At 37.4% G+C, this 128,269-nt stretch overlaps 11 protein-coding genes across 13 annotated transcripts; 4 read left to right on the forward strand and 7 right to left on the reverse strand.

Annotated features, from left to right (window-relative positions):
• Positions 1-5,627: 5,627 nt before the first annotated feature.
• Positions 5,628-16,239, reverse strand: LOC113761827 (E3 ubiquitin-protein ligase UPL3). Its single transcript, XM_027304978.1, has 18 exons — positions 14,923-16,239; positions 14,627-14,737; positions 14,383-14,499; positions 14,093-14,263; positions 13,856-14,017; positions 12,969-13,217; positions 12,765-12,886; positions 11,231-12,659; positions 10,169-10,264; positions 8,209-9,777; positions 7,871-8,095; positions 7,684-7,788; positions 7,349-7,429; positions 7,121-7,189; positions 6,854-6,982; positions 6,642-6,764; positions 6,142-6,417; positions 5,628-5,915 (listed from the first exon to the last, which is right to left on the reverse strand). The coding sequence occupies exons 1-17, from the start codon at positions 15,832-15,834 to the stop codon at positions 6,352-6,354; spliced, it is 5,736 nt and encodes a 1,911-aa protein (XP_027160779.1). The 5' UTR covers positions 15,835-16,239; the 3' UTR covers positions 5,628-5,915; positions 6,142-6,351.
• An 8,311-nt stretch (positions 16,240-24,550) lies between these two features.
• LOC113761504 (synaptotagmin-1-like) lies at positions 24,551-33,624 on the forward strand. 2 transcript variants are annotated; one of them, XM_027304516.1, is made up of 12 exons: positions 24,551-24,806; positions 27,155-27,253; positions 27,339-27,389; positions 27,671-27,794; positions 28,888-29,006; positions 29,093-29,194; positions 29,929-30,003; positions 30,442-30,518; positions 30,623-30,869; positions 30,945-31,295; positions 32,032-32,163; positions 33,198-33,624. In XM_027304516.1, exons 1-12 carry the CDS (start codon positions 24,696-24,698, stop codon positions 33,327-33,329), a joined length of 1,620 nt encoding a protein of 539 aa, XP_027160317.1. In that variant the 5' UTR covers positions 24,551-24,695; the 3' UTR covers positions 33,330-33,624. The 2 variants fall into 2 exon arrangements, with proteins under 2 accessions (XP_027160317.1, XP_027160318.1); XM_027304517.1 differs by lacking the exon at positions 24,551-24,806 and adding an exon at positions 26,764-26,866.
• A 1,433-nt stretch (positions 33,625-35,057) lies between these two features.
• On the forward strand, positions 35,058-40,802 carry LOC113758152 (L-ascorbate peroxidase 3-like). Its single transcript, XM_027301145.1, has 9 exons — positions 35,058-35,149; positions 35,271-35,395; positions 36,039-36,088; positions 37,246-37,311; positions 37,410-37,458; positions 38,456-38,538; positions 38,630-38,709; positions 38,803-38,905; positions 40,370-40,802. Exons 1-9 carry the CDS (start codon positions 35,058-35,060, stop codon positions 40,565-40,567), a joined length of 846 nt encoding a protein of 281 aa, XP_027156946.1. The 3' UTR covers positions 40,568-40,802.
• A 3,127-nt stretch (positions 40,803-43,929) lies between these two features.
• On the forward strand, positions 43,930-45,903 carry LOC113762253 (myb-related protein 308-like). The gene is made up of 2 exons (XM_027305623.1): positions 43,930-44,760; positions 45,001-45,903. Exons 1-2 carry the CDS (start codon positions 44,498-44,500, stop codon positions 45,698-45,700), a joined length of 963 nt encoding a protein of 320 aa, XP_027161424.1. The 5' UTR covers positions 43,930-44,497; the 3' UTR covers positions 45,701-45,903.
• A 9,863-nt stretch (positions 45,904-55,766) lies between these two features.
• Positions 55,767-58,921, reverse strand: LOC113761130 (proteasome subunit alpha type-7). The gene is made up of 3 exons (XM_027303985.1): positions 58,567-58,921; positions 57,447-57,861; positions 55,767-56,165 (listed from the first exon to the last, which is right to left on the reverse strand). The coding sequence occupies exons 1-3, from the start codon at positions 58,737-58,739 to the stop codon at positions 56,004-56,006; spliced, it is 750 nt and encodes a 249-aa protein (XP_027159786.1). The 5' UTR covers positions 58,740-58,921; the 3' UTR covers positions 55,767-56,003.
• A 4,633-nt stretch (positions 58,922-63,554) lies between these two features.
• On the reverse strand, positions 63,555-64,514 carry LOC113758168. The gene has a single exon (XM_027301146.1). The coding sequence runs from the start codon at positions 64,512-64,514 to the stop codon at positions 63,555-63,557; it is 960 nt and encodes a 319-aa protein (XP_027156947.1).
• Positions 64,515-80,594: 16,080 nt separating this feature from the next.
• Positions 80,595-83,794, forward strand: LOC113763105 (amino acid permease 4-like). 2 transcript variants are annotated; one of them, XM_027306816.1, is made up of 8 exons: positions 80,595-80,685; positions 80,792-80,927; positions 81,211-81,444; positions 81,538-81,631; positions 81,776-81,990; positions 82,336-82,493; positions 82,606-82,833; positions 82,989-83,794. In XM_027306816.1, exons 1-8 carry the CDS (start codon positions 80,638-80,640, stop codon positions 83,412-83,414), a joined length of 1,539 nt encoding a protein of 512 aa, XP_027162617.1. In that variant the 5' UTR covers positions 80,595-80,637; the 3' UTR covers positions 83,415-83,794. The 2 variants fall into 2 exon arrangements, with proteins under 2 accessions (XP_027162617.1, XP_027162618.1); XM_027306817.1 differs by lacking the exon at positions 82,606-82,833.
• A 2,326-nt stretch (positions 83,795-86,120) lies between these two features.
• On the reverse strand, positions 86,121-88,930 carry LOC113760423 (subtilisin-like protease SBT1.6). The gene has a single exon (XM_027302989.1). The coding sequence runs from the start codon at positions 88,865-88,867 to the stop codon at positions 86,540-86,542; it is 2,328 nt and encodes a 775-aa protein (XP_027158790.1). The 5' UTR covers positions 88,868-88,930; the 3' UTR covers positions 86,121-86,539.
• Positions 88,931-96,024: 7,094 nt separating this feature from the next.
• On the reverse strand, positions 96,025-97,314 carry LOC113761439 (actin-depolymerizing factor 5-like). Its single transcript, XM_027304425.1, has 3 exons — positions 97,201-97,314; positions 96,684-96,943; positions 96,025-96,397 (listed from the first exon to the last, which is right to left on the reverse strand). Exons 1-3 carry the CDS (start codon positions 97,219-97,221, stop codon positions 96,247-96,249), a joined length of 432 nt encoding a protein of 143 aa, XP_027160226.1. The 5' UTR covers positions 97,222-97,314; the 3' UTR covers positions 96,025-96,246.
• A 2,212-nt stretch (positions 97,315-99,526) lies between these two features.
• Positions 99,527-104,316, reverse strand: LOC113761608 (CTL-like protein DDB_G0288717). The gene is made up of 3 exons (XM_027304676.1): positions 102,874-104,316; positions 100,873-101,218; positions 99,527-100,090 (listed from the first exon to the last, which is right to left on the reverse strand). Exons 1-3 carry the CDS (start codon positions 103,941-103,943, stop codon positions 99,827-99,829), a joined length of 1,680 nt encoding a protein of 559 aa, XP_027160477.1. The 5' UTR covers positions 103,944-104,316; the 3' UTR covers positions 99,527-99,826.
• A 420-nt stretch (positions 104,317-104,736) lies between these two features.
• Positions 104,737-109,255, reverse strand: LOC113762458 (peptidyl-prolyl cis-trans isomerase CYP21-1). The gene is made up of 7 exons (XM_027305913.1): positions 108,807-109,255; positions 107,956-108,034; positions 106,353-106,400; positions 106,192-106,215; positions 105,896-106,078; positions 105,687-105,762; positions 104,737-105,091 (listed from the first exon to the last, which is right to left on the reverse strand). The coding sequence occupies exons 1-7, from the start codon at positions 108,903-108,905 to the stop codon at positions 104,902-104,904; spliced, it is 699 nt and encodes a 232-aa protein (XP_027161714.1). The 5' UTR covers positions 108,906-109,255; the 3' UTR covers positions 104,737-104,901.
• Positions 109,256-128,269: the final 19,014 nt, after the last annotated feature.

The raw sequence follows: 128,269 nt of genomic DNA on the forward strand, positions 1-128,269 counted from the left end.
TCTTGTAGCATTAATTTCCTTTTTTCACCAGCGAATCACTTCATCGGTGCGAAAACTTGCTTAATCGAGAAGAAAAATAATTGCCAAAGTCTGACACCTGATCAAAGGAAGACAATGGTTTATAAATATTCATGTAATTTTTTTTTCCGTGTTACCGAGGATCGGAAAGGTTTACAAAATTTCGCTTTGGAGTGTCCTTTGGCACAATAGCATCTAAACAGCAGCTTCCAGCTTTAATCTTGAAACGTCTGTTTGATGATTATAGTAGACTTCTACTCGACTATATTATGTAATCCACTTAAGAGTAATAGCAATCGTTAATTTTATCGGCTAGGACTGTAGGTTTTGTACAAATTTATGGATCAATCCCTGAGCTTTTCCTCTTCTTCTTTTCATTTTTCCATTTGTATGCTGATTCTACATCTTCTTTTACTTTTTATCTTTTTTTTTGGGGGGGAAAAATATCATCAGCTATATACTTTGTGAATTGCATACACGTACTAGACATTAGTGACCCTGGTTTATGATCTAATTTTGTTTAAGTAAAACAAGAAGTCTGGGGATTGAGCGAGAAGGCCAAAACAAATGCTGCGAGACAGTAGACACAACTACCCATTCTACATGATGGGAGTATGGGACTGTTGAACAGAGTGAGATCAATATGAAACTGACCAAATCAGTAGGGATTATACTATTCCCTCTAATTCTGAAACCCCAAAAAAAAAAAAAAAATTTTTTGCTCGTCTTTCAAAGCTCTTCCACCCCCTCCCCCCCAACCACACCCAACAAGAGAGAGAGAGGGAGTCATGGAGAAGAATTAACCAGCCATATCCAAGTATCAAAAAAAAAAAAGTGGCATCAGGCTATTCAAATACCATATGGTTGGCGAAAGAAGATGGAGCAAACTCATACCTCAGGAGAATACTGCGTAGCCATGCTACTACGTGCATGCATGCATGCTGACACCTTATTTATGGATGAACGCTACGTGAATTGACGATTAAATTTCACCTTCTTTCTCTGGTTAGTGATTTAGAAATTGAGAGGTAGGCAAGCTAACAAGAACAAGTCACAGGACTTTGCCATCAACCTTCAATTCGAAACATAAATGGGGAATTTAAGGACATAAAAGATAAGAAATATCCCAATTTAGTTAATTGAATATGATATCAAGGGGCAAGGAGCTAGATTATTTCAAGATTAGTGCTTTATCGTATGTAATAACTATGCTAAACAAATACTAGGAAAAAAAACACAACAATTTAAAATTGTGAAAAGGAAGAAAACAACCTATCCAGAATATAAGACCATACTGCATTAGAAGAAGGGAAAAGCCACAGTTGATTTACCATTGCACAGGTAATGATTTTTACCGCTTCAGTCGGCGGAGGAGGGAAAATAGAGAATGATTTTCAGAAGTTTTCACGTCTTGGGAGTGTAAATAAATATGTTCCAATACATCGGGTACGGTTGCTCAATTTTGTTCAAAGGTATATATAGTACTAGTAGTTGGATACAACGCGTATGCTACGCGGATAGGACGCGTACATGTCGAATATTTTTTTGTATGACATGTCGAATAGTTGAAGAGCTCTATACAATTTATTTATTTCATAAGGCTCAAGCGAAAATGAAGAGACAATTTATTTTGCACATTCAGTTTGGGGTGAAAGTTAAAAGACAAGAATTTGTTTGCAAACCTTAAAATTCTTTTTTTTTTTTTTTTTTTTCATTCTTCTCCCAACAATCCGTCTCATAGGCTACAGGCCGCAATGTAATAGGCTGCTGCTAGTACCACAATTTTCGACATCTTCCCTAAAACGTACAGATTCATGATCAATCATCCCTATAGTTTCTATCAAAATTGCAATGGATCAAAGAACTTGAACATGAAACGAAAATTGTGTATATTCCTTCCATCAGAATCTAACCACCAAACTAAACGAGATAATATTAATATAAGACAAAAAGAAAAGGCAACAATTAATTTTAAAGTGCCATAAATTTATCTCTAGCTAGTCAAATAAATAAATAAAGGATAAAGTGTACCAGAAACCACCAAACTAAATTTTGTTCTAGTCTAACCTGCTCAGCTCCTGAAAGTATTCAGCCAGTCCATTCTGTCAGTTTCTTTGGATGGAAATGTTAGGTGCTCTTTGCATACCACTAGACTGTGGACATTGCCAGATTCTTATGCTGACTAGCCCTTCCACGGCTGTCTCCACTGACATTTGCAGCAACGTTCTACTTCCATGGTCTGAATTCGGTTAGGATTTTCTGGGTTTCCCTATTTAGGATGTAAATCTGATGAAATGCTTATGCATAGAGAAAAGAGTATATGATTTGATCAATCTATCTAATTTGGTGCCTAAGAATTTTATTTCAAATAAGATTCCTGATTTGTCTTGCCAGTTTGGGGGTCTTGCAAATACAAGTAAAATTTCTGATTAAATGGGTGAGAGGGAATTGTATTCCTAGAATGCCAGAAAAAGACGATCATTTTTCGGATTGTAATGAGATTCAGTTATGTTAGGCATAATTAACCAGCCAAACCATATGTTTGAGTTGTACAAGTTGATGTAGAAAAATGGAAGATTGGTCTGTGTTCAGAGTTTCTAACTCGCTCTTGCTTCTGTTCATGGTTACAGTTGGGGAAAGGCGATTTATCGAAGGAAAATGTCCAAACCGTGCCTGCTAAGATGGTGTGCAGTGCACGTTCACAGTATTCTAGTGTTGACGGAATGGGCTATATGTACACTGTCCAAGGTCGAGTGAGTCGATTGATTGACATAAAAATTAGTCCAATGGTCTATATGAAAATTTTCAAATAGTTTTATATGGCCTTTGGTGCACCCTACACATAATCAATCTTAAATTTGAAATTGAATTAACTTTTAAGTTAAAAAATATGATATTAACTTGATTTGATTAAGAAATGATGCCATTTGTACTAATTTTAAAGTTGAAATATATAAGATTGAATTTGAAATCAACTTATATAAAGTGATAGTATTTGATGTTAGTACAAAGAGAGTGCATAGCTAGCATACATCACAAGTTTTAATCAGGTGCAAGGAAGATTGTTGTATCTTGATTCCTTTTTTCCCCTCCAAAATACATACGATTTGCGAAAAAGGAAAAATTAAGAGAGTTGAATTAAATCATGAGCTACATTGGGCTGTAAAATTCCTTTCGTCTGCCTCAATATCAGTCTTCCTGTATAAAAATTGCGAAGCAAATATGCTGTTGAAATTTGTCACGGGAAAATCATCAATTTAGTCCTCAAACTATTTCACTAAAGCTGATTTGGTCCCTCAACATTTTATCGCATGAATTAAGTCTCTTAACTAAAATTCTTGTGCCAATTTAGGACCCATACGGTGTCGCCATTCAAAACACATATTTCTGTACAGAAACCAACGGCGAGACATGGGCTTTTTTGGAAGTTCACGGTAGGATTTCTATGGGAAGCAAGATAGCAACCATTTTGCATCCAAATTGGGAGAAACCAATCATTTGGGCGTCTAGCTTCAAATAAAGCACAACTCTGAGATTTCATCTCATATGTGGCCGATCCATCCTCTATACGAGCACCATTTGCTGTGAAAAATCCAGGAAAAGGGAGAGCCGTGTCAACCAAACGAAACCATACCATATGTGCTGGAGGTGGGGGAAGAGTAATGCTCTCTGAAAAATCTGCGCCATTGAAGGCAGCAAACAAGTCACCACAGGCATTAGGAACAGAGTTAGACTCGATATCTTCAGAACTGGCCTTCAAGGTCATAGCTAGGAATCTGCTAGCTGCGTCATCCCACCTTGGTGGAGCCTGGTTGCTTCCATGCCACTCAATACTCTCTTCTCTCAAGAAATTCCTCTTCTGAAGAAGATCACTTCACCTTATTCTCAGTGAAGTCAAAAAAGAAATAAACTACACGGTTTGGATACTAAAGCCACTTCTTAGAGCATTCCAGTCGAAGGAATTTCTGTCACCATATGCAGGAGAACCCCCAGAAGACTGACCACATTCATCTCCCATATTAAGGACCGGAACACCCAAGGAAATAAACAAAATGAACAGAAAATTGCGAATTTGTTTAAGTCGTCTTTCTAACACGTCATTTTTTATTTGTAGCACCTTCTTCCCCACAATTCCAACTAAACTCCTTAGCCAACTTGGAGCTACTGAAGCTGACTAAATCCACTAGCGAAAGTCCAAAATTTCTAGCAATAAAATTGAAAGAGAAGGCAGGGCCTCGACCATCCAAGAAGACATTCCCGCTTCCACATATACGAGTAGCAAGGTCGCTCAGACGACCTTCACCCCTCAAGAAGTTTCTTATGTCATAACAAAATTTGTTATTTATTTCTGCCCATTTCTTCCAGTGAAGGAAGAGGACTTCCTTTACCTTCATTTCACGTGGATCCCAAGAATCTGCAATTATCTTCACCTTTGAAAGTAAGGGATCAAAAGCTATTGCTTCAACCAAAGGTGGGCGTGACAAGTACTCCCCATGAAGGTGAGCCACTTCCTCTATTTTCTCGCTACTCGAAGGTTTCCCCAATTTGGATGCAAAATAGTTACTATTTTGCTTCTCGTAGAAATACTATTGTGTACTTCCAAAAAAACCCCTGCCTTGCCGTTGCTTTTCGTACACAAATATGTGTTTTGGACGGTGACACCGTATAGGTTCTAAATTGGCACAAGAATTTTAGTTAAGGGACTTAATTCATGCGATAAAATGTTGAGGGACCAAATCGACTTTAGTGAAATAATTTGGGGACTAAATTGGCGATTTTCCCATTTGTCGCTCTCGTCCTTGTTTTCATATCTCCGCTTCCACAGGCCCCCCCCCCCCCCCAACGCCAGAAAAAAGAAAAATTTGCAGACAAGCACTTAGAGACATGCACATGCACATTGAATACGTGCAGAAGCAGGAAATCAGGAGGGTTTCCATAAAAATGGGATGATCAGAGGCGGTCAAAGTTCAAGGTCATTCTAGAGTATGAGTTGAGTATGTTCCAGCGACGACGGTGACTCAATCAAAGATGGGTTGTTTTCTAAATCAACAAAATAAACAATAAAGGTTGTTTGCCCTGGTAAAGATCATTAGCGTCTTTAACTTCGCAGAGGACATGAGCGGGAGAAAACTATCAGATGCTGTGCAGACGAACACACACACTGGAAATTACGCAGATTAAATCGGGGGCATCTGTCTCGATTGACAAGCATTTCTGTTGAGCTCTTAATACTACTGAACCTATTTCACCCCCCATATAGTCCCCAGCCAGACAGTAATCTATCATAACCCAAAAACTACAGTGAACTTTACCCTTGCAAATCCATAATCATCTTATCAGGAGTTTGATTGGGATTGGAACCAATAACAAGATCATTTTTACCTTTGCACGAATACTCCACGGCAACGCAGAGCCCAGAGAAGTCTGTACTCCCACGACTCCCCAAATTATATTTACTTCAAAAACAGACGGCAGTGTTTCCAGGTAGTTGTAACCAAGCATTTCCAGAAATCCTAAAGTTAAAAGAGTCGCTGAAAAGTATCATCCACCCAACTCTACCAATAGCATGACGAGACTTTGTTTTGCAGGTGTACTCGTTGTCTCAGCCATGTCATGAACATGAGATGCAGATGTTATCCTAGTCGCAATATTTTTAGGCGCAACATTCTGTTTATTGCTAGAAAAGAGTATAAAAATCACATCAACAATGCGTTTCAAATTTAAAAGACAAAAAGGAAAGAGGCTAGCGACATGCTTTGCAATACATATATCTCCATCTAACCTTCCAAGTCAAAATGAAAATGAAAGAATAAATTTCTACTTATTTACAAGCACTAGCAGCACATATCTCTTGGTTGTTGCAAAGCCTTCTCTGCACCATGCCGTAATTTATCAACCTGACAAATGCTCTAAATTAGACCCATACTGAAACCCAGAGCATGGTTTGTTGAAAAACTACAAAAGATTATCAGAATAGGAAAACTTGACCAATGTGAAAATAAGGAAACACCATTCCATGAACAATAAACAGAAGCTACCGATGTCCTAATTATCAAATAGAGAATCAAAAAAGGAGCTTAATACATGAAAATGATTCGGCAATTATCAAGTGAACCGCAATACCTGTTGTCCCTAATTTAATATGCTTCTCAACTGGACACCTCTGCTTTTCAGTAAATGCTGACCTCAAGAATCGATCAGTTTAGAGCAGCAGTAAGTAGGAAGAAGCCTTTATTGACCAGCAGCAAATTAATTACCTCCAACAACCAAAATTGCTTTTATACCCCAAAAAGGATTTGAACTTTACTGTACAAACTCAGTTAATTTGAAGCCTCAAGACAAATCAAAAGATCCCTGTCCTTCACTGATTGCATAAAGTAGTTTCTTGTACATGATTTCCTGTTTCAACAAATAAATGAATAAGCAAAAAAGCAGTATAACATAATAACCGAAGAAAGAAGGTGGAGAGACTTTGTATTTCAATCTCCTTTTGTGGGAGGAGAAGAACAACATTAGAAATTCTCCAGTTGCATCATACTTTCCTCAACCAGCTAGCTTGAATATCGTCTCAAATAGGCCTCAACAGCAAAAAGTTTTAAAAAGAAAAGGTTGAGGACTCCTACCTTTGTGGAATAGGGAGGAAGCTTCAAGTAATTTGCACATGTCATTACACTAGGCAAGTCATCATCTGCAGATTCTGATGGCCCAATACTGCTGTTTGTCGTGTTACCTGCACTCGAAGAATGCTGTTGCAAAAAACCAAAATGACTAGTGAGAATGCACTTAAAGAAGAAAAATATATAGGCCCAGGAGTATCTACACCAATGCTTCATACCTTGCGCACAATTGTCAACTTAGGATTCAACACCGCCAAACCTCCAGGAGGAAGTCGAGGCGCACCAGTCACAAACTGGCAGAAGGCCCTTTGCTGCTCAGGGTTGAATTCTCCCATAATCTCCAGTAACTAGGGCAACAATTAAGACAAGAGATGAGTCATGAGAAGCAGAAAGAGGGGGAAGCTGGAGTGGGAGAGAGAGGGTGCCATTTCAATCATCTTTAACACTTATAGGAAGTGGGGGATTGGTAAAAGCAGAAAACGTACATTGACAATAGCAGGACTTTTTGCAGTATAGCCATGATCAAATTTGATGTGATCCACCAATGTATCAGCCTACATTTGGAAGAATTAGAAGCAAGCACATTTATTATTCTCTTTATTTTCCATTTTCTCGGAAGGTGGAAGAGAGGTAAAAATAAAACTATTATAAAGCAAGCGCAGAGAGAGAGAGAGAGAGAGAGAGAGAGAGAGAGGGAGGAAGGGAGAGAGGACCTTCCATAGCTCCCTACGACCACAAAGCAGATAGTCCAACTCATTTGGAGAGAATATTTGCAAAGTTGAGATATCAAAGACCTGACAATCATAAGCCCGGATTGGAAAAAATAGCTATTATCAGCTAAATGAGAATAAAGAGCCACACTTAAGGCACGTGCTATAAATGAGAAAATGTCACTTAAGAAGGATATTATAGGAAACCAAAGAAGTAACAGAGTAGACTATTCGACACATTAATCCACAAACGCAACCATTTACAATTACGTGTCAATAACTAGTCAGACCACAAAATGTTCCCAATAAAGAAACAAAATGACTGAATAGAGGAGGACCTGATTAAAGCCATATCTAAATGCTTCCATTTGCCTCCTAATCCCAGTCCTGACAATAGCATCAACCACCAGAGATACATAGTCATCCAAATTGTTGATATCCACCTGATATGATAAATAAAACCAGAGTGAGGAACAAGATGATAATGCCAAATACACAAAAACATCCCAATTAAACACAACTTACATCCTCATCGCCTGGTTTCAAGACATATTCAGGATACCCAGGAAGTGTAAAATCTAAACAGAGATCCTCAACTGGAGCCCCACGAAAAAGTAAATCATCAACTTTATCATGAATATGACCTGCAATCGACTCCAAATACTGTTTCCTGCAAACCAGCGCCTGCAATTCTTGCAATGTCTTACCCAAGGCAGCATCAAAAGAAAGAATATCGTGCAAATCAAGCTCCTGCATCAACATTTGCATGTTGAGATATAAAAAATGGCTAACAATCTTCATGTAGCAGGTTGACTGACTTAGAATGCAATACCTATCCAAACAAAAAATGAACAGCATCCTACCTGACCAAGTACAAGTTTATAAAAGGCAGTTGACAGTGGTAGGTCCATGAGTCGCCCATCTTGAAGGGCTTTAGCCATCACACGCCCAAGTAACCGAAAGTAATCGACCACTTTAGAAAAATGACTACCATCTGAGGTATCAGCATTTGGGGGCCAAGAACGTGGAAACAACCCAAGAGGTGCAAGTATAAGATCTCTCTCACCATGCAATGAATCTAAACTCGCATTTGTCTTCCCATCTGTACCCCCATCAACTTCCATCACAGGTCCGTCTGACGAAGCACTTGACCTCCACATCCCCAATTTAACTTTTTGTAAGTCATGACTCAGCAGTGTGTAGAACTCCAGAGTAGGCCCTAACCCAGTCCCAACCTCTCCAAAATATTCAACTTCAAGGACAGCTTTTTGGCTGGAGTACATTTCCATGACTTTCACAGCAGAATCCAAAATCCGGTTCCGCGAAACACGGACTTTTTGGCGCTGTAATCGCCCAACCCTCACCTCCCTCTCATTTGTGGAACCATGTCCATCTGCACCCTGTTGCTGCTGAAGCCGATACAATGCACGTGACAATCCAAAAGCAGTTGAATAGAAATATTGGCGCCGAGTCTCAAACGGGAACAAAAATGGACAAGCTTTTGTCAACTGGTAACACCAGGATGGAAGGGACCCACTGCAAAGTGCAAGTGCATCCTGAATCTGCCTTGCCAATTTAGGAGTGAGTTTGCTATTGATGAATTCCTCAGATGGAACTTTGACACCAGTGGCACTAAGAGCATCTAGAGTTGCAATTTTTCCCTCAGAAAAGTCATCAATTACAGTCTGAATACGTAAACGTGGTGCAAGCTGATTCAACCCCTCAAGTACACGTAATAGAGCCAATATTTCATAAGTAGGGTTATTTTTTTCCAGATCACACGGAAGTTCCCCCTGCAATATGCTATCTAAAAGTGATCCTTGATGGGATGCGGACTCAGAGCTAACAGTAGCTGAAGAACTAGCTTTCGTAGATTTTGACAGATTTGTTGAGATTGGAGTCCCAAGTGAAGCATTATCAGATTGACTCTCTGCTCTCTGGTATGTGATAGTGTAAATATCACTCCAAAGCCTGCTTCCATCACTCGAAAGAAAATCACTGCCAGCATATCTCTCATCATCATCATCTTCGAGGACAAGCTGCCTTTGGATTGCCTGGTAAATGGTCAAGTGTCTAGTAAGCTGCTTCCCAGCTGCAGAAAACATCAACCTTGGAGGGTCACTAGAACCAAATAATAGACGTCCATGGCGATCTCTGCCTCCCCGCATGCCTCTCCCACTACCAGCTGCAAGTCCAGCCATCGCAACAGCAGCAAATGACATTGCACCCCTTGAACCGAAAGAACTCCCACTCCTGAGATCAGCAGAATCAGCCACTCCCACTGAAGGGCCTCTGCTGCTGGAGCCGCCCACTGGATTGATCTGACTGTCGCCTGAAACGGGAGCATCAGTGGCATCCTCGGTAGGGTCACCCAACTTAACATCATGAACCTTGTCTGGCATACACATGGGAATGGACTCATCTCTAAGTACCTGAAAAAATAAACAAGATATTCAGTACAAGAAACATGAAACTGTTAACCAGCTAAAAGAAAACAGCAGCGAGCTGATGCTCCCACTATCACAAACATGATATATAGTTCATCCACAGACATCCCTGAACATCAACTGCTGCGCAAATAGTCTTTGGCTTCCAAACTTTCTGTCAGTAATTACGTTACCATCAGTTTAACAAAACTCATCTTTATAGATTATATCATTAATTAGTTAAATACTCTAAGAACACTCGCACCATTAAATCTTAAATTATATTAGCAATCCAACTATATCTACGAGAGATCCTAGTACGCCTTTGTGGAAGCTAGTTATTTGTGCAAACTGCAACAAAACTTTCAGCAGAACAAAATAGATAGTAGAAATTTACATCTTCACGATCATCTTCATCATCATCTGAGATATCATCATCTTCAATCACCAAAGCATCATCAATTTCAACAGGAGAAATATCCAACTCATCATCCTGCAAAACAACATGACAGATGAGCACACCCCAAAATGTCAAAATTAAATTTAGCCAATCCGTGACCTCAAAAAAGGTAGACACACATTCTATTGGGAAAAAATTGCCATTTACCAGCCAGTACTATTTAATAGCCTTAGAAGATGTACGCAAAGCTCGGGCAACAAATATAAAACAATGCACTGCAGCTCAGAAATGTCAATCCTCTTTCTAAATTCCTTGCAATTGAGAGCCTAGTGAATTTATAATACCACACCATTTCAATTTCGAGTTAGGTTATCAACATAAAAAGATTTACTTAAACTCCCATAGTCAACTTCTTCATTTCCCTTCTCTCTAATCCCACTAGAAACATTGTTCATGTTCCGCTTCCATCTACATTCTTTGTTGTCTTAAGAACATCTAAATCAGAGCTCTCCTACAGAACTATATAACTGCACTGGATATGGAACAATACATTATTAAATATCTTCTTCGTTCTCATCTTGTTTACCTAATATCCCACTACAGAAATTCATTAAAATGTGGTTACCCAACGTTCAGGAACATATATAGCTGGTCTCCTAATAAGCTGATAAGGGTTTCTCTACCTTTGTTGAAGGCAAAAGTCCCAGGCTTTGCATTGCACTGTACATTCTCTTCAATCCTTCAGCAACTGCACTCTCATCCTCCCCGTGGATAATGAAGAATACTACCAATCAAGCCTTAGGCTATTATTGAGATTTGACAAACTTCTTGTAATTATCTTTTGTGTTTCGAGCAGGTTTACACTACTCTAATTCATTCGAACTATATTAACTGTGCAAGGTTTCATCCGCCAAAAACAATATTTGGCAGATGAACTAACCACAAAAATTCATCTTCAATTCAAGCAGCAGCAGTAATTAGCATAAAGAAATATAACAACATTTGTCACACAAGAAAAAATAGTAAGAGACATAATCAGTATGTAAGAAAATAGCATACCTCAGAACTAGTATCCCCAGTCACAGGCTTCATTTGAGCATCTTTATCCACAGCTGCTCTTCTACGAGCAGCATTTCTAGTTTGAGGTCCTCTCCCTTCCTCTGAAGCTGACTTTAGAACTGCTTTCCCCTTTCCCTTTGATGAGCTAGCACTTTTTTCTTGAGCAGGTTCCTTTTTATTTGCATCACCTATATTAATGGATGATCTGGACCGCGTAGAATGGCGGCGAGTGGTTGAAGCAGGTGTGGAAGTAGATGGCGATGAAACAGCTGTGCCTGCAATCGCTGTCCCAGAGTCGGAGTTCCCTGCTGAAACTGAAGGCTTCTGACCAGAGTCACTTCGTTGGACCCGTGGCCATAGGAAGTCTTCTACAGCTGCTAAACTTGCTAATGGATCAATCAGAACAACATTTGATGAATAGTCACGAAGGGATTTTTCTCCCTGGGCTCTACAGAGCCGCAGCTTAAAGGGTTGTGATAAAGCACTTAAACCAGAAGAAGGCCGTGAATTCCCACTGGAGGATCTAGACGTATGACTCAGAACAACAGGAAAGCGTTCCAATGATGATAGAGCATTTTGAAGCTTTTGAATCAACACACTCATAGGATCTCCACTACCTTCACCAACATTTGATGGAAGAGCAACTGACACAAAAGATTTGTACCTTTTGACAGCTTGTTGCCGAAGCTTAGGAAACTTAGCTTCTGAAATTCCATCCTTGGAGAAATATCCACATGTGAAGTAATTCAGCAAAGCTGCAATAACCCCACTGCCTATGAACTCAAAAGTTGACACACCATCCCCTTTGCTGAGCTCCCCCAAAATCTCCGATATCACTCCAACTAAATTCTCCTCTCTGCTAGCTGAAACATCAGGAAGACGAGAACCAGAAGATTTAGATTTTCCCTTGGCTTTCGACTTCTGTTCGTCAATGCCAGCATTTAGTTTAACACACAGATTCTTCAAATGCAAAAGGTCATCTGTAATCCCAGCTTCAGTGGCCTCCGGATTTGATGGGAAATATTTTTCCTTGAAAGCTTTTGCGCATGCACTGACAGTCACACGAAGACTAGAATTCACTGATGAAAGTTCAATGGAATTTGGAGGAGAACCAAAACTAGAAACTGGATTTTTAGAATCGTCAGAATGGTTCACATCAGCATTTGAATTATTGCCACGTCGTCGGTTACGCCTCAAGCGAGACGATGATCCAGGTATGGAATCGTTATCCTTTTCGTTGGAGGTTTGTTGCTGGGGAGCATTACTTTGAGAACCAGCTAATATCAGGGTATCTATAGCATGTACAACACCTTCTCTAATAAACATCTTAGAAAAAGTCCCTGGAAGCTTTTCCATTAAAATTTCTGCTATTTGAAGAGCAGGGACCAACACCTGAGGATCCTTCCAAGCTAATACCCCAGCCAAGAAGCTAGGTAAACCAAAAAAAAAATAAAGAGAACAAAGATATTTAGGCATTGTACTACAATAAGTAAGAATTAGAAATGCCACAGTGGGGCCAGCACACAGCTTGTACCTGGATATATTTGTTACACTTAATAAAGATTGAATCATATCAGCTGTGCTGAAGTACATAAGTTTTCCAATGACTGAGAGGCATTTATGACGAACAGGACCATTTACACTTGAACCATATATCTGCATTGCACGATATGGATAATGTTTCACTTGAAATATCAACAATGGAAAATATATAAACGAGTAATTACCAAAGATTAACCTGGATAAGAACAGGAACGAGATCTATTCCAAATTGTTGCAGGAGTTCAGGCTGATCAATGAACAATTTCTCTCTAGCTGAAACTTCTAGAGAATTTCCATTTGAATCTTCCTGCTTATTGGAACTGCTACCAGGTGACTTCTTTGTATAGGAACCTTTCATGAACAAATTAGTACTTGCTGGGAGAGAAATGGTTCCTTGAGGAAGAGAAGGAAGAAGCTCATTTGCCAAGCTGACGATCTCAAAAATCTGATGATTTGAAACAAGAAGGAACTTAAATCTATATGCAAAGAAACTCACGACAGAAATTTAGGCCAAAATGCATTATTAAGATGAACTACTACAGGTAAAAGATCATCTCCATGAAGACAGGGTAGATGATTACATATCTTAGTGCCATAAGGGCATTAAAATTTCCAAAATTAGCAAGACATAAGCACTTATAAACCACCCAATTATGCAACCAGAAGCCTATGAATTTTGCAATTACAGGAACTGATCAACTATAGGCCACATCATTTTTGAAGAACTTCCCAAATTTATCTATCCAAATTCAATGCTGATAAACATCAATTTTATTGACAAACATCAGGACACAAATTAAAGAGGACTCTGAACCTGAACCACTAAGCAGATCTTTAGACAGCCAAGAAGATGATAAACTGTACTTCAAAGCTTGTTTAAATTTTCAGAATGCAATTGAATCCAACATTTTTGTTAAATTGTAAAAATCAATGAAGGATCCTACTACCGAATGATCCTAGATTAGCAATAACAATAAAGAGAAGCTAGATCAGAGCCACTTGGACTTCTGAAAAATAACAGGACACGAATTGCTAGATCAGGTTATCTATCTGGAAAATAGGATTACAGAGAAAAAATGCTACCTGTTCAGCTGGCCTATTTAATGCAGGTGAAACAGACATGCCAGCAACAAGGCCAGAACCAGATAGAATGTCCTTGAGAATCCCACTGATGCCAAGGAGCAATAAGGTTTTCGCTCCAAGATGAGAGCCACTTGCACATGTTGAAAGAAGTCGGATCAAACCCTGCAAGTCTTATCAGGTTATAACCCAGCATCAAATCCAATAAGTGCATTAAACTCAAAGCTATAACAAAGTTACCGTGTATGTAGAAGAGCTAAGAGATGCCTGACCACCTCCAGAATTACTGGTTGAAATGAGGGAGGCAGCCTGTGTAACCAGTCCATGATTACAGAGTTCATCCAGCTTTTCAGGGGAGGTGGCAAAAGACTCTGCAATCCTAGTCAAGCAAATAGAAGCATGCTCCAAAACCTATAGAGAAAGAGGTAGGGGGAAATGCAAAAAATAAGATTCAGAACAGATAAATGTGATGAACATGGAAAGGGACTACAAAACTGAGGTAATGGTATTTTGACAAATATTTGTTTAACCTTTGCATCGTGATATTGAAGCAGGTTTGTCAGCAGAGGAACAGCTTCCATCACAAAGTCAGCAGCATCTGAGGGGAGTTTCTTACACATGTTTGCAGCAGTAGACAATGCCACGCGCTGAAAGATATACATGAAAAATTATGCAATCAACCCCAATACAGGAAAATTACTATCTGGCACTTGTTAATAAATGATCAAATCGAGATTTTATGAACAAAATATACAGGTTTTTAACAAATGGTACCTGGACCCCTGTTGAGAAGAAGTCAAGGTAGGAAAGCACCGCCATCAACGCTCCTGCACGCAAGCAAGCAGTTGGGTGTTCCTGAGATATCTTCTTCAATGCTTGCAACGACTGTTCCCGTCAAAAGAATCCACAAAGGTCATCATTTTGAAAATCAACAAATTGCCAGAAAATTATGACACAATTACGAAAATTTTAGCATCAGATTATGGGTTACAACTCAATTCACGGTTCATGAAAGAGCATGTACCACTCATTTCAACAGTTCACTCGTATACAAGGTCATAAAGATTCACCTGTTCTGCCAAGTCCACGTATTCAATTGTGAGCAATCGAGCAACAAAACAGGAAACTGCACCATAATGCACCACCGCAGCACAAGAAGAAGGAAGCACATCAACCAAGTGAGTTAGTGCCCTGGCTGCAAGTAGCATAATGTCAATGTTACTCTCGCGGTTGAGCAAACCAACAAGCACAGGAACAAAAGAGTCCACGGAGAATGTGCTGAGCGACTCCTCAGTCCCGATTGAAAGCATCTCGCACAGCTGCGTTAACGCTTCAACTTGCTTTCCCTCCTCGCCATCAGACCTCAAACCAGATAGAATCTTCTTAAGGCGCCCACTCTGGTGTGAAGCAGAACCAGACCCCATTGCCGAGCTGGGGAGCAAATCATCCAATCCAGCACCGAGCTTCCGGAGCAGGCCTTGAAGTGCACTGCTGGCCGAAGTTAAATTCTGATGCAAAATTCCCACACCGCCCTCGCTGTCATTATCATCATCGTCACAGCCACCAGAATCAATATTCAATCCGAGGCTCCTCTCAGCATCTCTATCCCTCTCCCTCTCCCTTTCCCTTTCTCGAACCCTAACCTCATGCTCTTTCTCTTTGCCTTTATCGGAATTATCCTTATCGGAGGCATGACTAGGGTTTTTGCCACGACGGCTGCGGGTACCAGAACCAGAGGATTCGTTAGTAGAGTCCATGGGTGTCGAGGAAGCGAGCGAGTCTTTTGACCTAGTTACTACACGTGAACGAGTGGAGATCGAAGAAGAATTAGCGGCAGCAGTGGCAGTTGTGGTGGCGGTGGGGGCAGCAGCTGCGGCGGTGAGACGAGCACGCTTGGTGGCACGGGTTGTGGGACCAGATGAAGAAGAAGAAGAAGGCGCTGATGAGGTGGCCTCCACCCGCTTCCGGCTACGAGTTTCCATACAAAAACCCAAACCCCTCAAAACCGCGAATCCGCTCGCCGATTAATCGGCGATCAAAGGCACCTCTGATCCCCAAATTATTATCATCTCCCAGTCAGAAACACTAAATCTTCCTAAATTCCAATTCAATTGAAACAAAAGCTTGAATCTTTAGCGATTCAGCTGCAAAGACCCCAAATTACAAACCCTAATTTCAAGCAAATTTCTTATGTATATCAATTAAATGTGAATAATGGACAATCCACACGCGACGACGGGTCGTATTAAAACCAGATAGGGAAGGATGTTTTTGGTCGTAAAGAAAAGAATGAAATTGAACTAATAGAAGAAGTAATATAAAAGGGCAGATGGAATCATGTGTAAAGTTAGGATCACAGATGGAGAGTAGAAATATAGACACGAGTAGCATACAAAACCCTAATTGTGATTTGTGCTTGTGATTTTCTCAATCTAAATAAGTACTAGATGCTTTGATTTTTGTGTTTTTTTTTTTTTTATTTTCCCCCTATTTATTTATTTTAGTAACTTGACCGTGCTAATATTGAGCGTCATCATAAGAACAGAGAGGCGGTGGTCACTCAATCGTCCAAAAATCTTTTACTGTATTGGTCCAAAAAAATTATACAAAGAGCCCATCCAATGCGTGTGCAATTTAAAAATAATTATTAATTTTATTTCTATAAAATTAAAATAAAATTAATTTTTATATAAATTCTTTATAAAAATTTACAATTTATTAGTAATTTTTCTTTAATATAGTTATAGTTAATTTGGTTGTTACAATATTCAAGAGTGTTACAGGAGATTATATTAACAAATGTGATTAGGTGGTCAGAATAAAAATTAATTTCTTTTTAAAGACAAAATTGAAAGTTCAAAAAATTATACAAAATGTTATCTCAATTGTCATTCCTCTTTCCCTTTATTATTGTACAAATATAGATGTATTTATAGTATGATTAATACCAAGTCCAAACCATCTCTTTTTTCTTAAACATTTTTCTTTTACTTTTCGATCCCTTTTCGTACTCATCCTTTACTTAACTATCAAGTATATAATTCAAATTTTGAACTTAACAATAAAAAAAATTATAACAACTCTCACTTAACTATTAGGTTGACTCTAGTAGTTGCCATACAATCTCTTTTTAATTATGTAAACTTTTTTTGTTTATTTATTTATTTGCTTTTGTTTATGCTTTAATCATTTTTTAAGTTTGACGAATTTGATTTTTTTTTTTTTTAATACAATCGGTTGAGCTTTTCTGAGCAAGTTTAAGTCATCAATCAAGCCACTTGTACGCGATTTTCAACTCTAGATATTACTTGCAAATTACAGCGAACGCAAAGCATGGGGGACCGAACTTGAATTGTTTTTGCATAGGACGTACATCCCTGATGGGTTAGCATGGCATCAAGCTTACGTTCTCAAATTCAACTTTTCAAGTGTTCGATTTGCTTTTGGTCTCTGGCAATTGGCAAATCTGGCACCAACACTAGAAGTATCACTTGTTTGTTTGGGGTTTGGACTTTCGCGAATGTCTTTTGTTTTCCGGCTTTCACACGCTTTCCATACTGTATCTAGAGGCGGCAATTTTGAGATACATTTATCTATTCATATAATTTATAATTAAATGAATTTGAATTATCCATTTATAGTATTGATTTTAAATGATTAACCAAAGTAAAAATATTAAATTAAATGAATTTATATAAATTATCTACAAAAACCATATATATCAATTTACTTAAAAACCAAATAAAAGAAACAAAAAAGAAATAACTACAAGCGGATATTAGACTCAATCCTCTGCCTCTTCACTTCTCGATGGTTCTGCTATCAAGCTCGCACAGTGACACCCTCCCAAGGCTCTATTTCCATTTTCCAATCAATTTTGCCTTCCTTTTTTTTAAATTAAAACCTAGCTCTCTTTCGTCCCCAAAAATTCCCAATTTTAATTCATCAATCAAAATTGAGGCGTCTACATACTTTAAACCTGATTGTAAAACAAGTGAATGGCTTCTTATTTTCATTGATGAATTCCAGACTTTGTCTATTGGTGCTTGGGCACATATACATGGTAGCTTTTAGTTTTATAATCTCTGCAGGATTTGAGAATCCATGTGGTCATTTGTGAAAAAAAAATTTCATGAGTTGGTTTCTCATGAACAAACTCAGTCATTAGACTTTTCCTACGGAAATGAATTTCATGAGCTGGTGCCTTTTGACTTAATATTAGTCAGAAAACATCATCCACCAACTATTCTTACATGATCCGTGACCATCGTTAACGTAAAATAAAGGAACATGTGTCACTCTATTACGTAGTGACAAAGTTTGTAAATTCTCAAAATATTGATGTAGACTTACTTTATGGAATGAAAAATGTAATATTTGACGAGTAATAAATACATATATATATGTGTGTATGCACATATATTTGATTGGTACATAAAGCTACCATTATGAGTCTGGGATTTTTTTAATATAAAAATCTAAGTATTTTGTCCTCTTTCTTATCGAAATACACCTTAAATTTACAAGTACATAAAAAAGTATCTTCATATTACAAGAAATAGTAAAACAAAAAAAATAACCAAAATATTTAAATGGATTATAAATGAATAATTGGTTTTTATTTAATCCATTTAGATCTATTTGTTAAATGGGTCTAAATAGATTGGATAAATTTCATCCACCATCCATTAAGTTAAAACCAATTATGAACTATTTATCTATATTGCCACCTCTACTGTATACGATTGATTGTGTCTTCCAAGAATTACTTAGATAGACCTTGACTAATCAACTCTCCTGAAAAGATAAAAGCATAATTTACAAATTTAGGTGCAAGTTAAGGGTCCAAACATTCGCACTTGGTCTACCATAATGCCTACTAGGGTTGTAAACGAATCTAACCTCTCGCGAGCGATTCAAATCCGAGAACCGAGTTCGAATTGACTAAATTGAATCCGAACTCGAATCCGAATTCAAATTCAAAAATATTAAACTCGTTATCTCACAAGTTGACTCGAACTCGATTATTTTTTATTTTTTATTTTAATAGTAAAATTACATATATATTCCTAATATTTTATTACTTATTAAGAAAAAATATTATTTTATTCATTTATAAAAATAAAATAATTTTTAAAATTTTTTTAAACTCGAGCTCGAGCTTGATATTTTGATATTGTCGAACTCGAACTCAAGTTCGAATTTCATAAAATTATGTTGATACTCGACTCGATTAAATCGAAACTCATCTCGATTTGACTTGTTTGCACCCCTAATGCATACTATAATATCCAAAGGTTGCAAATTAAGGATTCAAACCATATACTTACGCCTACCCTAATGTCCAAATATTGCAAATTAAGGATTCAAATCTTATACTTGTGCCTGCCTAATGTCCAAAGGGGATGCAATATTGCACCCCTTAAAATTTTGTGGACACTTAAATGTCCAAATACTATTTGAGAGTTAGAAACCTCGTATTGCATCAACATACCCGATCTTACTAGTACTCTTTAATATCAATCTCAATCTTATGTAAAAAGGAGGAGAAGTTTGGTTTAAACTTTTTTTGTGTTTTTTTTCTTTTACCTTCCCACTGAAAATCTAAATTTTATCACCACCATCTTCATCATGGGAAAAAAAGGAAAATAAAATATACACTCACATTTATTGGTCTTAGAAAACTCCAACAATTGCCAATAACTTATTTTTCATAAAAGAGAAAAACTTACATAAAAAATAAAATAAAACTTTTAATAAGTTCTAATTATCTTTTTACAAATTTTCCTTTTAATTTGTACACATGACTTGAATATTTTGATCACTCCATGTGTAGGCGCACCTAAAAACTTGCCTTTTATGGGTTACTATGGGCCGGTGGAAGGCCTATGAATCCATGATTATATTTGCATTGGGCTTCCATATTCTCAAATCTCACAAGTATTCTCACCACGCTCAATCGAATTCGCTATCCTTCCAAGCTAGCACAGCGTTTTCATGTAAACCAATTTAATGGGAAACTCCTAATGCATCTTTAGATTATCAAAACAAAAAAAAATGCAAAGCATTTAACAAATGCCCAAGTTAAAAGATAGTTGAAAATGTGGCATTCAACTTACGACATTCTTGAGCAATACTAGGAGTGAATGCACGGGTATTTGGTACCTGTGGTTAGAGATGATTTTTCATTAGATAAATAATAGTACATTCTGGAAAAAAGTAGTTATCAAATATGACAAAATCAATAATAATACATTCTAATTGTAGCACACTTTCGTACACTGTGTTTTATCAATACTTCTATAATTTTATCATTTTCAAAAGTTCCCCACAGATGTCAGTTAAAAATCATCTAAGAGTAGGCATAAGTTGTTTTAAACAAAGAAATATCCTCAAATGATTAGGTATAGTAATATGTTAATTGCGCAATGTGTTAATATGTTTTTGTATTAATTGCACAACAAAAATCACATTTCAATTAAATGCGTCTATAACACTATTTCAGTAATTGTACCAACACATAAACCTATATGAGTTGTACTCGATACAAAAACGGTTACAAATAATTCAATATTTCATAAATACTCAGATGTCTCCATAAATTAAAACTTTAAATGTATCAAAATAAGGGTATTTTGGTAAATATATCTAAACACATACCAAAAACTTTAAAAAACTACATAACATTTTACATTTTCAAAAAGTTCTTATTTATATGATTGAAATTCAAATTTCTTTTAATCACAACTCATTCTTATATAGTATAAGGATACGAGTTTGGTGACATGTCACGTTTTAGGTTGCTTAAGTTTACTTTTTATGTAATTTGTTGTTATCATCGCATAACACATTCAAGAGTAAAAAGAAAAATATTATGAAACAATTAAAGATGTGGATGTCTATTTGTATTTTCGAAAAGATTGATTCATGAATTTTCCACATGATTCATTGGTACATTGATGAATCCTTTTGTTGTTTGAGTTCATTAATGGAGCTATTTTATTCATGAATGAGTGTTTAATACGGTTCATGTATTTTTAATTTTGTATTTACCTATATATATAGGTATACTAACATCTCTTAGAATATTTTTTAATCAATTGAAATAATAAGAAATTAGTTATTAATTCTTTCTACTTCTTACTCTATTATTCCAATCCCTATTTTAGGAGTTTATTTTATTAATTTTACAATAAAAAACAAATTTTAGATGTATTTTTATGTTATTGATTAACTATCCATGCCACTTATGCTCTCACACCCATTAAAGTGCGGTTCAATCTGTTTCTTCCTTGGTCAGTGAGCCTGAGACCTTTTGAAAACAATAGGCTTAACGTCATCATCATGTTTAAGGGTACACCGCATATGTGTGCAATTAATAAAAAGATATTAAAATGATTAGAATTATTTTTATTAGAAAGTAGCAGTTTAAAAGAGTTCAATTGTGTCAAAAATGTGTTTTAGTATTAAAATGATAGTTTGTTTGAAGAAGTGGAGCTTAATTTCAACAATGGTAAGGACGCGAAGTAATTTTATGAAACTAGGTAGTTAAAATAATATAGTTGTCTAAGGAAATAAAGGTATATTTTGATAAAATATTAAGTGACATATTTTGTTTACATCCTTCCCTCCCTTCAATTTTATATATAGTAAGATAAGATAAGATATTTGGTAATGCATTAAATGATACATTTTCATAGTTATTAAATCCGGAACTCTACTCGGAAAAGTGACATGGTCATCCAATCACCGGTTCAACCGTGGGTTGAGTGATTCAATCATGGGTTACACAATAGTTATATTATATAATACAATAATATATTTTAAATTATAATATATTTCATATGTCCCATTAAAAGTGTCATACTTTCTATTTTGGGATGTCCCAAAATATTTGTCATATTGGAAAAATTAAAGCACCTTGTAGTTTCTTTTTCCAATATAACCATTATTTCTAATCATATGCATGTTACCATTCAAATTTAAATTTTAAATTTGTGATGGTAAATTTGAAAAGATAAGTACAAACATCACAATCAAAACGTTATTTTTCAAAAGTTGGATAACCGAAATATGACTAAATAATTGAGATGGAGGGAGTATATAATAATATCATAATGTTATAATCCCTTCATTCAATAATATATGATACTATATATATAATATATATAATAATATATTTTAAATTTCAATCGATGATTATTTTGGATACACCAATTAAATTGTCGAGTCATTGACTAGTTAACAAGTTTCTCTCTTGACCAATCTAAGTAGCAACACATCCTTGTTTTATGGTCGGTTTACCAGCTTGACTGGTTCAATCACTGGGCGGGTTAGGTTTTATAATATGCATTTTTTATTTATATCAATCCCAACGGATGGCAATGGGGTGGGTTTCAGGCAGAGGAAGGACTCTATTTTCAAGTAACTCCCCCGATTCCCACCCCTGTTCCTCCCACCCTCACTTTGCTTTGCAGGTGCTTGCGGGTGGTAATTCCTTTTTTTTTTGGTTGAGTCATCTCAAAAGTATAAAGCACTCAATAGTAAATCAAAGTAATAGTAGGCAATCATACCATATGTAGATGCATTCAAACACAAAAGATAGACAAGATTCAAAGACATGCAATTTGAGTCAACGTTTAAAAAGGAAACAAAAGAAGGTAAAGAAAACTTATGCAATGTAATCACTTTGCCTCCTCTCATTTTCTTTGATGGACGTGTAGTTGAGCGATCAAGTCTTGTCTTCATACCTTCTTGAGACCAAGTAAGAAATATGGACGAGAGAACTGTAGTTGAATCGCTTAGATGTGAGAGAGAGGAGTGGTAGTAGGGGTTGAGAGATTGACTAAAAGAACCAGCGGAAAGCGAGAGAGTAAGATGGAGGAGTTGAATCCTAAAAGGATTGAAAGTAGAGGCAAGATGGTGAAGTGTGATTGCCCTTGTAAGGGTAATGGATTGGGAGGGGGGCGGGAAAATATAGGAAGAGCCAAAGAAGAGGAATGTTTAAAAGAAAGGAAAAGTAGAAATTAGGTTTCCTCATATAAAATTGCAATTACACATAGCTCATTAAGAATTGTATTCGAATTAAACATAATTTATAATTATTAAATTATCTATATAATTTTATTTATATTAAGTAAGTTTTGAGGGGATAGGACGGGAGTAGCCTTTTCTGCCCCATTTATAACAGGGAAATAAAATCTCCCATATCCTATTACACCCCTTGTCCTAAAACTACCTTTACGGGATCCGCTCTTATTGCCATTCTTGCCAATCGATTTCTCTTGGGCCCGATTGGCAAAGTTAAGGGCAAGCTTAGGATTAGAAAGCTCTATCAAGCCCATTTGCAACGCTCGCGGAAACTTGTTGCTCTTTAAAATCACTTATAGGTTTGTCAAAACAACCAATTAAATAAAAAATAATTATCTGGGTCAAAGATAGGTAACAGACAAAAGATAAAATAAATATTGGATAGCAAGCAGTGTATGGCTTAATTATCACAAAGATATAACAAAAAATAATTTGGCTATTTCAGCTAGAACCCTTTTTTGGTAAGTGAGAAGTTTCGAGATTTCTCACTTGCGTTCGCTTCCCCCGGTATTATCCAACCCATCTCTTGTCTCGTTTCAGCTAGAACCTCGTAAATCTATGCTTTCTCAATGAAATATTCCCTGAGTTAAAAAAAAAATCACAAAGATAATTCATTGCACCTATTTATAAACTTAGTGTATTGATCGAAAATACCGTTCTCCTTATGTGAAAAAAGTAGAAGAAAATGTGGAATCATAAGATGAGATACCATACAAGTTAAATCATGCTTTATGTGTGATTTTTTTTGGGGCGTGTTTGAAAATTTATTACTATAATATTTTTAGTTAATTTTACATACATTGATAATATATATATCATCATAGTTAGATGCACGATATAATTATAAAATTTAAAATTTAAATTTAAATTCAGTCAATGATTATGTATCTAACGACAATAGTGTATACATAGTCAATAAGTGGATACAAGATTAAACTTAATTTTTATTGATAAATGTATATGTATGACCAAAAAAATAATTAAAAAAATGTTTAAAGTTTTTCAAAAATATTAGCAATCCAAAACGAAAATCAATTTTTTGTGACTTTTAACATGATTTGGCAATCACTAACAATTACAAAATAACAAAGTGATCGATTCTTCACTGTACTATATGCCACGTTGTTAATCATCGGCTACAGCTTATTACACGGAATACATCTTGGGACGGGATTCTGATAATTGATGGTCCGAATAAAGATTTGAGTTTGAAATTGAATGAAGGGAATTAATGGCGAGGATATCTTTCAATTGGTGATATCATTTAATATATAGTTTCATATATATTGATTGCATCGAGAGCACTGGCGCCGAGGAGTTTTGGAAAGACCGCCAGCTTTGAATCCACAGGCACGCAAGCACCAAACCAAAACAATTCTCAGTGGGACACGTCGGTGGTTCCAATTTCCAAACCCCGAACCAAAACGTGCTTACCTTATCAATCTTAACGCCAAACGCTTCTATTCTATTCTTTGCACCCCTGAGTGAGCAAAGGATAAACGAATCATCGCCTTCCTTTTAAATGACATTTACGGACACGCTTTTCTTAACGTCACTCGAGGACATAGAAGTCATTTTGGTTTATTAAACTCTTTCCCCTCTCTCTCTCTTTCAACTATGCTGGTGAGTGTGGGAGGATCCTCTTTGAACTTTCGGAGGAATTGATGCGACCTCGTTTTGAAATGGGAATTCGGTAGGAGAAAAAGGAAGAAAATTCTTGTTGATTCGAGTTCGATTTAGCTTGAATGTTGAGATGGGTTTCTTGAGTACTTTACTGAGTTTATGTGGATTTGGAGTTGGAGTTTCTTCTGGGCTTGTGGTTGGTTACTTCTTGTTCATCTACTTTCAACCCACTGATGTTAAGGTCCTTGATTCTGCTCCCTTTTTTGTTTTGTTGTTTCACTTTGTGGATTACGTATAAGTTTTAGTTTTTGCATCGCGGCGATGTCTCCTTGTTTTCGTGCTTTAGTTAATTTGCTAAAACATATGGGCGTCTGGCTCTGCAAATTTCTGGTTTTCTAGTGAACTTTGTGTTTTGGCTACTCGGTTTATTATCCAGAAGTTCTAAATTTTTAAAGTTCCACGGAGTTGGGTGTGTAGATTCTATGTCTTCTGTTGTCGATTTATTAGCAACCCGCTTCTCCATTGTTAATGATTGGAATATTGCTTGTGCAGGGCACCGGTGGGGGACTTCAAATTTTTTAGAAAATGTTTAGGATCATTATTAACCCTGTTAAGCATGAAAACAAAATAAGTTTTTCTCATTTTGATCTTTTTTTTTTTTTGGTAAGCATCTCATTTTGATCACGATTAACTTGATACAGCTATTAATCATTTGGTATGCCGTGCACATTTTTTTTTGATTTTTAGCCGGGGAGGAGTCGGAAGGAAGAGAGGGGACGGTGAAGGCGGATGGAGATAGTGAGAATGGACCCTCTCCCACATGTGAGGAATGAAAATCGTTAAACTGTCTTGGGATAATACCTGATTTTCAGACACTTGCTATCCTTTTTTTTTTTTATGATATTAGATGGGTTTTAGATTCTAGCATGAGTATCAGATTAATGTCCCTTGTGCTGGGAAGACGTTAAAGTTGTAGGATGAAAAAGAATTCGTATTCATGTTTGGTCTATGACAATGCCTTCTCTCCCTTCCTCTCTTAGGTTCCGTTTGATAAAACTGAATCTGAATTCTGAAATCTGAATACTGAAGCAATTAATTTACTGAATTTTAAGTACTGAAAAGAAATATATGAATGTCTGAATTTTAATGTAAACTTATTTATACTGTGTGATAAATATTTATAACTGAATGTTTCATAAGTTTAATTTGACAATTTTGCCCTTATATCTTTTCATTCAAAAAAGAAATAGAACCTATGATTTAATTAGCTTAAAATTTTTAGGTATGAAAATGACAATATTTATTTTTAAATCAAATCAATATAAAAGATGAAATATATTATATGAGCAGTATCGAGAAGATGTGAAAGTCATTAAAAAGGGGTAAAAGAGAAACAGTAAATCGTTAAATAGAGAATATCAGGTTGTTTAATTAGATAAGATTTTTGAACATAATTAACAAATAAGGGTATATTTGGTAGATAAGATAAGGTAGTTGAAGTAATTCTATTGATTCTTATCAGAATTAAGCATTCAGTTAGGATTCTTGTGCTGAAAAAAATACACACAAGTTCAGCAGATGGATTTTTATTTATCAAACACTCAAAACATCTGAATGTCTGAAAAGGTTCAGTTTCAACACTTTTTTATGTTATCAAACAGACCCTTAGTCTAGAATGGAAAATGATGTTTGGAGGGAGAGTATGGACTGAAATCCGGAATGTAGCTAGTGTTGCATACAACATGATCACCTACAAGGAATGTGACGATTGAGTGCATTTTAGCTGAATGGATGATTTAGTGCGTGATGGTTTGCTTAAAAACTATATTTACTTGAGAGAAATAACTACTTGGAATCTAAGTTGTTACAGTCAGATGACTAGCTTGTCTAGAACAATGTAGGTGTGGAGCTTAACTACAAGTGTGCAAAATGGAATCCTGAATTCTGCTGAATGGCAAAGCCAACTTCAGTTCTATCTTTTGTCCTTGGTGTTTTTTTTAGGGGGGGAGGGGGTTGGTTTTGTGGGGTGTTACAGGATGGTGCTAATTAACTGGTCTAATTTAAGAATGAAAACATTATTTATATTGACCGGGAGTAATCATCGAAAGCTTGTTTTGTGCTACATCTGATAATGATTTTCCAGCAAGGGCAAAAGCCAATTTTAGTATTAAAGGGGTCTAATTAAAGAACGATAACCTTGATTATGGTAAGTGGGAATGAAGGAGGAGGTGAAGCATGAGAGTGACAGACCAAGATGTTGTGCTGAGATTGATGGGTGTAGGAAGGCTATGAAAGGATCAGGTAGGGTTAATAGCTCATTTAGAATTTGCTGCCCCATCAAGGGAGCTAGATGTTTTTCCATTTGTATTTCAGAATTAACTCGGACAAGTAAAAATTGTGATATTCCTTCAGATTCTTTTACTCTTGTGCTGTGTTCAAAAATGAAATCTCATGGAAGAATAGACCCATCTATTATTTGTGTCAGTTTTGTTGCATGACATGATTTTGACTCCTGGATTCATGAGGATCCCACCTATTATTTGTGTCAGTTTTGTTGCATGACATGATTTTGACTCCTGGATTCATCAGGATCCCGTTATTCGCCCATTGGTTGAGCATGACTCCGAAAGTCTGCAGAAATTGCTTCCTGAAATACCTCTTTGGGTCAAAAATCCAGATTATGATCGTGTATGTATCTTGCAACATTTACTTTTCTTTGATTGGTATATTCCTTGGTTTCTTAAGACTTATCATCATTTGTGCTTCTATATAGGTTGACTGGCTGAACAAGTTTCTTGAGTATATGTGGCCTTATCTAGACAAGGTAGGTATCATTATCATTACTAGAAGTGTTTCCTATTTTCTTTACACACACACACACATATATTTACATAGACATATACATCTACATATACATATATACATACATACATATACACACATATTCATGATTTATGCTGTCCTATCAAATTGTGCATCAGTTATCCAAGTCTTATGCTACTGGATATACCAATGAAAGACAAAAAACTATCAGTTTTTGCTAAATGTTTCTTTTAAAGAAAACAAAACACTATCTGCTTGTTCCCAACCGTTTCTCTTGTTTAGGCAATTTGCAAGACTGCAAAGAACACCGCAAAACCCATTATTGCTGAGCAAACCGCAAAGTACAATATTGAATCTGTTGAGTTTGAAACATTAACTCTTGGGTCACTTCCACCTACTTTGCAAGGTACGTGAATGTTGTCTGTGTTGTGATCTATTCCCATTGTTTTTAGGCATCTCTTTGCCAGAAGGTTTATGAAGTTTAATGTGCTGACCTTGCCCCTGCATTTTATGAAAATCTTTTCCATTTAGTCACACTAGTTTTAAAAAGATTTTTTGGAGGTTATGGAAATTAACAAAGATTACTTGCTTTATTTGCACACGTTCACTCTAGAACTGTTATTCTGTGATACTTTTGCAACTTCCAGTTAGAATGCAATACAAACAAGCAAGCTATGACTGCACCAGGCACTTACTAAAGAAAATAAAGAAGAGAATCTGGATATCCTTTTTAGCTCGTACTTATGGCATTTGCAAGTTGTTACTCATATTAAGAAAAGTGTCACATTACTTCTGGCATACTGGCAAGTTGTCACATAATTTGCAGTGGCTGTTTACCCTAGCCCTAAGGTTCTTCAGCAATGGTCAGGGTAGCACTTTAGGGCTCTGGGATATAGTATTAATGCCATTCAATGAGAGATATTTATGAAAATGCTCATGCCTATGTTTGGATGTTTGACAAGAAAGAAAAGTGGTTGAGAAACTGCTTAAAGGTTTTTGCTAAATGGCAAGTATATAGCAGTGATTAGCTTCGAACGAGAATTAGTATGGTCAAATACAGAAAATCTGTGGCAAGGATTTGCCAAGCTTTGTTTTCCTCCTGTTGTCAAAGAGATAACACACTTAAATTTTGGCATATTGAGAGTAAATAAAGATACAGATACTTGTCTGTACCTCAATATTTTCTTTCTCATGGTATCATTTATTTGAAGTTTGTGGTCTGCATATTTGATGTACATTTAACCTGAACTTGCTGTGTAACCTTTGTATCTGACTGTTGCTTGCACCAAAATAACTTTTTTTTTGGGATTACAACACTTGTGGTTGCATCTTTTCTCCAATCCTCATTTTCTTTTCTTCACCCTTCTTTTTGTGCATTTGAAAGAAAAAATTTATCCGAAACTCCTTGGTTTTTATCTGTTTGAGATGTGCTCTGAATCACTTGTGTAGAAGATTGTCCCTCTCAAGGTTCTTTTTTTGTTTAATCTTATTTTTGTAAGGTATGAAAGTCTATTTAACCGATGAAAAGGAGTTGATAATGGAACCATCCATCAAATGGGCGGCTAATCCTAATATCACTGTTGTGGTCAAAGCATATGGGCTGAAAGCTACTGTTCAGGTGTTGTAGTTGTTTGAATACTGATGCTTCATGTTCATGTGTTGCTTGTTTCTTAGTAGATGCGCAACCTCATTTTTGAATTTCAGGTAGTAGATTTCCAAGTTTTTGCTGCACCACGTATTACCTTGAAGCCTCTGGTTCCGAGCTTTCCATGCTTTGCCAAAATTTTTGTGTCACTCATGGAGAAGGTTTGTGAATCTATTAGCAAATCAAAGTGATTTTAAAATGAAACAGTACTGTACCCTGATTTATAGATTAATGTATAGATATCTTCAACACAAGGATGTGATTTTTATCACATTCTTATCACATTCAGCTGTTTAGAAAGCATAAAGAATATACAATGTCTTCAGTCACCCAATAGCCCCTAATTGTACGGTACTATGCTTACCAGATTGAAGATTGTGAGTCTGACCAAATTTTCTGTTGAAAGAATTTCTTTTTCAACTGCTAAGTGTGGTAGGATAAGATTTTGCATGGGCCCCTTCTTGGTTTTATTGGTTAGGTGTTTTTCTTTTAGTTGGATTGTGCAATACTATCCTTACCAGATTGAAGATCTGTGAACACGACCAAGTTTTCCTGTTGAAAGAATTTCTTTTTCAACTGCTAAGTGTGGTAGGATTAGGTTTTACATGGGCCATTTGATGGTTTTATATGGTAGGTGTTTTTCTTTTAGTTGAATTGAGAAAAGAGAAATTGAAGCACATGGATTTTGCTCTCCTTTCTCTGATGAAAGGTCTAAATTTGTGGCTATTTATGAAGGGAATTTGATCAGAATTCAATCACTTGACTCATAGATACAGATCAATTGTGTTGTTTGCTTGTGTGATATAGGGTTTTCCCATATGGATTAGGATGCATTTATCTGAACAATTGAGAAACTTTTCCTGTTCATCCTGCTTTCATTTACTTGGTTTTACAGCCACACGTTGACTTTGGACTGAAGCTCTTAGGGGCTGATCTTATGTCAATCCCAGGGCTGTATAGGTTTGTCCAGGTATGATCCCACCGCCAAAACCCTTTTCTTGTTGTTTTTGTTGATTACGTGCAAGATTTTATGGTCTTGATAAGGTAGACTTTGCATTCTATTATTGCTCTAAGGGCATGGGATTAGCATTACATTATTTGATTTTTAACTGGAACTTGAACCTGTGCTAACTAAATTTTACTATATCAATTCTACAAAAAAATTGCGAATGTTTCCTAAAGTTCAATTATAGTGCTAGTGAAAGGTTTCCTAAAGTTCAATTATTTCCTGAATCACCTTGGGGGTCTAATCGTTAGTTTGACCTCCTGTATGAGGATTGAGAAATTGTTTGTTTTCAACCTCTTTTCTATTATTATTGTTATTTTTTAATGGAGCTAACTCCGGGATATATGTTGATTTACTTTCTAATTATAAAGTGCTAACAGGTGTAATATGTATTATCTCCAGGATATTATTAAAGATCAAGTAGCTAGCATGTATCTGTGGCCTAAGACCCATGAGGTTCAAATTCTGGATCCTACAAAGTATGGTAACTCTTATTGATTTTCAAGTTTACATATCTTCTGATTTGACTTAGTGACTGGCTATCTTCTACACATTAAAAAGATTAATGCATTTGTACCTTTAGAGCCATGCAGAGGCCTGTTGGAATTCTCCATGTGAAGGTTTTGAGGGCAGTAAAGCTGAGAAAGAAAGATCTATTGGGTGCATCTGATCCTTATGTAAAATTAAAGCTCACTGAGTCAAAACTTCCTTCCAAGAAGACAACTGTGAAGCATAAGAATTTAAACCCCGAATGGAATCAAGAATTCACTATGGTTATCAAAGATCTGGAATCACAGGTGCTTGAGCTTAGCGTGTATGATTGGGAGCAGGTATAGACCTTAAGGCATGGCTTCGTACTTCTAATACTTGGAATTGTTTTTAACCTCAGCTTGTTATTCCTTCAGATTGGAAAACATGACAAGATGGGAATGAATGTAGTTCCTATGAAGGAACTTACTCCTGATGAGCCAAAGGTTTTGACGTTGACTCTATTGAAGAGCATGGATCCAAATGACGTTTCAAATGATAAGGAACGAGGGCAGATCATGGTGGAATTAACATACAAACCTTTCAAGGAGGATGATTTGCCAAAAGATTTTCAGGAATCAGGCACTGTGCAAAAGGCCCCAGAAGGAACACCACCTGGTGGAGGTGTTCTTGTGGTTATCGTCCATGAAGCCCAAGATGTAGAAGGAAAGCACCACACTAATCCATATGCACGGATTATATTCAGAGGGGAGGAAAGAAAAACTAAGGTACAAAGCCCCAGCACTCTTCTTTTTATCTTCTTCCTTTTGTTCAATGCTAGAGAAGGCAGTTTGGTTGAATGATTTAATTCTTGGACAAGTAGCTAATCCTTTATGCTTAATGTTGTAGAAGACATCTTCATTTGTAATGCGGGAGCACTTTTTCCCTCTGGAGACAGTGGGGCATTAATATGCTATCTTAGGAGTTAAGTTCTATGCATGAGGGTTGTTTCTTTTTTGGGTAAAAGGAAGTCTTACTTTTAACTATCTCCCTATGAAAGTTACATTGGGACAACCCTTTTCTCTTTACCTCAAACCTTTTTTTTTCCTCTTTTAATTTAAGAAATCTTTTTACATTTTTTGAGACTAGTATCTAGTACTCCACAAACTCAGCTACAACTAAAACTGCTTAATCAGGGAAACTCAAAGAAAACAAATAATCCACTTCTATTCAGCACTAAGCAAAAAATGCTACGAGACAATCCCCACTCAATAGTCTACAACTAATTTTTGTGCTTCCTTCTGACTCCCTTCCGGCTTCAAGTAGCATATCTTAACATTGGGACGAATTATATGGTACTCCTTTAACTTTTCTGTTTTACTGGTGGCCTTAAAATTCTATAAGTGACTCTGCAATATTGTCAGACACAATGCGAGTGGTGAGAGTTTTAGCTATTTATGGTGCTTAATAAGATTATTACTGATTAAGTGCGCATTAAATTCTTTTGGTCTGCCTCTGATGCAGCATATAAAGAAGAACAGAGATCCAAGGTGGGAGGAGGAGTTCCTGTTCATGTTAGATGAGCCTCCGGTGAATGACAGGCTTCATGCAGAAGTATTGAGCACTTCATCAAGGATAGGTCTATTGCACCCAAAGGTATCTGAGGCAAATATTCTCATTTATGCAATAGTAACACAAAAGTTTGCAGAACGCAAGGCAACAGGTCAAACACTGAACGGTAAAATGTGTTCCTCAAAAGATAGAAGTCCATGGTAAAAGTTTTAGATAGTAAAACATGATGTTTGGTGTGTTCGTAGCCTATGGTAAAAGTTGGTATATGAGAACCATGATTGTGGTTCTCATTCTTGTCCTTGTTTGAAACTTTTATAAGCATGGTGAGATGACAAAATGAAGTTGCAGTAGGGTTTAAAAATTTTTATGTTGATTTTCTCCTGGAAATAATAATTTTCGTGCTGTCCGCCTATTTGAAAGGTTTTCATGATAAATATGGTTCATTTAGTATGTGTTTCTGTGCTATAATTGGTGGGAAATTGTACTTGTTGTTTAAACTGTTATTGTTTTATATGATTTTTGGGTTACTTGGCAAGAAAAGGAATATCTTGTCAGTTTAGTTTCTTAAATCTGTTGTTGCTAAAAGAAGAATTGATGCCTTATTATTATTAATTTTTTGTTTTGCGTTGGAGAGTTATTTAGATTAGGGGGCCAGATGGGGTTTTGTGCTGCAATGTTTCTAATAGAGTCTTTGGCAATACTACTAGTATAAATTCATTGGTAATTCTCCTTTTGCGATTAATGATCATTGAAGCAAGCCTAGTTTTATTAATAAAGTAGGGATATGAATCATATGATGATGTAGGAAAAAGAGGAGGGATTTTGGGGAAGGGGGTGGGAAAAACAATTGGTGCCTTCCCATTTTGGAACTGTAAAATGGTGAAGCGCAGATTTTGGTACAAGGTTGGCAGAAGTATTGCAACAGTGTAGAATAGAGTATTGACTGCGAGTCTTTAGTCTTTGCTCACGCCATGTGGTTTTATACTGATAATATTTTAGTCTAAGCATTTGATGCACTTTCCTTTCTTAATACTTCATCACATCCAAACTTTCCTTTCTTGACACTACTTCATCACGAAAAGTGATACTACCTTCTGGTAATTTGTTTTCAAATTTAGGAATCCTTGGGATATGTTGATATCAGCCTGTCGGATGTTGTTAGCAACAAAAGGATCAACGAGAAGTTCCATCTAATAGATTCCAAGAATGGGCGAATTCAAATTGAGCTGGAATGGAGGGAAGCATCTTAAGCTTGAGATTCCAACAATCAGAATGCAGAAATGTCTTGAATTTCGTTCGTAGTGGTGATTTGATGGCTGAGGATGTCACCTTCTTTATCTTGGTCTTGACACAGACGAACATTACATGTTTGTTGTTTGTTCATAGTGATGCCAATAAAAGCTCGTTTTGCTTCCATTTTTTTAGCCTGCTTACTTCTTGTTCTCAGAAAATCATGGGCAACTCTTTTATATATATATTTTAGATTCACGTCTTCCATGTATTGAATATTGTACTAATATTAAGAGTTATAGGATTTAAATTGAAGGGATGTGAATTTTCGACTCTAATGTTAAATTAATTACTGAATTACCGGTGAAGATCTTTTCTTACATCTGTGAAGATTTTGCTCTGGAAAGCCTAGATTTTTGTGATAAATCATTAGGATTGGCTGTTTCCTAAGTGAGTGGCTGTATCATGAAAGACGTCGAAAGTTTTTTTTTTTTTAAAATCCATTTAACCATTGTCCTTCCCTCTTAACTCGTAAGGCCGAGACTATGCTGTCTGTTTTTTGTTTTTTTTTTTCCCCTCGGAGAAAACTTACTGGTTCGACGTTACCTCTCTTCCAAGCTACTACTAGTATTTATTATTCTCTTGTGGAGAACATGCATAGCGGTAAAAATGTGCATAGATTATTCACTTGATAGTCTCTAACTTGATTCTAGTCAGTCATATGCCATTTTTTTTGAATATGCAAAAATTATTCACTCAATATATGTATTCATCTTTCTTTCTCTCTGTTTTATTTCGGTTTGAGGGAGACAACTTGATAAAAGTTACATGGACGTATAATTCTTTTGGTTCACATATTTTTACATTTGTTATCAATTTTCACGTTCATAATTTTTAATTAATTTTTATGATCTTTATGTATTATGTTTAATCTCTTTCTTAATGATTTTCTTCCTCCTCCTATGCAACATAAGGCACAAATTTGATCAAAATCAAATATTTTAGGGACTAACAATTTTTTAGGTCCAAATTTTAAGGACTAAATTTATTTTGCCCCGAACCAAATTGGTTGAAATTGAATACTCTGAAGACTATGACTAGACCATATAAATATATAATTGCAACTTTTTCCCATATCCATTTGGAAAGGTGGGAGTGGGTCAAGGGAACCAATCAAATAAAATCTCAATTCTGATTTGTACCTCATTTTTTGTTTGTTTCGGCCATTTTTTTAAAAACAAGTTTTTCAAATATAATACTACACTAATATATAATAATTAAAAAATATTATATTCATATAATATATTAAATATTTTAAAATTTTTTTATATATATTATTACAGTAAAATTTTTTAAAAACATCAAAAAAAAAACAGCTAATAAAATTTTTTAAAAACATTCAAAAAAAAAACAGCTAATTAAAAAACAGTAAAATTTTACTTACCTCTCTCCCTCTCTCTCTTTTTTTACGTCATCCGTGATCCATCAGGAAGCAGTGGCGGCAGCGGAATAGGCAGTCAACATTCGTTGGCAGTTTAGTGTGTCATACAGTTAAAAAAAAAGTAGAAAAGAAAAACCTTATCGGATAACAAATTGGTTGATCCGTCGGAGAGGAGAAGGTAATTGAGCGGAGATGGCGAAGGCGTTTGTGGTGGATGTCATAGTACCTAAAAAAAAAGTAGAAAAGAAAAACAAGGCGGATAACAAATTGGTTGACCTTCGCGCTCTTAGAAGGTAATTGAGCGGAGATGGCGAAGGCGCTCCTGAAAGAAATCGACAATCGTGACCTTCGCGCTCTTATCTCCAGCAAGAACTGCGCTCCTATCATGCTTCGCCTGGCGTACGCCTCTCTCTCCCTCTCCCGTTCCTCTGTATTTGTACTGCTTCTTTTGTTAGTAGAATTATTTTGTTAAGGATAATTGAAAGACATCTCCATTCTTCTATGTTGTTTTGCGTTGTAGATGGCACGATGCAGGAACTTATGATGTCAACACCAAAACTGGAGGTCCAAACGGTTCTATTCGGAACGAGGAAGAGTACTCTCACTCCGCTAATAGTGGCTTGAGAATTGCTCTCAATTTTTGTGGTAATTCCTATCTTCTTTCTTTCCTTGCTTCTTGTTTTGGTTTTGTATATTGGTTCAATATCCTGCTCCTTGCTCTACTAGTGGAAGAATTAATTATTTTAAAAAAAATTGAAGATCAAAATAGAAAGGCTTCGCGTGCTGTATTTGTCTGCTTTTCATCTCCATCATCTACCATTTTTTTAAGTCTCGTTAGCTCAGCTCGTCGACTCATTGGTGCTAATAATCTGATTTATCATCGGTTAGTGATTGTGCATCCGGGTTTCGGATTTTCAATTGGTAATTTTACTGATTGTAACATGAAAGTTTGATTAGGAGCTGCCAACTCTAGCTTTGATAGTTCTTATTTCTACTTGTGCTTTCGATTGTCTTCGAATTTGGGTTAAACCTGCCTGTACAGCGTAAATCTTTCAGCAATGTACAGGTAATGAAGTGAAACGAAGAGGAGGAGGCAAATACTATATCCAGATATATAAATTGATTTCAGTGATGCGTTTCATCAGTACACAAGCTGAACTTCTTTCCCTCGTCCTTTCTTTGGAGGGATGTGTTGGGAAGGGTGGCATATAGGGGTATTCTTTGTAATGTTCTTGAGATTAAATTTCTGTTTCATTTATAATTGGGACCTTTCTTTTCCTGGTCACAGAAGAAGTGAAGTCTCGGCATCCAAAGATTACTTATGCGGACCTTTACCAGGTGATTATCTATAATTTTCTTTTAAAATTTCATTTGTTACTCATGGAGAGGAATGATGAAAAAGTGAATTTGGTGCAGTATCACGCAATCTTTTCCAGTATATATTCTGTTGTCAATATTGGAGAAGGAAAATATTAGCATTTATATCAACTAAATGGGGCACATTTCTGTAGTAATTGCTAAAACTGCATGGATTCTGGAAAAATAATGATCTCAGTTGAGTCGTAAAAATTCATCTTACTTGTGAAAGACTGCAGCTATGAACTTTCTTAATTTTGAGGTCAAAATACCTTATTTTCTGGCATTGTAAAAGAGATAGGGAAAGAAAATCACAACTCCATTAGAGCAAAGAGCAACAAAGAAGAGAACCCTCAGCACCTATGTTCAATATTTACAAGTGCCCAAGACAAAGTAAAGAACGAATCTGTGTTTCTAGACCCATCTTTTAGAAACAAGTTTTTGACAAACTACAAACACGTTTTCCAACCACCTTTGTATCTCACATACACATTTGCTAATTAAGATGCTACAGAAAAATTGTTTTAGAAACACCTCAGAAAACAAGCATCCAAAAGGAGGTAATTTTTTAGCTGAGCCATAAGCAATTGATAATTGATTATTTTCTGTGAGACTTATTCATTGAGATGGAAGTTCAGGTGTGATTTGCTGATTCTCTTCAGCATTGAGTTGTGCATTCTTTGACAGTAACTGACACAAAGATATTCTGCTTCACTTGAATAACAAAGAGCAGAGGGATAACCCTCATGTCATCGTTATTTGTGATACAAAATCAGATGATGTGTCTGGATTGGGATTAGAATATCTCTTCATTAGTTAGGACAATGGTTGGTTACTAAATTTGGCTTTTCAAACACACACCTTTAGAATAAGTCTTAATGATGGATATAGTTTCTTGTGGATGGTCGATGATCTAGAGCTGTATATTTACTTTAATTTCAAGGGACCTTTCACATTCTTTCTAGCTCTTTGATGTTTCAGTTCTGGTGTTCTTTGTTTGGAAAGATTTGTGTACTGAAAATGATTTTTCCAGGTATTGTATTTAGGCTTGTGTTGCATATTGAAGTAGGTCAGTTATGTGCTGAATAGGAGGTAACTCATCAAACTAGCTCATTCTAATCAACCAATTCTTTGTGTAGCTTGCAGGTGTTGTTGCTGTTGAAGTTACTGGTGGCCCCACCATTGATTTTGTTGCTGGTAGAAAGGTACCTTCATCACCTATCAGGAAGAGAAATCTATTTTTTCATCTTTATGTCATAATCTATACAATAGGATGTTTAAGCAACTTCATTTACCCCTGCAGGATTCAATGATTTCTCCAAAAGAGGGGAGACTGCCTGATGCTAATAAAGGTTGATAGATGCATTTTTTTCCTGACAATTATATTTTACCAATTTATTCCACTCGCTTCTTTGGCATGTTTACCACTTGTCTCTTGATTTCAGAGCACATAATTAGCTTGCTACCCAGAAACCAGATTTTCTTTTAATAGACTTGTTCTGCACCATACTGCTTCTAATCGTAAATAGCCTTTCCAATTGTAATGACTACACTATTGCTCAAAGTTTTATTATTTTTTATACTAATTGAATCCTACTATTAGCAGTCAAACATATTTTGTTTCATGCTTTATATGATGGAAACTAAGAGATACTATGGTAGCTTGTCACTCAGGAAGAGTGTGGTTACTTGATAATTCTGAATAGTGGGATAATTATCAAAATTGACTTTTAGGAGTGTTACACATGCTTCTTGCAGCTGCCTGTTTTACGCAAGCATTGAACAGAAAATTTACGACTGCAACTTGGCCAAAGTACTTAAATCTGGATGCGTAATTTCTCGAAGCTAATTCTTAAATAGCATTTTCAGTAGATGCAGCTGAATTCCTGATAGTTGCTTTAATCTATTATCTTAGACCCCAGAAATTTTGATGGTAAAATCCATATGTTGAATTTGAGAAAGATAGCTTATTCTACTGGTCACCCCATTCTAAAAGGGAAAGGGGGAAAAAGAATATTAAGTAAATAATGGATTATGCAGTTATTTTTTTCGGTACTCTTGACCTCTTGTTCTTCTCCAAATTCTGGTTATCATTATTGCATTGTGACATATCACTTTCATTTTAATATGGGCCATATAGTATTTTTGCAGTTTCTAGATTTTTCCTCTTTTCTAACTAAGCTGTTTACGATGGAATTTATGTGGCCTATGCTTTCTTCTGCTCTTCCTATCTGGCGGAGCAAGACATTTGAGTGGCAGCTTATTTTGAACAGATATTTCGATGATGAGTCTTATAATATTTAGCAGTTTGGATTTGTAAAACTTGTACTTTGATTTGTTGATAAATAGGTGTACCACATCTGAGGGATGTTTTCTATAGGATGGGTTTGTCTGACAAAGATATTGTGGCCCTGTCAGGTGGCCACACTCTGGTAATTTATATTGCTTAACATAGTTTACGAACTTAAATCTCTTTTGCTGACATTTTATTGACAAAATGTTCATTATGATGTTGTCTTTTAGGGGAGGGCACATCCAGAGAGATCAGGATTTGATGGCCCATGGACCAAGGAGCCACTAAAATTTGATAATTCATATTTTGTGTAAGAACTATCTAATTTTCTTTTCAGTAGATGAACTTATTTACTTTTTCTTGTTAGCTACAATTTAGCTTGTTATTACTATTCTGTTTTCAGGGAGCTGCTTAAAGGAGAAAGTGATGGGCTGCTAAAACTTCCAACAGATATAGCTCTTCTGGAAGATCCTGAATTTCGCCGTTTAGTTGAGCTTTATGCTAAGGTAGTGTGGGATATTTAACCTATTTAGACTAAAGAAAAATCCTATAGTTCTACTGCCTCTCATTAATTGGTGCAAGTAACAGTGGGTGATGCTATCTGGATTTTTTATTGAACTCTTGAAAAGTGTCATATGTTGGTCAATGCTTTTAAACCTGGACCATTAAGTGAAGCGGATGAGCTTCCGATTCACAGGTCAACCTGGTTCAAAAATTTTTTTTTTTAATTTTTGAAAATTTATTTTGTAAATTGGATGGCTTTAAAATTTTAAAAATATATATATAGTATGAACTGGCTCAAAAGTTTTTGACTGGGTTTGACTGGTTCAATTGATTGTCAGGTCTTGCTAGTGAACTGGACCGGTGCCATGGCCGGTTTGCAGTTTGACCGGTCGAATCAGCCGGTCCGGTCCAATTTGCAAAACATTGATGTTGGTTGAAGACTGCATGAGCTCAATCTTTTAAGGACCTGAATATTGATTTTTCAGGAGCCTTCATTGTTCTTTTTCAATAGTTGATTTTCTAAAAAGCAAAGTTATCACTAATATTAATGGTATACCTGGTTAATGGTTTAATTGGTAGTTTTTGAAGCTCATTGAACAAATTATAGATGAAAAACAAATTAGTTTAAGGGCCTGCTCTACGTATTGATATCTTTTTCCTGCCTGCAGTTTTGAAGCGATTTGCGTCTTCTAATAATTTGTTTTCCAATTAAAATCACATGGGAGTTAAGTTGTCCTTCTAGTTATAGATTTTTTCAAACTCCAATGTAGTGATTTGTAATTTAAACCTGAGTAATAATTTTGAAGTACAGCTGCTATATTATCTATGTTGTTGAGGTAACAAAAATCAATGTGTAGCTGCCAAACTTCTTTATGTTCCACGCAAGCTACTGCCACAAGGCAATTTTGATGCAAGGATTGTGAGTGGATCAATTGACACTATTTTCTCTGATTCAGTTTCAATCTTATTTAACAATGATCAATCATGAGTAAATTGTCACAGTTTATGGTGTCTATACTTTTCATGTAGCCTTTGTATTATGGTTGGCACTCTGGGTTCAATTTGCTCTAGCAGTTTCTTGTACTTTAACATCTGTATGATTCATTTCATCATGAAAAAGCGAGCAGGTTATTTAACGATTGATTTATGTGCATCTTAACATTATTGAACGAGCTGGTTATTTCGTTGACTGTGAACTTGAACGTCTAATGAATAGGACATTAATGGATCATTCTTGTTTTATTTTTATGCCCAATGAAAATGCTGTCCCTTACTCTTGAATAGGATGTCAATTTACATGTATCCGTGTAAGTGATGATTTAATAATGCCAATGGCCGGTGCGGCTGTTGCTGGATTTCTGCTTTGGAAGCGCATTGAAGTTGATTATGGTGTTTTTGTTTGCTCATTATTCTCTTCGGTTTTAGCATGGTCACGCAGCTTGCCTGAGTGTTTTGGCGATATGCAGGATGAGGATGCCTTCTTCAGAGATTATGCTGTATCGCACAAGAAACTGTCTGAACTGGGTTTTACTCCACATTCCTCTGGCTCTAAGGCGACCGTGAAGGACAGCACCATATTGGTTCAAAGTGCTGTTGGAGTTGCTGTTGCTGCTGCAGTTGTGGTTCTCAGTTACTTGTATGAAGTCCGCAAAAAAATCAAGTAATGGGTTGGCTGCTTTATCTTTGACACACTCAAATCTTATCTTATCTTATTCAAACATGAACCGTGTCAGAATGCTCATATCTGCAAGGCACTCGGCATGCTCGTGTATTTACTTTTTTTTTTAAAAAAAAAAAAAATTTACATTGATACATAATATTACCTACTAAAATAACATGATGAGGCTTCTGGTACCTACTCAATGAATTACACAATTCGGGTGAGTAATTAGCAAATCATTGTCCTTGTTCAATTGTCTGTTGAATGATATGCGGGCTTTCCAAACCGTCACTCTTGTTTTCAGTTGTCAAGGACGTGCAATCCACAATTGACGAGAGAGTGTGGGGTCTTTTCCGAAGATGGCTTGCTTGTTTTACATTACCCAAATTGCATGAGATTGATATTATGGACAAACCAAATTATTGGTTCACGCATGAACTTCCATTTATCTATAGTCTCCATGTGCAAATAATTGAGACTTGTTTGTACCTAACATTGTCGGGGTCGGTCACCGCCATTAGCTTGGTTTATACTGTCGATTAACCGGTACGCTCATACGTGAATCTGTTTGTCCCACCCCTTCTCCTTCTCTTTGCTCTCCTCCATTCCATGCATGTCGTAGTTCAAGTATGATTTCTAAAACAACGAGTACTTCTAGGGTGCTTCTTTAGGTCTCGATTGGATTGTAATTTTTTCTTGAAGTTTTTGTAAAAAAAAAAAAAATTATATTATATGATTTGATGTATATAAATTAAAAAAATAATTAAAAAATATGTTTACATTGGAACGAGGAGCAGTAGATCCAAGCCAATAACCATACCCTATTCATTTCAAAATCATTACGCTAATGTGTATCTTCGACATTTGATTTTGTGCAATTAGGCGAACAAGTATAGGTAGCTAATTAGGGTAGGGTGCGGATGTGTCGTGGAGCAATAATTTAGCGAAAAACTTGAGAAATGGGACTTGGGGAGGGTGTCATTACCAACCTTTTATGCGCCAAATGTGGGTCAGTCGACACAGACCCTATTTTTGCCATGGTAGATCAGGGGCCTCACATGGGGTGGCCAGTACAGACCAAAGAGGTAGGTAAGGGCTTTTAGGACATCCCCACGAGTCTTCTTCTACTATTACCTAAGCACATGACATCCACGAGCTGCTGAGTTGGCTATCACCTTACCATTCCAGATTATTGCCTACTCCTATCAACCATGCCCTCAAGTTTCTCAACCAAATCCAGTGAATAAAAACCCCTCCTGCTTTTATCTTCCTTCTCATCTGTTTTGTCCCCCACCCCTCTTCCTCTTGGATCGGGGATTTTTTTTTTTTTTTTGTCTTGGTGTGGGTGCACGAAACGTAATCTTAACTGTGATGAGAACCAACTGGTTGGGAAATCATGGTGCCGCACCAAACCTAGTTTTAAATCCACCAAACTCTATGCTGCGATCAGTGCCGTCTCGTTGCAGCGCAGGCACATGAATTTAATGCGCAGAATTAGATCATGCAACCAACTCTCAATTATCAAAACAAACAACCAAAAGGGCTTTTCCCCCCATGTTTTCCTCTATAATTGATGATCAGTCAGTTTGACATGGATGGCTATCTATACTCTGGTCGAATTAATTCGTGAAAGCCCAATATATGGATAAGCTTACATGTGATGTTTCTTCTGGGGTCCAAAAGCGAAGATAATTATCCCCGCCAAATAATCTGATAGACTATGCCGCAGTTCAACGTCAGAGGTGGAGCCATTCGAACCAGGACAGTCGAAAAAGTGTGAAAAGGTAGGTAAAATAAATGCACACATGAAATTACACAAGTGGGCGTTTCATTTCTCTCTCAAATCATCAAAGCCAAGTTGATGGGTAGGATTAAGGCAAAGGACCGTGATTCGTAGGCACGAGTAGTTTTGGTAGCTGTTGCCATATAGAGAAAAGGGATAAATAAAAGGGTGAGGAAATTATCGTGTGTGGTGGTGGGTGGCCGGTAACAAATAATGCCCAACCAGAGGGGTATAAGTATAACAACAACAAAAAAAAGAAAAAAAGAAGAAGAATCAACCTTCCTATCCCAAGTTCCCAACCCTACTGCCGCCTAAACTTGCACCACAAGGTTTGGGGAAGGAAAAAAAAGAGCAAGTGGAAGGTGAACCAAAGCCCACATACAACTACAACCACACTCATTTCTTTCCCAATTCTGCTCCTTTTCTTTTAGCATCTTAACCTTGAACCAACTTCCAAGTCTTCTAGAAACCCGAACATACACACAAGTAGCAGCCTTTATGCATATAGTATAGAAGATGATCAACCTCTTCTTTCCCATGTCTGCTGAAGCATCAATAGAATAAACATCAGAAGCAACTACCATCTTACACTTGGACGAGTAAGAATAGCCACATGCATTTGGGCGACGCTTTGGCCGAGTGCCCACCACAACTAACCGACTAAACTATAATACTATACTAACTCGTACCACCACCATATTTTTGTGCTTTCTTAAGTTTAGTTGTAATATGTGCGGATGCTTGCTTATGTTTGTTGGACTTTACAAAAGACACACAGGGCAGGCTGCACCTCTTTTGTATGAAGTTCTTAGCTAAAGTAAGCCTGTACTAGTAGTATTTAATGTTTTTATGGATCGATCATTAATCATGAATTGAATTTTGCTTTTTGAACCAACAACGTTGGTTTTCTCGAAAAGAAGAAACGAAAGAATAAGAAGACGATGATGATGATGAAATATATACCCACGAATTGGCCTGAGTTTGTTCAACAACAGATTATAAAAAGAGCAGCACCCGATTCCTTCAAAAGCAGGCAAACTCCGAATTATAAAATTTTCTTGATTAAGATTGTGGAAGGAGCGAGACCCATACATACATAGTTAGTAGGACTGGGTTTCTTCCTCAATCCTCACCATACAAATACACAATAAAGAGGTTTGTTCCAACAACATATATATATGCATATATATATGTTATAAGTAAGTGGGAGAAGGTACGTAATCACTTCCATTCTGCAGATACACTAAAAGTTAGGAAGATATAGGACAGGGCTCGATCGGGGATGTTCATCTATATATTTGCACTAATAATAATAATCAAAGGGTTGTTCAGACTATTAGTAGTGCTGCAAGCGGAGTTTAGACAAAGAAGAGAAAGGCGGAGATTACACCTTGGTCTTCGGTATACTTGAATTTAGCAGTACCTTACTTTACACCTACCTGAAGTTAACCCGTAGTTAATGTCACTTTTTTTTGCTTATTATTAGTATTATATTATCCTACAAACATAAATGATGATGCCAATATCATCAAAAGACTAGAGAGGCCAACAGCCACTCCCACCAACTCGCATCTAGAAGCAATTCAACTGCGGTCTCCACTGCACCCCACTCCTAGACCTAAACTAAATACGCCTTCCCCCCTTTTCCTCTCTCTCTCTCTCTCTCTCTCGTCTCAAGAGTCAAAAGCTTATATAAACCCCACCTCAACTTCTCCAAAGGCCGGCCTTGATGGTTGATGCTCAATTAAGCACCCTCCAGGGCTATAGCTAATTCTACCAAATATTTTGTTCCTTCCCATCTTCCAGCACTACTGTACTTGCTACTACCTCGGCCTAGCTTGGCTAGAACAATTAGAAAACCAGTTCAGTTCCCCAAAATAGAGAGAAATTATAAAAGAAAAAAACCCCCCAATAAGAGAGATGCATATACATATATATACCTATGTACGTATACAAGGAGGAGGGAATTAGATAAAGCAGTACGCTACAAAGGAAAGCATCAGCAATCAGGGAGGGGGGAGGTACCCTGCAGGCAGTTGCTTCATCAGCCCTTCAGCCTGTCCTGCATATTGCTGCTGCTAGTTTTTGACTTGTATCTGTTGCAGTATGAAATACTAGTCAGTTAGTTAATAGTCGATAGCAGTAGTTTTAATGGGAAGGTCTCCTTGCTGTGAGAAAGCTCATACTAACAAAGGGGCCTGGACCAAAGAAGAAGATGATCGACTAATAGCTTATATTCGGGCACATGGGGAAGGCTGCTGGCGATCACTGCCCAAGGCTGCCGGACTTCTTCGCTGCGGCAAGAGTTGCCGCCTTCGATGGATCAATTACTTAAGGCCTGACCTCAAGCGTGGCAACTTCACTGAAGAAGAAGATGAGCTCATTATTAAACTCCACGGTCTCCTTGGCAACAAGTAAGTGGTAGCTTATCACTAGTTGTGCTACTCCGCTAGTTATCTATCCCAAGGCTTATTTCTCAGCATGATCTTTGTGATAAAATTAAAAAAATAGAAGTGATACTACTAATAAATGTATGGTTTTATATAGTTTGAGGTAGCTGATGAAAAGTGTGCCATATCTGTTTGTATGTATATGTGTGTGTGTGTGTGTGTATATACATATGTCTGATGGGGGTGTTGTTATCGGATCGGTAGGTGGTCTCTTATAGCTGGAAGATTGCCGGGGAGGACAGATAACGAGATAAAGAATTATTGGAATACCCACATCAGAAGGAAGCTTTTGAGCCGAGGTATAGATCCCACTACTCATCGCCCAATCAGCGGTGGCGAACAACCATCTGCTGCTGCTGCCGCCGCTTCTGCACCACCACCAGCAGCAGCAGCAGAAGTCAAAACTATTTCCTTTAGCAGTGGCGGCGGCGTTGGTGCAACAGATAATACTAATAACAATGAAGTTGTTCAGGGGAAGATGATGCTGCTGAGCTGCGGGAGTACTAGTAATAGTACGAGCGGAGGAAGCAAAGAGGAGGAGAAAAGCCCCGTTGGAATTGGAGGTGGGGAGCGCTGTCCTGATTTGAATCTTGAGCTCAGAATCAGCCCTCCTTACCAATCCCAACAGCAACAATATTCTGATCGTCAGGGCTTTCTGATGACCGGAGGAGTTGGCAGAGGAAACATGAGCGGCGCTACTGGCCCTCGTCGTACTACCAGTGGTAGTAGTGCAGTTTCTTTGTGTTTTACATGCAGCTTGGGAATACAAAACAGCAAAGACTGCACCTGCCATAATAATAGTGCTGCTATTGGCACCAGCAACCTTAACATTGGTGGTGCCTATGACTTTCTAGGTTTAAAGGGCAGCAGTGTTTTGGACTACAGAAGCTTGGAGATGAAGTAAATTTTTTAGTTTATTTTTATAAATCTTCTTCTGGGTAAAAAAAAGAGAGAGATGAGAAAGACGCAGTGGTATTTAATACAAATCTTTCTTGTTTTCTCTGAGTCTGTACAAATAACGATATGTTCATCATTGATCAGTGCATAGCATTTTATGATAGACAGTGTATCATCAATAGAAATGATGATTGATTCGCCATCTGAAAATCGCTGCCTCCCTCCCATTATAACCCGGCCCTTAATTCCGTTCCTATTCCATTCTTTCTGCTTCTTCTTCCTCCTCCTTACTTTTTTTTTTTGCTTCTTTTATTATCTGTAATAGTCTTGGAATACTGGTTTGTCACAGAAATGGGTTAGAGATGAAATCACGGAGAGCAAGTGATGTGGTCCATCAATGCGGAACTAGTTGATTTCTGCATGTTATTTCTTCAACCAAAAAAGAATTAGACAACAAGTGGGATTTTCCCCTTTCTTTTTTTTTTTTTGTTGAATAAGTTGCTCAAAGCAACGTTGGAAATTGACATAATTTAAATTAGTAGCTAGCCTGATCTTGATCTCACGAGAACCGTGAATGAAAACTTTTTGCATGGACGCAGATCCATCGGCAGTTCTCTTTTGCTGCTTCTCTCTTTTAGCCATCTGATTATTCCTAAAAGCAATTTCGTTTCTTTTTTCCCTTCTCTTTTTCAAAACTTATCTGTCTGGCTCTACTATTCTTATCCTCTTTCCCTTTTTTTTTTAACACCAGCAATTTTTTTTTTTTTTTGGGGTTTTGGGGAGGGGGAAGTGTGTGTACTATGTAGGTAGCTCGGCTAGCAACGTTGGGCATGAATCTAAAGGAGATGGATGGATGTTGCGTGTGACATAAAGAATTTCAAGTCCAACTTAGACCAATTTCTGTTCATTACTTTTCCTTTTATCTAATTAACAGAAGATTCTTTTTCCCGAGTTTTTGTCTTCTTTAGGAAAAGGTAGTAAGGAGACAGCGGATAAGCTGTGAGAGGATGAGAAGAAAAGAAGAGGAAGAGGAAGAAGTGGGTGAGTAACCTATCTCTTATTATATATACGGTACTACTACTACTTAGTACCGTATAATAATAATTAAATAAAAAGGCACTGCATCTTCCATCTTCAATCTTCAATCTTCAATCTTCAATAATCTTCAATCCGCATCCATCCCTATTAACTTCAGTCGTTTTTGCATTTATATAAAATGCGTGAAGAAACTACCAACTGTCTGTACTACCATCCCTCTACCAACCTAACCATTATTATCTTCGTCATGAGCTACCCACCCAACCAACAGAACCCCCCCCCCCGGGAGACCCACAAAAACCAAAATATAAAGAAAAAAAAAGGGGGGGTTTCCAAACTTCGTCCTAACACATATGTTGATACACGTCTGGAAATTAAAACACTAATAGGGAGATTTAATTAAAACCTCTCGTGTGTGTGTGTGTGTGTTTTTTTTCTTCTCCCTTTTCTGCATTTAGATTAGCAAGCATTCCGAGTAGACTTATGATTTGATCCATTGTCATCGACGGTTGATTCTCTCCAATAGTAATAATAGTAAGTATTCCAAGATTTATGCGCGCGTTTACTAGTTAAGTTACTACGAGTGACACAACCTGAAAATTTTTGCATGTCATGGTTATTACGAGTTTGGAATTAAAATTTATAACGCTTTTTCTTTAAAAAAAACATTTTGGAAAGATCAACTTTTGTTAATTACAAAAGGTTTTTTCCTCGATGAAGCTAAATAACACTGCACGGAGGAAAGCAGAATTTGCTATACTTTCTGGAACCTAATACTCGATCGATTTGCCTATGCAAGGGTTCCTCTTCCCCCTTCACCCTTCCTTCCTTCCTTATGATGAAAGCTTGCAAAAATCTGGCATAAAGTGGGTTGATCACTTGGTCTGGCAGCTGCGGTCAAAACGAGAATAGGAAATTAATTAAGGGTGAAAAGCATACGCTCACTTGAATAGCTCATCTGCACATTCTTATCATTCTAAAAGCTTTTTCGCAAGTTTTAGTCATCTTCATGACTTCATCTTCTTCATACTGCTTGACCAAGTAAAGAAAAGTTTTGCATCACAATCGAAGCATGATCAAGGTTGAAGATTTTCTTAGAAACGACTCATAATTCTCGATAGCATGATCTAGATTCTTGAAGGTGTGAAAGCAATCTATTAATTGCATAGATGCTTTTCTTGGTAAATAATCAACAGATATGCGACTTTCAATCGAAAAAAGCTGTTATTCCCTTGAATAAAATCAAAACGTTAGCATCTCTCCTCGTTATCACAAACTAATTAACCAACTACACTTGCTAAACTCGGAGAGACCACGTACGGGCAACTGCTACTTGGGGACCTTAATTTTTTCTTTTATTTATGTATTTTAAGTATTTATTTACTTTAAGCATTAACTAGTCGGGGACTTGAATGTAGCAAGTAGTATCGTGATCCTGCAAGCTAATTTTTCTTCAACTGAAAATATATTCTTGTTTATTAGGAAAATGGAAAAAAAAAAAAAAAGAAGAAGAGGAAAGGTGGGAAGGAAGAAGAACGATTGCTATATAAGAGCGAAAACAACATGTTTAAGATGAAAAAAAGAAGACATTTGGTGACAAGACTAATTTTGGATGCTCAGCTCAGCTATGTATTAATAGTAATAATAAGAATAATAAAAGACTCTAATAGGTTTGGGAAGGAAAAAGGGCAATTGTCCCCATTATGTATGTATATATATATATATATGTATATGTATGTATGTATGCATGGATGCATAGATAGATTATTTTGGTTTTCAGGGTCTTCACTCTCTTCGTCTGGCCTAAGTAAAAGGGTAAAAACTAAGGGGGAATAAGAGAAGCCTTGAAAAGGAAAAACAAAGGCAAGGCCCTTTGGCAATTCCCGGATACCCTTTGGTCGGTGATGTTGGGCAGCCTCTTCTGATCACGCAGTGGGATTAGTTGGATCGTACGGTATTACCAGTCCATGGGCCCAGATACCCTCTGTGATGACAAAAAAAAAAAAAAAAAAAGGGCAAGGCCCTTTGGCATTGGCATGCATAATTGTGGAAAATTCATAAGGAGACGATTCATACACCTAGGACTAGTGTACCTTTTTATTTTAATCCTTTCTTTCCTCCAATCCTTTACTCTTTTTCAAAGGTGTTAGGTAGACACATTAGAAGCTTCCATAAGATATTTTTTTTTCTCTGCTTTTTCTCCTCTCACTTTCACTACCCATAGAAAAATTGCTTAACAAGGCTTAGCTAGGGGGCCTATCTTTTTCTTTCTTTCTTTTTTCAAAAAAAAAATAATAATAATTGCATGCCTCTCTCTCTCAATGTATTAATGGGGTAATTATTGTTCTCTACCTAAATATACAAGTTCATTCGGAGTCCCCAACTCCCCACCAACATCACATGCAGGACCCTTCCCCCCATCAAAGATCAAAGTATCAAAGTCCCCCCGACCCCATCCAATTCCCCTGATTCCAATCCCTTCACAGACTAGACGCACCATGCAAAGTATCTATATAACCATTCATTCATTTCGCCATTAATTAAAGATGCATGAGATTTGTTTTGTCATAGTTTAGTACTTACTCTGAGTGTCTGATTAGATTGGAACGGCCAACGCACCATGCAAACAATACAAGCATCTTCTATATATCCTTCCTTCAGCATCCAAAGAATACGTTTTGACTTTTTGTCCATCTTTCCCTGAGGCCCCCATAGAGGACATGGGACGTCTCATAACGACAGACGTCCCATGTTAATTTTGGACTTTGATAGATTTTTCTTTGACCCCCCCAAGTTACTAACTGGTATCAGCATGCAATGGAAGTTTGATTGCAGCTAGCTAGCGCAGGTTTAATTCTTTTGACAACGGAAACTTTCTTGAACCATAAGTTGTTGTGTGCATGGTCAAATGGATTAGACCCGGCCGTCTGCTACTACTCACAGTGTTGAAATATATATATATATAAATAAAAATGTCGAGTAGAGAAAAGGGAATCTAAATTTAATTTTTAATTCTTGAAAGTGGCTAAATTAGAGTCTCTTCGACACCATCCTTAGTAAAGAAAGCCAAAAAATGATACTACCATCCTTGGTTTAGTTGGGGCGAGATGAATTAAAGTAAACAAAGCACTTGTGGACTATCATTGATGATGATGAGAGTGACTTGTTACTTAAAATTACCTCAACGAATTTGCTTATCTTATCAGCCAAATCTCCCACGCCCTTCTTCGAGTCATTGATCGATTATGGCCTTTTTCCAGTTAGGTCCTCCAATTATGTCTTGATTTGGAATGTGTGAGATTAACAATTCAATTCATGGCTTAATTCAGTAGCACATTTCCGGCTATTGATGTAAACTTGTCAGCTTTTTTTTTTACTACTTTTCTTCGCCACAACTGGAAAACAAATATCGGTCCTCACGTTGTTGTTGTGTGCTTTCCTTTTCTTTACCACGTTTCGTTTTTGGGTTTTTCTTTGTGGGGAGAGGGGGTGGGGTGCGGGTTGTTTACTTTACTGTTGAGTTGCTCACCCAGCCCATCCCCCGTCGGGGCTCCACTTCTCATGGGCTCGCTTGCGGCGGTGGGTCCCATCCGATCAACTAACGCCACCCCCAACTCTCAGTGTAAAAGTCTATGGTACCCGCCGGTACAGTAAGTTTCTGCCTTAAAAAAATTGCCCATTCGGTTTCCGTACCACCGCCGGGACCCACGTCAAAGTTTGTTAAGTGAAGTGCTTTACCGTTACTTTAACAAGGGGAGCATTATATTTATTTACTTATTTTATTGCTAAAAGCAGATCCATATTTTAGACCGACGGATCAGAAAAAATATGAGTTAGGTCAAAAAGACAAAGCAGTAGAGTCCAGTCGAGCTGAGGATGAAGACCATTCATATATTTTTGCTAATTTCATGCTCAGCTAAACTGCTGAAGTGACATTATTATTATTTTTATTTTTAATTTTTTACCAATTAGGCTGCTTCGTATGCTACTAGAACCCAAAATTCCCGCGCGCTCTTGATATTTTAATTTTAATCACTAGATCAAGATTTTTCTGACAAGTATATCTTACTATTATTATTTGCTAAAATTTGGACACTTATTTCTTTTAAATAATGTAGCCGCTAACACTCTCACCCCTTTCAATTATTGAAAATTCTACCATATTTTTGACATACATCAAGGTAAATTCAGTGGAGAAATAAAGGTTGATACTGATGTGCCTACCTAACAAATAAATCAGCAACAAATTTACACACACACACACATATATATATATATATATATATGTGTGTGTGTGTCTAATGAATGGTGAAGAGTGTGTATTACATTACAATGGGATTAATCCAATACGATTCTATTTCTGGTGACGATGATGGTACATCAACTATTAGTATATCTTTTTGACAAAATACACACACATACTATATATATATATATATCAAGTATTATACTATGAAATGGTGTAGTGGTCCCCACTCACACAGCTTCACTTGTGGACATGATGACTACATGACAAAAAGAGTTGTTACAAAGCATACGTACCTGAGACGGTAACAGGCATCACGTCCACTTTTAGCATTGCCACGTAGAAAATGGTAAATCTCTGACTATATCTTATCATTAAATTTTTTTTTTCCTGCTCATCGGAGAGTGGGTGAGGATCTAATTATTCAGGCCCAGAAACATCACATTTATCGCAGAGTTCACAAGTAGTGTTAATAGGGTGTAGAGTAGGTTGTGGCTGTGGTTTTGCGACAGGAAAGGGGAATGGTTGTACAGACAAGTGGTAGGCAATGGTCCTGCGGGGGGGAGTTGGTCATTTTGTTGGCATGATCGACGGGGACTGCCAGACCTTTGTCTAAACAAACAAACAAACAAAGCTAAAAAGAAGAACAAAAAAACATTTATTGAAAGAGGAGCTGCAGCTGCCAAAGAAAAAGACAACTTTTTGCCTCAACTTGTTACAGGTCCTGGGATCAAAGCTCTTTGCCTCAACTTATTAAGCCCCGTTTTCTTTTATTTGAAGCTTATTAAGCTCCTAAAACTCTAAAGTAACCGAATATAGGATTTGGAGCACATTGGAAGGAAAAGCTTTTTGATATCAAAAAATTATGGATGCAATGCAAAACCTCCCAAGTCAATTTTACAACCGGAACCAAGCTCTTATTAGTAATACCCAAATACTACTGCTGCTTACTTATGTTCCATAGGATACGGAAGAGCTGTCTAATCTAATCACACAATTTTGAAGTTTGCTTCCGTTTTGGTCATACTACATGACACATCCTGGTACACGACTACATATTGCTAATGTCGTAAAATAATTATACTTACGAGCCTAATTCAAGTAGTAAACAAAATCAATTAGTCTAAAGATACAATAATGATTCGAGCATCTCTTTCTTTACCTTCCCCCTTCTAGAAACACTTTTTGTGGGGGGGGGGGGGGGGGGGAGATTTTGCATTTGGTAGGTGAGCAGGATTCTTGTGATCCATCCCCCAAATGCACCTGCTACTTTACTAATTGAACCTCGAAAAACCTACACGCCACATCCTCAATAATAATAATCATCATCATCATCATGAATGCATAAAAACTACTGCACACTTGTTCTTGGTTTTTTTTTTTCCCTTTTTAGTTTAAAATAAATATGGTTCTCTCTTGTCATAGATCTCCACACAGGATTTCTGGCTCTAAATTAATATCCTGCATCCGTATGTATATGCTATAAATAATCTTTTCCACGAACCAATTAGAAGATGATGACAGAAAATAGATGTGATTTGCCAGAAAATAGATCTCTTTTTTTTTTTTTTTTGTCGAAACGATAGATGTCCTATAACCTAATCTAGCCTAGTCTAAGGGGAAGGTGAGGGGGTTCGATGTGAGTACAGACTCCATCAATAAAGGTCAATTAAGACCGCCACAAATTGTGACAAATTTGTGGGAGGCAGGGATTGAACCCCTGACCTCCAGCATCACCTTTAATGGTGATGACCACTGGACCAAATGGCCAGTGGCTCAGAAAATAGATCTCCACGATGACAATTCATCTTCGAAGGTTGGGAGTTGGAACTTGGAAGGAGCAGCGGCCAGTACCGTTGCAGATCCTTTTTTCTTCTTCTTGGAAGAAATGGGAATCAGTGATGAATGATGTTACACAGATTTCACATACTTAGTGCCTCCTCTTTAGTCTTTTCAACCAAATAACGTCTTGACTTTTTGAGGATTATTTTTTGACACGTTTTCAACTACTTTTTAACTTGTTCCTGGTACTCACAACTTCAAAAGATATTTTTCTATGAAAACCTTCCAAAAGTCTCAAGAACTACCATTCAAACATGCTTTAAAATTTTCTTCTGGATGAGGCCGCGTGGCTTTCAATTCCTAGGAAGCACTAAAACTGATCCTTATGAAACAAAAAAAGTGGAAATTATGGTGTACTCAAAACGCTCTGACTAAGAAAAAGAAGAAAATGTGGTAATGTGGATATGTATTCGATTTCAGGGTTCGAAATCTCCTGTGTTTAACTTTAACAATTGGGATGCGGAAGGAAGCACTTGGGATCCTCGGTGACATATTTTCTATGTCAATCCAATATCACCTCTAATATTGCACCAAGTGTCATGTTATTATTTGTCCTTTAATTTCTAATAATTCAAATTAGTTTGGTTTAATACAAGTTTTTTCTACCCTCTAAAACTTTGTTTAGGATTTTTAGGATTTTTTTGTTTCTTTTTCCCTAAAGCAACAGATCGTGAGTGGTTAACTCAAAAGTATTGGTATATGAATTAGACCGATCGGTTAATTTTGGTTTAAAGTTTTAGAGGATAAAGAAAACTTGTGTTAAACCAAATCAATTTGAATTATTAGAAAATTAAAGTACAAATAATAACTGGACACTTGACGCAATATTAAAGATGGCATTGAATTGGCATAGAAAATATGTCACTGAGGATCCCAAGTGGGAAGGAAGGAGGTAAGGAGGGGTGAAAAAGGAATAAAAAATATATATTTTTTTTAAAAATGTAAAATCGAGTTTCACTTTCCTGCGCTCTTCCAACAGATCACACGATAAGAATAGTAATCATCTGTTGATGATAAAGTAACCGTCACCAAATTTGGATGAGGAGTGTGAGGTCATCAAAGGTAGACGGACTGAAAATGCGCATGGCGCGCATGATAGCAGGAGGCTAGCCGGTGAGAGTAGTTAACGAGTTTGGTGAGATATGATGAAAGTGATGGGGCCCACACAAACAACAAAGCAGTGATTACGGTCCGGAGCAGCACGGCCAGCGGTTGACTTCTGACTATCGATGTTGACTTGTTTATATTATCGATTCCATGATTATTGTTGTTGCCTTTCATGGCAGTCATCTCATCTAAAAGTAATCAACCAACTCCGTCGGCTACCTTAACCTTAGTACTAGTATGTAAAACATAAAATCGCAGCAGCAATGCATCCTTCTGATCTAATAGATTCAAATGAGTTTGAGTTTAAAATTTAATACGTACATAATACATCTAATCATGATAATGAAATTAATTCTTTTGTTATTATCAGAGCAAAATATCATTATGATAAGAGGAGTTTAAACGCTGGGGTTAGGATATACAGAAAATTGTTTTGAGAATTTCAATTTGACGAAGGTTTTGAAATCCATCCAAATTGCTCTGGTTATTTGAATTACTTAAGAGGCAATTTGGGTTTACAATTTATCAATTATATAAATACATTCATTTTAAATGCTAGGATAATGAGTGGTTTATAAATTCATATACCTCCCAAATAATCTAAACAACTAGCAAAATTTGAGAAGATTATCACTCAATCCAAACGCATGCATTTCATGCTTTAAAAGTTTAAAACCTGTCATCACACAAGTAGCTAAAAATGGCGGGACCCCAGAAAGCATTTCATTGCGGAGCAAATAAAAGGTCTGGCAAAGATAACCACAAATCTGTGACGATGAAGCAATCCAAACAAGGCTGCTAGCGAATTACGCATGACAAGAGATTGGAGATTGCAAGATTAGATCATAAAACACAAATGAACGAAGGATTCGCAGGGTGGGGTGAAGGAAATGATCTTCACTTCATGTGGAAAATTGAGAATTGAAAAAAAATCTGCAGTTCAAATCCTCGAGCACCTGCTTCAGCGTTAATGCGGGTTTCGGTGCCGGAATTAAATTATATAGATATTAATTGGGCTACCATACTACGAAAACTATGTATGGCACACCAACTTTTAAATGGAGTGGATGTGTACAATATTTTATACTACAAAGTAACACAAAGAAACCAATAAAAAAGAAAGAAAGAAAAGGTATGTTGAATTCAGTTCAACTTGTTAACTTTCTTTCATGACTGAAAATCTGTTTGGATCTAACACAGTCAAATCCGAAGACTGTTAACTCTCTATTGTTTTGGATGACGGTCGCCTTGGTTGTCCAGTTTGATCTGTAGCCATCGATTCTACAAGCTCAACACCTGCATTCATGAAATGGGCCACACTGTTTATGACACATTTACCAGCACCATGGATCGGGAAGCCCAAATGCATATGCTCTTCTTAACATATCCCAAATGGACTTTCATGCTTTTAAGTGTGGAACAGAATTATGCTTCTGAACCTTTTGCGACATGTCTCTCCCATACACCCTACCCAATTTTTTTTTTTTAACGAAGAGAGTTCTGATGAGGAAAGCAACCTCTCAAAACCAAGAGTGAGGTCGTAGCTTTACAGTTTGTAATTTTCGGTTGGCTCTTGTAATAATTCCTTGGCGGGGGTGCTTTCTAGCCCGCTCGTTTTGTAAAACCGAGCGCTGAAGTTCCCGACGTGGCCAGTGAGCCATATTACTAATGGGCTTTTGTGTTTTGTTTGGACCTTTGCATTTCATTCGTTTGAGTAATGCTTGAATTTATCTTCGGCTGCCTGGCGCATCCCAAGCCAACGAAAAAATTTGGGGGAGTGGCTTTTTTTTTGGGAAGGGGGAAAGCGCACGGTTAAAGACTTAGAAGGCCATGCTCAAGCTCAAACCAAACTTCGAGTATCATGTAAATTACCTCAAGCAACACACTTCGATGCAAAACAATAAAATGTTTGATAAGAAATAAATAGACTAAATTTTGTCACATGAAAACGTTGTAGCGGTTGCTTGGATCCTGCCTGAGAAGCCAGTACTTGACAAACAAGGGATTATGGTCTGAGCAAATAACACATAACAGAGTACAAAACACAGGCATTTTCTAAGCAAATATTGCAGTCAATCTAGGTTTCTTTTTGAGGAGCCTTCTTGGCAGCCTCTGCAGCTGCTTTCTCCTCTTCAATTTCAGCAACAATAGCATCAATTTCAGCTTCTTCAAGTTGCCTCAGCCCATCTTTTTTCGTCATCACAGCTACTTCTATATTCTTCCCACCACTCTCAACGACCTTAATACATGACATTAATAAGTCAAAAGCGTGTATTTAACTCAACAGATCAATAATTTACTCCACAAATAAAGCCACAATGACAAAAAAAAAACAAACGAAAGGCTAAAACCTATCTGAAAATGGTTAAAGGCAGCTTTTTTGGGCTCCATTTTGGCAATTAAACATGTAATCTGCTCGATACACTTGTCACTCAACGTTGAACTAAGAAGTTCAAGGTGGCAGTCTCAAAGGAATTCAAAACGGATTATTAAATATAACATTTCAAAAACTTTATGAGGTCTGTAAAACATTTAATTGGTGCAGCTAAATCATGGTTAAATATGAATGGGTCGAAAAAGAAGAGAGCAATGCTGAATTCCAAGGTGATGGTCATTACTGTGAGCACAAGATGATCATAAATGGGTAATACAAGTATTTAAAAAAAAGAATTCCTGTAAGACCGCATTACTTGTTTGTTAACCATAGCTGCTAGGACAAATTACTCCCTAAAGGACCTTTCTATGCTTTAGGCTCAGGGAAATCTGGAAAGAGGAATTGAGAGGGCCTTTTGCAAAGGATGGGAGAATGACAGTTGTTATACAATACAATGATTTTCTCAGAAAAATCTAGGACAAAGATAGGAGCATTCACAACTACAGCATATAAAGCTTCCCTGTGCCTGCCATGAATATAACAGCAGAACAAAAACAGGAGATAAACAAGAAATGAGGAAGTCCAAATTACATTTACGTGAAATGTACTGCTATATTCCAACAACACCCTAAACCCATAAACCAATTAGGCATCCTTCCCTCTGTCCAAAAGGCCAGAAAAACAAATGCAAACACAGGATCATAGAGCCATCTTTTTTTTTTTTCCTCTTTTGCCAATAAACCATGACCAAATTTAACCTCAGAGCCTGATAAGCAGGAGCTGCTTAAAATTTACAAGAAATTCCCAACAAGGGCATGCCAGAGATATTTTGTTATTTCATTCAATGATTTTGCTTGTCAATGCTTTAGGCAATGCAAGTTGAGTTTTAAGTTGTATCCAAAGTGGTCAAAAGCTTACCTGTTAGAGATGCACAAACCAATACAGATTTCAGTGGTTACAAGCAAAAGAATATAAGCCAGAACCATGTGCTTGCTAAGAATAGTAGATCAGATGTTGCACAAAATCCAAATGAAAAGAGTTAAAAAGTCATAGACTAATATAGAATAAGCCGAAACAAATTTCAAGACAGCAGCAGCATACGACAAACATAAGCAAGGCATTTGCTATTTTGCTGGAATGACTTACTTCAAGCAATGCACGAATAGCTAGTTTTACAGTTTCTTGGCCAGCTGTTTCCTTGTAATTCTTCTCCAGAAACTCCCTGATAGAGTTTGAGTTTCTCCCAGTTGCATTGGCTTTCCACGCTGAAAATGTTCCTGAAGGATCTGTCTGATATAACGCAGGGACACCTGTGTATGGGTCAAAGCCAATTATCAAAGTGGAAAGGCCAAATGGTCTTACACCACCACTTTGTGTATACTTCTGCTGAAGTCCAGCGATGTAGCGCGTAATATACTCAACGGTGACCGGATCCTCAACTGTAAGTCTATGACTTTGACATTCAATACGTGCCCGGTTTATCAAAACACGAGCATCTGCTTTCAGTCCAGCACAGGCCAATGCAATATGATCATCTAAATTCACAATCTTTCTAACCGATCTGAAAATAAGAACCACCAATTAAAAATATTCAGCAAGAAATCTAAGGCAGGCAGAGGGCAAACAATATATATATTGCAACCATGTTTCAATAACTAATAGCCATTGCATACTCACTTCAAACCTAAAATCATACTAAGCAAGAGAATTAACAAGCAATAAAACACACTCACATGCACACAAAGAGGAAACGGGCTTAGCCAAGAAATTTTGGCTGATTAACACAATTTCACAAGTACTTCAAGAAGAATGAGCCAGGTTCCTCAGTAATCAATTTATACACAAATTAAAAATTTTTCCGGATTTGTTACCCCGGCTTCACCACTGCTCCCTAAAATCAAAAAGCCCCCTTTTATTTTTTCCAAGGCACTAAAATCAAAAAGCTGACCGAGCACAGGTTAATCTTCTTTTTTTTTTTCCAAACAGAGAATGATTTCAGTACAAGAAAACCCGCATCTTTCATGCAGCCTTAATCAATAGATCAGATTAAAATTAGATTCCCTAGAAAAAAAAAATCTTCAATTCCAAAACCCTAAAGCCTAAACCCAAATTAGCTTGGTAACAGCCCACAATAACCAACCAAAAGTTGCTCCGACTAACAGGGTACCCAGAATTTCGAAGTAGCTATGAAGATGGAATATATAAAAGAAAAGAAAAGAAAAAAAAAGGGATGGGTGAATGAATAGATTTGAGAAGTTGGACCTACCTGGAGTCTTGAAGCTTAGGAGTAGACTTCTTCTCGACACCAAGGACGATAGTGTCGGTTCCACGGACACCAACGGCGGCGTTTCCTTTCCGGACGGCCTCGAGGGCGTACTCCACCTGAAAAAGATGTCCGTCGGGGGAGAAAACAGTAATGGCTCTGTCGTATCTAGCCATCTATCTGTGCCTGTATAGGGTATGCTACGTATTCGTACAGTTTTTTTTGGGGTTGGGCTTGTGGTTTGGGATCTCTGGCTCGACACTTTTAGACTTCCAGGGAAGAGAGAGAGAGGGATGCAAGCGTGAAGAAGGGGAAGAGGATTCAGAGAGAACTTGGGGGAGAAGTCACCTGTAGCACACGATGTCGTTTCCAATTACTTTTTGTACTACAGGTGTAGGGATGGCAACGGGTACGGATACTCTCGGGGTATGGCGGGAGCGGGGGAATTTTTTCCACCCCCTCCCCGCCACCTGTTTAGAAAAAAAAAAGATATATATATGTGCATAATTATATATATAATGATATTATCAATTATACTACTAATTATACATATCTATTAATAAAAATTATTAATTATTTATACTAAATTTATTAATACATTTATATTAAATTCCTAACTACGCTTAATACAATAATAATTTAGTGATTGTATTTGTATCAAAAGTAAAAACTTGATTATTTTAGTCATATTTGTTTTATCATATTAGATTATATTCAAATAACTTTTGTTTAATTATTTTTATGAGTTTCAATTGTGAAGTTGCAATGAATAATAATTTGGTGATATGTTGATATTTTAATGTTATAAAATTGAAGAAAATTAGAAGTAATGTTATAAGACTAAAGACAATAAATGGAAGGAATGGAGAATTTTGTATTTTCTCCAATGAGTATCTGAGTAATAAGTTTCTTAGAAGAATTTTTTAGAGAATTACAGAGAGAGAATGAATTCAAGGTTGCAAAGGATTGAAGGGGGTCAATTCTAATGATATAATGCCCCTCTATTTATAAGAGAAATGAACGCGTTTTTCTTTTCTTAGTTTGTGCTTGGTGGTTTGAACAAATAGAAATGAGGGAAAGCTGGTTATTTGTTTGAATAGTCAGAAGTCAGGTATAGCTGCTGTCGGTGGAACTTTGAAGAAAACTTGGACATCCATGATGTTATCCCTGATGTCATTTGCTGCAAGACATCAGAGATGACATTTGTTGCATGACACTCCCCCTTGGATGTCAAGTGTACATGAAGAATATGCCTCGTTAAAACCTTACTAAGGAAAAATCCAGTGGGGTAAAAATCTTAATGAAGGAAAAAGAGTACACTATTCTTGTGCATTAATTTCTCCCCCTGATTTGGACATTACTTGAGGTCAGCCAATCGATGCATTCCAATCTTTCGCACCAACTTCTCAAATGTTGAAGTAGGTAATGCCTTGGTAAATAAATCTGCCAGATTATTATCTGATCGAATTTGTTGCACATCAATTTCACCATTCTTCTGTAACTCGTGAGTAAAGAAGAATTTTGGTGAAATATGTTTCGTCCTATCTCTTTTGATATATCTTCCTTTTAATTATGCTATATATGCAGCATTATCTTCATATAATATCGTCGGAGTATTTTTGTTCTCAGGTAATAACTCACAATTCTTTCGAATGTAATGGGTCATTGATCTTAGCCATACACATTCTCAACTTGCCTCATGAATTGCCAATACTTTAGCATGATTTGAAGAAGTAGCAGCTATTGATTGCTTTGTTGATCTCCATGAGATAGCTATGTTACCGCATGTGAATAGATAACCTGTCTGTGATCTTGCTTTATTTGGGTCAGATAAATACCCAGAATCAGCATAACCGAGCAATTCAGGTTGAGATGTCTTTGAATAAAATAGACCAAGATCAGCTGTTCCTTGGAGATAGCGAAGAATATGTTTAATCCCATTCCAATGTCGCCTTGTAGGAGATGAGCTGAACTTTGCTAATAGATTTACAGTAAATGAAATGTCTGGTCTTGTACAATTAGCAAGATACATTAGTACACCAATAGCGCTGAGATATGGTACTTCAGGATCAAGTATTTTTTCATCTTCATCTTCATCTTTTGGTCTAAAGGGATCCTTGACAGGATCAAGTGACCGAACGACCATTGGAGTACTTAAGGGATGTGCTTTATCCATATAAAACCGCTTCAATACCTTTTGGGTATAAGTAGTTTGACGAATAAAAATTCCATCTTCCAGATGTTCAATTTGCAAACCAAGGCAGAATTTGATTTTTCCAAAATCTTTGACCTCAAATTCTTTCTTCAGATATTCTACTGCCTTTTGGAGCTCTTCAGGAGTTCCAATTAAATTAAGGTCATCAACATAGATAGCAATAATTACAAAATTGGACCCATCTTTCTTTATAAAAACACATGGATAAATTGGGTCATTGATATAACCTTCCTTGTGTAAACACTCACTAAGGCAGTTATACCACATACGTCAAATTGTTTAAATCCATACAAAGACCTTTGTAATTTGATGGAATAAGTTTCTCTGGACTGGAATTTACGTGCTTCAGGCATGTTAAATCCTTCAGGGATTTTCATATAGATATCATTTTTCAATGTTCCATATAGATAAGCAGTCACTACGTCCATTAGACGCATATCAAGTTTTTCATGTACTGCCAGACTTACAAGATATCTAAATGTAATTCCGTCCATTACTAGAGAATATGTTTCATCATAATCAACTCCAGGTCTTTGTGAAAATTCTTGGGCTACAAGTCGTGCTTTATATCGCACGATTTCATTCTTTTCATCCCTTTTCCTGATAAATACTCATTTATATCCTACTGGCTTAACACCTTCAGGTGTTTGGACTACAGATCCAAAAACTTTTCTTTTAGTCAGTGAATCCAATTCACATTGGATCGCATCTTTTCATTTTGGCCAATCATGTCTACGCCGACATTCATCAATCGATCTAGGTTCATGATCCTCATTTTCATTCATAACATCAAGTGCTACATTATATGTGAAAGCATTATTTATAATTACCTCTTTCCGGTGCCAACTCTTATTTGTAGTGACAAAATTTATTGAATTTTCAATAATTTCAGTTTGTTTTTTTAGAATCGGCTCTTCCGGAGCGACTTTTTCAACTTCTTCAGGAGGTTGAATTTTGTCACTAACAATATTTTGACTTTCATTATTTAATTCTTTTTTCTTTCGAGAATTTTTATCTTTGGAACCAAGAGATCTCTCACGCTTCAGGCGTGCTTTAGATTCATTAGCACTTGCAATTTGCCCTTCTGGGACATCAATTTTCACCGAAACGTTTTCTGCAGGAATATGCGATTTAATAACTCTTTTGGAGTCATTAAATGCATCTGATAATTGATTTGCAATTTGTTGCAAATGTATAATTCTTTGAACTTCTAGTTCACAATCTTTTGTACGAGGATCAAGGAAATCTAAGGAAACTTTCCAAGTGATTTCCTTTCTTGGTTGATCTTTTCCTCACCCTAATGCCGGAAATTTTGATTCATCAAAATGACAATCTGCGAATCTCGCAGTAAATAAATCACCTGCCAAGGGTTCAATATATTTAATAATAGAAGGTGATTCATACTCGACATATATCCCCAATCTTCTTTGGGGGCCCATTTTAGTACGTTGGGACGGTGCAATTGGAACATAGACCGCACACCCAAAAATTCTCAAATGAGAGATATTGGGCTCATAGCCAAATGTTAATTGTATGGGAGAATAGGTATGATAACTAGTCTGCCTGATTCTCACAAGTGTTGCTGCATGTAATATAGCATGTCCCTAAGCAGATATTGGGAGTTTAAACCTCATCAATAATGGTCTGGCAATCCATTGTAGCTATTTAATAAATGATTCAGCTAGACCATTTTGTGTGTGAACATGAGCTACAGGATGTTCCACAGTTATCCTAATAGACATGCAATAATCATTAAAAGTATGTGATGAATATTCACCAACATTATCTAGACGAATTCTTTTGATTGGATAATCAGGGAATTGTGCTCGCAATTTAATTATCTGAGCAAGCAATCTCGCAAACGCCAGGTTGCGAGAAGATAATAAACATACATGTGACCATCTAGTTGATGCATCAATTAGCATCATAAAATATTTAAATGGTCCACATGGTGGATCTACTGGCCCACATATATCACCCTGAATTCGTTCTAGAAATGTAGGGGATTCAGTACCAACTTTAGTTGGTGATGGTCTAATAATTAATTTCCCTTGAAAGCAAGCAGCACATGAGAATTCATTTGACTTTAAGACCTTTTGATTTTTCAATGAATGGCCATGTGAATTTGTAATGATCCGTCTCATCATTATAGATCCAGGATGCCTGAGACGATCATGCCAAATCATAAAATCATTTGGATTAGAAGACTTCTGGTCTTCTAGATGATTGACTTCAGTTGAACTTATTTTGGCATAATATAAACCAGAAAAGAGAGAAGGCAACTTTTCTAATACACATTTCTTCCCGGAAATGGTATTTGTAATCAATAGATATTCATCATTTGTCTCATTCATTGTCTCGATATGATATCCATTTCGGCGAATATCTTTAAAACTTATCAAGTTTCTTCGAGATTTGGGAGAGAGTAATGCATTATTTATAATAATTTTATTCCCATTAGGAAGAAAGATAGTGGCTCTTCCGGAGCCTACTATCAATTTTTCACTTTCACTAATTGTATTAACATTTGTCTCTCCCATTTCTAAATGAGAAAAATATTTCTCATTTTTAAGTACAATGTGCGTAGTAGCACTATCAATGAGACAAATATCATCATTATTTAATCCCAAATATTTGACATTCATTTCTTCTTTAGGAAGAATATCACAAATAAAAGTAGATATTAATAAAATGCACAAATATCATAATACAAAAGTAACTTTCATTAAAAGATGCGAAAATAATAAAAGTACATATTGGGCATTTGACACCTTCATCATTTTGTATCTTCAGGATACACAATAAAATCAGCCATATCAAGGGATATCATATCCACATCATCATTACATTCATTATCTTGATCAATGGTAGATGTTCCTTTATCAATAAAATTGGTCTCAATACCTTTATTCTTCCCTTTCAATGATATTTGATAAAGTTCAACAAGGTGATCCGCCGTACGACAGGTACGGGACCAGTGTCCTCCCATGCCACATCGGTAGCACTTTTCTTCATAATTTTTCTTTTCTTTATATTTTTTATTGTTGTTGTTGTTGTTCCGCTTCTGGGGAATATTCTGTCTCATGTCATGGTTATTATTATTGTGGTAAGGTATATATCTACCATGACCACGTCCACGACCTCTACTACGGCTACGTTCGCGGCCTCTGCCACGGCTATGTCTGGAATTTGAAGATTGAGTCACATTCACTTCAGGGAATGGACTAGTACCAGTTGGTCGGGACTCATGATTTTTCAATAATAATTCATTATTTTGTTCAGCCAGTAAAAGACATGTAATCAGTTCAGAATATTTTTTGAAACCTTGTGCTCGATACTGCTGTTGCAGAACCACATTTGAGACATGAAATGTGGAAAATGTCTTTTCCAACATATCCTCATCAGTTACATTTTCTCCACATAATTTTAACTGAGAGGTTATTCTGAACATGCCTGAATTATATTCAGGGACAGATTTAAAATCTTGCAGCCGTAAGTGTAGCCAATCATACCTGACTTTTGGAAGTACGACCAACTTCAGGTGATCGAATCTTTCTTTTAAACTTATCCACAGATCTAGTGGATTTTTGACTGTCAGATATTCCATTTTCAAGCTTTCATCAAAATGATGGCGGAGGAATATCATGGCTTTGGCACGGTCTTGAATTGTGGCATCATTATTCTGGACAATAGTTTTTCCAAGTCCTTTGGACTCAATATGTATCTCAACATCCATTGCCCATGATAAATAATTTTTTCCAGAAATATCAAATTGTACAAATTCCTGTTTTGTGCGATTTGCCATGATAAAATTAAATGAGTTATAATTAAATAATGGTACCTTAAGATTCACGAACAGATTGCAGATCCAGTTCTTGGAGCAAATCTGAATAACCTTCAGAATCTGGCTTTGTCACCAATTGCCCAGTGGTGTAATCCAAATTCTTATGAGAATTGTGGAGCAGGTTTGGACAAACCGATAAGACTATATGCTCTGATTTAATATGAAAGAATGTGGTAAATTTTGACTCTAATATGGTAGAAAATATGGCAGAGTTTCGTGCTGATAACGTGTTGTAAAATTGAAGAAAATTAGAAGTAATGTTGTGAGGACCCAAAAATTTTCACATTTTCATAACATTATTTTATTTCTTTGATTATATTTTATACTTTCCTTGGAAATATTGAATTTTCTATGCATTTTTACAAGTAAGTACAGTTTTAAAATTATCTTCCTAGTATGAGTTAGTGTACTTTGAGTTTGAAGTGTATTATGGACGTGGGACCTGCTAGTGCGGTAAATGCGATATATTTTTGACAACTTGTTGGAGTTTGGTTAAGTGATATTATTTTACAAGGTGCTAAGAGATAATTAGAAATTACCTATATGGATTAGTATTAGAGAGACAAAGAGATAAGTTTAAGCAAGCAAGGTGTCAAGTGTCACAAATTCATTGGATGTTGGATTTGACCAAGACCTTCTTAACTTTCCTAAAATCAATTTTGACTCAATTTTCTCTCATTTTTCTTGTGTCTTGGCCGAACCTCTTGAGGAGGAAAACAAGAGAGAGCTCTTCAATTTCTAGCTTCCAAATTTGCTCAAATCTTGAGTTTCAACCAACCAAATCACAAACCACACCATACAAGTGATAATTAGGGAAAGTTAAAGGTGTTGGTGGAGTTGTTTTGGAGGAGGAAAGATTAAACTCCTACCTTTCTTGTGATTTTAAGGTATTTTACCAAGAACATCCTCTTTATTTCAAATAATTGCTTATTAGTGATTTTTAGTTGTTTTAAATGTTATTTTGTAGAAGATTAGCACTTGAATGCATGAATTCCAGTTTAGGGTTTCATTTTTACCCTGTTCTGCCTGGACCTGTTAGGCCATGATGAAGGCCGAATCAGCTCTTGACCAAAACATGAAAATTGTAGAAAATGATGTTTTATAGTTGCCTGTAAAATTTCAGCTAAATCGGAGCAATGTAGCCTGTAAAAAGATCGAAATACCCATGCTGCCCTGTTTCTGTCAGAAACTGATAATCAGCTTATGCAAGTGGTTAGTTTGACCAGGAATATTATCGAATTGGTTGTTGATGTCTTCTTAAGAATTATAGCTTTGTATCTTAGCTTTGAAATAGTTTTGGAATTACCTGAATTGGAGTTGTGTGTACTGAGATATAAGTGAATGAATCAGGACTGCTAGTTGAATTTCACAGTGAGCTTCGAACTGGAAAATCTGGAGTTGTTTTGGTAAATTTGACCTAGTTTGGGTGAGAACTGGACTAAATAGTCTTCATCAAAGTTATAGCTCTTTGTCTTAGGTTCAAAACGGTATAAATTGCACCTCAATCCGACAAGCGTAGCCTCGATTGTGTCTATTACGCAAAACCACATCAAATCTGTCCTTTTGCTAAACTTTATTTCCGCACATGTCGTTAGCTTGATTTTGTACTTATATGACTTTGCCTATGGAATGGCTATTGAAATGAGATGATATTGTGTGTGATTTTGGGATTGATTGAGGAAAACAATGAAGCCATAAATGGCTGAAAAAATAGGTAAATACAAAAGGCATGCTGCCCAAATTTTCGCTCGAGAGCTAAGTTTCTACTTGAACTTGTATATTTTCGTTTAATAAATACTATGACCGTTTTTCCATTTTAAAACATGATCCTTCTTCAATTGGAAACTCCAAATGTTTACTTACTCTTACCCAAATAAAAAGGAATGGTTTAGAGTTTTCTTGGGTAGTTTGTCCTCCATTTTACATGAATTTCATTAAGACATTTAGTCTATAATATCTACTTGAATATGAGATGATTTTGAACCATATAAATAATCCCAAAAACAGTATTTCTTAGCCTATCGAGCCGGATTCCGACTTGCCTTTGGTTCAAGTATTTTCATTGGAAAATTTTATAACCCTTTTGAGTTGGGTTTTACGTTTGGACTATGAAACCCTAGTTATTTTTGTTCACGGGTCCAAATGTCCTCGTTTCACTTTAAAATCTTTTTATATGTTCCACTTATCATTTGTCGAGTTTCTTTGATTTCACCTAATTGTTTGCGTTAGATGAGCTGTAATATTCTTTCTCGTTTAATCTTAAATTTTTTCGGTGACTGAAGATAATATACGGAAGGATATTTTGCACGTTGTTTTGCGTACATAGGTGAGTGTTCCTTGTTTGTTATAATATCCTTGACTTCATGACTTGTTGTTGTTGTTTGATAATGTGTTAAGTGCTTTCAAAGATTTCCAAAATGAATTTTTTAGGCCAGTGTGTACTTTATCGCGCTCGACCTAAATGAAACGTGAAATTTTAAATGATTTAATGATTAATACAATAGTTGTGCATGATGTAAGCCTTTTGGCTGAATTGGGCCCTGCCCTTCGTTACCGATCGACTCGAGCCAGAAGCGGAATCGGTCGGGCGATATGGTGACCTTGGATGTGAACGTTGGTATACTCGAGTATTACCTTGTAGGTTGGTGGAGCCTGACCAACGTTCAGGAGAGGGTGAACGAAATGAACAAACGAACGAACGAGAGGTTTTACTTACAAAATTTCATTTTTAAAAGATTGGAGGAATAAGCGGAACGACAGGAGAATGAACGAACGAATAAATGGCTCCCTATGAGCCCGTATCCTTTTAATGAATGTTATTATTGCTTTATATTGTCATGTTTCTTGCATTACTTGTTATTTATGGTTAATACATTAGTTTTCTTGTTTGATTATGTGTTCGGAACCTCACTGAGCTTTTAACTCATCCCTTTAGTTTGTTTTCCTTAACAGGGGAAGGCGAGCAAGAACAAGAGCTCGGTTTAGACTAGCCTAGACTAGTTTCTGATTTTGTAATGGTTCTCCCCTTAGTGTTTGGCACGGGCTGGATGTGTGGTGAACTGAGAACCTTTGTATATTCGATGTTTGTACTCCCTAATGTACATAAGTTTTGCGTTAAGTTTTGGATTGTCGTTATATTTATTCTGTGATTTATTTCGATTTTAATTGAGAACTGAAGTGAACGACTGAGTCCCGGCGAGAGTTGGGCAGGCGGTCCGCCAAACCTTCTGGTTCGTTTTAGGGGGAGGTGGGGCTGTCACAGGTGGTATCAGAGCCTGTTTCGCGTGGTCTCTGCGCGGAGTGAGCCTGGACTGAGTGGTGAATAGGTATGAAGGATTAAGTACTCATTCGAGCATAAGCTATGAATTACGAATGTTATAGGTGTTAAATCTTTTCCGTGGTATCTGAGGATCATAAATAGGTACGTCGGGTAGGAATTTCGATTGTAGATAGTTTACTCTTGGGACTGGCCAGTTCGAGATGTGAATTGTCTTATTTCGGATTCTTGTACCCGAGTACTCCAAAGTTGAGGTGGCATTAAGTTCTTTAAAATTTCATTTTTTGAATCATGAACAGGCCTTGTCTGGCTAGAATGAGCACAAGAAGTCAATGGATATCTAGTTTGGATAGTAAGTGACGTGAGAGACCGGACGGGGTTATTCAACTGAAATTAGGACGATATCGCCTTTTCTTTTGATTTGTCCTTATATTATTATTACATGACGTTAGTTGGTGTATTTGTGCATATGATTATCTGTCTAATTTGGTATGCTTTTGTGTATTTGATCATCTGTCTTCTTGATATATTGTGTGTTATGTGCGTATATATTTATTTTTGTATTTGGTATGCTGAATTTGTTACTTTAGTCAATTTACTGTGTTTTTCACTAAATTACCTTTTTGGGGGGAAAAGAAAAGAAAAGAGAGAGGGAAAACATATATATGGACGGGAGACGTAGTTGTGGACGTGGACGTGGCTGTGGGAATAAACGAACTCAAGAGTTAAGAGAAGAAAGGGAAACAACAGCTGCACAAGAGTAAGGACCGAGGGTTGAAGTCGGGGACCAAATGGCGACGGCAATTCAACAAATGACAAACATTTTAGCAAGATTGGTGGACCAACAAGGTCAAATATCTGTGAATCAACCTCCGAACCCTGAAATAGGAGAAAATCGGGCTCTTGAGAGGTTTCAGAAGTTTACTCCTTCGAAATTCCTTGGAGGGTCTGATCCGGATGTAGCCGAACAGTGGCTGGAGGCCATGATCAACATCTTTGCAGCTTTGAACTATACCGAACAAAGGCAAGTGAACTTTGCGATATTTCAATTTGAAGGACCGGCCCGAGCATGGTGGAACGTGATTAAGGCAAAGTAAAAAAGAGAACAAACTGTATGGACATGGGCTAACTTCCTAAGGGAATTTAATGAAAAGTATCTCCCACCTTTAGTCCAAGAAAGGAGGGAGGATGAGTTTATTGGACTACGCCAGGGAACCCAAAGTGTGGCCGAATATGAAACGAAATTCACCAAACTATCCAAGTTTGCTTCCGAATTAGTGGCCACGGAACCGAGAAGGGTAAGACGATTTATACAAGGATTGAATCTAGAAATTCAAGAAGCACTAGCGGCGGTTCAAGTGAATACGTTTACGGAGGTTCTTGAGAAAACCCAACGAATCGAGAATGCAAAAGCACAGATAAAAGCCTCCCAAAACCGAAAAAGGGGTACACCTGGTAGTGTGGCTGAGGAACCAAGTGAATCGATAGTCCCTTCCAAAGTGTAGAAAGTGAACTTTTTGTCCCACCCACCATGAACAATAGGGGCGTTAGATGAACGATCTACAAAAGGAAGTTAAGTAAGCCATGGGGAGATTTTTCAAAAAAGCCAACAAGTGGCTTCTTCCTTGACTTGTGGCTACTGTGGAAAGGCCAATCACACTGAGAGTGATTGTTGGAGGAAAGGACGGAAGTGTTTGATTTGCGGGAGTGGTGACCACCAGTTTAGCAACTGTCCAAGGAAACAGTTACGTGAAAGTAGTACCTAGCAACTGGAGGGCACTAAATTAAAACAAGCGAATGAAAGAGGGAACCGAACAAAAGTACCGGCAAGGGTATATGCTTTAGACAACCAACAAACTCCTGAGCCATCTGAAGGTAAAAATTTCGAGAACGAAATTTCTTAAGAGGGAGAGAGTGTGAGGACCCAAAAATTTTCACAATTTCTCAGCATTATTTTATTTCTTTGATCATATTTTATACTTTACTTGGAAATATTAAATTTTCTATGCATTTTTACAAGTAAGTACAGTTTTAAAATCATCTTCCTAGTATGAGTTAGTGTACTTTGAGTTTGAAGTGTATTATGGACGTGGGACCCGCTAGTGCGGTAAATGCGATATATTTTTGACAACTTGTTGGAGTTTGGTTAAGTGATATTATTTTACAAGGTGCTAAGAGATAATTAAAAGTTACCTATATGGATTAGTATTAGAGAGACTGTGAGAACCCTGAAAATGCTTATATAAATAACATTTCGTATGACAATTGCATTCTTTTTATTCTTCAATATTTCCTAGTACTACTTCTACTTGTTTGCAATTAAGTGCGTAAAGCACGTTTATGTGGAAAGTTATATAATTTTCTAAATTATGTATTCCTTGGTTCCGCTAAACTAAGCTAAGACTTTTAGAGCTAGATTGAATTTTTTTTTGTATTAACATAAAATGTTAGATTTTTATATATTGGTCAAACTTGATTTTAATAGTTTAATTAATCAAACAAGAATGTTAAAGGAAGCTTGATACTAATTCGTAGTCAATCAATTTTAGATAGGATTAATACAAGTACTATAATCATTTTTAGGACCTAAGATTTCGATAATCAAAGTCTTGCAAGTTTAGCGCTCTAATTAGGCATTCAAAGCAAGTTGGGGACAATTTTTGGAGCTTAATTAGGACCAAGGACTTGAGTGGCTAATTGGTGAATTAGTGAAATGCCTACAATACCCTCACAGCCTCACAACACCACCCACGGCCATAACCAAATTCTGCAACCCCAAACAACTCCCGGACATCATGATCACAAGCCACCCAGCTCGGCCAACCGCAGCTTCACCACCTCAGCCGGCCAATCACAACCTTCACCACTGCAGCACCACTTCACAACCTTATACGCTACCTCTTCATTCGGCCAGTGAGAAACTTATCCAATTCAGTACTCAAACATCATACACACTCAACCGAGCACCATTTCCATCTCCTCTGCACCACTACACCTCAGACCACAACCACAAGCCGCATTCCACTCCACATTGCATCGTGAGTATCGACCGAGAGAGAGGGAGTTACCTGCTGTAACCGAGAGCAAGAAGAAAAGAAATTCCTGAGCAGAAAATTTCCTGTTCTGTCCGCTAGCTGAGGAAGGAAGCCAGGAGACCACCGCGTGGGAACATTTGATCTACACCCTTCCCTCTTCTAGCTGTGACCATTTTCGACTTCAACCAAGCCGCATCTCAGCAGCTCCAGTCGCAACTTTACAGCTACCAAAACCAGAACCAAAACCGTGCGTTTGAGCCGAGCGGAGGATAGGAATTTCAAATTTCTGGTGTGTGGCTTAGCTGGTTTCTGAGGTAATTCTTTTTGGGTTAAATTTAAGTCAAGTATCAGTAGATGAAGTTTTACCAGAGCATGCTCGTGTTGGTTATGTAGTCAGACAAAAAAAAATAATAAATGAGAAATCTGTTTTGGGAAGAATTGGTTTTGCCGTGAGCTTGAATCAGAAATGCAGACTTGATCATTGCTTAATTGAAGTAATTTGAGCTCATATATACGGTTACTTAACACTAAACATGATGCTCAAGGTCATGCATGTCAATCTAAGTGCTCGGATGGTGAACTTAAGATATTAGGAAAATTTTCTGTTTTGGTTAGATGTCCCTGCCGAGTGGCTGATTTAGGATTGCAGCCTCAGTGCGTCTTTTGGAAATGATTTGAGCAGGTGTAGGTGGTTAATTACTCGAACCTTGGATGAGTATTACGATTAGTGTCATGCATGAAATTAATTAGCCTGGAGTAATTTGGAAAATGAGAAGATGAAAACAGAAATTCGTTTCTCATACAAGCACTGAGTGAAGACCCACAATTTCTGGATTTGTGATAGTATTGATGCTACCGAGCTGAATTTTCTGGACTGACTTGTTAGCTGTTCAACTCAGAAATTTGTGCATGTGTGAATTAAGGGCAAAGTAAAAAGCTTTAACTGAAAATAATGTCGGATGATGAACTAAGAAGCTTAGCAATTCTGTTTTGGTTCTGCCGAGAAGAACGGTATGGAAATGCAACTGAAACTCTATTTGCTTGTGATCACTTGAGCTCTCAAGTGTGCGTAGCCGAGTGAAATTCAATGTTCAAGATGCCTAAGACCTTGCATGTTAATTTTATGAAGTTAATTGATGTATTAAAGAACCTAAGAAATTCTGGTTTGATGTTAATCTCCTGCCGAGCATGTCTAAGGACTGGTTTGTTTAATTAACCAATTTTTACGAGCTGTGGTTATTATCTTAACTAACTAAGGGAGGATAAAACATCTAAGGGCCTGCATGATGAGTTGTGCGAGTGGATAATGAAATTAGGAACTTGGAAGAAAAATGCTAGTTTATGTGAATTGGGATTTCGTACGACCTGAATTTTTCCAAGACCTGGAATTGAATTTTAGTTCTCAATCTGGGATTTTGGGGCTTTTACGAGTTAATGTGTATGATTAACTAGTTATCAGCATGTTAATCGAAGTTTGCATAAGGTTTTGTAGCTTGGCTAACCAGGAAAATAAAAATGAAAACAGAAAATTATTTCATGAACTACCATCCGAACTTAGTAGTTATAAATTCTGGATTTGTGTGATGAATACGGTTATAGCATGAACCTGGATTTGTTTTGAAAATCTGTACTAGCTAGCTATGTTTTCAAGAACTAATAGAGTACCAAAAAAAATCCTGTTTTAACCAGAGAAAAATTATGTTTTGGAATCATTGCCATTGCTGGAATTCCTCTGTGAATTACCTTTAATTTGAACCTGGAAACTTTGAAGATTGTAACAGTGGTTTAACTCCAACTTCTGAATGGAAATTTTGCATTGTTTAGCTAAGTCATTGTATGAGAAAGTGAGAGCTTAATAGCCTACTTCACCCGAGTAAATGAGGTAAAAACAGAAAATTCCCTTCATGCTTGATTCATCCGTGGTTTACTAAACAGATTTTTGAAAATTTTGGGAGGTTTAACTCTATTGCTCGAATTTGATTATGAACCAGAATCTTCAGCTTGACTTTAGAATTTATTACCCTAAGTTGTTAGGAACTCGAAATGCATGATTAAATGCACAAGTAGCCTGTGGAATCTGTTTGACAATAAACCATTTGATATCTTGGGAATTCGTCTTCGAAATAAGTAAAGTGCAGTTATGGAGATAAGCTGGAAATTTTCCAGCCTTGGTCATGTTTGATAAAGTAGTACGTATGGATTACTTTATATATCTTGGAGCTGTGGAAAAATTGTACTACTTTTGAATTTGCTTTATAATACCTTGAGATGGTCATGCCTTGGAATTTGGGGGTGACAATGTGATATCATGGATGGTATTTCTTGGCTTTGGATCAAATATTTGAATAGGAGGCTGCTGCAAATGTGATCTTTGGTTCTAAATAACTGTTAGCAGATTTAAATATTTGATATGTTAGCTTGGTTGTCACAGGAATTACTGGTTGAGTGCTAAGGGCTAATGATTGATGAAGCCTTAGCCATTGAAATGATTTCTTTTTATAAAGTATTACTGGATGCCGGAAATTAATTGCTGGAATGTCTTGGGACTTCACTTTTATTTTACTTGCTTATATTGGGTTGCTGAAACCAAGTGCTAATGATTGATGAAGCCTTGGTTGACTATTTTATTTTATTCAGGACTGCAATTGTTGAAAGCTAGGGCTAATGATTGACGAAGCCCTAGTAACGTGCTATATGATTATTTTTGCCATACCTTGATCTGTATTGTGATTTCGGAACGGAATCGGAGCGGGGAAAATTGTATAGACCTTACGAACTCGAGTAGCTGCGTTCAAAAATTATCCAAAAATACTCTCCAGCCAGAACTATATTACAAAACTCTATATCTAGCGTTTTGCCCAAAACTTTAAAATTCAATAACTTCCTTCCGCTCAAAATAGCTTTGATAGCTCTAGTAAATAAGTTGTATAGCTTTCGAAAACTCTAAGTCTTAGGTTAATCCTTTTCCTCCCCTAAGCGTTGCACTTGGATAGTCAACTATAAGAAAGTTTCAAGATTCGAGTTTTACCAACTTTAAGTGAAAAGCATGGGATACTTGCACGGCAAGAAACCCTATTCTAGAGGAAAATAGTTTTTACGGATAGTTTTTGCAAAAAGCCGTAGTTTAGAGAAATATTCAAAGTAACCTTCTAACTTTGTTTTGAGAAGTTGTCGACTTGTTTCTAGTAAGTAATACTAGTTATCTTCTCTAAGTATAAAAGTAAGAAACACTTTTACTCCCTTTGCCAAGCTTCATCTAAATAGATTTTTGGAAATTCCTTGCGGAAGTATCTAGTATTAAATTAAATAAACTCTTTTACGAACAAGCTAAAAACTAAATAGAAACTTATGATTTCAAAATTTGGTTTCTAGGATTTCTCGAGGACTCGGAATTCGATCCCCAACCCGATATCTGAACTCCACTCTTGGTGAGTGTCCCTGCCTGTTCTTTTCTTACTTGAATTAAGTGCTTTCTTGACTCGATATGTGATGAATTGCTAAATGAGTTTTGATCCATCGAAGTGAGCAGTGTGTACTTTATCGCACTAGCCGTTCGAGTGGTGACTTGCGTGAATCATTTTTCTCATAAATCCTTGAGTCTAAATGTAGTTACGTCGTTGGGTGAATCCCTCGGCACCTGAATCAAACTACAATAATGTCTGAATCCAAATGTAGTTACGTCGTTGGGTGAATCCCTCAGCACCTGAATCGAACTACAATAAAGTCGTTGGGTGAATCCCTCGACAAATTTTATTACGGGTATATCTCGAGTATACTGCGTCGGTAGACGAAGTGCGGGCCCGAAGCGGAGGTATGAATGGTGAAGGGTTAGGATTAAAATGAGTGGATCTACATGGACTATAAGTAGTGAGAGTTGACGGAGGGTCAACTACGATAAATGATGAACAAGCGAGGAAAATGGCTCCTGAGAGCCCCTGTATCCTACCTTGTGTTGTTATACGCTTTCTTAACTGTTTAACTTGTTTAAGTTATTATTCGCTGATTGAATTACGTGACTGCATGTTTTGGGGCACCACTGAGCTTTAGCTCACCCCACGATTATTTGTTTTCCTTACAGGATGGGAAGATTGAAAGTAATTGCGCAGTTTGTATTTCTTATGGTAGAACTTGAATGGTTTGTTTGTAATTTGCGGATTGTAGCGGATTGTAATCTAAGCATTGTGCTTTTCATTTTGGATTGCCACTTGAAGCTGGAAAAGTGTAATCTCTATTTCTAATACTCAAACTTGTATGTTTGTATTAGTATAGTATATCCTTAGCTTTCGCGAGCGTCGCTGGAAGTGTTTAAGACTGTCGATTGGCTAAGTTTTGTACTGTTATCTCTGAAGTTAATGTGGTTTGTAAATCGACTTATTTCGGAAGAATCCTTATTGTAATAGTTAAGTTAATTGTCAGAAGGTTTTAAGTTAGAATGCCTGCGTGAGTCCTGGCGAGAGCTGGGCAGACGGCCCGCCAACCCTTTGGTTCGCCTCAGGGGGAAGTGGGGTCGCCACAGAGACAAAGAGATAAGTTTAAGCAAGCAAGGTGCCAAGTGTCACAAACCCATTGGATGTTGGATTTGACCAAGACCTTCTTAACTTTCCTAAAATCAATTTTGACTCAATTTTCTCTCATTTTTCTTGTGTCTTGGCCGAACCTCTTGAGGAGGAAAACAAGAGAGAGCTCTTCAATTTCTAGCTTCCAAATTTGCTCAAATCTTGAGTTTCAACCAACCAAATCACAAACTACACCATACAAGTGATCATTAGGGAAGGTTAAAGGTGTTGGTGGAGTTGTTTTGGAGGAGGAAAGATTAAGCTCCTACCTTTCTTGTGGTTTTAAGGTATTTTGCCAAGAACATCCTCTTTACTTCAATTAATTGCTTATTAGTGGTTTTTAGTTGTTTTAGATGTTGTTTTGTGGAAGATTAGCACTTGAATGCATGAATTCCAGTTTAGGGTTTCATTTTTACCCTGTTCTGCCTGGACCTATTAGGCCATGATGGAGGCCGAATCAGCTCTTGCCCAAAACATGAAAGTTGTAGGAAATGATGTTTTATAGTTGTCTGTAAAATTTCAGCTCAATCAGAGCAACGTAGCCTATGAAAAGACCAAAATACCCCTGCTACCCTGTTTCTGTCTGAAACTGATAATCAGCTTATGTAAGTGGTTAGTTTGACCAGGAATATTATCGAATTGGTTATTGATGTCTTCTTAAGAATTATAGATTTGTATCTTAGCTTTCAAATGGCTTTGGAATTACCTGAATTGGAGTTGTGTGTGCTGAGATATGAGTGAATGAATCAGGACTGCTAGTTGAATTTCACAGTGAGCTTCGAACTGGAAAATCTGGAGTTATTTTGGTAAATTTGACCTAGTTAGGGTGAGAACTGGACTAAGTAGTCTTCATAAAAGTTATAGCTCTTTGTCTTAGCTTCAAAACGGTATAAATTGCACCTCAATCCGACAAGCGTAGCCTGGGTTGTGTCCATTACGCAAAACCACATCAAATCTGTCTTTTTGCTAAACTTCATTTCCGCACATGTCGTTAGCTTGATTTTGTACTTATATGACTTTGAACCTATGGAATGGCTATTGAAATGAGATGATATTGTGTGTGATTTTGGGATTGATTGAGGAAAATAATGAAGCCATAAATGGCTGGAAAAAATAGGTAAATACAAAGAGCGTGCTGCCCAAATTTTCGCTCGAGGGCTAAGTTTCTACTTGAACTTGTATATTTTCGTTTGACAAATACTATGACCGTTTTTCCATCTTAAAACATGATCCTTCTTCAATTGGAAACTCCAAATGTTTACTTACTCTTACCCAAATAAAAAGGAGTGGTTTAGGGTTTTCTTGGGTATTTTGTCCTCCCTTTTACATGAATTTCATTAAGACATTTAGTCTATAATATCTACTTGAATATGAGATGATTTTGAACCATATAAATGATCCCGAAAACAGTATTTCTTAGCCTATCTAACTGGATTCCGACTTGCCTTTGGTTCAAGTGTTTCCATTGGAAAATTTTATAACCCTTTTGAGTTGGGTTTTACGTTTGGACTATGAAACCCTAGTTATTTTTGTCCACGGGTCCAAATGTCTTCGTTTCACTTTAAAGTCTTTTTATACATTCCACTCATCATTTGTCGAGTTTCTTTGATTTCACCTAATTGTTTGCACTAGATGAGCTGTAATATTCTTTTTCGTTTAATCTTAGATTTTTTCGGTGACTGAGGATAATATTTGGAAGGATATTTTGCACGTTGTTTTGCGTACATAGGTGAGTGTTCCTTGTTTGTTATATTCTCCTTGACTTCATGACTTGTTGTTGTTGTTTGATAATGTGTTAAGTGCTTTCAATGATTTTCAAAACGAATTTTCTAAGCGAGCGTGTACTTTATCGCGTTCGACCTAAATGAAACGTGAAATTTTAAATGATTTAATGATTAATACATTAGTTGTGCATGATGTAAGTCTTTTGGCTGAATTGGACCCTGCCCTTCTTTACCGATCGACTCGAGCCAGAAGCGGATTCGGTCGGGCGATATGATGACCTTGGGTGTGAACGTTGGTATACTCGAGTATTAACTTGTAAGTTGGTGGAGCTTGGCCAACGTCCAGGAGGGGGTGAATGAAATGAACAAACGAACGAACGAGAGGTTTTACTTACAAAATTTCATTTTCAAAAGATTGGAGGAATAAGCGGAACGACAGGAGAACGAACGAACGAATAAATGGTTCCCTGTGAGCCCGTATCCTTTTAATGAATGTTATTATTGCTTTATATTGTCATGTTTCTTGCATTACTTGTTATTTATGATTAATACATTAGCTTTATTGTTTGATTATGTGTTCGGAACCTCACTGAGCTTTTAACTTACCCCTTTAGTTTGTTTTCCTTAACAGGGGAAGGCGAGCAAGGACGAGAGCTCGGTTTAGACTAGTCTAGACTAGTTTCTGATTTTGTAATGATTCTCGCCCTAGTGCTTGGCACGGGTTGGATGTGTGGTGAATTGAGAACCTTTGTATATTCGATGTTTGTACTCCCTTTTGAGATAGTAATGTACATAAGTTTTACGTTAAGTTTTGGATTGTCGTTATATTTATTCCTGTGATTTATTTCGATTTTAATTGAGGACTGACGTGAACGACTGAATCCCGGCGAGAGTTGGGCAGGCGGTCCGCCGAACCCTCTGATTCGCCTTAGGGGGAGGTGGGGCTGTCACAAATGTTATAAGACTAAAGACAATAAATGGAAGGAATGGAGAATTTTGTATTTTCGCCAATGAGTATCTAAGTAATAAGTTTCTTAGAAGAACTTTTTAGAGAATTACAGAGAGAGAATGAATTCAAGGTTGCAAAGGATTGAAGGGGGTCAATTCTAATGATATAATACCCCTCTATTTATAGGAGAAATGAACGCGTTTTTCTTTTCTTAGTTTGTGCTGGGTGGTTTGAACAAATAGAAATGAGGGAAAGCTGCTTATTTGTTTGAATAGTCAGAAGTCTGGTATAACTGCTGTCGGTGGAACTTTGAAGAAAACTTGGACATCCATGATGTTATCCCTGATGTCATTTGCTGCAAGACATCAGAGATGGCATTTGTTGCATGACAGTACTTGATTATTTGCTCAAATTTAATTATAATAAAATTATATTAAAATTTTTTTAACTCCACGGGTGCCCCGCAGGGAAAACGGGGCGGGGCGGGGAGTGGGGGAGTGGGGGAGGGATCCCCCGCCCCATTGCTACCCCCTATACAAGTGACTAGTCCCAGTAGAATTATATAGTTATTCGATTTCTTTTCTTTTTTTTTTGGTGTTTTCTCCCCTTTATATTTTGAGTTCATAAGTTGGTAAAAAACGATTTTGGACCCCAAAAGGCCAAAACTGATTATGTTCAACTCAATTAGTGTAGAAATACAGAAAATTTTCAAGCATCTCTAATTTTTTTTATAGTATTTATATTGATTACATAGCTATGTAACCTTTTTTTCTCATTTTAGGTTCTTTTTTTTTTACAACTAATTTAACTTGTTTATAAGTAAATAAATATGCCCAGCTAATTTTATTCCAAGTTTTTTGGGTTTAAGGTAATGTAAGAAAGGAAAAAAAAAAAAAAAAAAGGAGGTAAGTGTAATTGCACTCTCTTGTGGACTAGATTTAGATTGGTTGGGTCGGAGCTTTAGATGGAAAATGTTAAGAATTGTGGATTGGCCCAAGTCCAACCACATAAGCGCAGATCATTGTAAGTGTAGTTATGAAGGCCACACTCTATTGTGGGCTCCTGATCCTTGTCTTCGTAGACATTAGAGACGGGAATAAAAAAATATTCCACCCCAACAATAATATCACCAGTGTTGCTCAATTTCATTCCCAAATTAACCAATCATTCCTCCCACGAATTCATTGCACAAATTGCTTTCTAGTCCATTTGGCATTCTTTGATGGTCATCATTTCGCATGAAACCACTAACTAGTTGGTCGTCAGTCAAGTCATGGAGAAAGGCAATTTCGTGGACGCAACACCAATTTAAGTGCAACCCGTGCAGCACATGATGATGCGCTTTCAGTTGAAAAACACTTTCCAGAATCCGGAAATTTTCCTTGGTTCGAGCACAGATTGAATTCCTAACCTTTTCCCTGTACATATTTTAGATATTCAGTGCCTTACTTGGAATATCAATCAAAGTTTTTGGAGGAAAGATGACTTGCTGAATGCATAACCAGTCCTGATCTAATTTTGCTATGCTGCTAGTTGTTATCGAACATGTAACAGTACTGTATGAATTGGTATGGCAGCGTGAACCAAAGAAGGCGAACTGTTAAGTGACTTGGGAGACTTCTCTCAGTTCCGCGGTCGATACTGGCAGGCAATTGTGTTTTGGTGACTCCTTCTATGATGTCTTCTCTCATGGGAAGAGAAGACTCCACTTTCCATCTTCCATTCCAAGGAAACGCGCTCTTATTTTTAGAGCAAAAACACGCTCTTATTCGAGAATGGTTGAATCGGCTTAAGGGCCGGCCAGCAAGAACTTAATCAAAATCATTTTGTGGCATGAAGGAATCAGAGAGACAACCAATCAGAATTATAGGGTTGTTATCCACAAAAGGAGCTTATCAGAATGTTTACTTATGCCAAAGTCCTGTAGTGGCATGTCCAGTCCACACCCATTTAGTTCACTGCTACTTTTCTTTCTCTCTCTTTTATCGCAGCGATAGCATTAGTATAATTTATTCTAACATAATTTAAGAGGAGCCTAACCGACGGAGAACCTCGTCGAAGGCAACCACATTCAAGTGACGGCCACAATTGAGTGGCTTGACCTCCCACCTACAAGCTTACTGCTACTACAATTTAGGTTACTGCTACTTCCAAGAGCGGACATTCCGAAAACACAAGAGTAGACATCAAAGGTGTAACCTCATGAAAAGAAGTTTTAGCCCACAGCACCACATTGCCAGATGGACACATAGTCTTCTGACAAATCATATTAGCACGTTGCATGACTGTTTAGAAAGGCATTTACCTCTGTCCAACCCTCAAATTTGAGGAACCAGTGAATCATCATTTTTATTATAAAAGCCTCTTGCTTTTCGCATCGAGTATCCAGAATCATTTTTCCTAGGCTCCTTTCATCTCTACAAACTCTTCATCCTCCTGTCGTCTCTCTACTTGAATAACCAATTCAAAAAGCGATGTTAACCAGGAGTAGAACCCTTCCCTCAAGAATTTATAATGGTGTTGTAAGTTGATTTTCGGAACGTACCAATTTCAGTGTGATAAAAAAGAAAAAAAATTTCTTCTGTTCTCTCAACTTTTCTAAAGCTACCCGTCTGTTCCATTCTTTAGGTTGAAGAGAGGCAAGACATCAGACACTATTTGCAGGTGGAAGTCCAACCCAAACCTCAACAGGAAGCTGAAGCAATTAATCTGCAAGCTAACTATTCCAAGTGCTTTGATGATGATGGCCGGTTAAAGAGAACAGGTAAACATCCCAACAAAAGTGGGCAGATGAATATAATACTTAGAATACGCCGTGCAGATTAGACATTGGGATTAAATTTAATACTGGAAAACTGATGAATTTACTACCAGTCCCTCGCAAATTAAATCTCTCGTATTACATACAACCGACTCTACGTGTCAGTCTCTCAAGAATTAATTGCTCAATCATCATCATTTGCCATTAAGCAAGCAGATGGTAGACCAGTATTACCCATTGAATGCCACCCATCATACCTAATAGGCTATAACGTTTGCTGATGCAGGAACTCTTTGGACTGCAACATCCCATATAATCACAGCCGTCATTGGCTCCGGTGTGCTATCATTAGCATGGGCTATAGGACAACTTGGGTGGGTTGCTGGACCAACTGTCATGCTTCTTTTTGCTTTTGTAATTCTCTACACGTCCAACCTCCTATCACAGTGCTATAGGTCTGGGAATCCTGTAACTGGACCACGGAATTACACTTACATGGATGCTGTCAAGGCAACCTTAGGTAAAAAGACGTAAAAGAATAACTTTTCTAATTCTTTTAAAGTTACTAGTCATTTAATATCAGATTCCTAACGTGAGGTTGTCTCGATTGCAGGAGGGAGAAAAGTAAAAATCTGTGGACTAATTCAGTATATCAATTTATTTGGTGTGGCTATTGGCTACACAATTGCAGCATCAGTCAGCATGATGTGAGTTCGCAGTGTGAAAATTATACTAATATATCAATTGATATGCTCTTCTATCAAACCAATGCATCAAAATATGTGGAATATCATGTCAGATACTAACACACAGTGGAACTATACTATGCACTTGTCTCTTTTGTGAAACAGGGCAATAAAAAGATCAAATTGCTTCCATGAGAGCAATGGTAAAGATCCCTGTCATATGACAAGCAATGGATACATGATTACCTTTGGAATCATTGAAATCATATTCTCCCAGATCCCTGATTTTGACCAAGTATGGTGGCTGTCCATAGTTGCAGCAGTTATGTCCTTCACATACTCTACTGTTGGTCTTTCTCTTGGCATTGCCAAGGTTGCAGGTGCACACTATACTGCTCTCATTTTGACATGACAAAAGACAAAAATTACTATTAAAAGCAGAAGTGTGAATTTCAATTATATATATTATCTCGTTTGCTACTTATGACTAGATGTTTCATATGCATTTCAAAAGCTTATTTACACATGTATCATATGGCAGTTATACCACCAAGATGTTTGTTTTGCAACTAAAGCATGCACTTCTACTTTATTTACGTTTGTCTGATTTATGCCAAAAAAAAGGGATCTAGTTTATGTTCCTAATTAGATCATTTAGTTTCAGGTTCTGGAACAATCACCTTACAATGCAGACATCAATCTTTTTCTTTATTAATTTGTGGCAGAAAATAAAAGTTTCAGAGGAAGCCTAACAGGCATCAGCATAGGTACCATAACACACGCTGGAACAGTTACTGCAACACAGAAGTTATGGAGGAGTCTACAAGCTCTAGGAGCCATAGCATTTGCATACTCTTATTCCATCATCCTCATTGAAATTCAGGTTGACTGTATTCCAGGTTCTCCCTCTATAAATGATAGTTCCTTCCAAATTTAGTTCAGAACAATTTTCAATTCAAAAGTTTTGATGGAAAAACTTCATGCACCCCCGGTAGGATACCATCAAAGCCCCTCCAGCTGAATACAAAACCATGAAGAAGGCAACTCTAATCAGCATTGCGACCACAACCGTATTCTATTTACTCTGTGGATGCATGGGATATGCTGCATTTGGGGACGATGCTCCAGGAAACCTTCTTACTGGTTTCGGATTTTATAATCCATATTGGCTATTAGACATAGCTAACGTAGCCATTGTCATCCATCTTGTTGGTGCCTATCAAGTAAACCCATGCAACCACTCGTTAACAAATCCATACTTCGCTTCAAACACTAATATCATCTATAATGCTTAAAACTCACTTCCTTCAGTCAGACTATCTATAAGGCATATAAGATAGAATGTTGCTCACATAGCTACATGACTGAGAAAATGCAGGTCTACTGCCAGCCGTTCTTTGCATTTGTGGAGAAATGGAGTGCACAAAGATGGTCAAATAGTGACTTTGTAACGGCAGAATATGACATACCTATCCCTTTTTATGGCGTGTACCAGCTCAATTTTTTCCGGCTGTCGTGGAGAACCGCTTTTGTAATTGTTACTAGTATCATCGCCATGCTCATGCCTTTCTTCAATGATGTTGTCGGCATACTCGGAGCACTAGGATTTTGGCCATTGACAGTATACTTCCCCATCGAGATTTATGTTGCTCAGAAGAAGATTGGGCGATGGACAACTCAATGGATTGGTCTACAGATATTAAGTGCAGCTTGTCTCCTTGTTTCACTATCTGCAGCAATTGGTTCCGTGGCTGGTGTCGTTCTTGAACTCAAAACATACAAACCCTTTAAAACTAGCTATTAGGAGGAAAAGATCGAGCAAAAGGAGGAGGATATAGAAGCATTTTACCTGGACTGAGAAAAGCAGCACGTACTGGTTACTAATCTATAAAGATGAAGGGATGTACTATAAATTACGAGAACATTGATGTATCAAAATTACAGAGGGCTTCGACGGGGTGGATTGGATGGCAGTCATGCAATCATCAGTCAACAATGAACGTTAATATAAAGCGTAATTATTAGGTATAATAAGCTGCCAAAAAAAAACCCCCCGCACAAATCTAAAATATGGTTTTAGACCAATACTACACAGGTGCTTGTAAGAGCTTTTTTGCTTTTTAATTTTTTAACTTGGCTATTCATCATGGATGATCTATCTTCTACAATTCGATTCAAGTTTGGACTAAAGATACACAAGTTACCGTAGCTTGATTACAAAACAAATGCTACCAGTTTATGTGGCCAGGTCCATTCTTTATAAAGTCTTTCCTTAAATTTCAGTCCCAAAAAATAAACTAAAATAAGATAATAAAGAAAAAACCGATGCACCAGAGTGAGTCCTCAATCGAATCGAAATCTACTCGAGTGAGGTAGGTAAAGATCGTGTTGGATGCGGGACTTAATGCTGACCTGAGAGGGAGAATTAAAGGCAAAGGTCCAATCTCTTTATTTGCCCACCAGCAGGCACTATCTCTTGTCTTCGATGAAAACCAAGACAAAAGTAGTACTTTACTTTTTTAAGGATGCGTATTTAGTTTAGTAATTTACAAGGCTGGAGGACTTAATATGGCCCTCTCTACTCTTTTTTCTTAGTATAATGCGCGCAGAAGCTGTTTCCAGTTCTAGTTTCTGACGAAGCGAAGCTGCAGCTCTGTCTTGGTAACACTGGCTTACCAGTAACACGGACCAGACCTTCAGTGTCCCGTGTAGATACGAAAGCCCAGCCCAAGAAACGCTGACAATTTTGCGAATCAACAATTTGGACTCCGCACTGTTCACAAATTTTGGGGTACCACTTCACAGTACTATGATACTTGGATGCAAACGTGGGGGTTGACAAATGCTACAAATTTTAAGTCACTGGGAACCGTGACAGCAACGGTGATACTAAAGAAAGATGGCGCATCTTGTCAACAACAAAATATTTTGGTAATGGAACTTTTAGGTTGATTTTGATCGTTTGCCTTATGCTGAGTGGACACGATGGAGGATCTTAGTGACGTACCAGGACTAGGAGATTGCAAATAATTGAGGATTCGATGTGATCTACCATAATAAAATTGATGGCACACCACAATGTTCCCTGTCAAGGGCAAAGCGGAGCACCCTCAGAGAGAGAGAGAGAGAGAGCACCTGTTACAATCCCGCGCCAATACATGCTAAGGTTGTTAATTTCGATCGGGCAACGACTCGGCTAAATTATTGAATTAGAAATTAATTGGTTGGATCGTTCTCGACAACTCGCTAACGTTAGCATAATGTTATATAATTATTTTATATTTTTATAAATTTTAGAAATATTAAAATCAAGTTCTTCGTTATATTTGTTCAATCATAAAAGATGTTCCAAAAATATTAGATTTGCAATCAAATATATACTGAATAATTATATATAAAAACGTAAATTCATGGTTAAAATATATCTATTCTTCAAAACTACTTGAAAAATTAAATTAAAACAAATTAATATAAGTTGAAGTCACTGATGCTAAATTAATGAGATCATAGGAATGAAAATATCTTGATTTAGAAATTATTTAGGAAATCGAGTGATTTTGATATTTACATTAAATGGTCGACGTTTTCTTATTTCTATTGATAAATGAAAGTTTAAGTAACTTAAATTATGTTTGAAAAAAAGAAAAAAAGAAAAGTTTGAAAATTGAGTCAACTAGTCGAATCGGATCATCGATTTAACCAATTTTTTATGATTTTAACTGATTTTTTATCAAAGTAATTTTACCCTATGAATCAGTTCGGAAAAAAAGAAGAGGATAATGTATGGTCGGACTGGTTGAATCGACCGGTCCGATTCGGATCTAACAGCACTGGTACACGCATTTTGGGAAGGTCAGTTTTAATCCTAGTCACGGTCTTACCCAATTGGTGACCCTTGCAAACGGACACTGTACCCTGGACCCCCTCACAATAACTGCCACAGTCGCTGTCACAAGCGCAATTTAGTCAGGGATGAGTGGTCAAAAATATAAATTGGAGTGGACGTCTAATCATGCATAAAGATGTCGTTGATACTTTATTTCATACATATAAAAACACGTCAGTTTATTTGGACAAGAATTTATTTGGATGATTTATTTGAGATATTTACTGTAACACTTTTTGTGATATGATGTATGTGAGATAAAAAGGTTATTGAAATTTGTTTGTGAAAACAAATTTTACAAACCAAATTATCTTTGTCCAAACAAACTCACTTTTTATTTGGCGACGAAATCAGGCGTGTCGATCTTTCACTACATATAATCCGAGCATATGGGCTTGAGAAAATAAAATCCAAGCATACGGTGCCTACTTAAAAATGAAATGTTCCAAGCAAGCATATGATTAGTCTGCAAGTATGCGTATAAGTTGATCACGAACAGCAACAAAGTATTTTGAGTTGAAATGGTTGTTTCAATTTCAAAAGCTCCGAAGCTTGTAATCTTAACGAGCAGAAAGAAGAAAGAGAAGTAACCGCTCTTGGAAGCTTCGAATTGATCGAGTAAAGTAGGATGAACTTAACAAGCATTTGGTGGTATTCATAATACTTTTTGTCACATGAGAAGGTCGAAAAAGAAAATTCCCAAACATTCCCTCCCGCTCCTACCACGGGAAAAGGCTTAAAAGGCCACACGCCGGTGTCTCCCGACACTTGGACCTACCTACCCCTCGAAACGGAGCTAATTAAAGACGATCGATCAACAAGCCAACCCAAAAATAATAAACAACCAAAAGTGCTAGCTAGCAAGATGTAGCTAGCTGCTTAAAGCTAATCAAGCTAGAATCTACACATCTATCTCCCTAGTACTCGATTAAAAAACAAAAAAAAAAAAAAAACACATGATGATCATGATCAAGATCAAGATCATTAAAAAAGCCTTCCTCGTAGCGAATTAACGAGCAACCAAACATGGGTGATGGAACCATTTACAGGGGATCAATTTGAGTCACCACAATGGGGCTCCGCACCACATGCTTTCCATCCTCCCAAGAAAGTGAGCCGAAAACAGCACCGGAATCACCAATCACCAGATTCTTACTGTCCGCGGTGACCGTCACAAAGTAGCTCAATTTCCTCACTTTCTCCGTGAACACAAGTTTTGAGGGCTTCACAGCAACACCGACCCCCTTGGGTGCCTCCACCTTCACGCTGTAGACTGCATTTGCTTCCCCGACGTTCGTCACTGTCCTGAAAAAGGTCTTGCTGGAAACCCCCGTGGAGGCACTCGAAAACGGTGCAGCAATTGAGGGATAGTTCAGGTTCTCAGGCAACGGCTTCCTCGCCGGGCAATTCACCGGTGATCTGGTGATTACCTGAATCGTCTTGGGACCATACTCAATCGCACATAGAAAATTCACGTAATCACTATTGGTTAAATCATAAACGAGCCCTGGATCCATGGCGAGACCGAGATTCACGTGTCCAGCTCCATAATCGTAGGGGGTGGATGGTTTCCCAGTTGCCTCATCGATCATGGGATGAAAATTGTTGTCAATAGTAGTAGCAGTAGTCATCATAGCAGACCTAATTGCAGCGGGACTCCAATCAGGATGCGCGGATTTTAGCAAGGCCGCCGCGCCGCTCACATGAGGACACGCCATGGACGTACCCGACAAGATGTTGAACTCGGTCTTCCGAGTATCCAAATCCAGTCCCGTTGGACCGACCGCATCAGTCCAGGCAGCCAAGATATTAACCCCAGGGGCTATCATGTCCGGCTTCAGTATCTCGGGGTTCAAACCGTTGGGCCCTCTAGCTGAAAAAGAAGCCACCACGGGAGCCGGTTTGATCCCAACAACGGTGCCCCCGAAATTGATGGTGGCAGTGGGATTTGGATGGGAGGCGGCATAGGCTTTGATGGCGTCACCTTCTGAAGCACCAACTGCACAAGTTGGAAGCAAATGAGCATCTCCAACAAGGCCTTCTCCGTTGGAAGCCCCATTAGCCAGAATCATTCCCACACCTCCTGCCTTTTTCACCACTAGTCCTTTGGCCACTCTAGGATTACTACCCCGGTCGCAAATCACTATTTTTCCTTCCACTGCGCTAGGCTCAAGTGAATTCTCCATGCACAGTGAAGTGGCCAGTACCCCGGATTTACCGGGGTACACTACGGAGTACATTTTCCCGTCCAGTTGCAACCCCGCGTACAGCGACACCCCGGAGAGTTTCCTACCGTCGCCAAGGATAATATAAGCTGGGAAATTCCGATCAATGGTGCCGGCTCCGACGGTGGTGAGCCAGGGAGCGAGGTTCGTCACGGACATTCCATTCGGCCCATCATTTCCAGCTGAAGACGACACAAAAACGCCCCGCGCAACGGCACCGTACGATCCGATTGCGATTGGATCGAGATAATAAGGGGATGAAACGCCGTCACCGCCACCAATTGAGATGGAAATCACGTCGACTCCATCGGTGACTGCAGCGTCAAATGCGGCGAGAATGTCCGAATCGAAGCAACCGGCACCCTTCCAGCAAACTTTGTACACTGCTAATCGAGCTTTGGGAGCTACCCCTTTAGCTATCCCGGCAGCATAGCCCTCCATGCTAGCTTTAAAAGCATGCCGACCAGCAGCGGTGGAGGCGGTGTGGGTCCCGTGGCCGTCGGCATCTCGGGGAGACTTGAACTCGATAGTTTCATTAATCCCGCCCCCGAACCCTCCAAAACCAGGGGAAGCCTCGTGGCCTTTGGAGAAAAATCTCGCTCCGACAATTTTGCGGTTGCAGTTCTTGGTGGTGAACCTCACTCCGGCCTGGCAAACACCTTTCCAGCGAGCGGGGACCGGGCCCAAGTTCAGATCGGAGAAGCTCCGGCGTTCGGGCCAAATTCCGGTGTCAAACACTCCAATAATAACGTCGGAGCCATAGTCGGATTCGGACCAGAGACCCCTTTGGTTGCGAAGGCCCAGAAACTGAGGGGAGCGAGTGGTGTGGAGATGTCGGCGGCGGTCCTCAAAAGCGGCGAGGATAGAAGGGTGCTTGAGGACAGAGGCGGCTTGGGAGGGAGTTAAAGAGGCGGAGAAGCCGTGGAAAACTTCGTCGTAGACATGGAGGATGGTGGGAGAGGGGGTGAACTCGGAGGTGTACCAGTGGTAGTGGGTTGGGAAAATGGTGGGCTTAAAAGAGCTGTCTATTCGGAAGATGTAAGTTTTGGGGGTTTGATCAGGTGAAACGGCAATGGACTTTGAGACAGTAGTAATTACAAGTATTACGAAAAAGAGGAGAATTGGAGGAGGAAATGAAGTAGCCATGGGAGAAAGAAAGCTAGCAGCTCAGAGTCCAGCCAGAGAGTGTGGAGAGAGAAGAATGATGCTGCTGCAGCTGAGTTATAGGAGGGATTATTGTCTCTCTCTCTCTCTCTTTTCTTCTTTTATTTATTTACTATTTTTTTGTTTAATTAAAGTAGGGTGGTAATAATTAAAAAGTTTTACTAGTGGTTACCAGGTGTGAATTCTGTCTAAATCAAATTGGTTCATCAAAAATCTCGTAGTAAATCTGAATTATTCATCTCATACAATTAAAGACTATAAATTAGCAATTACTACTGTACGAATTTACATAAAATATATATTATTGTTGGTTCAAATACACGGACCGGTTTGAATCCTTTTATTTTGGCGGTTTTAAGAATTTTCTCAAACAGATTTCCTTAACACCAAAAATATACAAGTCATGGGACGTTTTCTAGTTTATTATTATAAATTTCTAATGTTTGCGGACTAAGTACATAAATTATTAAGTAAAATGTTTCTCTCAAGGTAAAATTATGATGCGAAAGTGCCTACCGAATTAGTTTCGTTTCTAATTATGATATGATGAAGCATGCCCATCACTTTATTGCAACCTCTCACATACTTCCACCAAATAACTATAAGTAATTTAGTAGTAATTGTCACATGCACTTTTAAAGGTTAGGAAGGCCATTAAGTTAATTAACTATTAGATCATGGTACGAGGGTGGCTCTCTCTAACGGATGAATGAATTACCAGAGAAATAAAAAGGGGGAATTATAAGTGACTGTGTGTGGGGGAGAGTGGATATGATTTTGTCGTTTATTTATACGCTATAAAGTACGTATAAATTGAAGGCCACATTATTGTTGATGACTGATGAGTCATCAGACCTATTTTGCGGGCGGGGGGAACCAAAACAAAGCAAAATTGGATCTGATACGATTGATTATTGATAGGTTTGGGGCGTGGGGTACCATCAGCCATCAGGAATCCCACAATTCAATTCTTGTTCCTTTAGGGTGGAGTGGCAATTTGTAATAAAGTAAATGTTTGAAAGTAAAATATTCGTAAAGAACTGGTACTTTAAATAAGTAATACGTATTTACCTATAAACTGCGCTCCTTAAAGTTTATTAATTATTAATTAATTTGTAATACTTTGTCATTCATTGGACATGTAGCACAAATGACAAATCAGGTACAAAATTCTAATTTCACTCTCTAAAATAATATTTTAATCATTTGGACTGAATTTGTAAAGGATTAATAATCTCAGGGGAGGTCAGTGTAATTGTTCAAACCACAGGGGAGGTGAGTGTAAATGTCAGAAACCTCAGGGGAGGTTTCTGAAATTATCCCTTTAATTTAGTAGTAGTAATTAAGAGGTGGACCAAAGAAGGACAAAAAAGGAGAAAGCGTGGTCGTCGGGACCAACGGTGCCAGTCGCTTTTCCCTGATTTTTTTTTTGTTTTGCAAATAAAAACTTGATGGATGGGGGGTGGGTCCTGATGGATTATGCTATTTTGATAAAATGTTTTTGTGTAGTATTTTACTTGTACGTTTAACATGATTGATTGATTGATGCAACTAATACTACCAGTTTTAAAATTAAAAAACTTCCATAAAATGAAAAAGGATTGATGAAACGTTTGACAAATTCGAATAATTCCATGGTACAATTGATATATATGTGTCTAAAGTCCAATGGCTAGTGTACGATAAGCCATGAGGAGGGATTCTGTGTCTGTCTGTCTGTCTGCGACCTTCTGCTTTTTCTTTTTTTTTTTTTAAGTTCTTGCATGGCTTGTTTGAAGTTACTCCAACATATATGTTTCTATTGTTGTGCTTTTCTTTTGGATCTCCTTGTGATGTCAATTTATGTTTTGAACTTCCAAAGTTAGTGTCTAATAACTACTGCTACTGTGTGTCTGTGGTTGGTGGTATGCACAAATACTAAATACTCGCAGTTCCAGTAGCGTTAGTGACGTTAAAACATGTTGTTATGTGGCGGTATCATTCTCCTAATGACCAGGAAAAGGTGACCACTACACCGCCGTCTGCTAATTTGTCTCTGCAGAAATATCATCATCTCCTTCAATAGTTGGTAGTATTATACGGTGTGTAGATTAAATTTGACTGACATTGATTGGCTCCCTAAAATATCTTCCCTGTCTGAAAATTGGTATAGCTAACTCCTTAAACATGAATGAATACCAAGACACCATACATCGAGTTCGATCATCCTTGTTCCCCAGTTTATTCCAATCATAAACAAGATTTTGATCATCAGGTCAGTCAGGAAGTTCGACATTGGAATCTTCCACACAGTACTACTCCTACCACTACTGCGAGTATTATTAGTTAGCGTCCGTTAGTTTTGGGATGAACACCAAACATGCGGTACTGGGCCGTTCCTCGTACACATCCTATGCTACGTAGGAGTACCGTTTATGCTGCATGGGAGTATATATTTCTCCCTCTCTCTCTCTCTCTCTCTCTTTTTTTTTGGCAGCCGAAGCATCATCTTCTTGAGCTTTCAGCGTAGTACATGTGGTGGGGTCCTGCAAAATGATCAGATGTCTCCCAATCCCATTCAGTCCCAGGAGAAACGCCAGATGCTTGCTCATCTAAATCTAGACCGTCAAAACTGTTGGCCCCCCCCCTCAATCATGGCTTCCTTCACGCTCAAGGTTGTTGCAGAAAGAAAGAAAGGGCGCCAAACTGCTGCAATTTGATTTCCGTGCCAAACTGCTCTAAAAAGTTAAAGGGCAGCCCGATCGAGTTGGATGCATCTCTGACTAGTAAACTTTTTTTATTTTATAGTACTGCTCTGCTAATTGAGGTCCCAAAGTTAAATGTAAACCCAATTTGATGCCAAGTGAATTGAACTCGAAAAGCAACAAGGAAGTAGTATATGGTACTACATATGGTTGAAGTTGGAGGATTGGGTCGACTTGATTTCCATCGTTTCAGGTAGTTAATAGGAGGAGGATCTTGATTTGATAACCGTCGGATGGGATGGGAGACTGTCGGCCTTACCAGTTACTTACTAGAGTCACAGGAAAACGAAACCAAACTGCAGATTGTAAATTGTAAACAAAAGAATGAAACGGTGCGTGACGGCAATCATCCATAGGATACTCCATTCCCTTAAAGAGGTTCACATCAGTTGCGTTTTTAAATTCATTGTGATGCTTCTCCATTTTTTAGTGGTCGAAAAAATAATCAATTTCTTTTGCACTTTTGCAAACCTGCGATTCAGGATTTTTTTTTTTTTTTTTTTGGTGGGGGGTTTAGCAACCAACCAATAAAGATTTAGTAGTACGTGATAGTTTCCAAAGAACTGTGCAGTATATGGATACATATGCATCCATGGCTCTAAGTACGCAAGTAATCATGTGTGGTAACCAAAAACATGAGTTTGTCATGTTTCGGCTTGTAATGACCGCCCCCCCCCACACACACATACACGAAAAAAGAACGGACACGTGTAGGAGTAGTTGGAGTTGGCGAGTAGGACACTCCCATCAATTTCGCCACCGATCACTGACCATGCTTTCTTCCGTAATTCTTAACAACAGATCATCATCATCTTAGCTAAGCTACTTCAGTTTTCGTTTTTCACGGCTGAAGGGGACTCTCTCTCGATTATAATAAAGCTTTTGCTCTTTGACGACGAAGATTTGTCATCCATAGGTCCAGTAGTAGATGATAATAGAAAGGCGGCAATGCTAGATGACGAGATGATTTCTGAACTGATGAATCGAACCTATAGCACAAGCATACCCGTCAAGATAAAGATACAATCGAGACTTTATCCTTCGATCTAGCTTCGATGTTAAAATCAGTTATGCAAAGGATCAGGAGTAAAACAACACTAGTTGGATTAGAGTTATGAGCAAGAGGGAAATTAAGCTTAAAAAATCCTATCACTCTCCTCACAAAGGGAAGGGAGTATTTATAGTAAGAAAACTGATAAGAGAAATGATGGAACCTACTCCTTGTTACCTATAAGGAGTCAGCCTATGGCGGTGATGTCAGAGGTAGGTTTAGATATAACAGCGACGACAGTCATATGAACCTGTCTAATACTAGTCAGCTTTTACTTGTAGGTAGCAGATGCTGAATAACCAGATAGGCCCACTCGACTGATGTGGACTCATGTCGGGAGGGCAAAGATGAGGATAAATACCAAGATAGTCGAGGTGATCACCTCGGCCTAAAATGTGTTGGATTGAGTCACCTCGGCGATGAGTCAAGCCGAGAAAGCCAAGGTGAGCGTCCACACTAGACATTCAAATTATTGATGTCAATTGAGCTCCAAGAAATTGTAATAGAGTAGCAAAGTAACTAATTGGCCACGAGAGGAGGGACTGAGCTTAGGTCAGGGTTGAACCTCCTTGACTGTGTTTTGTTTGTAGACTTTTTTTGAGTATTGCCAAAAGTTATTTAACTACTTTCGAACATCTCAATAGATTAAATAGATCCATTCCCTTCCTTTTCCCCCTATTATAGGATCAATTGTAATAATGTTGTACTAAAAAAAATAACAGAGTAGCACATGTAGGCCTATCAACGGGCCGGGTCTGGGTCCGGAATAATATCGGATCCAAATTCGACCCGTTCACCTGACGGGACTTCTACTCTATGTTTCGGATCCGGATCCGACGGGTCTACCCGAAAAAAAAATTATCAAAACTTACAATTTCTAATAAAAATAAGAAAAAAATATATTTGTAAACTAATTTCTAACTAATACAAAAAAAATCAAATAAGAAAAGAAATCAAATTGATCTTACTCAAATACACCACCTTAATCAAATTATATTGATAAATATATATTTTTAAAACTATTAATCCATTTATATCCGGATACGGGTCGGAGTACTATATTCGTTATCCGACCCATTTTTTTTGTTTCACAAAACAGATCCAAGTCCGGGTCCGGGTAACGAAATTAAATCCCTACCCATACTTGGAATAATTTGACGGATCTGGTCCAGGTCCCGGTTTAGACCCAGACCGTTGACAGGCCTAAGCACATGCATTAGCACACCATGTTAAATAAGGTTCTTCAGTGGATTCCACACTTAGCTTACCTCCAAATTTTGAAAAGCAATTAATGTTGGAGGATTTCTAGAAATTTGAGTTTGGATTGTAAATTATTTGAGATATTTTTACTATATCACTTTTTGTGATGTAATGTATGTGAGATAAAAAGGTAATTGGGAAGATAAAAAGGTATATTGAAAATTGTAATGATGATGTAAGCAAATATATTTAGGCAAATAATCTCCTGTCCAAACAAATTTACTCTGTTTTCTACATAAGGGAAAAACAATAGATCATTTTACATTTATTCAGGTCCCTTAGTGCTCTAACACTTGCAAATATAAGACGGTCAATATAATAATAGGGATTGAACCTTTTCAAGTAGTTTTAATTATTTCGACTTTTCAAATTATATATATATACACCATAATTGAGCTAAATACATTGTACTTGTTTCAAAATCTAAATATCAAGGAACATATTTTTCCAATTTAACCATTTGCATCTCTAAAATGTACCTCGATGAAAAGGAAAAAAATAAATAAATCTGTGATCTTAGAGCAGTTGATAAGCGGGTTGCTAATGTCAACGGGGGTCGTAAATTGGACTCTTGTATGTGGCGCTTTGAAAAGTTCTGGTTCAGACCTTTACCTTTGAGTAAGAGTTGAATTCTGCAAGTATTCTCTGGGTCAAATCTGGATTAGACTCTGTGAGGATGAGGATACCGGATGCCAGAACTGCTTTTAGTCATTTCCATGGACCAAGCCTTGTAATGGGCTTAAGGTTGGAGCAGCAAAAGCTGTAAGCAGTGGGAGGATGTGGAAAAACTAAAGGTCGCCTGAGTAACAACTAAGGGCCTAGGCCTACATTTGCCGGTCCATTGGTAGTGGGCGAAGGAACCGACGCCCACGGACACGGTGCCTGAGTTTCGTGAGAGATCTTTTCATTAATTGTTACTTATGATGTCGTGCTATATTTTTCTCTCGTCTGGACTCATGTACAGACCTCCATTTGGAGCTTGTACAATTCTGAGTTTTCAGATTATGAAAAAATTTGGATTCAACACAACCTATGCATATACACTATACATTTTATGGTGCACAGCTTCAAACAATTAAATTTATGGGGCATAGAACCACCATTAGAATCTAAAACATTTATTAGTCACCATAAAAAGGCTCGAGTATTTAAGTAACAATGCCCGCATATTTTCCAGTAGTCTTAATTTTGTTTCAACATCATTGAGTTGGTTGTTGCAGTAGGCCTGCTTTTGTAGGAAGCATCAAGAATGAAGTGATAGATTGCTATTCCGGCTTGGTACTCGTGCAATATCCAAAATATCAGTCATCATTGTTGTACACAAAATTGATGATACAGGTTAAAAAAAAAACAGTGTAACACTTGGGAATCCTATACAGGTTACAGCTGGAAGGAAGAACAGACGGAGACCTGATATAATTCAAAATAACTGAACGGTTGTGCAAGAGAGCACAGTAATGTGAAAGTAAGTAGGTCCAAGATGGAAAATTTCAAGACCACAAATGGGTGCAGATAATCACCATTAAATGAAAAATTTGGAATACCAAATTTATGATTTAAGAGCTTTTAATTTCTGATACGCAATTTGGGGTGGAAATACTTGGTAATTCAGTAAGCAAGTATCTGCACTTTCTTTTGAAAGTTTCAACCCTTTGTGAATTGTGAAAGACGTGGTGATGCAAACAACAACCTTTCATAGATTTTTTTGATATTCGAGTTCTATCATCAATTATCAAGAAGTTGAGCCATTTGGACTTGGTGTTTGGTATTTTATGCCGACGCTTCAGCATCCTTTTGGTATTTGCCGTCAATGTCAACCCTAACCTCTTCTTTTCTTCTCCAGTCTATTTGTCTCGCATATTTTTTTTTTACCTTACCCCGACTACCATATTTACTTACTTACGTAACGATGCTGTCTAAAGATATACTATAATAGTGTTTTGCAGCATTAAAAGGCTCAATCAAGGAGCGTGAACCTTTAAAAGGCAGAATGATTGATTAGTAGAAACCTTTGCGCGTCCACCCTAGAAAAAAGATTTAGGGACTGAGGACAGAGAGATCTATCTAAAATTAAAGGCGATCGGTGAATAAAAAGTGGCGTCTGAAAAAGCAAATTATCACCGGATAATGTTATTAGTACAAGATTAGCGCTAGGAGTAAGGTTACAATTATCACCAGATCCACCTGGAAAAAGAACAGACAAAGGCCTCTAAGGTGGGTGGATGGAGTCATTAGGTAAAGTAAGATGCCAAAACACATGACTTTGACATGTCTTTAATTATTAAGTTGTTCATCCTGAATGACGATCATTTGGCTCTATCCTGAATGACGTCCATCCCCATCTCGGTCGGATCCGTTGCCTGAACTTCATAGTGGATCCCATCCAGCACTCTCCTCAGTCCATCTTTTGAAGTTGCGTACAGCATTTTTGCTCTAATTCTTGATTCCTCCGGAGACCTGATCGAGATCATCAACGTACTTGCAACACATCAACTCAATTTAACAGACAATAATGATCTGTCTAATTAATTAGCAATAAACACAAAAGATTACTTCTGCATAGTTGGCCCATAAATTTGTTGAATTCTTGGAGGTAGCTCTAGTCTCTAGCAATATTGACAAAAGGGGAATAAATGTATGCTTAAAGATTGGTATCATATCAGGGGGAACCACCGATCAAAGATAAAAGAAGCAGAAGAAAATCAGTTACTAGAATGATAAGCAGGTGGGAGTAGTGGCGGACCATGCGATGAAGAAAATCTTGCTCTTCCGGCAATTGTCGACGGTGACAAAGTCGAAATCAAAGACTGCATAACGGCAGTCGTCTTTGGGCAGGGAGGCAGCAAGTTGTTCGTAGCCTTCACCAGGTCCACCCACCTTGTCCACCGTCACCAACCTAGAACCTTCATCGATCTTGAACACTATGAATCTGTGCACCTTCTTCCACTTCATCTCCATGAACGAATTCTTGCATTCCTCCGTTACCCACATCCCTGTTGTAGCCTATCATGCACGCATATAATGTGTTCAACAAAAACAAACACGATGTTGCACACTAATAAATAATTGGGCCTGTGTCTCCTATACATATTGGCTTGATCTGCAGCTTCAATATATGTGCATATGTGTATGTATATGTGTACATGTAAGCTCGGCCAAATTAAGACACAAATTACTAAAGAAGATGAATTATGCAAAGAAAACGATGATCAGTGTGCAATAATTAAAAGAACGATAGAGAAGGTAATTTGAGGGTGCACCATTTTGAAAGCCATCGCCATCTTGTTTGTGGTTGCAAAGTTGAGAGAAGCTGCAGGCGGTCAATTTGTCAGCTAAGCAGGCGAATTGATTTAACATCCAAGTGTGGATCGAATAAATGGACTATAGGGGATTATATACAAACTTTACTACCTAAAAAGCCATTCAGATTTATGGTATATTACAAAGGTGTCCTCATGAGATGAGATCTATTTCTTGGCTTCTGTACTCTGTAGTCCTAGGGGGTGGATCTGAATGACGGAAATGACCCTCCGAGGGAGCTCTGGTTGTCTTGGAAAATGTTGCCTGGTTGACCAATTGGAGGAGTTGAACTTTTGATGTTTTCTAGGCTATCGGCCTCAAAGAATGTTTTTTCACACGGGGCGGGGGTCTTTGTGAATTAAGCATAGTTATGAAATACTACTATTACTTACTAACTAAATGGATCAAGGTTATATAATTCTGTATTGCCCTTGGTTTATTATATATTTGCCAATGTTTGATCTTCTTAGCTATATAAAGTCATTGATGAATTTCCTGTAAAAAACCCTCTGCTTTCTGCGCATCCATCCTTGAACTCATCCATTCGATCCCATCTTCTTTCCAGTTCCACTGGACCACGCCATGGCCATTAACATTATTGCTAAAGTTGATGGCTTTTTTGCTAGTTGTCAGCGACTCACCAACTTGGGTATAGTTTAGGTGTTTGATATCTGCTGCTCCTGTGTTTGTGTATTGAAAATCTTCACCTGTTCATCAGATTACCCAATATGTATTTTCATATAAAAATTTCCGGTCATCTCCATCGACAACCAAATTGTAACAGTAATTTCCGACCGGAAATCAAATGGTACATATGCGAAACGGTACATATCCATTCTCATGCTTGAACCTAAAAAATCTTGCTCATGAATCAGAATTTTATTATACAAAAATACGTTATAGACCTGGCTCAATCAATCAGAGAGAATACAGTGCAAACATGTGGTCTCTAGGAAGCGGGCCTCATCACCGACGGTACACCTACATGCCCCGCATTTCCCTCTCTTTGAGTTCCTCAACTCGAAAAGAACCTTGGCGTGGAAGCAAAGGTGAAGAGTCCATTCGTCCCCCATCGACATCGATTGGTAATAACAACTACTGTAGCGATAACATGTGGTACGTATACAAATTGTGTGGAAAGCGGAGCGGTGAAATTTCTTGGTTTAAAGTAATTAAATCAATGTCTCTTCGATAGACCTTGAGCTTCCTTTGCCAGCTTTCTTATCTTTCTTTTGGGCATTTTCATGATTGAGATCTACGATCTATCTATCACTTTGGTCCCTAATTTTTTCTAAACTAACTAATCCCTGAGCACCTTTAGGCATCCCATAAAAAGTTTCTAGGAATTTGGCAGATAAGAAGAGCGCAGCATTATCCTGATCGTGTTCACATCGAAATAGCAGTATAGCAAATGCATATGTAAGCGGGATATGATTGCAAGAGGCATTCCACGAGCACCACAGAAACAGAGAGAATGGAGAAAAACAACAGAGAGCTTACAAACACTAACGTCTAACAATGTCTATCAGAGCAAGTGAACAGACAGATGATGGAGTTGGACATGGGAACGTGTCTCTTTCCTGCGGCTGGCCCCTATTCATTCCATCAAAAGAAACATAATATAATATAACATCTCCAAACTTAACTGGATTTGCAGTCCAACGATTTCATTATGAGCTGATTTGATAGATGAGGCAACTTGTATGAATATGATTTTTTTTTTTCAAAGAATAGGAAAACAGTACAAAAATAAGATGAAAGAGGAAGGAAGTTAAATGAATTACGAGGTAATTGATCTTTGACACCAATGGTTAAAAGCGACTTCCTTGCACCTTAAATGATCATTATGAGTCAAAATGTTCAGTAATTTGTGAAATCACAAATTCGATGGTTCCGGGATTCCTGAATAAAAATAACATAAAATCCCACTTTCTCCTGGCCAAAGATAGGGAAGCTGGATATAGTTGATTTATTTTCTTGCCTGCTTCGTCCCAAATATGTCATGTATCTTGTGTCGATTATCAGCCTCTTCCTCATGGAAGTACCCAAATTCGATGGTTCTCTAACTCAGGTGGATGTGCTACAGCACGTGTTGGGAATTGATTTCTGCTCAAAATTCTCCTCGCTTGATTTTCCAACATTTCCGACATATGTTGCTAAATTTGTGATTTTGCATGTTGGGATGTCAATAAAGTTTCCAATTTCGTCGCCTTTTGCCATGATGATCCCCAAGGCGTAGCAGAAGCTAATGAAGGGCTCGGCAGAAATACGATAGTCTGACAAGTATGAAGCTAGCTAACATCAGTAATTAATTCCGTGGCCTAAAATGAATCAAACCACCATACAATGTTGAACACCGAGTTTGCACTGTGGCAAGTTTGCTTTCAAGAGGTGCAATGTCACCGCTGATACCTCAGAGATACAGAACAAGAACCAGATAACTTCTTCAAGAAAGCCTTGTTTTCTTATTGAATCTACCTCTGTTGAAAGGAGTCAAATGAACTAACAAACACATATGCACAATCTTCCGCCACGCAGTTAAACATCCAAGTACAAAATTAATACAGACACAAGAAAACGTAAACTCTATACAACCATTGGTGTTCTAGCACTAAACGCTGATCTCTGGCTCCTACTTATTGGGAGGTGAACATAAACTTCATGAACCTCTTGTTTACAAACATCACCCTTGTCCCTATCAATGGCATAGCACACATATACGGTGTCAATCACATTATCCAGCACATGCACAAAGAAGCCCAACACCACCAAGAGCAGTAGCCATGCCATAGCAGCAACGAAGTACGCCTCCACACCAAGATGCCCAACAGCTCTTACTATAAGACAGACCTGCATGAGGAAGACAGGAGTACAGCGTGAGAGAATAAACAGAAACACATTTACTCTATAATACATATTTTAATATCTAGAGCAAATATAACATCCTGCAGAATTGATCCTCCACTAAGCTAATCTTGAATGCCCACAGTTAAATAAGCTTGAATGCCAATACCAACATGTCAAAGCATAATGTGAATAAAAGAAAAAGCAAAACGTCTCTCCTTCTCTCTCTCTCTCTCTCTCCCCCTCTCCCTCTCCCAACACACACACACACACACATGCAAGCGCAAATACACATGCAGAGACACATTTTGGTGCAGGTTTCGCAACGGGAAAGGTCCAGAGAGGATGCTTCAGCAAAGTTCTACCCGCAATTTAACCAAAAACTTCATTTATCCCATCTCTTGTGATAAACAACTTCATCTGGTTGTTTTCAAACTTAATATTTGATGTAGCCTGACTCAATAATGAGCAAAATCTCACGAGTTTCAATTTTAGCTTGCAGCCAAAATAGGACAAAGTCTTCCTGGAAGCAATATCTAGCCATGGATGGTAAATTGATTAGGCACGTGTCACAGGCAAATAAGTCATATGATACTCATTATGTTTATCTTTATAAAACTAATCTTTTAAGATTCGGTGGTTCAGCAATCCAACAACTAAGTTTAGATTATCTCACCAACATGCAGTTTGCACAAATAATTACTTGTTATGCCCGGTTCAGTCAGAAAAAATTCAAGCGTATATTTTCTTCAAATGGAAAATTGACAAGGGACAAATAGTGAACTCACCACTATAGCATATAGTACTGAAAGAACAAAAATTATTCCTGCCAGAACACGAGTGGAGACAGTCTCAACAAAAGCGGCTGAGAGAAGATTGCGCTTCAACAGTTCATAGGTCATCCTTGCAGAGGTGCAGTAAGCTTCACCAGTTATAGCTGCAAAGTTTATAGTGAACTTATTAAGAAAGTCAAATGCTGCCATTAGGGCATTCACACAGCACCGTAGGATTAGGTTCACAATTCCAGAAGCATCTTCATTCCTTGCATTGTCAACCATTGCTCGCACAAAGCGAACAACACCGACAAGCAATCCAGATAAACATACCGTGCCCGAGGAGGGTCCAAATGCATTTCTGCACGTTTTCCAAAGAAAAATGAGACATTGGACAAATCAAATGGAGAAGATTGCATAAAATAAACGCATCTAAACAGTTTTACATGCAATTTGCCTGACAGTCCATATGTTAAATTAAATTTCTAAGCCATTAGCACAATAAAGCATTAAAACACCAAAGATGTACATCAATTTCAGCCCTCCATAAGTTCAAAAATAATTATCCTTCCTCTTCTCCCTTCAGGTGTCCTGCTTTTACAAGAAAATAATGGCAGTGCAACTCCATTGCTAACAAAAGGTTTGTTCATATATTTTAACAACAATAGACGAATTATCTTCAGTAGTAATACACTTACTACTAGTGCACTTTTTCAAGTTGTTTTATCAGTATGATATCCCTTCAAAAGTAAAAACATGTATTTGAGTTCTGACAACTAAATTTTGGATAAACTGTTGTGTAATAAGACAAAAGGATCAAAAGTCATTTTGGAGTCCCCCGAAATTTTGGAAGAAAAATTACTCGTGTGACAAAAGGAAACATTAAATTGTAATATATTGAATCAGGTCATATCGCCAAGATTTTGAAAACTTGTAAATTACGATACCTGAATCTTGCTAAGCAATCATTGGCCAAGAAATTTTGAAGCTTTTCAAGAAAGTGTTAATTTTGTTTGCAACAGCTGAGCAGAAAATACATGCAACTACTTACATTTGGAGTAGTAGTACCACAAGAAGTCATTTCATCCTACAAAAGTTAGAGCATCTTCTCAATTACATTCTTCAAACTGCTTTTGGAGTTCCTAAACCCTTCCACCACCACCCCCCCCCCCCCCCAAAAAAAAAGGAAAAACAAAAAGGTGATTGGAGTTCCAAGACCAGTGCCTACAAATGCTAAGGAAGATTTGGAGATCCTTCTAGTCTTTCATTGAAGAATCCTGGAATTGCGTATAAACTATGCTGACTTCTTCGAGGATTACTATCAAAACTAAGTACACTAATAAGGATGTAATCACCATATATAGCCATTTTGACAGATATTGGAAGTACTAAACAGCAAGTAAAATTCATCTAAGTGCAACTAATTTAAGATACAGCTGTTTTTATGATTTCAAACCAAAATGCTAAATGAGTGCACAAGCACAAGCAGTAAAAAATGAATGTATTTAAAAAACAAGACATGAAAAGATACTTAAGTCCCCTCTCTGTTGCAAGATCATCTTTAAGCTATATACCTGATTGAGTAGAAACACAATTGTCTTACTAAATTGTCATCCAGCATAACTTAAATAGGATTTTTCTATTGTGTGCCGTACGGGCATGGCATAAAATGTAGGCCAACTATTTTTTGTCTGAAAAAAGTTCCTAAGCAAATGTATACGCAACTTAATTCTAAAGAGGTATTCAAATATTTCCTTTATCCTACGATTTGTATAAAAATTCAAACTTTGGGTTCTACTAATCCAAGGCAGTAACAACGACTCACCTTCAAACCATAGAATCATGACAGTGCAAATAATCAAAAGATTACCAAAATGACTAACAAGAATCCAAACATTTTACCAAGTTTTCTCAACCAACTCAAAATTCATTCAGAACTTGAATTCTTAGGGGTGGTTAAAAGAGAGAGAGAGAGAGAGAGAGAGAGAATATAAAAGAGCAGGCCCAGAAAGTAACCTCAAGGCGCTTCTTAAACTTTTCTTGGGCCTATCATAATCCTTGGAGAAGTACCATTGAGCTATAGTCCCACTAATGACATAAACTTGAGCTTCAATCATTGCTGTAGCAGACCAAAGCATTGTCAAAATGGCCAAGGCATAATAAGCGGGTACCCAACCGTCCTGTTTCCAAACACAATAGTATTCACCATTCTTTTCCTTGGGCACAATCTTCCCATTGAATCTAGCAAAAACCAAGAACACGACAATGGGTGCATAATATAAAAATAACCCCAAAGTCAATCCTGGGAGCACCCCAAACAACCCCAGATTCTGCCATAGCCCATTTGCAGCCACCCCAATTATGCTAATGGTCAACTCAATCCGATGCCAATTGACTACAAAAATCCAGATTACCACCCCAATTATCAGCAATATGAAAACAAAAATCAAAATTCGATAGGCTAAAGGAAGAGCCTCGCTACATCTAGAGCTGACATGGCAAGCAACAAACCAGTAGATATCCAGAAACACAGGAACTATCACAAAGAAAGGAAGTGATATGTACACTAGCTGCTTGGTGTAATGCTTGAGCAACAGAAGTACAAACAAAACAAAGGGCACGCTCAAAATTAAGGTGATGACAAGGGTCCATATCAAGCTCTTCAAAACACTCGATTTTAAAGCGTTAATCGAAATTGGGTTGCTAAAAAAGGAGGGTTGTGTAACTTCGAGAAGGGCGCAAGTGGAGGAGGTGGAATTGTAGAAAAAAGAGGAGACTTGGGAGTGGTGGGGGTTCCTGTGGACGGAGGCAAAGATGCCGAAAGCGAAGGTGGCGAGGATGAGGAGAGAGAAGAGGAGGAGGAAGGGCCAGTCTTTGAAGGGGCGGGGGCCGTAATTGTAGGAGATCTGGAGGAGCTGGGAGTGGTCATCGCTGGGTTGGGATGTGGTGGGGCGGAGGGTAGCGGGTACGGGTGATGCGGGGTGGTCAAGAGGAGGAGGATAAGGCTTGGAGAGGAGAGGTTGGGTGGGAGTGGGGTCTTGGAGAGAGGAAGAGAGTTTGTTGGGGTCTTCTTTGCTGCTGTCCATGGCATCAGAAGATGACTTGGGAGCAGAGGTATCCGGTGGGGGTTGGTGAGGGAGGAGCACGAGGAGATGGAGACGGATTTGGCGGTGCAGTATTGGCTAATTCTTTCTACCTGAGTTGGGTTGAGCTCAGCTTAGCTCTCAGCTCAGCTGACAGCAGCCGAGATGAGATGAGTTGAGTTGAGTTGGGGGCTGGAGAAGATAATCGTGATCTGAATGGTCGATCGGTACATCAGATTTTTGACAATTACCACCACTCACCCTCGTTATTAGTAGTATATCCCTTCTCACCCTGAAGAACTAATTAGGCCTAATAATTAGTAGCATTATTACTTAAAAGTAGCAGCCCCCCCTGTACCAAAGATGATTATTGTGATTCTGATCCAGAGTGCCACCCCGCCATAGATAGTAAAACTTGTGTCTTCACCTCCAGACAGCACTTGCCTTTCCATGAATTTCTGTTTTCTTCGCGGACAAGCAAGGGAGATTTCAACACTGCATTTTATATCTGTTTTTCAGGAAAACGACTTAGAAGCTCTCAAGTTTCTTGAATTCAGAAGAGTTATTTGTTAGCAGTAATACGCTTGTAGTATTGCGTTTGAAAAATGTTTCTTCATGCAAATAAATAGATAGATATAAAAAAATTAAGCCCACATGGTTAAGTACCTGATATGTTCCCAGAACCTTCAAAATAGGGAACATCCAGTAATCATGGCTTGATATAATAATAAGTAATAATAATAATAATAATAACTTTAAAATAAAGAACAAATTAATGTGGACCGTTTACCATTTGAGTCCAGAGAAACCAACTAAAATTGCTCCCGGGAAGAAACAAAAGCTGTTGTATTATAAAGTTGGCAGTATAGTCTAATGAACATGATACAAAACACTAAAAATGTCTGTAAAACAATCTATGCCGAATATGTCAGTTTTACGATCCAAAACTTCCTGCCGGTTGTCATCCCGACATACTAGTGGCTGCATTGCTGTTGTCCTCATCCCACCGGCTCTTAGGTATCTCTCCAGAATCCACAATAATTACTTTCTTCCTGGGTTTCCCACTGTAGGTGCCTGCTCCACCCTCTATCGCAAAAACAGTGTCCATGCCTTCAATAACTTTTCCAAAAGCAACGTGCTCTCCGTCCAACCTGCAAAATTTTCGTGTCAAAGAATTCCAGTTATATCCACAAGGCAGCATGCCCTTTTTTTTTTCTTTTTAATGATCATGTGTATATATATATATATCCATCTAATTAGGAGTTGAAAATTAATTCAAGTCTCTGACTTAAATTGCATTCTTTTCAAGCCATTGAAAAAATTTCTAACACAGAGTTCAGTTTCCAGAACTTCCTCAACGTTAAACCTCCTCTTCCTCTACTTACCACCATCATTTATTAACCAATATCCAACTGCTGTCACGAGAATCCTTTTGCATCTTGAACCATTTCTAAGTGGCCAATGCACCAATACCACCAAAACCAGGCAGTCCCAGAGAGACCAATTCTTTCCAAGTATTTTTGTTTAGGAAGATCAGAACAAATTAGTGAAGTAGAGAAGCCAATGCATCTTTCCAAATCATAGTCATCTCTCACAGGCTAAATGAGGCCATATTGTAACCAATTCTGGCGAAAGCTCTTAAACTGAACACCATTGGAGCTCACATTCCAAGGTGAAATAAGAACCTGAATGTTAGGAGGCATATAATAAGTTTTACCATAGACCTAGACCACAGCAAATGCTTACCAGTACGTCTTGACTGTGGTGATAAAGAATTGTGATCCATTGGAATCAGGTCCTGAATTCACCATCGAAACAATACCTGCATATATGAAACTCACAATAATTACCGAAAAGGAAAACTGAAATGGGGCAAACACTTTTCCCTTCAACAAATAATCCCATAAAGAGACTAACAAGTAATATTGTACCAATATTAAGATAATAACAGAAACCTGCATGTGAATGTTTTATCTTGAAATTTTCATCAGGAAAGGTGCTTCCGTAAATAGATGCATTTCCCCTCCCATTACCATAGATAATATCTCCACCTTGAATCATAAATCCAGGTATAATACGATGAAATGGTGTTCCCTTATAACGGAGAGCTTTTCCTTTGGCAGCCTTGCCCTTTTTCCCTGGTTCAAGTAAAGTAAGGTCTTTGCTTAAAAAAGTCAATATAGGCAAGCTCCTAACTTTGTTCCAATAGTTTGATGTGAACAAAAGTAAACAACAACAAACCATGAAATACCTGTGCACAAAGCCCTGAAATTTTCTGCAAAGAATAAAAGGGATAACATGAGGGGTTTTGGGAAAGACAAGTAGAAAGGTAAGAAGAATAACAGTAGGCGCTATGCATTAGAGTGTTGTGCCAATAAAATTTAAGGAGGGTGCAGGAAGATGTGAGCATACCTGCTGTTTTTGGTACAACTTGGCCATACAATCCAATAACAATTCTTCCTGTAGATAAACAAGAATTAGTTGATGAAATTAGACAAAAAACATAGGTAGTAAATATATCTACTTCGACCTTTGTTCATCATGGATGAATATACTTTTTCTCCTTGACAAACATTGTTGCATAACAATTCATCATTTCCCGCAAATCCATCCAATAAAATTTTAGACACCTTCAAGTTTCACAAAGAAGGCAAGAGCACAAATGCATGTGCAAGCACAAGAGATAAATAACTTCACAGAATCTTCAGGTTATGACTGATTCTCAGGAAACAACTTTTCTGTGCTTACTGAATATCCAAACACATCTTTCCAAATACTGAGGGGTCCATATGGATTAGGTGTTTTTCAAAAACTTTACTATAGCATTATATCTTAAAAACTTTACCATACAATTGTATCTTGGGGTATTTTTTATTACTCCCCCATTCTCTCCTCCCTTACTCCTCTCTTCCTCCCTCCTCCCACCACCAGCTCACCTTCAGCCTCCTACCTCCCCCATCCATCCGCCACCTCCCATTCCCCCCCCCCTCTTTTATTTTTCCTCATTCCTCTCCTCCCTCACTCCTCACTTCCACTCTCCTGCCTCTCCCACCACCTTACCTTTCCCCTCTCCCTGCACCCCCACCCTCCCTTCCCCTCCAGATATGGTTGCGCAACCAAATTTAGAAGGGGAGGGAGCACAGAGGTGCTGAGGGAGGGGGGAAGCCAGAGGGGGAGAGGAAGTGCAGCAGCAGAAAAACAGAGGAGGTGCCAGGAAAGTGTACGGGAGAGGTGGAGGAGGGGGGAAGTGGATTTGGTGAGGGAAAGAGGGGAGGAAGAGGGAGGGGGTGACGGGAGGTGGGTGGAGATGCAGGGTGGTGGTAGGTGAAGAAAGGAAGGGCTGGTGGTTTTTTTTTCTTTTTGTGTTTTTTAGGGCGTGTTACTATAGCATATTGTATTTGAAAAAAAACAGCCAATCCAAATAGAGCCCAGTTATCTCACATAATACTCAAGGGAAAATGACTTTTTTCATGCCAAAAATTTGCATAAAAATCAGGTCCTATAAGTGGAATGAGAAAGTATAATGTCCTGTCAAGAACAGTGTTTCGAAAACCGGACTGGACTAGCTGGCTTGACCAGTCGAATCCCATGCCTCCGGTCCAGTTCAATGGTTAACCCATAAATTCAAACTTAAACCATTCAAACTCAATCAAGAACAGGTTAGACTGGTAAAAACCAAGATCCAAAAAGTACCAAGGGCAATGTTGCTACAACAAAAAGTGCCAAAGCAACAATTTCATGATATGCAGTCTAGGACAATGTTACTACTTTTCCCATATAGGAGAATGTAGGTACCTGAAGGTACTATGTGCAACATAAAGGTTTCCGAGTAACTTAAACAAAATGTTAACAGGGGAGTCATATCATACAACATTGCAAAAGATACGTGGAATATCAAATAATACAAAGGAGTCTAAAAGGAAAAGAAAAATAGAACACTATTAACAAGACGGACTATGAACCCAGCAATACACACCGAAAAAATCCACCATAGGAAGGCATAAAGAACACATACCTACGTGTTGTTTATCTATGTCAACATCCAAAAAGACTCTGTGAGTAATTTCATGCACCTCTTCCACCTTCTCTTCTTCCTGCCAATTTATTGAAGGATGATTACGCAATGAAATCAAACTAATAATAAAAAAAGCTTAGGTCTTGCGCCCTGTAGGTCGCAATACAATCTTCAAAGATCAGAAATTGAAGGATCTTTTATTAGCCCCTTAGAAGTCTGGATGAAATTTTAATTATCAAATCAAGATTGGATACATCATACATGTGGTTCAAAGGATTCAGACGGTCTACTGGTAGGCTCAACTTTTCAGCGATTATATCTTAATTACTGATGTTATAAAGCATACCCATATGCATATAAATCGATGTTCATAGGTGATTCTTGTTCCTGTCCACAAGGAAGTTATCTGGGAAAGCTTGTTTACATCTTTTGCTAACTACGTGTACCAGTGCTACAGTTATTAATTATCTCTACTCTTATGCTAAGGGAAAGACTTTAGAGAAACAAATCAAGTTTGTTAAATAAATCCTTTAGCAGTAATGGAAACCACAAACATCAATTCACTTACCTATAAAGCTCTTTGCCTCACTCATTTAGAACACTCTAACAAGACACATCCTTAAGTGGAGAAACCTATCTTTACCAATTCTAGAAAAAAAGGAGATTGCCAGTGAATTATGCAATAGTCGCGGACTCTTGTTCTACTTAAGCAAAAAGGGGGGGGCAGAGTAATTTCCCTAGTCAAGATCAAGTTCACAGCAGAACGACAATCAGATCTTTAAATAACATAGCGGATAATTGAATGAAAGAATAAAATCAGAAGTGGAAAAGAAAAAGGAGGGAGGAAGTACCTGTTGAGGGAAGGAGAAAGCGAAAAAGATGAGAACTAAAGCCACAACCAAGATCAGAAGACTCCTGGGCTGCAATAAGAATGACATATCCCTTCCCATCTCCTCTACCTTCACAATTCAGCATCTATTTCACATATTTTCCCCACCCGCCTAACAGCACACCACAATTTCAATAAATTCCGCCTAAAAGTAAATGATAAAATAGGAAGAACAAATTCTGTCGCTCGAGTATAGAGAGATAAAGGGCAGAAATCGCAGCTAAAAAACCCGAATTAAATGTTTGTTTGATGAACTGACAACCAATCAATACTCAACCACTACGCTCGGGGTGTCAGTAAATTGCTCCTTTTTCCCATCAATTCTTAGAGGAAGATAAGCTTGACTGCTTGCTCTGCTAATTTAATTCGTCTTTACCATTTGTCTCTTAATGCAACCTTTTTTTTTTTTGTTTTTTTGGGTGGGGAGGGGGGTGAGGGAAAAGGAAATTACCTTGGCCTATTTCTGGAACTTTGTGAGTTTTAATTAAGAAATTATAAATTAGAGGGAAAAAACCGTAAAGAAAAAGGTAAAATATCTCCTTCTTTCGTCTTTTTTTTTGACATTTTCAAAGGACAATATCTCATTATAAACAAAACAAAATAAATAGGCATCAAATTTTTTGAAGGAGTAAAAAAGTTGGTAAATTAAAAATTTATAGTACCAATTGTTCATGCCGCAGAAATCCTCGCTTGCCACATGAAATTCATAGACATTAAATCTTGTGGTTGTGCCTATATATTTCTGCATCAGGTTTTGTACTGTCTCCGTTTTGACCTGCCATCCTCATGTCAGTTGAAGTCATCGAAATTTGAGACAAAATTCTGAGAATCAAGTGGGCCGAGGAGGTAGATACCCAAAAAATGAGCCAGGGTAATTAGGGTTCGATTGTTTGTTATACTTTTTATATTTTATTTAGTGTACAATTATATTGCTACATTATTGTATGCATAAAAAAATAATATACATAAATAAAATATTTATCTTATATTCAATATAATACTATAATATAATTGTATATTACAGATCTAAATATATATAATAACTACACCAAATTGCATAAATCACAACCGTGCAAACCCAATCTCATATATACCATTGTAAGCTACAAAAGGCATTGGGACTTTGGGAATAAAAAGAAAATTTTTTTTTAATAAATAAACCCATTGGGTTGCCTTATAGAAAATGGATGATTTTTTTTTTTGTCAACACAATAGATTCTATTTTATAAAAAATGGATAATAGAGGACTTTTTTTTGTTGGTAAATGATGATAGTGGACTTAAATGTCGTGCCAAGAACTTCTTTTTTTTTTTTGAAGGAGTACTAAGAACTTCACCGACACTTAATTTAGTACTCCCTTTATTGGTTGATTTGGGTATTGGGCATAGGCAAAATTTGGCACCAGTCATGATACGCGTACTTTGTTAGTATGTACTACAAAAGTCATGCTCCATTTGCGTTTGGGCCATAAATGCTCGCCGAACAGTGCTCCCAAATGGAGAATTCAATATCACATCTCACCCACTTAGATGGCTTGGATTGGGTTGGGAAATGGGTTGCAAAGCAAACTTTGGGCTCAGAAGAAGTTTTCTGAACTGAAAGCTAGTGATAGAGACAAAATGAAGTATCATCAGAAACTTAGGCCCGATTTTGTAAAAACGTTATCGCAGTAGTCAGGGTGAGACTTCTCACCCTTGAGAAGAGTTGATTGTTCCAAGTTAGTCCCCAAGCCAGCTGTCAACCCCAGCACGCTATAGCAGCCGAAGTAAGCAGTAGTAGGTGACAACAAACTTTCAAAGAGTGGAGATCAATGTTTTGAAACTCAAACCAGGGATTGACCCGATTAAGCCACCAGTTTTCGGTTCAATCGATCGAGTCATCGATTCATTGTTTTTAAAAATAAAAAAATTTTAAATTCATTAACTCTATTGTCTGGTGATACTCCTGTGCAGAATAAGCCCAGATTCAAACTTTTCGTACTTTCAAACTTCAGTTTCTTCTTTATCACAAAGAGATTAAGTTTCAAATCTTAATAAATAAATTAAAAAAAAAAAGAACTCATCCAAGAATTTTCGTACCTTCAGGCCTCATCTTCATCACCAAGAGATAAGTTTCAAATCTTAAAAAAAAAAAAGAGAGAACTCATCCAAAGATTTTCAACATATTAACTTGAAGTATTCCTTTTCCAAAAATTTAAAAATAAAAAAAATATGTACCCAAGATCAAATTTTTTCATAACTTGAAAAAGATAAATTTTCTAAAAAAGAAGTCAAAAAGATAAATTTTCTAAAAATTGATTAATGTAGTTTCTTTCAATCATACAAAAAAAAAAAAGCAAAGAAAAACCTAAAAAATCGCAATTGAAAAAAAGAAATTTCAAACGAACAAAAAATAGAACAACACAATATACCAAAAAAAAGAAGCGAAAATTTCAAAAAAAAGGAAAAGAAAAATTGTCACATACAGAATAGAAAGAAAATAAAACTTCAAATGATTGAACTAAAGATGTGGAAAAACTTCAAGAGATCGGACTAAATAGATAGAGATTTAGAAAGGGTTGGAAATAAGAAAAAGAATAGAGGAGAGTCCATATTAGAAAGAGGAATGGAAAGAAAATAAGAGTTTGTAGAGGAAATAAATTCATAGACCATAAAATACTTGTGATTAGATAAGAAAAAAATGAAATTGGGAGCATAGAGACTGAAGATGGCGATGCAAAGAGATGAGGGGTAGGGTGAATGTGAATAGACTGGCGGCTGAAAAGTTTGTATAGGGCATGGAAGTTAATTTTTTTAGTATAAAAAATATACAAATAAAAGTTTATGCATTAAAACGTAAAAAAGGATTCTCTGGTGTAATGGTGAAACATTTTGCTTTCTCCACATGAAGTCCCAAGATTGAACTTGACCAGCAACAAAAAATATACCCACTTTTCCAAACCTTTAAAAAAAAAGGACATTGTGAAGAAAATCAAAAACCTGACCAGCAACCAAAAATATACCCACTTTTCCAAAGCTTTCAAAAAAAAAAAAAGGACATTGTGAAGAAAATAAAAAACCGGGGTTCATCGGTTCAACCGATTTTTAGCAATTTAACAGTTTTGATCGGTTTAATTGAAGTCACTGGCTTTGGTATACAATCGGATTGGTATCATAGCCGGTTCACGATTCAACCGATCGAACCCGCCGGTCATATCCAATTTTTAAAACACTAGTGGAGACTAGAGACGAGGAAAAAAAATGCCATGTTGGTATATTAGCAAGTCAGAACTCACAAAGAAAAGCAGGTATCGGCTGCAGGTCAAAGCTACAATACTAGGATTTGGATGGAATCCTAGAATTATTATTGAAGCAGAAGGCCTGCCTAGTTATGTTGGCAAAAATCATTCCTTTCTTTTTTTTTTTTTTAGTATAAGCGGGAGGACTCGAACCCGAGACCTCTTGCTTACACTCCCTTCCCCGTACCACCCAACCCAACCCTCCCCTAGCAAAAATCATTCCTTTATGTACACACGTAGTTGAATACTAGTACCAGAGTTCTTTGTTACCAGCTGGTTATGTAACTTATTATTCATAGACGCACAGGACAATTTCGAACCAACAAATCTTAGCAACTACAACCGGATAAAATCCAAGAGCTGTTTATCTCAAAATTCAAGCAAACAAGAAGTCGAGCTCAACCAAATTAGAGTCTGCTTCTAGCGTTAATGGCAATTAATGTGGAAGCTCTGACATCCCAGCCACTAGGCGCATTCATACTTTGTATATCCACTTTTCTGATTGAGTTATAGGCCCTGTTTGGAACCTTGGTTTTTAGGCAAGTTTGTATGATACTAGTTTTTTAACAACTTTTGCTACAGGAACCCTAAAAACTTACCAAAATTTTTAACCTACATACTTTAAAATATACAAAACACAAAAAAAAAAAAAAAAAATTCCCTTCCCCTTTTCTTCTTCTTCCTCCCCCACCCCAACCCACCACCACCTCCGTCGCTAGCCACCACTTCCGCCGCCGATTCCGGCACCGATCACCTCTTCCGGTGCCGGTCTTTTTTTTTTCTTTCTCCCTCTCCCCCTTTTCCTCTCCCGCCATCCTCCCATTTTGTCCGATTTTGATCCTCTCTCTTTTTTTTCTTACTCTCCCTCTCCCCCACCACCCTTCCCCTTCCCCTTCCCCTTCCCCTCTAGCCGATCTGGTCGCGAGACCAGATCGCACCAGGAGAGGGTGAGGGTGACGGGGGAAGGGGAGGAGAGGGGGAGAAGGAAAATTGCAAAAAAAAAAAAAAATTCTGTTGCTGCTTCATCTGCCGGCAAGAGAAGGAGAGGAGAGGGATAGGGAAAATTGGAAAAAAAAATTGTTTATGTTGCTGCAAAACTCAGGTGCCGGTCATTTTTTGCAGAGGCGGGCAAGAGAAGGGGGATGGGGAGAGGGAAGGAAGAGAAAGGGGAAGGGGGGAGGGAGAAGAGGGGTGGCGGGCAGGAGAGGGGGAGAGAAAAAAAGCAAAAAAAAAAAAAAGAAAGAAAGTTCTTTCTTCATTGGCAGAACGTTGGAGAGGGAACAGCCGCACAGGGGAGAGGGAGAGGGAAGAGGGAAGGGGAAGGGAGGAAGGAAAAGAAAAAAGAAAGAAAGAAAAGGAAAAAAAAAATTTTCATCTCACAAAAGTTTTTCTACAACTTCTACAGTGATCTACAGTAAAGTTTTATACAAACACCCAAAAAACTCACCTTCCAAACGAGGCCATACTTTGTTCGTTTTCTCTCTTAGCGCGGATCAGGATATAATACTAATGGGTTGTACTTACCTTTTTTGCTAACATTTTTTTAATAATATCTATGTTCATTCTTTCACCTCAATGATCAATCGTGTTCAGGAAATTAATGTATGTCCTTTTCTGAAATGGCCCTGCACACAGTGACGGAGCCAGAAAAAATTCTTAATGGGAGCAAAAGTAATACTAAAATTTTTTACCTACTCTTTTTTCTAGTTTTTTAAGCCAAAAAAAATTTATTAACAAGTACAAATGATGCATATATTCCATAAAAAATATAAAAAGATAAATTCAAAATTATTAATGTAATAATAATTTTATTTCAAAAACAAGCTAAACTATTTACAATTGTTCATTGCTAGTTTTCATATTTTGATTGTGACAGCCCCACCTCCCCCTAAGGCGAACCAGAGGGTTCGGCGGACCGCCTGCCCAACTCTCGCCGGAACTCAGTCGTTCACTTCAATCCTCAATTAAAATCGAAATAAAACACAAGAACAAATATAACGACAATCCAAAACTTAACGCAAACTTATGTACATTAGAGTACAAACATCGAATATACAAAGGTTCTCAATTCTTTATACATCCAACCCGTGCCAAGTACTAGGGCGAGAACCATTACAAAAGAAAACCAAGAAACTAGTCTAGGTTAGTCGATCCAAAACTCCCGTCCTGGCTCGCCTTCCTTGTTAAGAAAAATAAAACTAAAGAGATGAGTTAAAAGTTCAGTGAGGTTTCGAACACATAACCAAACAATCAATCCAATACATTAAACATAGAGTATCAATAATTCAAGAAACATTTACAATGGAAAGCGATAATAACACATTCATTAAAAGGATACGGGCTCACAGGGAGCCATGCTTTCGTTCGTTCATTCGTTCTCCTGACATTTTCCCTTATTCCTCCAATTGTTTGAAAATGCATTTTTGTAAGTAAAACCCTCGTTCGTTCGTTCGTTTCATTTCATTCACCCCCTCCTGGACGTTGGCCAGGCTCCACCAACCTACAAGGTAATACTCGAGTATACTAACGTTCACACCCAGGGTCACCATATCGCCCGATCGAGTTCGCTTCTGACTCGAGTCGATCGGTAACGAAGGGCAGAGACTAGTTCAGCCAAACGGCTTACATTCATGCGCAACTAGCATTTAATCATTAAAAATTTCACATTTATTTAGGTTGAGTGCGATAAAGTACACACTCACCTAGAAAACTCGTTTTAACAATCATTGAAAGCACTTAACACATTATCAATCAATAATAACAAGCCAATAAGTCAAGAAAAGATAACAAACAAGGAACACTCACCTATATACGCAAAACAACGTGCAAAATATCCTTGCGGATATTATCTTTAGTCACCAATAAAACCTAAAATTAAACAAGAAAGAATATTACAGCTCATCTAACACAAACAATTGGGTGAAATCAAAGAACTCGACAATTGATGAGTAGAACGTATAAAAGACTTTAAAGTGAAATGAGGACATTTGGACCCGTGGACAAAAATAACTAGGGTTTCATAGTCGAAACGTAAAACCCAACTCAAAAAGGTTATAAAATTTTCCAATGGAAACACTTGAACCAAAGACAAGTCGGAATCCAACTAGATAGGCTAAGAAATACTGTTTTCGGGATCGTTTATATGGTTTAAAATCATCTCATATTCAAGTAGATATTATAGACTAAATGACTTAATGAAATTCATGTAAAAGGGAGGACAAAATACCCAAGAAAATCTTAAACCACTCCTTTTTATTTGGTAAGCGTAAGTAAACATTTAGAGTTTTCAATTGAAGAATGATCATGTTTTAAGATGGAAAACGGTCATAGTATTTGACAAGTGAAAATATACAAATTCAAATAGAAACTTAACCCTCGAGCGAAAATTTGGGCAGCACGTCCTTTGTATTTACCTATTTTTCCAGCCATTTATGCCTTCATTATTTTCCTCAATCAATCCCAAAGTCACACGCAATATCATCTCATTTCAATAGCTATTCCATAGGCTCAAAGTCATATAAGTACAAAAATCAAGCTAACAACATGTGCGGAAATGAAGTTTAACAAAAGACAGATTTGACGGGTTTTGCGTAACGGACACATCCGAAGCTACACTTATCGGATTGGGATGTAATTTATACCGTTTCGAAGCTAAGACAGAGGGCTACAATTTTGATGAAGACCACTTAGTCCAAATTCCAGTGTAACCTAGTCAAATTCCCAATTTTCAGAACCAAGTTCCAACTAATCGGCTAATTAACCGTACTACCTTTAAATGCCATATCGCAGGCTACCAAAGTCCGTTTAAGGCGTTCTTGGAGGCGTTGAAAATATAAGACAAAGACCTACAACTTTTATGAAAACTACTCAGTCCAGTTCTCACCCTAACTAGGTCAAATTTACCAAAATAACTCCAGATTTTCCAGTTCGAAATTCACTGCGGAAATCAACTAGCAGTCCTGCTTTATTCACTCATTTCTCAGCACACACAACTCCAATTTAGGTAATTACAAAGCCATTTGAAAGCTAAGATACAAGGCTATAATTCTTAAGAAGATATCATCAATCAATTCGGTAATATTCCTGGTCAAACTAACCACTTACAGAGGCTGATTTTCATTTTCGGACAGAAACAGGGTAGCAGGGGTATTTTCGACTTTTCATAGGCTACGTTGCTCCGATTGAGCTGAAATTTTGCAGAAAACTATAAAACATCATTCTCTACAATTTTTATGTTTTGTGCTAAGGTTAGTTCGGCCTCTAACAAGGTGAAATAGAATCGGACAGAAGCAGGGCAGGTTATCATCCAAGCTGGAATTCATGCATTCAAGTGCTAATCTTCCACAAAACAACATCTAAAGCAACTAAAAACCACTAATAAGCAATTAATTGAAATAAAGAGAATGTTCTAGGCAAAATACCTTAAAACCACAAGAAAGGTAGTAGCTTGGAGCTTGTCCCTTCAAAATCACTCCACTCAATCCTTTAATCCACCTTAATAAACAACTTTGATGGAGGGTTTTGCAAAAATTCTGGTTAGAATTCAAGATTGGACAAGAAATTGAAGAACAAATGAAGTTTCTATCTTGGTTTCTTTCCCTCAAGGTGGTCGGCCAAGGAAGCTTAAAATGGGATAGAAATTGGGTCACAATTGAAGTTTAGGAAAGTGAAATACTCTTAGTCAAAGTTCACTCACTAATCGGGTCGCGACACGTGGCGCCTCTAAGTTTTAATCTTATCTTCTTGTCTCTCCATACTAATTAATCTAGCTAACATCTAATTGTCTCTTAACACCTTATAAAATAATATCACTTAATACAAAACTCCAACAAGTTATCAAAATATAACGCATTTACTGCACTAGCGGGTCCCACGTCAATAATACACTTCAAATTAACGTACACTAACTCATATTAGGAAGATGATTTTAAAATTGTACTTACTTGTAAAAATGCATAGAAAATTTAATATTTTCATGAAAAGTATAAAATATAGTCAAAGAAATAAAATAATGCTGAGAAAATGTGAAAATTTTTGGGTCCTCACATTGATAACTAACTTGATTGTGGAAGTAAGAATGGCTCTCGGTTGCGGAGAGAAAATGGGGGACCAGTGGAAGGAAGGAAAATTGGAAAATGGGGACAAAGGAAGTGAATGATATGATTGGATGAATTGATCAAGAGAAAGAGTAACTAGCTGCTTGGTTGTGGAAGGTAGCGGCTCTCGGTTGTGGGGGAAAAATGGGGGACGAGATGAGGGAAGGGAAATTGAGGAGTGGACCCAAAGAAAGTGAATGATATGATTGGTACTTGTTAGTTGAGATGAAAAGGCTTTTTTTAGCTTACTTCAAATAGAATTTATGCCCCACGTATCTTTTTAAAATTTTAGTTTATGAACTAAACTTAGAAAATCACGTAATTGTTTCATATCCTTTCTAAAAAACTCTGGGGGCACATTTAAAATTATATCAAAATTGTATAAATATTATAGGAATTTAAGGGAGACAATGGGGTGTTGACCTTGGTTCCTAACTTTTGATGATTACAAAACAAATGGATGTTGCTAACATCTCCTCAAAGGCTTTTTCAGAAATGAAACAAATCAGATTCAAAGATTAAGCACATTTGAAAAAGACAGATTATGCTGAACCTGTCGGACGCTCAAGAAGACAGTACCGGACGTCCGATAATTATTGCACAACTTCGGACGAATGCTTCGGACATCCAATAGGATCCTTCGAAGTCGACGAATTTATCGGACGCTGAATATGTCTCTACCGGACGTCCGATAGAAACAAGATAATTTCTCAAATCTCTTTGTTTGCTGTGGGACGCACAAAAAGCTTGCATCAGACGTCCGAAAGAATTGAAGAAAATCTCTTAAACTCACTGCCTGCTGTCGGACGCATAAAATAGGGCTATCGGACGTCCGACACTCTAACAGCTAGTTGACTGTTCAGCTACTTTCTATCCGTTGGAAGCACTAATGAGGCACTTTTTTGATCTTATATAAATAGTGGTTGGTCAGATACTTCAAACAACTTTGGCACACTGAAGATACAAAAGATCTAGAGTGATTTTAGTGAGAAAATACTTTTCAAAGAATATTTGTAGTCTTAGTGGTGTGAGGTTCATTGTAAGTTTTTTATTTGTGAGTGAATAATTCATGAATGTAGCTCTGTGAGGGTTGTCCTGAGGGATAGTAAAACGTCCTGGCTTGACCGAGTGGAGTTCGGGGCAAGGAGGAGGTGAACCTTCCTTTGTACACAAGAGTGATTGTAATTCATCAACTTGAAGTAGCTTGTTTAAATTAACCTACAAGTTCAAGAGGAGCTGCGTAGTTAATTGGTTTGCTATTCTTTCCTTTTTATTTACTTATTGTTACGTTTGTGTTCTTTAAATTGATTATCTCTTCTACTCCCAAACAGTCTTGATTTCTTGTTAATTGTATCATTGGTTGTCTTCGGGCCTTACAATTGGTATCAGAGTTTGGTCTCCTAGAGATTAAACTCAATCGGCTTGGGAGTAAAAATGACAACCAATAATGCTATATTTTTTGAAGGACATTCTGTAATTAGACCACCTATGTTTAATGGGTCAAATTATGTGAGTTGGAAAGAAAGAACGATTATTTTTTTGCAATCTATTGATATTGAATTGTGATTTATTATTAGTGAAGATCCATATGATGCCTCTCTTATAGATGAAAATACTCATAGATCTAGACAAAAAATAAGAAGTGAACTGACTGCTATAGACAGAACTCATCTCACCTTAAATGCTAAAGCCATGAATGTGTTATATTATGCTTTAAATTCAAATGAATCTATTAGAATCAAAGGCTGCAAGTCAGCCAAGGAAATTTGGGATAAATTGAGAGAAATTCATGAAGGTAGTGAGAATGTTAGAGAACAAAAAAAATCCATTCTGGTTACCAAGTATGAATCGTTCAAGATGGAACCTCATGAAAACATTGATGAGATGTACTGTAGATTCAATGACCTCATTAAGGACTTAGAGGTGCTGGAAAAAGAATATTCTCTAGGTGAGAAAAATAGAAAAATCCTGAATGTCTTGTCCAATGATTGGGAAAATAAAGTGACTGTTATTGAGGAGGCTAAAGATTTGAATACTATGCCTATTGAATCTCTTATTAATTTTCTAACCTCTTATGAGCTGAAATTTAAATCCAAAGTGCAAGAGGAGGAGGATGCGAAAATAAGAAGGAGCATTGCTCTAAAGGTATCACAAGATGAAGATGATTCTACCTCCCTAGATGAAGAAGATGTGGAAGTTGATGACAGTGATCTTGCTCTCATCGCAAGAAGTTTCAAGAGGATTCTCAACAAAAAAAAGATTTAGAAGAGGAGGACCTAGTAATTCAGATTCTAATCAATTCAACAATGCAAGAAACAAAGGAAGATATGAAGCCAACAAAAAGCAAGGTGACAAGTACTTTGAATGCGGCCAACCTGGACACTATGCAAGTGAGTGTCCAGTGAAGAAGAGAAAAGGTGAAGGAAAATCCAGATTCAATAACTTCCAGTTCACATGGAATGAATGCAACTCCGATGGTGAAATTGAAGAGGAAGAAGAATATGCTCAATTGGCTTTCATGGCCATTGGAGATGATGAGGTAACAACTTGTAACTCTCAATTTGAAAGTGATGATGAAACTGATGATGATCTTGAATCTTTCATTATAAAATTACATGATAGTTTGAAAGAATCTTATGTTAGAAAAAAGGAGTTAAAACAGAAAATTAATTTTTTGCTTCGAGATAATGCAAATCTTTTTCAACAAAATAAAAAGTTGAATGCTGAAAATGATTTCTTCAAAAAGAGTGAGACTGCTTTACACTTTGAACTTGATAGAAAAATAAAGCTTTGTGAATTGTTCAAAAAGGAACAAGGTGATTTGAAAAGAAGAATGGATAGTTTAAATGGGTTGCTTCAATATAAAAAACAAGACTGTTTTCAAAGTAATAAATCAAAACCTCATTTTTGCACTCATCACATAAGACTGAATCAATATGCAAATGAATTTACTATCCATAGGAAAAGGCAAGTCAGATTTATTAAACCCGTTCATGTGAATAACTCTTTGATTATGTGTAATTTTTGTTGTCAAAAAGGTCACATGAAAAGTGATTGTTATGTGAGGAAAAATATGAGAAGATGCATGAAATGCATGTGGATAGTTAAACATGATGCTAACTCTAACAAGTAGGGGATATTAGTAAAATTGATGAGATTCTTGTTCATGATGCTTTTCTATAATTCTTTTTTGAAGTTTCTGATGCTTAGAACTGTTTTTTTTTCTTGATATTTTTGAATATTACTGAATTTATATGATGTCAAAAAGAGAGAAAAAAGAATAATGCTGATCTCATGATGATTTGCTGTGATTGCTGTCATTTCTCTATTTTTTATTTGGATTATTGGATTCTCTGTTATTGTTGCTGATTTTTGGTAGCTGATTTTTACTCTCATCTTATGATGACAAAAAGGGGGAGAAATGTATGCTATGTGTAAGGGGGAGTTATTCTGAATTCCTAAGTTTAGATGCATTGTGTGAGGGGGAGTTTATGCTTATATTGCTCAGTTTTTTTTTCTTCCATCCATTGTTTTGTCATCATCAAAAAGGGGGAGAATGTTGACTTTGGTTCCTAACTTTTGATGATTACAAAACAAATGGATGTTGCTAACATCTCCTCAATGGCTTTTTCAGAAATGAAACAAATCAGATTCAAAGATTAAGCACATTTGAAAAAGACAGATTATGCTGAACCTGTCGGACGCTCAAGAAAACAGTACCGGACGTTCGATAATCATTGCACAACTTCGGACGAATGTTTCGGACGTCCAATAGGATCCTTCGAAATCGACGAATCTATCGGACGCTGAATATGTCTCTACCGGACGTCCGATAGAAACAAGATAATTTATCAAATCTCTTTGTTTGCTGTCGGACGCACAAAAAGCTTGCATCGGACGTCCGAAAGAATTGAAGAAAATCTTTTAAACTCACTGCCTGCTGTCGGACGCATAAAACAGGGCTATCGGACGTCCGACACTCCAACGGCTAGTTGACTCTTCAGCTACTTTCTATCCGTTGGAAGCACTAATGAGGCACTTTCTTGATCTTATATAAATAGTGGTTGGTCAGATACTTCAAACAACTTTGGCACACTGAAGATACAAAAGATCTAGAGTGATTTTAGTGAGAAAATACTCTTCAAAGAATATTTGTAGTTTTAGTGGTGTGAGGTTCATTGTAAGCTTTTCATTTGTGAGTGAATACTTCATGAGTGTAGCTCTGTGAGGGTTGTCCTGAGGGATAGTAAAACGTCCTGGCTTGACCGAGTGGAGTTCGGGGCAAGGAGGAGGTGAACCTTCCTTTGTACACAAGAGTAATTGTAATTCATCAACTTGAAATAGCTTGTTTAAATTAACCTACAAGTTCAAGAGGAGCTGCGTAGTTAATTTGTTTGCTATTCTTTCCTTTTTATTTACTTATTGTTACGTTTGTGTTCTTTAAATTGATTATCTCTTCTACTCCCAAACAGTCTTGATTTCTTGTTAATTGTATCATTGGTTGTCTTCGGGCCTTACATGGGGGCCCGTGCCCCCACCTTAAATCCTCCCTTGCCTGCACCCCTATCTTCCGATACCAGAGATAAATATAATGTGACTCTCTGTGTTAAGCATTCTCTGTCTCTTTCACTCTTAAACTCCTAAACTAGGCCCAAGAGATAACTAACTAGAGTTAAAGGATTAACCAAAGGCATAAATTTGGTAGTTGAGAAATGGAAAGAAGAGGAGGAGAGGAACAAAAAAGTTGTATCTTTTTTTGTCAAAAAAGGAAAGAACAGAGATTTTGAGAGATTATTTGCCCAAATATATCTGCTGACATCACCATTACAATTTTCAATACACCTTTTTATCTTCTGAATTGTCTTTTTATCTCACATGCATCACATCACAAAAAGTGCTATAGTAAAAATATCTCAAATAATTTACAATCCAAACAAATAAGAAATTAGCCCAGAAACTTCGTCCTACGGACGAGAAATGAAGAGGAAGTGCATGTTACACTTAATACAACATTTTCAAATACCAATTTTATTCAAAATGAATCCAACCAAAAAATTATACTATGACCATACGTCTTTTCTTTTCTTTTTTGGGTTACAAGGCGGGCCAAAGACTCCTTAATGTGGAATAAACCAAGGGGTAGCTACCCCTATAACATCCGCTCCCAAGAGCTCTGGCAAAGTGAAGTCACCAACAAGAACTGGGACTAACAGTATTGGATAGGCCACCTGATGTTGTTAAGAAGTGCTTAAATGATGATGCAAGAGCAGTTGCGTCCCCGCGTTTAGTGGCTTTGTAAATGGCCTCCATTGCACCAAAAAAAAAAAAAAAATCATCCAGGTAGGGGGAATCTGCCTCAACCCCACTTAAATCATTCCATTTCTCTCCAAAACTCTCAAACCAACTCAAATTTTTTTTACTCCCTTCCTTTCTCTTACACTTTAAGGTTTTTTCTTTTTACTCTCTCAAACTAGGCCTCTAATGGCAGCCCCTAATAGTGATGCATTCATCTTGCGGCTTGCCTCTCATATTTGTATGTACCCATTTTTTATCCCCTCTTTTGATCACCAAGTTAGATATGTTGTATTCACCATAAGATATATATCTCTCTCTCTTTGAGAAGTGTATAAATAATATATTTATTCTTAGGATCTGTCTAATGAATGTTTATTAGACACTCGTTAACATCGTTTCAAATGTTAGATTTTTTAAAATAATATGATTAATTAGAAAAATTGTATAAACATAAGAAAAGACAATAATTATTAATATATATATACACGGTAGAGAAATTATATGGAATTTAGGTATATTAATTAGTACTCAAAATCCTTATTCTAAAATCAACTTTAGGTGTTACGTACTATTTTCCAAAAAAAAAAAGGGAAATTAGCTGTTACAATTAACAAATACTAGTACTATGTCATAGCCCCGTGCTTTCAGAAAAAAAAAATCACTATTTTTTTAGAGAAAAAGCGGAAGTGCAGCGTATGCATTTTGTATTCTTTCGTCAATGGTAGAAGAAAGTGCAGGCGGGGCGCGGGGGCTTAGGTCAGTTGCAATCATCTGCTCACTCAAAAATACTTGTACGGTTTCGCAGAAGATAGAAGCATGGATGTGGTTTTGCATCTAATTCACATTAACTACATAAAAATAATTGAAGCTCAATATGTGAGTGAAGTGAAGGTGGCTTTGCTGGGATCGAAAGGATCACCAAAGTAAAGGGACGACCCCATGTCCCCCGGTCCCCACCCCCAACAACCCAGCCTTCAACGGAACCCACACAACTCTCATAACATGAAAACTCCCGTCATAGTCCCGGTCCATGCGGCTGTTACATTTTAATTGATCGTCTCTTTCAAATTGTGCATATTTTGCCGTTAAAAGATTTTTTGTTTTAAATCGTCCACTCAACTTGACAAAAGTGGAACACTAGTTGCAATTTGGTTGCTTTTTCTCTTGAAATATTTTTCGCCGGGTTCTAGATTTTGATGTTCAAATGTTAATTTTTTAAGCCCTTTTTTCCGTCTAGAGTTTTAAAATTTGCAACAGTATTGAAAAAAATTTAAAAATCTATAAAAGTTGCTTTAATGGATTTTGATTTATAAGTTCCAACAAAACGTATAAATTATATAATGAATTTTTTTGTAAATTAATTTCGAAAACTTTGAAACCAAACGAAAACAGTAGATCTTATGACAAAATTTGAAATGATAGACTTCTAATATATTATTTTTAGTTACTTGAATGTCTAACTTGAAACAAAACATAATAATGGAGTGGCGAAAAGCATACAAATTGTATAGTTCAGTGGTTGTTTAAAATTCTTGTTTACTCCATGTGGACAAATTTGTCCATGATTTGGGCATATGCAACTTATTCAATCAAGGTGAACATTGAATTTGGACAGAATGGTCGCTAACATGCATATATTTGAATGACTAAAAGCAGTAGTGTACAAGCAAAATAGATCAGTGGCCATTGAATTTTTTTATTCGTGATTTTGCAGGTTAGGTGGATGAACGACTGAGGCCTATTTTGTTGAACAAGAATTAAAATGAGCCCGGATTGCTTTTTTTACTTTAAAAATTTACAACTTGGTCTTATCGCTATGATAATGAAAATTCGCCACCCTTGTCGCGGGACAACTAAGGGGTGCGCATGGGTCCATTTCCCAGAATGATTGCAGTCCGGAACCCAAAAAAAAGGTATCTCTACCTCTTTGGAATAACAAGTTTCGGCCGCGTTTTTGCCCTTTCAGTGGGTGTGGGGAAGGCGCCGTTTGTCCATATTGAAGGGGGCTGGAGTAGGGATTGCAACGGGGGCGGATGCCCGCGAGGGGCTCTCGGGGCGGGAGAGAATTTTTTCCTCTCGTTTAGAAACAGGGCGGGGGAGTATACCCCCGCCCCGCCACCTGCAAAAAAAAAGTATATATATATAAATAAATAAATATAATATGTAATTTAATTAATTATAAACTTATGATAATGATATTATTAGTTAGATGTATTATATAATGTATATTAGTGTATGTGATATAATTGATATTATCAATTATATGAATAATTAGACATGTCTACTAATAGAATTTATTAATTAGTTATACTAAATTTACTAATACATTTATACTAAATTTTTAATTACACTTAATAGAATGACACTTTTTTTTCAAAAAAAAGCACAAATACAATAATGAATTAGTGATTGTATTTGTACCAAAAGTAAAAACTTGATTATTTTAGTTGTTTTTATTTCATCTTGTTGGATTGTATTCAAATAACTTTTGTTTGATTGTTTTTATGAGTTTCAATTGTAAAATTACAATGAATAATAACTTGATGATGTGTTGATATTTTAATATTTGATTATTTATTAAAATTTAAATATAATAAAATTTTATTAACCCTGCGAGAACAATTTTATTAACCTCGCGAGTGCCCCCGCAGGGGAAGCGGGACGGGGTGGGGGAAATTAATAGGCAACGGGGCGGGGGGTGGGGTAGGGTTCCCCCGCCCCAACCCCGCCCCATTGCCATCCCTAGGCTGGAGGGTACCACCGCAATTTTTCTACCGTACGTATTATCCACGACCTTATCAAGCTGTCTGATAGCCGATAGGTTGATTGAAGTTGAATTCGACTTCTATGATGGTCATTGGGCTGCGGCCAGTTGGTGTTCTTTCTTATTGGAGTTTATTTTCAATTCTAAAAAAAAAACAACAAATTTGTTTTTGTTTTTTACTATTACTATTTTAATACGCTTCATCAATGTATAATAATCTTTCCTTATATGATAGTTAACTGAATTTCTTGAGCCAAATTATCTTGCATCTTCAGCTTTTCGATGTACCTTTGTCCATTTACAATTTCCTTAATTAGCTTTTGGTTCGTTTGCTAAATGCACATGTCCAATCAAATTTAGAAACTTCAATATGAACCCCTTTATCAAGACTCATTTTTCAAAATTTAATACATATAATAAGTGATATTATAGAAATTAACCTAAGTGATATCATCTGATACTGTCAAAATTTTAAGAATGAGACTTTTTTCCCATCATGATTTTAAGAATGAGACTTGATAATGAAACTCTACGCGGCTCAGGATCCAAAGTGAATCAAATTTTGCACCCTAGAACTAGGGACGACTAGATGATAAAGGGAGCAAGGGCTATCTAGACAAGATATCTAGTCAGTAATGGCTGTTTGATCAGGCGTGCATTTTTCCTTGTCAGCTTTGTGGAGAGTTGATCGAGGCATGATAAGATGATAGGATACACTGAATGAAATCCAATCAGGAAACGATAAGATCCAAATTTTAACGTGATATGTCAGAGACATTTCAATATCAGTCAGAAGTACGATCTGTCAAGTTACACATCCTGTCCTATCGATAACTGCGTCCACTTATAAGAAGAGTTTTCAGCTGGAGACAGCCGTATCAAATCAAACAGTTTATCAAAGTAACAGATTAAAGGCTGCCGGACAAGTCGATAGGTATGGTTGCGATGCGCATTCAATTCGTCGGTGCAAGCCCAACTACTCCTGCCCTAATTATTAAAGGCGATGATGGCCTACAGCCTCTGCTAATTTTTCCATGTTATACGTCAACAAAGACAATGCTAAATTGTTCCCTCATAAAATAAAAAGAAAAAAAAACTGCTAAATCATTTCTTTGGATTTTATCAATAAGAGAGTCTTTTTCAAATGATGGGTGGCTGCAAAGCAATGCACGGATAATATCATATGGGGTTTGCATAATCATGCACGAAACCTAGAATCTGCACTTATTTTTTAGGTTAATTAAAAATCTGCAGCTTTCCCATGTACGCTCTGCAACAAGTCATAGATAAAAAAAAAAAACCGTTCTATAAAACTTTTTATGGCTAAAAAAGAAAAAAAAAACCCCGACAAGATTGTGTGATATATGGCGTACCACGTTCTTTCCTATGAAACTAAGGAACCAAAGATCAGGTAATGTTAGTGGTGGCAGGAAGCAATAGGCATGCAAAGCTGCGTAATGAAAACACAATATGATGAGTACACTAAAAAGGAAAAAGAAAAAGAAAGAAAACACTGATATAATGCATGATGTGCCAAATTCTCCGGAGGAAAAATCTATTAGTACCTAAACTCTCAAACAGACGTACTAACAATTAGAAGTTAGGAGTAAGGTGATGGAAGTCGTATCATACTATCAGACGAACCAACGATGTAAATGACAAGTTAGATTAATTTAGGTCGTTGTTGGGTCTGCTTTTGACGCTACAGCTCCGGAGATGGATGAAATCATCCAAAAACAAGTTAAAAACCACCAAATTGAGAAGTGGAAGGAGGCCCTCCTCCTGGGCAGCTCGTTTGGTCATGACAACTTTTTGGAAGTCGTTGTTCAACTCTCTCATCAGAAATCAAGTCTCAGAATTACCGTGTTCGGAGGGAAGGGGCCTCTTCTCTCTACCCGGAGTGAGATTAGTCGGACCCGTAAGAATTGATTCGGACATCCATTCTATCGGATTAAAAAAAAAGAGAGAAATGGACGAAGAGGGATATCACCTAATTATATTTCTTTTGACAAGTAGTTGCAGCAGTGATACCTGATGACGGGACGCTGGAGGTGCATCATATTTGGTTTCCAGAAGGTACAGTCCTAGACCCTTTTTTTTCGTTTTTTGAAACAGTGCTAGACAAATGAATGAGAAGAAAGAATGTACCATTCTGAAGTACCACGAAATGTCATTGAACAAGTTGCTGAAGAAAGCAGAGGTACGGTGGATGGGGACACATGACATGACCTGCTCTAATAGGCCGTGGAATACAGCATACTAGTGGGGGTAAAAGTAAACGACGGCTTACAGCCTTTGTTTTTTTTTTTTTTAAGGACGGCTTACAGCTTGAACCACCCCGCCCAAATAAATAATTAATGCAACTTGCAGATACAGCCAATTTCGGGTCTGCTAGTGTATATGTCCGACCAGCCAACGTCCTGAGAGAAGTTGCAACATGTCTTTGCGAGATTGGTGTTTTGAGGGGGTGGGGGGGGGGGGGGGTGTTTAAAAATTTAAATGTTATCTTTCATTAAAGTTGACACTTGTGGCTTTTCTAAAATCCACGTGGATATTGCTAAATGCATTCTTATTGAAATTCAGCGGTAATTTAATCCCTGTCATTTTTTCGTGATGTCTTTGTTGGGTCACTCTCTTGTATAGGTTAAAGTAGGAGTAAGTATAAATGATAACAATAAATAAAAAAATATATATGTCCAACAACTTTTAAAGGAAAATAGACTTTGGTTTAAAATTCTACAATAAAATCTCTGTAAATTAATATTTCTATTAATTTAAAGAGATATTAATTAATCAATAAATTAATAATTTATTTATTTATTGAGTGTAGTTAAAATTCTAAGGAATATAAACTAATCCGTATCCACTAGTATAATTTAATTCTATTAATAATTTCAATTAGTAATCGGTATCATTTTTTTCTGTTATCCAGATGCCAGTTTTAGTTGAGGGATTTAATGATGAATTTGAAATCCTTTCAAATTCTTTTAATT

Source organism: Coffea eugenioides, chromosome 2 (genome assembly GCF_003713205.1).
Source record: "Coffea eugenioides isolate CCC68of chromosome 2, Ceug_1.0, whole genome shotgun sequence".
NCBI classification, from domain to species: Eukaryota; Viridiplantae; Streptophyta; class Magnoliopsida; order Gentianales; family Rubiaceae; genus Coffea; species Coffea eugenioides.

Excerpts from the sequence above, each read along its gene's own strand:
- LOC113762458 (XM_027305913.1), bottom strand. The coding sequence starts at position 108,905 with ATGGGAAGGGATATGTCATTCTTATTGCAGCCCAGGAGTCTTCTGATC. Across the intron at positions 106,401-107,955 it reads CATAGATAAACAACACGTAG|GAAGAATTGTTATTGGATTG; the intron begins GTATGTGTTCTT and ends GTTTATCTACAG. Across the intron at positions 106,216-106,352 it reads AGTTGTACCAAAAACAGCAG|AAAATTTCAGGGCTTTGTGC; the intron begins GTATGCTCACAT and ends TATTCTTTGCAG.
- LOC113761504 (XM_027304516.1), top strand. The coding sequence starts at position 24,696 with ATGGGTTTCTTGAGTACTTTACTGAGTTTATGTGGATTTGGAGTTGGA. Across the intron at positions 27,254-27,338 it reads AAAATCCAGATTATGATCGT|GTTGACTGGCTGAACAAGTT; the intron begins GTATGTATCTTG and ends GCTTCTATATAG. Across the intron at positions 29,195-29,928 it reads TTGTGTCACTCATGGAGAAG|CCACACGTTGACTTTGGACT; the intron begins GTTTGTGAATCT and ends TTGGTTTTACAG.
- LOC113763105 (XM_027306816.1), top strand. The coding sequence starts at position 80,638 with ATGTTAACCAGGAGTAGAACCCTTCCCTCAAGAATTTATAATGGTGTT. Across the intron at positions 81,445-81,537 it reads TGCTGTCAAGGCAACCTTAG|GAGGGAGAAAAGTAAAAATC; the intron begins GTAAAAAGACGT and ends TCTCGATTGCAG. Across the intron at positions 81,991-82,335 it reads TGGCATTGCCAAGGTTGCAG|AAAATAAAAGTTTCAGAGGA; the intron begins GTGCACACTATA and ends AATTTGTGGCAG.
- LOC113761608 (XM_027304676.1), bottom strand. The coding sequence starts at position 103,943 with ATGGACAGCAGCAAAGAAGACCCCAACAAACTCTCTTCCTCTCTCCAA. Across the intron at positions 101,219-102,873 it reads AGTTTAAGAAGCGCCTTGAG|AAATGCATTTGGACCCTCCT; the intron begins GTTACTTTCTGG and ends GAAAACGTGCAG. Across the intron at positions 100,091-100,872 it reads CAGTACTATATGCTATAGTG|GTCTGTCTTATAGTAAGAGC; the intron begins GTGAGTTCACTA and ends TTCCTCATGCAG.
- LOC113761827 (XM_027304978.1), bottom strand. The coding sequence starts at position 15,834 with ATGGAAACTCGTAGCCGGAAGCGGGTGGAGGCCACCTCATCAGCGCCT. Across the intron at positions 14,738-14,922 it reads ACGTGGACTTGGCAGAACAG|TCGTTGCAAGCATTGAAGAA; the intron begins GTGAATCTTTAT and ends TGACGGGAACAG. Across the intron at positions 8,096-8,208 it reads ATAAACTTGTACTTGGTCAG|GAGCTTGATTTGCACGATAT; the intron begins GTAGGATGCTGT and ends ATGTTGATGCAG.
- LOC113758168 (XM_027301146.1), bottom strand. The coding sequence starts at position 64,514 with ATGGATGTTGAGATACATATTGAGTCCAAAGGACTTGGAAAAACTATT.
- LOC113762253 (XM_027305623.1), top strand. The coding sequence starts at position 44,498 with ATGGGAAGGTCTCCTTGCTGTGAGAAAGCTCATACTAACAAAGGGGCC. Across the intron at positions 44,761-45,000 it reads CACGGTCTCCTTGGCAACAA|GTGGTCTCTTATAGCTGGAA; the intron begins GTAAGTGGTAGC and ends TCGGATCGGTAG.
- LOC113758152 (XM_027301145.1), top strand. The coding sequence starts at position 35,058 with ATGGCGAAGGCGCTCCTGAAAGAAATCGACAATCGTGACCTTCGCGCT. Across the intron at positions 37,312-37,409 it reads ATTTTGTTGCTGGTAGAAAG|GATTCAATGATTTCTCCAAA; the intron begins GTACCTTCATCA and ends TTACCCCTGCAG. Across the intron at positions 38,906-40,369 it reads TAGTTGAGCTTTATGCTAAG|GATGAGGATGCCTTCTTCAG; the intron begins GTAGTGTGGGAT and ends GGCGATATGCAG.
- LOC113761439 (XM_027304425.1), bottom strand. The coding sequence starts at position 97,221 with ATGGCGATGGCTTTCAAAATG. Across the intron at positions 96,944-97,200 it reads TGGCGATGGCTTTCAAAATG|GCTACAACAGGGATGTGGGT; the intron begins GTGCACCCTCAA and ends CGTGCATGATAG. Across the intron at positions 96,398-96,683 it reads AAGATTTTCTTCATCGCATG|GTCTCCGGAGGAATCAAGAA; the intron begins GTCCGCCACTAC and ends GATCTCGATCAG.
- LOC113760423 (XM_027302989.1), bottom strand. The coding sequence starts at position 88,867 with ATGGCTACTTCATTTCCTCCTCCAATTCTCCTCTTTTTCGTAATACTT.
- LOC113761130 (XM_027303985.1), bottom strand. The coding sequence starts at position 58,739 with ATGGCTAGATACGACAGAGCCATTACTGTTTTCTCCCCCGACGGACAT. Across the intron at positions 57,862-58,566 it reads CCTAAGCTTCAAGACTCCAG|ATCGGTTAGAAAGATTGTGA; the intron begins GTAGGTCCAACT and ends TCTTATTTTCAG. Across the intron at positions 56,166-57,446 it reads CTATTCGTGCATTGCTTGAA|GTCGTTGAGAGTGGTGGGAA; the intron begins GTAAGTCATTCC and ends TCATGTATTAAG.